Below are 144,179 nucleotides of genomic sequence, written 5' to 3' on the forward strand. Positions count from 1 at the left end.
AAAAGGCAGACACGTGGGCTTTGGGGGGTTCTCTCCATTTTGGTTCTCCGCCAGCTCACAGCGTCTGGCCAGCTCTGGGAGTGACTTTGGGTTTCCAGGTCGTCGGATCGGGTAGGACGCATTAAAGACTTTATTTCCCTATTTTCTCCCTGAGTTGTACATTTTCCTTATTTCTTTTTCTCTTGTAAATAAACCTTTTATTAACCCTTTTGCGTGTGTCTGTAGTAGAGTATTCATAAGTCCCTTTAAAGCGCGCGGGTGAGGACCCACAGCCAGGAACCCGTTTAATATCGGGGTTGCTCTATAACAGTATGACATGTCTTGAGTTCTTCCCATACAATAATTCATTTCCTCCTCATATGACTGAATCACTCTATTTGTTCTCTAACTCAGGGTAGCAATTTCAGTTACTTTTGTATTTTCTCAATTTACATTTAGGCTCAGTCAATTCAAGATTTTCCTTTCTGCTTCTTTCACCAAAGGGAGGAAATGCAATGCAGTTGGCTTATGAGGAGTCAGAATTTTGTGTGGCAAAAAGACTTCTGGTCCACTGTCAAACTATCTTCCACTGGCACCCTCTGGGACTGACCTCCACCTGGTTTGGGTATTTTCATCTCTGCTTTGACTTTGACCATTTTCTGTTGGCATCCTCTGAGAAATGTCATACCTGGCCCCAACCCCTGGACTTTCTGTGTCTCTCAGAGCAGAAAATACTTCCAGGTGCCTTCGGACACCATTCTGTGGCCATAACAGTTGGAGATCTGCCTTAGATTGTCTCCTCCTGGATTCTCCCTGGCCCAGGGACTTGTGTGCAAGTCTTCCTGTCTCTATCAGCTTCATCAGGAAGAGACGTTTGGATTCTTCCTAGTTATATGAGACATTGGGAACAAAATGAAAGCATTATCAACAAGGTCTAAGACTGCCAGGAAATTTCAGTCTGTTTTGGTGGTCTGAGTGAATTAGCTTAGTTCCTGGGATGACTTAGAAAGCAAAGGAAAGACTCTGCTTTTGGAACAGACCAGTGAGGAAACCCAAAGAGTCAGTCTTTGGGTTACAAATATATGATCCAAGATGGCAGCCACTGGCCATATATGGAGCTTTAAATTTAAATTTCAAACACTTACCCACTTTCAGGTATGTGGAAGAACATGAAAATATTAATTCTCTCTCATATATATAATTTATATATAAATTGCTACCCTGAGTTAGAGTACAAATAGAGTGATTCAGTCATATGAGGATGAAATGAATTATTGTATGGGAAGAAATCAAAACATGACATACCAGGGGTCTCTATTATCAATTCTAGCCTCCTTAAATATAAATAAAAATATATATATATATTCACCTACACTCACTGCAGCACTATTTACAATGGCCAAGCCATGGAAACAACCTTAGCACTCACCTACGTACCACCAGATAAGATGTGAGATATATAAACAAAGGGGAATATTAATCCTTCAAGAAGATGAAATCATCTTTTGCAACATCCTAGGTTGAAGCTGAGTGTTAACTAGGTGGAAAAAGTCAGAAAAAAGACAAATGCCTGATAATTTCACTCATACATGGAATATAAAACAACAAAACAAAAACAAACTCTTAGATTCTGCTCACAAAATGGGAGTTACCAAGAAGTGGGGGGCAGGGTGAGAATGTCATTAAAGAGTGGTGAATGGGACTTTGGTGGTGGGTGTGGTATACACATTTGCGGAGCTGTGAACCTATATTCCTGAAACTTCCACAGTGATGAAAGCCAGAGTCACCTCACCAATGCAGCAGGTAAATAATGCAATTAATTATAAATAAGTAAAATTTAAAACACAGCTTCTCATTTACAGTAGCCCCATTTCAAGTATTCAGTGGCTATGGCTAGCTAGTCGCTACCCCTTGGGAAGACACAGTCTTGAAACATTGAAACACTGTCACAGAAAATTCCACTATCACAGAAAATTCTACGGGATAACTTAGAGAATGCCTTAGAGAATGCTTTCATGAGAGAAGACCATGAATTTGCTAAAGAAAAGCAGCAAAATGCCAAGTAACAGGCTCCTTGATTTGGGCACTTGGCTTGCAGGTTCCTGGAGTCATCTGGTTTCACTTCTGCCTGTGGGGGGAGGGTGGGAGGGTGCAGAGGGGCACCTAAAGGGGTTTCTTTAAACTACTTAAAGGCAGTTTCTTGACCTCTGTAGCCACACCTGCCCTCGAGCTAGAGGGAGTGACTTGGATGGGACAATTGTCATTCTTTCAGAAGAACTTTGCAGCTTCTTGGCGATTACCCTCAGTCTCATCTTTAGTCTTCCACAACAGATTTCCTGTGAACACGAACATCTCTTACAAAAAAGCAACCTCCACTCAGCCTTCAGAGCCCCTCCTAGGAACTAATCCATATGCGAAAGAGATATTTGGGGGGGTGGTAGATTTTACTCCCCTACATAGTAGTGTCATCCCCAGTAATTGCGAAGTGCCCCTGTTACAGAGCAGGATGAGGGGTACCCACTCTAAATGGGTACTGCCATCCACTGCATTAAGATAAAACATACTCTACTGCATAAGACCTTCAGTGGAAAGGGACTTTAATACAATTAGTGCATAATAAGGACAAAAGAAAGAATAGATAAAAAATTTCCACATGAAGCACCCAAAGTTACCCATCCCCTCATGGGTAAATACCCAGTCAAACAGGGTTGGCCCAAAGCAGGACCACTGAGACCCAATAACTTGCCACAAGTCTAAGCCACCTTCTGGTGGGGACCCATAGAAAAGGCAGAAAGGCCCAGGCAAGTCTGGAAAGAAAAGAGCAAACTCAAAATCCAAGATAAAGGCTGCCATTGTCAACATCTCCACAGGTCTCTCAGCCATGTCTGTTCAAGTGTCTCCTTCCATGTTCCCCACGTCCCTGGTACAAATCCAAGGCTGAGAATCCACTGCAGCTTCTTCATCTCTCTGCTCCATGTGCCTCCTCAGGTATCCTCCTTGATCCTTCCTTTTTCTCTCTTTTTAGTCTCCTCTCCAGCTTTCCTTCTCCCTGTTCAGCTCACCCTTCCTTGGGGTGGGACAGGGAAACTGGACCCTCCCCTTTCCCTGGGAATTACCCTGTTACACCCCCCACTCCTCCAGGAGCTAATCGATTGTGTCTGAATAAACCAAGTGTACAGAATTAAATCCATCTCCTAAAACACACTCCCTGTAGGTGCAGGTGCTGCATTTTGCTGATAGTTTTTTATTGTAATCTTCAAAAGTAGGAACTACAAACACCTACACCTGCCGGGCCAGCGTGTATATCCACCCAGCTCGTGCCAACACAGCGCCCAGCCAGGGGAATGGCAGTCATGGCCACCTGCCTGCTGACCTCCAGGCCTTGGGCCTGGCCAAGGCTGATTTGGTCCACCCCGAGGGAGAACTTTTCCTGATTAGTCAGAGTGGGAAAAAAGAAGCAGACACATTTTGCAATCTATCTGCTCAAAAGGGGCTTCTCTCTCTAAGATTAAAAGTTGCATAAGGCAATTTTTTGCTAGAGGGGCCCCTGCATCTGTGTGTTCCATTTTCCTTTCAGATGTGCATAGTGCTCTAGCTGTGAAGCCATCTCATGGATTGCAGGATGTAGGGAAGCAAAAACCTGCCACCCCAAAATAATGTCTCTTCGGCAAGAGGTTGTTTTCATGAGGACAATTCTAAATGGTGGTACCCAGCTAGAGGCTGGGTAACCTGGCTGGCTCCCTGAAAGTCCTAATCTCTTTATTTTCTTTCCATGGAGAAGATGAAACTAAATCTGCATATCTTCATCTATTTTGCCTTCCATAACCACCCTAACTGCCCCTCCCTTTCTACCTCCATGAGCACCCCAAAAGCTCAGCTCAGCTACTTAAGAGGGAGCCTGAAGCCGCATGGGTGAGTGACTTGGTCCCACTGGGCCTCTCCCAGGCATACAGGACATAGACATGTTAAGTTTCTTCTTCTTTGTTTTTTTCCCCCCTCTTATCAATTTCTTTGAAACTTGTTTGATTTACCAGCCTAGAAGAACCCAGTGAGGTAGGGGATGATTTTCTTTGCAAGCCCGAAAGGAACACTGGGAGGCCAGGGGTCCCCCTTAGGAGAGCCCTTCCATCCTCTGCAAGCCCTCAACAGTTTTCTTGACCTTAATCACAGTGCGCTGTCACCTGTGGGCTATTTGCCTTCACCCTCGAGGGCAAACTCTCTGGGGGCAAGGACATATCTCTTACAGCTTTGCATCAGCAGAAGTTAACCAAATGCCTGGCATGCAATAGGCACTCAATATATGTTCACTGAATGAAGGCTGAATGCTGCTTTACATGAGTTTACAAAGCACGTTTTCACATGTCACCACATTCACGGCCGCAGCCTCGCTGGAGGGGTATAGGTGTCCGCCATGCTACCGGTGAGGAAAGCAGGAGGAACTCCAGCCTTGGGCTGCTTCTTTCAGACCAGAGTGCCATCACCCCTGCCCCAGGACTGCCCTGCACTAGGATTTCGAAATATTAGGAAAAAGCATCCTCTGGGTGGATGATCCTGTTACCAGATTCTGGGTTCTGGAGCGCTCCAAGAAAGAGAAATAATGGAGGCTCTGGTCCCGCAGGTACCAAGCAAGGATTTACTAAAGCTGAAGCAATTCAGCAGAGTCAGCAGCAGGGAGTGTCTGCAGGCCACGCCCTGAGAAGCAGGTGGAGGCGCTACTGAAGCAGCATTAACTCCGCATCACTAAGGGGTTGGGTCCTTTCTCTCTCTTTCCATGAGGTCATTCCATCTCTGAACTCTGACCTCCTCATGCCTGTGACATCCTCACAGTGGAGTCCATGTCACTTGCCTAAGGGTGATTAGCCTAAAGGGTTTGCTCGAGGTGAAAACATTAGTTCATCTAAAGCATGTATTGGGGAAGGATTTTCTTAGAGGCAGGGACAGTCACTATCAGAGTGTGGGTGGTGACCTGGCCTCGCATCTCCAATGGAGGAAATGCTACTCTTTTTATGTCATTTTTTATAACGACTTGGTCAGCCTCACCCGAGTCATGTCCAGTATCATGAAGTTTCCTGAGACTCAGCAGCCCCTCCTCCCGCCTAACACAATTCCAAATGTTGTTCCCTCCGAGAAAAAGAAATTAGAGAAAGACCCTGCTTCCCCACGCCCCACCAGCCTTCTCCCCACACTGCTCCCCACACACACCCCCAGCACCCCCTCCCCCAGGACTAGGTGAGCCTCACCTGGGCAGGCAGTGCTGCAAACCACATCCCTCCCCATCTTAACTGGGCCTGCACACACTGGGGTTCATCCCAGCCTGCAGACTGAAGTCCAGGGGTTCCTTTTAACTTTGTTTTTAAATGACAAAGGACTTCTTTTATTAATTTTCATACATATTCATACAATCAAAAAAGACTTTTCCTCATTTTTTTTGTTTTTGATCTATTATAGTATATTTAAACTCAAAGAATTATTGGGGATGCTTTTGACAGCAGCAATACTCTATTCATATTGCAGTGAAATAGCTTTGGATGTTAGTCATTTTCCAGTCCTTTCTCTCACCTTCACCTTCAAATGCTTACAGCATGGTACAAGGCATTGTGAATAGATTTACAGTCTCTTTGCCATAAATCTGCTGACTTAGTTGGAAAAGTAAAATTTCCCTGATTTGCCTTTTGTTTTGTTTTTTAGTAAGTTGATCCAAAGCTATTTCTAACAGAGATGCGAGTACATTGTCTTTTGTCAGCTGTCAATATCCCATATTTTTTATTTCACTTTGCACGTACAGAGGATGTACAGGATCAAACATTTAGAAGGTAGATCTAATCCATAAACCACACTCTGTTACATAGGTTTCTCCATGAAAAGGGAAGGAGCACTGCAGAGCACGGAATGGGTGTCATTTTTCCCACCCCCACGTACACGCAGCCACCTTGGATTATAAATCCCACTATGCCCTGGGCCAGATTTCCTGAGCAGCGTTGCTACTGGGAACTAGGGCAGAACTGAGCAGACCATATAACATAGAAGGTAAGTCAGCCCCTCCTCTTAAGTCAGCCCCTCCTCTTGATTTCCCTGTTTCTACTTGCACCCAGCAAATTGGTGGAGAAACGTGGAGGAAAGACATGTAGAGACCTTTGGAAGAGATACTTGGAAAAGACATGTGGGTAAGAGACACGTGGAGAGGCTACTCTTGGTCCTTGGCAAAGACAATGGCAGTCATTGTCCTGACTTCATGGTGGATTATTTCGTATATTTTGAATTCTGAATCTCTTCTTTGGCCCCAGCTTTCTGAGAGCTACCTAACCCCTTTCTTATGCCTCCCTGCTTGAACAAAATTAATGACAAGCTTTCAGGTCTTGGTAGCCCCACTTCGGGCCAAGCCTATTTGGTTGGCTATTTACTCGCGAAGGGATGGGTTATTTTGGGAGTTTTATTAGGAAGCTAATATACTTTTTTCTCTTCTCCCTCTATGCATGCTAATTCTATTAAAAATCTTTCACACTAAGAGTCTGCTTCCTTAACCATTGTGGAGCAGATGGCTGGACTCCTTTTAGAACATGCACCCCTTAATATTTTGGGGTCCCTGGGTAGCTCTTGGTCATGTGCTAACAACTTTATGTTGTACTGTTTTTGTTTCAGAATCTTTAAACAGATGTCAGAAACGATCCATTCTAGCCTCATAAAAATGATGGTGCCTCTCTTGATATTAAACCCACAAAAGCAAAGCCCAAAATGGCAATTCTGTAAAACTCGAACTTTCTTTGGTCTTCTGAACTTCAAAAAGGAACCACAACTTCACTCCCTGTGTTACATTTTTCCTCTCCGTTACAATATCAATAGGGAATCTCTTTCTTTACATCTTTTAGGAAATTGTCACGGACACTTCTGGGATTTATAAAATAACATCCTTCACATTAATGCAAAAATTATGTTTCTTTCCAAACCTAAAGAAACAAAGTTATGAACCCAACTTTATGTTTCTCTCTTCTCTATCCAAACTTTATCTCATGCTCCTTTTATCTTACCTTTCCTATATTGCCCATCCTCTATTTCTCTGTACCACCCTCTAGCCATTGCACACAACAGAGATCCAGTATTCTAACATTTCTGTTTTTGAATTTATAATTATAAAAACACATAATAGAAATTTTACCGTCTTAGCCATTCTTAACCACACATTTCAGTAGTGTCAACCCTATTCACATTGTTGTGTAGATTTCTAGAAACTTTTCATCTTGTAAAACTGAAACCTCATCAAACAAGTCTTCACCCCCCTCCCCCCAGGCCTTGACAGCCACCATTCTAATCTCCTTTTCTCTTCAGTTTTTTTTTAAAGATTTTATTATTTATTTATACATACAAGAACTAGGGTAGAGGACAAAGGTGCGGAGGGTGAGAGGATTCACCAGAGACAGAGTGGGAAGCAGAACGGGCAGAAATACACTGCTGAGCCATGTGGGTCACCTCCCTGGCCAGGAATAGAACTCATGCTACAGTAGCTTCGGATAGCTTCACAGGGCTCATGCTTAACCCCTTGTGCCACGAGGTAGGCCCTTCTCTCCAGTTTTATTGTGATGTGATTGACATGTGACATTGTATTAGTTTCAGGTGCAAAATATGATTTGATAAAGATTTATTGCAAAAGTGATCATCTCAGATCACGCAGTTACAACTTTTTTTTTCCTTGTGATGAGACATTTTAAGATCTACTCTCTTGGCAACTCTCGAATATATATACTACAGAATTGTTAACTGCAATCTCTAAGCTGTGCTGCACAGCCGGGACTTATTTTACAACTGCAAGCTTGGAGCTTCAGATGCCCTTCACCCACGTCCCCAGCCCCCAGCGACCACCAGTCATTTCCCTATCTCTGTGAGTTCGGTTGTTTTAGGTTCCACATATGCTGAGACCATATGGTATTTGTATTTCTCGCTCTGACTTATTTCACCAGGAATTCAATTATTTAAATGTTCAGGGGCATGTTCTGTTCTCTTTTCTCTTTACCTCTGTAGAGAGTAACAGTCACTGTTACTGAACGCTTCTCTCCCTTCCCCAAAGCTGGCTGCTCTAGAAGAAATGCACACCACTAATACCTTTCTCCATTGAAGGATACAACCATCAATATGGTAAGATTTGTGTGTGTGTATGTGTGTATTTAAATCACTCTGGTCACCCACAGAATACATACAGTCAGGTGGTATCTCAATGTGGTTTTAATTTGCATTTCCCTGATGATAAGGGATGTTTAACATTTTTTCATATGCCTGTTGGCCATTTGCATTTTGTCTTTGGAGAAATGTCTTTTTAAGTTCTTCTGCCCATTTCTTGGCTGGATTGTTTGTTTTTCTTGAGTCGTGTGAGTTCTTTGTATATATTTGTGATCAGTCCTTTATCAGTTGACTGGAGTGCAAAGATTTTTTCCCAATCAGTGGGGTGTCTCTCTGTTTTGGTTAATGTCTCTTTTGCTGTGCAGAAGCTTTTCAGTTTGATGTAATCCCAATGGCACATATCAAAAAAAAACAAGCAACAACAAATGTTGGCAAGGATGTGGTGAAAAAGGAACTCTCCTGCATTGCTGGTGGGAGTGCAAACAGTGCAGAGATTCCTCAAACTGCTAAAGATCTAGCTTCCATATGATCCAGCAATTCCACTCCCAGGTATTTACCCAGAGGACACAGAAACATTAATTCAAAAGGGCACCTGCACCCCTATGTTTATAGCAGCACTATTTACAATAGCTAAGCTTTGGAAACAACCCAAATGCCCAAAAATAGATGACTGGATCAAGAGATGTGGTACATATACACCATGGAATATTACTCAGCATTCAAAAAAGATAAACCCATGCAATTTGCAGCAACATGGATGGAGCTGGAAGGGATCATGCTCAGCAAAATAAGCCAGAAAGAAAAGGAAAGTACTGGATGGTCTCACTTATAGCAGGGATTTAGAAAACAGAAATAAGGGCCCAGGAAAAAAACTAATTATAATAAAGTAAAAATCAAAATCAACAAGCCAGAGACACTCTACTGGGGGAGAGGGGAGGAGGGATTAGGGTCAAAATAAGGGGGGGGTGGGAATTGTATGGGAACTATAACCAAGATGAAAGTGCATACATTGTGCAAAAATGAAAAATGTAAAAAATATATAAAATAAAATTTTTTAAAAAATAAAATTAAATTTAAAAAAAAGAATACATAGTCATTTGGACTCATCCAGCCATTCATTCATTTATTCTCCAGCTGCTTACTCTGGGTCAGGGTCATGGGCACCCAGAGTCAAGACAAGGCCCCACCCTGGACAGGCCACCCTTCCTTCTCAGGGTGCATCACACTCACACTCACACCCACACTCACACTCACTGCAACGGGGATAATGGAGATGTACATAAAACTCACATGCACATCTGTAGGCAGTGGGAAGAAGTGGGGTCCCCAGAAAAAGCCCCTGTGGGCACAGGGAAGAACATGCAACTCCCTCCACACAGTGGCCCCCATCAGAAAGTGAGCTCTTTTTTCTCATCAAAGTTATAAGCAAACAATGCTCCATGAAATGACATTGCCCCAAGAACCACTGTACTCCCAGTTCCCGACAGCCCTTCTGGACCACATTTCAATTCCCAAAGGTAACGGTGCTGCTAAGGCTGGGACACTGCCACCTGGGGCTCAGGTGGTTGGGGCCAGAGGAAGAGCTTGCTGTGACCCCAGTGCTCCTGAGTATGGCAAGGCAGGGTCCAGTCTGAACCCGAGAACTGTGCTCTGGTTACAGAGGAACCATGGTTCTTGTTTCTCAGCTATAAAACTGCAAGAGTGGCAATGTGCCCCCTGGTATTTGAGGACTTGTTTGCAAAATTAAGTCATTAATGACATTAGTGTCAGGGGCGGCAGTGCCTATATCCAGTTGGGAATCTCAGCTCTAAAGATAAAAAAATAGTAGCATTTTTTATTTGTCCTCTGCCCCCTCCCCAAAAAAAGTCCTTCAAGTGTCAAGGAAGGAACAAAAACTCTATCTCTTCATAGGAGAAAGACCAGTTTCTAGAAAGTTTGTATAACTTGAGGCAACCTAAGTGAAATATGCCTTTGAGGGAAGGACAGATACTGATTCCACTTATATGAAGCCCCTAAAAGAGTCAAATTCATAGAGTGAGAGAGTAGAGGGGTGGGTGCAGGCCTTGAGAGGTGGGGAAGAGGAGGTGCCATTCGATGGGCGTGGAGTTTCCACCCAGCAGGATGGCACAGTTCTGGAGATCTGCTGCACCCACCACATGGTACCTACAGACAATGAGACTATGTCATTGTTACACTTAAAAAAAAAAAGATTTATTTTATTTATGCATTCAAGAACTGGGTATAAGCCAGAGGTGTGGGGGTTGAGCAAATTCACCAGAAACAGAGTGGGGAATAGAACAGGCAGATTGACTGAAATACCTAGGGGAGCAGCAGGCGAGACAGGAGAGGTCTGCTGTGCTATATGGGCCACCTCCCTGGCCAGGGGAGCGATTGTGCTGCAGGTGTTGCCAATAGCTTCATTGTGCTGAGACTTAACCCCTTGCGCCACCAGGGAGGCCTTCAAGGTTACACTTTTAACTAAAAAATGAAACTTTCGCTTTTAATTAGATTTTAATTTTTAACTTACTCAGAGGGTAGATCTCATGTGTCCTTGCCATAAGAAAATAAAATACTGAACCGAGCGAGCTACGTGAACTAGGAGATATTGCCTCCATCTGCAGAAAATCCATCTGTGGGTGCGACCTTAGCTCAGTGTTTGGGGCTATGAAGATGGGAAAATAACCACTAAGTCAAAAATTCACTGAAAAGAATTCAAGAGGTGACCATGGAAAGTGTGACAGGGCTAATAAACAGTAGAGGAGGGTCTCTGGTTTTTATCTCAAGCCTTCTCTAATATCTTTTTCATCAAGCACATGAGTTGGTTTGATCCATTCTTTCAATACTGCACTTAGAAAAACTAGGAACGTAGCAAAGAGGTCAGCTGCGCTCACCTTCATGCGCTGACATTTCTGGTTTCACAGCAGCCAGAATTTTAGAAGCCAGCCTCCTCACTGCTTTCCCAAAAGAATTTGGTGATTTTTAAAATTATCCATGGAGATTGATGGGGCCAAAGAGGAGGGTCACACCACATATTGTCATTGCTTTCCTAAATGCAGTATGGCTTCCTAAATACATTTTTTGATTACTTATAAAACTATTATATGATTTTGATTTTAACTCAACAACTACAGAAGGCTAATATGAAAAACCATAGCTTCCCCACCCCTGACCCCCACCCCCCTGCTTTCCACCACTAGCCCTCTCTCCAGGGTCAATTTCTTCGTTCTTTTCAATGCATTCTAAATTTAGCTCTTCTGTAGCTTCTGCTTGAAAAATACTCCATTTGAAATGTTTCTCCTCCCGTCAAGTTTCCTCTCCAGTGTCTTCTTAATTTTACCCTCTGGCCCTACCACACAGATGACCGCCCCTCCAGCTCCCACCAGAACCTCACTGGAGACTTGATCTCATTCTCTGAGGCTAGGGCCCTGGGCTCCTCGGCCCAGGGACTCCCTGAGCAAGCTTGTCAAACACACCCCCCACAGAGGCTTGGGCCGCCCCCCACAAGGAATTGCATGCCTACTGCTCATAACAGAAAGCTTCTTCTGATTTTACGTAAGTAAGTAAAATACAGAGCACCAAAACCTCTCAATGGAAGTAGATTCGGTGTTCAGAATAAAAGACCATGAAGAAAACAGTTAGCTCTCAGGACATCAAGAAAGTTCTTTCCAGAAGGAAAAAAAAAAAAGGTCTGGCAAGCAGAGAAGGCGGTTCAGATAGAAATGGTAAAATCACACAGTGTCTTAGGAGGAAACTGTATTTTTGGAGCATAAAGTTCAAGAGGAGAAAACATGAGAAATGAGCCTTAAGAACTTAATAAGAGTCACATGGTCCTTACAAATGAGAGTCAGGAGCCGGACATTTAAACGTTTGTCAATGCCAAACAGATGGTGGAATGAGCAAAACGAGATCATGCAAAAGAGAGAGAAATCCAGGCCGCTTAGGAGCCTGTGGGAAACTGGAGGAACAGTGTCCTTCCAAATGCAACAGGTCAGCTGTTTGTACACGACTGTGAGGTTAGGGCTGCCTTGGCTTCCAGTTTTATAATAGCAGCATATTCAGATTTTTCAGATTCTCCAGTTTTTAAATGAGGGCAACAATTGCATGTTTCTTCAGGTTTGTAGCATGTGGCCAAAAAATTTTATATCTATAATATACTTGAAAGCTGGTTTCAGCCAACAAACCACACGATTTTCCCTCTTCCAGAAGCCATAGGGGACAACCACTACAAAATTTTAAGACGGGGGTAGCCGTGGTCAGGTCTACAGATTCTAAGAAGGCTCTGGAGCCAGGAGAGAGGATGGATTGACTGGGGAGGGAGCAATTGAAATTGAGTGTAGAGAAATAAGTTGCAATCAGTCGTTGGTAGGACACGCGTGGCGAGTCTAAATGAAGGCACAAGACTTTAATAACCCATTAGTAGTTTTCAGACCCAGGAGGTGGGGTGGTTGTAAGCATATCCACAGAATTCCACCCCAAATGATCTCAGAAAACTTTCTTATTACATGCACATTTAGATGTTACATACAGTTTTACACGCACTTTTAGAGACAGAATGAATTTATCTCTTCATTATTCTCCATAACATCCTCTGTTGCCCCTCATAAATGTACGTGCCAGTGTAATAAAAAACAGGCTGTCCAGCTTTAGAAAGGCAGCTGGGGAACCTCGACCTGCTGCTTCTGTATTGTATCAGTCATAGAAGCAAACGGTGAATTTTTTTCTGCAAATGGTTCCCACATGCCCACATCTCTAAATGTAAAATAAACAGCCCTGGCCATGAAAACACAGTGTTTTAAACACAGCATTCCAGCCGGGAAATTTTTGAAACATCAACCTTATTTTTACAGTTATTTAAAGATGTTCTTAACAAAAAAAAAAGAGTCGTCTTTAAACTATTAAATTATCTCTTAAAAGTAAGAAAATGGAGGGAAGAAACAGAAGAGGTAAAGGAACAGAGAGAGAGAGGAGTGACCAGTCTGTTTTCCCATAACACCTAATGCTTCCATTTCTCTGGAATTAAAGATCGGTTTTTCCACCACAGACTGATTGCAGGTAGGTAACAGATGTAGAGAAAATTGTCCCCTCTTATAGATTTTTATAGATTTTTCTGAACGAAATCTGTGTAAGGAATCAAAGGCTAACTTACGGTGATGTCCCATCAACTACATCGCTGAGAAACAATATTCCCTTTGTCCACAGAAAGACCCTGACACTGGCCAAGCTCAGCCTGCCCAATTCCACAAGCAGGCTCAGCACCAAGTCTTTCTCACTTGCCCCCAGATGAAAAAAAGAGATACAGTGTCATTGCCATATTCCGGGCCAGGAAGGCTGTGACATTATTAGCTATTTGTACCCTGACCAGCACTTGCAGAATCAAGGATGGAAGCCAGGCCTGCTTTCCCACCGAGTTCTTCTTCCTGCCTTTTCTAAATTTGTTTACTTTTCATAGAGATATGTATGGACGTGACCCTGACACCAGAGATCCCGTTCTCATTGCTGTAAAATTCTCTTTCTTCACAGAGATGGAAATCAACACTCCCACCCACCACCGTGGGCTTTGGGTTGGCTGCTTCCTGCCTCACTCGGTGGGATTACAGCTCACAGAGCAGATAGTTCCCATCTTAGAGATGCGAATAAAGGGAGAATTCCTGTCCATCATTCTGCAGTGGTGACAAAGGGAGATGTTTTCCAGATCCCCTGAGTTGAAAACTGGAATGCATTTTCTCATAGAAACAGCCGTTGGCTTCCCAGGCAAGTTGGGGAAATCCTCTTTAATCCGTAATGTTCTCCAAATATTCCAAAAATGTCTGTGTGACCCATCTGCTCTGTTCTCATTCTACCCAGCTTGTTTTTCTTTTTCAACAAGTAGCATGTACATAACCCTATTTTGCCAGATTCTACAACCTTCTCCACCCACATTTACTAAGTTCCATGTTTGCATTCTACCAGCTACTGAAAACCTGCGTTAGCTCATGTCTGATGAGTTTCGGATTTCCAGTACTGCCCACTCCACAGAGTGTGGGTATGTTTCACAGCTCTTTCCCTTTCTTCTAGCATTCACTTTCAATGGAAAATGCAGGAAAGTCTGAAGCTTCGTTTTATTTTTTTTAATATTTTACTTTTGTTTATTTATGCATACAAGAACTGGGGTGTAGGCCAGAGGTGTGGGAGATAAGAGAATTCACCAGAGACAGAGTGGGGAGCAGAATAGGCAGATTGACTGAAATACACTGCTGAGGGGAGCAGTGGGCAAGACAGGAGAGGTCTGCTGTTCCATGTGTGTTGCTCCCTGGCCAGGGATTAAACTCTCATTGTAGTGGCTTCCTGTAGCTTGAGAGCACTGAAACTTAACCCCTTGCATCACCAGGGAGGCCCTGAAGCTTCATTTTAAATGGTGGCCTGCAGAGACATATCTGTTATACATGTAAATATCATATGTGACATCAACAAATAGGAAAATAGATCGCTTACTGGATGGAGCTGAGGAAAGAGTGCACCACAATAAGATATCTTCTCTATCCTAGGCTTCTTCTCCCCGTGTCATTGGAGAAAAAAGGGATAAATAGAGAGAGAAGTGCACTAGATCCTTGAAATCTCCAGTCAGCACAATTTCACCAGGGCTGGTCAACGCTTCAGGGTGTGGGCGGGTAACCTGATGTGCAGTCTACGTGGCCTCTCTCACCTCCACCTCTGAGATGCAATAAGCAATGCCCCATCTCCCCTGCTGGGTGTCCTCCACCCAGTGCCTTCTGAGATCCCAGGGAGGTCATCTTATTCCTCCTTAAGTTTATTGCTAATTATACAGTATAAAGTCTGTGTTTAGAGTCCTTCTGGTCGTCTCGTTAGACTCTCAAAACCCTATTTGGAGGAAGTAAATAAAAAAAAACAAAGCAAAAACACAAAGACTCATTATTTTTTTCACTCTTCTTAAAGCAATGGGGATGACTTGAGGGGGAAAGACACTTAGAAGGAAGTGGGGAACAAAGAGTACAACAATTATTGTTTCAGTGTAGTCTACAATGGTACCTCAGTAATCCAGCACTATCCTTATATGACCATAGAAGAGACATAGCTCTAGCCCTTCTCATTAAATGAAAATGCATACATTGTGCAAAATGAAAAATGATGTAAAAAATACATAAAATTAAAAAATTAGAAATTAAAAATTAAATAAAAAGAAAAAGAAAAAAGGAAAAAAAGAAAAGGCAGGACAATGTCCCCAATTGCTCCACTAATTCCTGATCAAGCCCTCTGACTAGGAAAAGAGGTACATCCTGTGATAAAATAAAGCCTCACAAAACCACATATTTGAGCTAAGGAAGTCAACAATTCTACAAAAGGAGGTGGAGGCACTTTTCAAACCAGATAAAAGAATGTGCTTGCTACACATGAGGCTATTCTAAAAGGCATTGCAGAAAAAGACTCTGTTGAAGAAATAATTAAATTAGATACTTAAAGAAGTATCTTCTACAGCTGGAGAGAAGAGAAACCTATCCAAATATACATAGCATGTATCTCCTTATGCCACCTGTGTACATAAAGGCCTCAAGGCTCTCATTGCAATCAGTCTTTACAAATTTTTCTCCAAAATTATGCTAGGCTTGCAAACTATATCTTTCTACACACTAGAGAATCCAAAATCCAATAATCCCAACAAGTTCAGTGGCTCAATGTCCACCTTTAGACCATTTGTCACCAATATAGAATACACAAAATTTAAGGGAGTCTTAAAATTACTCAAAAGACAGGTCAGCTTTACAGATAACAGGAAGGCCTTGGATATCCTGGAATTGGAAGGAGGAGTCTTGAAACTGAAGCTATTATTTCACAGAAGAAATAATATTTCCATAGAGTCCAGAAGAACCTGCTGATTAATTTCTTAATAAAGACAACCAGAACAGGGCCTCCCCGGTGGTGCAGCGGTTGAGCGCTGGGTTGCGAAGCTGCCTGCGGCCTCTGCAGCACCAGTTCAATCCCCGGCTGCTCCCCGGCCACCAGAGGAGGGTCCCACATGGCGCACAGACCTCTCCTGCCTCCTGCTGCTCCCCTCAGCAGTGTACTTTGGTCCTTCAGCCTGCTCTGTTCTCCCCTCTGGCTCTGGTGAATTCTCTCACCCTCCCACACTTCTGACTGTACCCAGTGCTTGAATAAATAAATAAATAAATAAATCTTAAAAAAAAAAAAAAAGACAACCACAACAATTCTGTGTTTTCCTTAAAACTGGACCACATATCACCTTTAGGAGTCTCTAAAGTTATTAGAACTCTTAGGAGTCTAATAATATCTTTGTTGGTAAAAGTAGCATCTAATTCCAGTCACTAACAAGAAATAAGCAATGAATGATTCTCTGGAAGTGGGTTCAAGGGCTTTTCTACCAGTTTCTGAACAAACAAGAAAATAAATCAAACTAGTATTCATAGCATTGTGACATGTAGGAAGAGAATTTGAGGACTGGCTTAAAATAAGATTTATAACTACAGGCTCTAGGAATCCTAGACTTGACAGGATTTTCATAGTTCCAGGACTGTTCAACACAGGTAGTTCAGACTTTAGGAGATCCTGTTCTGTAGGTCACATAAAACATGCGGTAAGTTGCAAACATGACCTCAAATATATCCCCTCCAACCAAAAGGTAGAATTAATTTCTTCACTCTTAAATCTACAGGGGCCATGGGATTTGCTTTGGCCAGTGACACACACAAGCAGAAGCTTGAAAAGCACTTTCACCTGGGACTTTGTCCTGTGCTTCCCTGGGAATCTCGCATCATTGAACAAGCCTGTTCTGTCACCTCAGACAAACATCTACATCACCAGCTGACTGGAAACAGGGTCAACCCAGCTAACATCAGCAGATAAATTACCTCCTTGGGCCTGGCCCAAAACATCAAGCATGAATTTCCCAGCTAATTAAACTGCTATTTAAATCTATACAATTGAGGATTGTTTGTTATGCAGCAAATGCTAACTGATACAGATGAGGTTTATATTGGGTTGTTGGAAAAGTCATGATGTATTTTTTCTGTTTTCTTTTTTTTTAATTTTTTTTAAAGATTTATTTATTTGTACAAGAACTGGGGTACAGGCCAAATGCGCGGGAGGGTGAGAGCATTCACCAGAGACAGACTGGGAAACAAAACAGGCAGACTGACGAAATACACCGCTGAGGGGAGCAGCGGACAAGATAGGAGAGGTCTGTTGTGCCATGTGGGACCCTCGCCAGGTGGCCAGGATCGAACCTGCACGGCAGAGGCTGTGGACAGCTTCACAGCACTGAGCTCAAACGCCTGCGCCACCAGGGGAGGCCCTTTTTCTGTGTTTCTATGACAAAATGCATCATGACTTTTCTTACAACCCAGTCTATGCCATAACTAATTTAAAGATCTTCAAGGTCCTGGGTCTCCCTGGTGGCACAAGGAGTTAAATCTTAGCGCTATGATGCTATCCACAGCCATTGTCTCACCCGCTGCTCCCCTCAGCAGTGTATTTCAGTTGATCTGCCTGTTCTGCTCCCCATTCTGTCTCTGGTGAATCCTCTCATGTCCCCCCCACCCCACACCTTTGGCCTATACCCCAGCTCTTGGATGCATAAATAAATAAATCTTTTTCAAAAAAAAATATCTTCGAGGTCCTTTGTGAAGGGACACACAAGGGATGTGCTCAAAATAATGCTCATCTATTGCTTTTATTTCCTATATACATGTCATTTTGCAAATTGCATCTATCTGTAGTCAGTTTCAGTCAACAGGCCCCCTTTTGAGGTCACAAAGGAAGCTATGTGACTCAAACAGGACCAAGTATCCTGAGACAATGATGGGCCCAGGGATAGGGTCAGAATGGCTGATAACATTCTTTCCTGTGGCCCATGTAGAAGACATTATATCCTGCTAATGAGATACTGAGATGTAGGAAGCAGATAAATCTCCTAGAAAGATGCCTGCCACTCTCTTTCCCACCGCAAAGAGAGAGGCTGTTAGAGATGGAAGTCAACACAATGAAAAACAGAATCAAATAAATGGAGCAAAACAAGGTCTCCATGGTGGTGCAAGGGGCTAAGCACAGCACTGTGAAGCTATCTGCAGCATCTGCAGCACGAGTTCAATCCCCAGCCAGGGAGCTACCCACATGATGCAGCAGACCTCTCATGAGGCCACCGCTGGGCCACTGTTCCCCTCAGCAGTGTATTTCAGTCAGGCTGCCTGTTCTGTTCCCCACTCTGCCTCTGGTGAATCCTTTCACCTCCCCCACCTCTGGACTATCACCCAGTTTTTGTATGCATGAAAATAAGTAAATCTTTTTAAAATAAATAAATAAATGGAGCAAAACAGATTCCTAACAGCAAAATTTGAGTTGAATCCAATTTTGTCTGAGAACAGGAAGCATTACTGTGCCAGCTCAATCTGGGTACCTGTCCACTTGCAGTGGAACATCCAGGCCTATTATGCTTAAGATAAATGTGGCCCTTGCTGTGAGGATGGGCATCCAGTGATGGAATAGTGAGGTATTCATGTACTATCTTCATGGAGAATGTTGTTGAAAGTAGTGGGGCTGATCTTAATCCAGTCTGCCCAACTCCAGAACCCAAGCTCTCAACTACTAAGCCTCACTGCTTCCAGTTCCATTCCATAATTTCACTTGCATGTGAGAAGATCCTGTTTTACTCGTCTGAAAAAGAGCAAGGATAGTGATTTCTTAGGTGTTGATGCAGAGTTTCTGAGAAGACACTGCTATGACTACCTGGTATGTAGGAAACCATCTTTGATAAATGTATTCAGATGAACAATTCAAAACTTAAAAATTTATGATTTAAAAAATCATACAGAACTTCAGAAGAGACAAAAAATGTTCATCCAAAATAAATTTCTACAAAGAACAGGAACAATCTGGCTGTTGTCCATATTCACTTTTCAGGTGGCAAAGAGATCTGGAGACCATACGTTGTAATACAAGTTGAACAGAAAGCTTACAGAAAGATTAGTCTTAGAAGCTATAATGTGAAGGGCACTCCAAACTAGAGCTTTCCCAAATGGAAGTCTCTAGGTTATGTCTCTTACTCTCTGAATAACACTGACAGTCATTTTTCCCCAAAATATTTTGATTATCAATTCCCAAGCAGGTTGACAAATTTGACTTCATCTGCTCATCTTTGATTTCTCTGACATATACCCTGTTCTTTGGAGTCACAAACCACAGCTCTTGTGCTTTTATCAACAGAATTGTTTTCAAAATAAACACATAGTAAGATCTTCAGAGAGAAAACACAGGGCAGTAAAAGCTCAATTTTGTTTTATATGTTGAACAAATGAGATATAAAAGGGGGAAAATGTGAACTTTACACAGTTATATCAGGGCAAGTTCTTAAACAAACCCAGCAAAATTCTGTTTTCTGTTTAAATGACACCACAAGCCAAATTACATCAGTATTCCAATTACTTGCCCCACATTGCTAGCCAAAGCACCAGAATTCAGGGAGAAAATATGTGTTTAAAAGGATGATCTAGGGCCTCCCCAGTGGCGCAGCGGTTGAGTGTTGGGCTGCAAAGCTGCCCACAGCCTCTGCAGCACCAGTTTTTTCCCCAGTCCCCAGCGAGGGTCCCACATGGCGTGGCAGACCTCTCCTGCTGCACCTGCTGCTCCCCTCAGCAGTGTATTTTGTCAGTCTGCCTGTTCTGCTCCTTCCTCTGGCTCTGGTGAATTCTCTCACCCTCCCACGCTTCTGACTATACCCCGTGCTTGTATAAATAAATAAATAAATAAATACATAAATACATAAATAAATAAATACATAAATAAATACATAAATAAATCCTTAAAAAAAAGGAAATGATCTGTGAAAATTCCTTTAAGGAAAAAATAAAATAAAATAAAAGGATGATCTATCTTTTGGAAATTACATTGCCAATATTTGTACCAGAGTAAAGAGGATTTGATCAATTTTTTGGTCAAATTGTGTTTTTTTTACCTTGCCCCCTCATGTTAGAAAAATGCAAGCATTTGGTGCTATTTGCTATAGGCCAAAGTGATCATCAAATTATCATCTAAATGATCTTCAAAGACCTCCTGTTTCATCCTTCATGGCTTTTCAGGAGTTGTGTTTTACTTTTTATTTTTCTTGGTTCTCAGATTTCACATACTCTTCACATAGGACTTTCTTATACAACCCTCTGCCTCTCTCTCCTCTACATAAAAATTCAGTAAATTTGCAACTAGAATATTGTGCCTTCACAAGCTACCATGATATTTTTTTCACAGTGAAATGGGCATGGTTTTCCAACTACAGCTATGGGAGGTTTAATTGTGTTTTCTCTCAGCAAAACATAGGAGCACCGAATATCTAACAACAAGGTATCAGGACATAGAACACTATTCTAAATCAGCATTTGTAAAAATTAAATAAATTCTTCTTATTTTTGGTTGAACTGTTTTTTGAAAATTTGTGTGGGGTAAGCAAAAGGAGAAAAGGTCTGCTAACTACTAGCATAGCTATTAAAGACAGCCTTAAAACAAAAGACTTTACTACAGTTTCTATTGACATGCTCTTCTTTTTTTAAAAAAAGATTTATATTTATGGATATGAGAGCTGGGGTACAGGCCAGAGATGCAGGGGGTGAGAGGATTCACGAGAGACAGAGTGGGGAACAGAACAGGCAAACCGACTGAAATACATTGATGAGGGCGAGACAGGAGAGATCTGCTTTGCCCTGTGGGTTTCTCTCTGGTGGGCCGGGGATTGAATTCGTGCTGCAGAGGCTGTGGATTGCTTCATAGTGTGGTACTTAACCCCTTGTGCCACCAGGGAGCCCTGGCATGCTCTTCTCAAAAGAATCTCTAATTTTTTTAATGTGTACTTCTTAATTTTTTTACTTAAAATTATTCTGTATAGACACAGTCTGCAAAACTATTATTCCTAATTATTGCGAAATAGTCTATTAAATTGGCAGAATACAAATTGATTAATCTCCCACCCTGTCTATTTTTGCTATAGGTTTTATCTCTATAACAGAGATGCTACGACAATCTTTCTAAGTATAGTCCTTTTTTTTTTCCTTTGGAATTATTTAAATAGAACAAATTAACAGAATTATAATCACTGGAGAAAGACTAAGATTTCTATAATTCATTACTTTTTGCCAAATAGTTCTTCAAAGACATTGAACCAACTGAAATGGTAATTCATCAGTTTTGCCAACATTATTGATTTCAAATTTTTCATTAAAAAAATTTTTGTTTAAACACTAATGATAAAGGACTGATCACAAAAATCTGCAAGGAGCTGATGAGACTCAACAAAAACAAAGAAAATAATCCAGTCAAAAAATTGGCAGAGGAGCTAAAAAGAAACATCTCTGAAGAGGAAATGCAAATGGCTAACAGGCATATGAAAAAATGTTCAACATCACTTGTCATCAGGGAAATGCAAATCAAAACTACCATGAGATACCATCTTACACCAGTGAGAATGGCACATATTAAAAAAACTAGCAACAACAAATGCTGGCGAGGGTGTGGAGAAAAAGGAACTCTCCTGCACTGTTGGTGGGAATGCAAACTGGTCCAACCACTATGGAGAGCTGTGTGGAGATTTCTGGACCTACTAAACATAGAGCTTCCATATGATCCAGCAATTCCACTCCTAGGTATTTACCCAAAGGACACAGAAACATCAATTCCAAAGAGCACCTGCACCCCTATGTTTATAGCAGCACTGTTTACAATAGCTAAGCTTTGGAAACAGCCCAAATGCCCAAAAATATATGACTGGATCAAGAAGATGTGGTACATATATACCATGGAATATTACTCAGCATTCAAAAAAGATAAACACATGAAATTTGCAGCAACATGGATGGTGCTGGAAGGGATCATGCTCAGCGAAATAAGCTAGAAAGAACAAGAAAAATACCAGATGGTCTCACTCATAGCAGGAATCTAGAAAACTTAAATAAGGGACCAGGAAAATGAATAACTATAAGAAAGTGAAAATCAAAATCAACAAGAAACTATGAACCAGAGATACTTTTTGGGGGGTAGGGGGCAGGAGGGGAGGGATTGGGGTCAGAATGGGGGGGTTGCAATTGTATGGGGAATATAAAAATAAAATTTATTATTTAAAAAAAATTTTTTTTGTTTATTCTTAGCTCACTTTCAATAATTTTTAGATGTTAGATTAATATTTATACTTTTTTTTACACAATATTTCCCTGCTACCACACCACTGTCCATTTTTCCATTGAGTCCTTAATGCAATGAAGGTAAAATGGAAGGTAAAGTACTCTAGCTTGCACTTGCTGGAAAGACTCGGATGCTGTGATATTTAGATTAAGTGCCCTTTGAATGTATAGTAGGGGATACCTCTTCACTTCTGAAGAAACAGTGTTCTGGACTGTCCATGGAAGAGGAGACTTTGCCTTTTATAAAATATCCCAATTTCCTTTTTTAGACTGAGCTTGAGATTCGCATACCAGTAAACTTTTGACCTGATTTATTAGAGTAGATTTTCTTTGGCTCCTACTTAAGAAAACGGATACATGGAAGTCTCCTCAAATCTCCCTAGGATCCTAGGAGAGAATAACTTTCTCTTGCTTCCAGTCACCAGATTGTGGCCTTTTGCTACATCAGCCCTGAAAAACCATACAACTCCCATTTCTATTTTCTATAAACACAAAAATGGACAATTTTCATTGCCTAACTTATAAAGGTTACCATTTTGAATTCATAAACTGTATAGAATATATGCATATCTATATCACGTCCTGGAGTTTATGTAAGATTATATTGAGAAGCAGACACATCAATAAAAAAAAAAAAAATAGGGCCTCCCCGGTGGCGCAGCAGTTGAGCGCTGGGTTGCGAAGCTGCCCGCGGGCTCTGTGGCGCTGGTTCGATCCCCGGCTGCTCCCCGGCCACCGGAGGAGGGTCCCACATGGCGCGCAGACCTCTCCTGCCGCCCGCTGCTCCCCTCAGCAGTGTACTTCGGTCCTTCTGCCTGCTCTGCTCCCCGCTCTGGCTCTGGTGAATTCTCTCACCCTCCCGCGCTTCTGACTGTACCCAGTGCTTGTATAAACAAAACAAACAAACAAACAAACAAATAAATAAATAAACATGCCTCTATAAAAAAAATTTTAAAAAAATAGAACAAAACAGAGTTTACATGCATTGATTGCCTCAGTTCAAATGCACAATTTTAGCCATCAGCTCACCGGGTTAGAGACCAGAGAAAATGACTTGCCCAAGATGACGAGACATTTGGCAGTAGATGTTGAGCCCGGACTTTCTAGCTGATCACTAAAATGGTGCTTTTGAACAGAGGCAGTGCACGTAAACTCTGTCCACTAGGATTTTTACTTCTCTTGATTTCTATTCTAGTATTTTTCTCCTGCTGCCCCGCTGGGACGAGGCTTCATTCTCCAGGGCCGGTAGCCAAGAATGACTTGAAAAGACAGCCTTTCCATCACAGGAATATTGAAATAATGTGGTTCCCACACAAGGCTCTCAGGAGATTGCTTTCACGTTTAAATAAATATACATTTTTTGCCCTAGACAAGTCTAAGATTTGTCGTAAATCTAAAGATAACTGTCATGAATTTGGGTAGAGGGCTGAAGTGTGTCTTTTATGAAAGCTAAAACAGACTTCAAAGAAAATCGTGTTCTGTAGAGTAAGGAGGAAAGACGTGAAGAAGGGGGTTTGTGATGGTTGCAACTTGCAATGTGAACAAATTTTTTTTTTTAACCGGAGGATATTATTCATTAAAAAAATTTTTTTTAATGTGCTAACACCCCCATGTTCCCTGTCATGCTTGTGCTGCTGAGGGAAGTAAACTTCGGGGGTTATTCTGGTCGCTCCTTGGGATGGAAGAAGCACCGATATTGTGTTTTGGACACTATTCAGAAGTTTGATCCAGCTTAATTTCTTGGCCGAGTGCTTGTCTCTGTTGAATTCTCGCCAGGGGTAGAGGTCGAAGGGGCCCACTAACGAAGGCAGAAGAGACTGAAACTGGGAAAGAATGCAGAAGGCAGTGACTCCTTCTTTCTTTCTACAAATCATCAGTGATATAGAAGGTCAAGTGAGCGGTGCTGAGATGGAAACAGTGTGTTTCCATTTTAAAGAAGAATGTTAACAGGATGGGAAAACTTGCAAGTGGGAAGGAGGGGAGTGTTTCGCTGGGACTCGGGGGTCAGGCTGGAAGTCCCCAAGCTTCCCGCAGCAGCTGCAAGATACCCTGAGCAAAACCCTATTTATACATGGGTCCCTCCTCAAGAAAAAGGCACTGGGTTCAATGTGAGAAGGGAAAAAATTGCAATCCTCAGTAACCGGGGAACAAAAAACAAAAAACCCTCCAAGGGTCTTGTTTCCTTCACTGTTGAGTGGCTGCCCTTGCTGTTCTGAACTGGAACATGACTTGGAGCAAGCCTGGTTGGTTACTCCCACCCAGAAATACTTACACCTCATTTTTTCGAAACTGCTGTCTGCCTAGTCAGCTGTAGAACTTGCCATACATCTAACACTCATCACCACCACCTGGAAGCCATCCCAGATGAGCCAGAGAAGCATCTTTGCGTGTGTGTATCTAGACTAATGAGAGCCATGAGTTTGAGGGAGATGGCCAGGAATGTGATTTTAGGTGATTTTGTTCTTTCTTCAAGCTTTCAGAAAAAAGGCTGCCCCCAGGTTTATTGAATAGGATTCCATCTCTCATGTGGGATTGCTGGCACAGAGAACCTTCCTTTTCGTGTTGGATTAAGAGCGGGTGCACCATTTCTTTAAAAGGCACAAACAGAAAGCAGGCTCTTCCAAAGCACCCTACACAAAGCTCCCCGAGTTCCCTGGCATTAAGAAAGCGTGAATTATCCTGACCTAAAACATCCTCATGGCTTGGCCTGAATTGGTCAACTTCATGGAACTTTGCGAGGTGGGGGGTGGGAGGATAATAACAAGGAAAACAATCTTTGCTTGTTGGTGCTGAAATCAGTCTGTCTTGCAGTACTGGAAAAGATGACGATGACCTGAAAAACTCTGTTTACTGCGCAGCAAACACGCCTGCCCTAAGACCCTGGAGTAGAAATCAAAGGCACTGCATTGCGTCAATGGCCCCAGCTGGAATCTCTTTCCGGGCAAACAAGAAGGTGGAGACACAGAGCAGGACCGCAGGCAGCGTTGTGTTGACAGAAGCAAGTGATTTGTGATTGGTAGTAAAATTGGTATCTTGCCCCACTTCACAGACCAGCCTGCGAGACGTGTTCTTCTGCTCACCTCCTTAGTGACACTTGTTGAGATCCAGAGACACTGCCAGGTCGGGGCAGCGAGAACAGCCCTCCCAATCTGGCTTTTCACTTGAACTCACTACCGGGGCCTCTGAGGTCAAACACAAGATTTGATGCAATGATAAAATGCCATTCTCGTGGATCTTTCAGACTCTGCATTTCAACAATTGATCTCACTCCTCCACAGAGATTGTGAGATAAACTGGCATACTGTTCCGTTTGTTCCATTTGATATGGGCAGAGAAGTAATACTTTTATTTAGGAATCCTCTCTACATCCATTTTCCCTGTGAAGGAAAGTACTGTTTATAAGTAACAAGATCAAGCTCCACTTTTTTAAAAAATATATATGCCCAAAATGAGCTGTGAAAGTATCTAAAATTTCAAAGGATCGGATCACCATACATCCTTCACTTTTAGGAAGGAATAGTATTGATAGAAAGCTCGGGAACTTGTCAGATGGGATCTGGCTGAAACTGTGGGCAGGTGTTACCTAACTTCCCAAGGTCTGTCTGTAAAATGGAACTACAGTTGACCTTGAACAATGCACATCTGAACAGTAAGGTCCACTTATACATGAACCTTTTTTTTTTTCCAAAAAATTGCTTTGGAAATTTTTTTGACATTTGGGACAATTTGAAAAACTCTCAGAATAACTAGATGGCCTAAAAATAGGGGGAAAATGAAGATGAAGTTAGGTGTGGCATGAATGCATAAACTATATGGAGACAACAGTATTTTATGATTTACTACCATAAAATGTACACTATCCAAATATACACTTTTGTGCCTAGGGATTAAGTCTCAGGGCTAGCATTGCCGTGGGCCTTCGATTGCATGAGTTCAATTCCCAGCCAGGGAGCTAACCCACATGGCAAGGCAGCCCTCTCCTGTCGTGCCCGCTGCTTCCCTCAGCAGTGTATTTCAGTGGATCTGCCTGTTCTGCTCCCCACTCTGTCTTTGGTGAATCCTCTCACCACCACCACCCCCAACGTCTTCTATGCAAAATAAATAAAAATTTAAAAAATCATACAAAAAGGGAATAATTCTTAAAAAAAATTGTCAAAACCTTTGCACACATGGTTTATGGTCCATTCACAGGCAAGAAAATAAATGTTTTCAGTAAGGATTTCTTGGGTCAAAAACAGGCAATTTATAAGTTGAGTGTTTGGGAAGTCGAAAGTTATACATGGATTTTCAACTGTGTGTGGGGTTAGCCCTAAGCAGGGGTTGTTCAAGGGTCCATGGTTATACCTCTTTCCTTTTGAGGTTGTTGTGAGAATTAGAAATAAGACAGTCTGTTAAGTGTCTCCTTATTTCTTCTTCTACTATTGTTATTATTATCAACATTACCAAGGCCTAATAAAAATTGTAAACTTCAAAGGTATTTGTTTTGTGGATGGATGAATGAATAAATGGAGTGAATGAATAAACAAATGCTTACCAGTAGTTTTCCTTGGCGGCCCTCAAGTGCTTATAATATACTGCAGTCTAAAGCAATGCCTCTCAGACTTAAGGGTCAGGCCAAACACCTGGACATCTTGTTAAAATGCGTATTTTGCTAAGTCTGAGGGGAGCCTGGGATTCTATATTTCAAGCTCCCAGGCCATCCTGAACAATGACTAAATTCCTAGGTAACCATTATTGAGTAGACAAATCCTTCTGAAACTAGTATGACATCAAAATATATTCTGTCCAGGGCCTCCTCGGTGGTGCAGCAGTTGAGCGCTGGGTTGCGAAGCTGCCCGAAGCCTCCGCGGCACGGTTCGATCCCCGGCTGCTCCCCGGCCACCGGAGGAGGGTCCCACATGGCGCGCAGACCTCTCCTGCCGCCCGCTGCTCCCCTCAGCAGTGTACTTCGGTCCCTCTGCCTGCTCTGCTCCCTGCTCTGGCTCTGGCGAATTCTCTCACCCTCCCGCGCTTCTGACTGTACCCAGTGCATGTATAAATAAATAAATAAATCTTAAAAAAAATATATATATATATATATATTCTGTCTAAATAAAAACTAAACACCAGTTACATACAATTGGCTTTCCCACCACAGCAACTAACTAGTAACAGATTCTCAACAGTATTATTATCTTTACTGAAGTGATGAGGGAGCCGATCTCCAACGACCTCATCAAGGAACTCACCACAGGCAATGAGCCAAGAATCAAATTGTAGCCCATGCTTATTAACACCAGGGGGTTACACCTATCTGCAGCTTTGTCTTATAAGTTAGAAAATATTGTTCATGGTAACTAGAAACTGAGTTTCAAATGTCTCCATAACAAAAGCCAAGAATACATGTAAAAATAACATTTATTTGCAACTCTAGTTTGTTTTGTGTCTGTGGTGCCAGGCAACATAAACACAACTGGGAGTGGGGAGGACAAAGAAAATAAGGTCCTGACTGCATGGAACTGACAGTCTAGTGAAGGAGACACTCTGACACAGATGGACACAAATGTGACCAACGCGTCCTCTGATGTCACAGGACCTGAATCTAAAACAGGAGAACCGAACTGGGATAGAGGGGTGCCAGGGGTGGCGACTTGAGGAACCAATGTGCAACCAAAATCAGAAGGACGGATGATTGAGGTCAGCTTTGGAGGAGCAAAGTTGGGGGGAGTAAGCCGTGCACAGGAACCATGTGCTCACAGACCCAGAAGCACAAAGGGCAGGAGATGGTGAAATTTGTCCAGTATGGCTCCTCTCCACCAACTAAAGAGCCACAGAGGAGGACGAATGGGTGGAAAACCAAGACTCCCCATACAACCCATAAGCCAAGATCTTTGATTTCTAAATTATTTTTTTTATGGCACAAAACACTATAAAAATAAGTTATAGGGCCTCCCTGGTAGCACAAGGTGTTAAGCACTGCGCTGTGAAGCAATCCACAGCTTCTATAGCACAAGTTCAATCTCCAGCCCAACAGGGAGCAACCCACATGGCACAGCAGACCTCTCCTGACTCGCCCCGCTGCTCCCCTCAGCACTGTGTTTCAGTCAGTCTGCCTGTTCTGGTCCCCACTCTGTCTCGGGTGAATCCTCTCATGCCTCTGTATCTCTGGTCTATACCCCAGCTCCTGTATGCATAAATAAAATAAGATAAGGAGAAAAACCTTATACACAGTTGCAAATGTAGATTGGCCCACCCCCTGTGGAAAACAGTATGGAAGTTTCTCAAAACAATAAAAGCAGATCTGCCACACATGCAGCACGGCCATGGCCAGACAGCTACTGGAAGAATGCAAAGACACTAACTTGAAGGGATATTTGCATGTCCATGGTCATTGCAGCACTATTTACAAAGCAAAGCTATGGAATCCATGTAAGTGTACAGGAACAGATTGGATAAAGAAGATGTGTATATACACAATGGAATACTAATTATCTATCTATATATTTTTTTAAGTAATTTTTTTTTTCACTGAGGTTGGCCCATATGACCAGATAACATCTGACCTACTGTAGATAGCATATTGTTCATGGTAACTAGAAACTGAGTTTCAAATGTCTCCATAACAAGGTTTATATATATATATATATATATATATATATATATAAACCTTGCCATTTGGGTAAAACATGAATGGAACTGGAAGGGATTATGCTAAGTGAAGTAAGTCAGAAAGAGAAGACAAATACCAGATGATTTTGCTCATCCACGGAATATAGAAAAATAAAACAAAGGCACAGTGAAAACTAAGACAAAGAACCCTAGATCTGACTATAGAGCTGAGGCTCCAGAGGAGGAGGGGCCGGGGAGGAGAGGGTGGAGGATCGTGAGTGTTTTGATGGTGGATGTGCTGTGATTGGGTACATCTGAATATAAGAGGAACAGCGAGGAGGAAACCCCCAGCCCCCCCAGCCAGGGAGGTGCTTATATTCCAACTTGAATGTAGGAGGTATAGCTTTTCAGAATCCACCCCGAGGGGCTACTGGGAAAAGGGCTGGCCTTCGAGCTTTTGACAGTTAAGCTGCTGGTGAGGAGAGGTGTCAATCAGAAGCAGCCAGCTGGCCACATTCAGCTTCTGCTTGGACCTGGGTCTCTGCTCAGTGGATGCTATCTAGAGTAGGACAGATGATATCTGACCATCAGGCCAACCTGTAATTTCTCTTTCCCTTATCTCTCTCCCTTTTGCTCTCTCCCTATGTAAATAAATCCTGCTACTATTGTTTCATAGCCCAAGTCTGCTGTGGGTCATGTCACCCAGTTGTAATGAGATGGTGAGGACCCACCAAGCAAGTTTGCTCAGTTTCATAAAGAGATGTGAACGTACTCCTCTAAATCACATACAATATTGCAAACTGTTACCTCAGTGAAAAAAACCTTAAAAAATGTAAGCGAGTAAATGAGTAGCTAAATCTATAAATGCATTGCCAGCAGGCTTCACTTGAGATCACCTGGCCAATGAATATGACAGACAAGACTCTATCCAAAGATAAAGGGGAAAAAAATGTTAAGAGGCTTTAAAAATTCTGGTTTTACTAAAAGCCTAAGAATTAACATGTATTTGGGAGAAATTTCCTAATTAGGTGGTATGAGCATAATTAATCACTGAAAAATAATACTTCAAAAGGTAAGTGCTTCGCAAAGCATTGTTTGCAAAGCTGTTTTTTACAAGACTCCCATAGGTTTTAATTATAAAAAAGTTGACTAAGTGTGGATTTCTCTCATAATGTTCAGTAATTGACTTAATGTTCCATTGATTATTGTAACTCAAATTAATTTAATTTGGGCCCAATCTGCCCTCACTGAGTAGGGTGGGAGGACAATTGTGATGACACAGTTGAGGAAGAAAGTGGTTCTCCATCTTGCTACTCAGGACCTGGTCCTCCACGTGTTCCCCAAGATTCACAAGAATTCTGGGAAATTACAGAATGCTTGGAAAATAGAGGGCAGAGGCTTTGTTCTGTGGCAGCTCTCTTGGTTACCATTTTTCTTCTACAGCCAAAGATACTAACAGGCACTGGTCATCATCACTGCAGGGCAGTTCGGAGATGCAGCTGGCCTGTCCTCTTGCCTCAGCTCAGAGACCAAGGGTCTCCATGTCCAGTCTCCACAGGCTTCCTGCCATCACTCTTACATAGTCATGGCAATGGGTACAGGTCTTCACCCCTCTTGCCAATGTTAACGGAGATTCCTCCTAGATTCAGTCTTCACCCAACACCCCCCACCCCCAGCCTCTTATTCTCTGAGTCAGCCAGCTGTATCCTATCAATAGTTCTGAAATACAATACCCAACACTTTGCGCCCTTGGACTGAGGGGTTCAGATTCAAGGCAGGAGTGGTAATAGGAGGTACATGATGCTTTCTTGCTAAGAACACAGCAGCCAAGTTAAAATGCAAAATACATTATATTTTTTTCCTCATTGATTCACAACGGTGATAGAAACCTTTAGAAAAATCCCTTTACAGAAAATTTCTCACAACCAAAATCCATTTCCACAAACATATGGCCACAGGCACGACATAAACTTTAACTCATTTTCATTCCCTCTCCATTGCTATTAATACTCCCCATTCACACCATATCTGGGCAGATATAATTAGTCCATTGAGACTTCTTTCGTTCAGGAGTCCTGGGTTGATGCAAGAATCTCATTTTTAACTCTGTAACTCACCTTCTCTCCAAGAGCTGCCATGGATAGTGGAAACTAAGTATCTGTCATACTCATCAAGAGTGACTGACTAGATAACCTCATTCCACATGACCCCAACTCCACACAAGCATACAACAGAGTCCATGACTACTGACACACTCTAGGGCAACATCAACTTATATTAAGAAAGATATTCAGGTTAGTGTAAATTGTCATGTGGGAGTGTAGGGTAAGTAACTGTCAGGCTTTTCTGCCCTCCTGCCATTAGGATTGATGATGGATTTGCAGTCCTGAATGCATGCCTGATGGCGGGCACCTGCAGTAGGGTGTGGGCACAGGTAGATGGGTACACCAGGGCTGAGACTGGGCCTATAAGGGCGGCATCATGGGGATGGCAGTAGAAGAACGAGAGAGCAGGAAGAGAACCAACAGAGGAGCGGAGGCCACAAGGGAAAGCCAGAGAGCCCAGAAAGAGTGAAGATTCGCCAGGGGCTAGGAGGCCTGCCAGCCTCCTGGCCCCCCAGCACCCCTGCCTGTCATGTACCTGGTAAACTCAATAAAAGCCTGAAAAAGCCACTGAGGGCTCTAGGACTTCTCCTTTACCCATCTGCTCGGGTCATAGAGAACCAGCTCTGTGCCCCTCCTGCTGCTAAAGGGAGGAACAAAAATTTTCTCTGCTTACTTCATTAATTGATACATATGAGACCCAAATCATTCAGATGGAAGAAAATGGGGACTCCTATTTCTAAAAAAGTAACCGAGGCAAGAGATAAAAAAACAAAATGATGCAAAATGAAACAGGTTTCCCCTGCTTTCCAAAAGTACAGCATTCCTATGAAGCTGTTCCTAAGGCAAAAAAGGCATTAAGCAGGCCTCCCTGGTGGCGCAAGGGATTAAGATGCAATCTATGAAGCAATCCGCAGCCACTGCAGCACAGGTTCAATCCCCGGCCAGGGAGCTACCCACGGGCATAGCAGACCTTTCCTGACTCGCCCACTGCTCCCCTCAGCAGTGTACTTCGGTTGATCTGCCTGTTCTGTTGCCCACTCTGTCTCTGGTGAATCCTCTCACCCCTCACACCTCTGGCCTGTACCCTAGTTCTTGTATGCATAAATAAATCGTAAAAAAAAAAAAAGGCATAAAGCAAAGAAGCAATTGCCATTCATTTAGAAAAATTTTTTTAACATTCCCAGACCTCAAAAATAATCTACTAAATCATATAAAATCACACATAAAAACCTAAAGTAGCAACATAGTAAAAAGCATGAATTGCTTGATAAACACACACCTGTAGAAAGCAGCTGCAGGAAGGAGCGTGGCAGGGCCTCTTACTGCTTAGGTGCCATTTCCTCTAAATCAGCTGCTGCAAAACCAATGCTGATGCTTTCTCATTTTTCAAATTTTGCACTTTTTGTCATAAAAGTGATAATCATCTACAGGTTTCTTTTGGTTAGTAAAAACAGGTGCTAAAGTCAGTCTTTCATGAAAGCAAGGTGGCAAGCTTTCAAAAAGCAAAGGGTATCTGTGCTTAGTTGTGGGGGGAGGGAGGGAAACACAGAAACCTGAAAACCACAAACTGATGCCAAAAGAAGTTTTGTTTATTCATTAATTTTTTTTCACTTGTTTTAAGAATTAAAAAGGTATCTGAGAACTAAGTGATTTTTTTCTTACAAAGATGGGCAATTTTGCAAAAACTCCTAGGAAGAGGCAGCTTTAAAGAGACTGACTTTTCTGGATGCTGTGAAAGAAACACCTTTATTTTTTTCCTGGCAGGTCTCACACTCCAACTTTCACACTTTCTCTATTGATAGTAGCTCAGGAAGTGTAGTTATCGGAGGGATTTACCAGCAGCAGCAGCAGCAGCAGCAGCAGCAATGTAATTGTTACAGGGGAACTAAAATAAAGTCATTGAAAGGCATTCTCACTAATAGCATGTTTCCCAAAATGCTCATTGCCCTTGTATTTTTTAATTTAAAGTAGTTCTGGGAGTGAGGTGGATGGATTTTTAAGAACTGTTCAAATTTCACCTCCATTTTCAATATGAATAGATGACCTCACCTTCAACTTGAAAACAATTCACCAGTCAAGAACTTTGCCTTCCTCATCAGTAGTAATACAGGCATCATAATAGTAAGTATCACATAGGGGTGTTGTGTGGATTAGGTGAGTTACAATATATTAAGCTCTTAGGTCAAGCAAATAGGTTAAGTATTAGCTATTATAATTATACCTCAACTTCCCGCCTAACAAATGTATAAACCTACGTAAGCTGCACCCCAATTTCCCTTTCTCCTCTGCTATAAGGATGTTCCTTCTCCTACTTAAGCCACTTGTGGCCTGAAAACCCCATCTTGTTCAACCCATGTATGATCAATTCTTTTCCTTCATTTCTCTATCTTCAACCTTGTCCGACTAACTCCTGCCCATTGTGAAAAATGTAACTTTAGCTCATTTATATCTCCTCATCATTAAGCCCACATTACACTTCCTGTTTTACTTTTAAGACAGGTAATTGCTACTTACTAGTTATGGTCTAAAATGGAACTCATGATCTCCACATTTCTCTGTTTCTGAGACACTTGCTTTATCAATAATACCCTATATACATACTGCTTACTTTGTATTTCCCATGTGACCCAAAAATTCTACACCCAGATATTTACTCTGGAGAAATGAAGGTGTTTGACCACACTGACTTTTCTACAAATGTTCATGCCAATTTTATTCATAATAGTCAAAAAATGGAAATAATGCAAATACCCATTGCTGGTGAATTGTGGCATATTCATACAATGGAATACTGCACAGTCATAAACAAGGACAAGGTATGAATTTGCTAAACAAAAAAAACCTGACACAAGAGTACATACAACATGACTGTATGACAACATGCCATGGTAGGAAATTCTAGAAAAGAATTTCATTTTATTCTGGTGATAGAAAGGTTAGTAGTTAACTGGGTCTAGGGCAACGGCAAGGGGACAGACTCAAATGGGGCATAAGGAAAATTTTAGGGATGATGGAAATGCCCTACAGCTAGACCTCTATCTTGGTCTCTAAATTAAAAGCAGTCTGCTGTCTGTTCACTTCCATAGCACCAATGTCTTTAACAGGACCCAGAATGTAAGTGTTTAAGAAATTTCTATCAGTTCTGCTTCGGAGGCGCTGTAGGACCAGTCTAGATGGGGGTGAAGGGTCACAGTTCCCTTCAGGCTCTCCGCATGCAAAGTAGTCTTTTGCCAGGTGGTAGAAGGGGGTGAAAGGGAGTCAATATAGTTGACACACCTCAAAATGAAGCTAAAAAACACTGGGTCATTTTGTGAATTTTTAATAATTTGGAGGAAGAGTGTGGAAAAGAGAGATGAATGCATACTCTAATTTGAATCAGTGCTTTAAGATGCACCAGGACAGTGCATCTTAAGCAGCATCAGAAAGGATCATGTCTGATCATTACAAGCCTCCCATTAATGGGTACTCTCAAGAAATAGGTCTTACACTTACACACACACGCGCGCGTGCTCGATCATTATTCAGCCTACACACACACACAAACACACACAGGATCATTATTCAGCCTTAAGAAGGAAATCGTGCCATTTGCAACAATACACACCAGAGATAACCTTGAGGGCATATGTTGAGTGAAGTCAAAGGAACGTATAATCTCACTTATTGTGTAATCTGAAATAAATACAACACAAAAACAGTGACTAGACTGTCAGTTACTAGGAATGTGGGGGGAAGAAGGGAGGCAAATGGAGAGATGTTAGTCAAAGGGAAGAAACTTCCAGTTATGAGTAAGTTCTGGGGATCTGATGTACAATGTGGTTACTATAGCGAATAGGATTATTATTAAAAATGCAATGTTTTCACCACAGGAAAGAAATTTTAATTAAGTGAGATGACAGTAGTATTATCTAATGTTACTGTGGTAATCATTTTGCAGTATGTCTATCAAATCAACATGCTGTCCACCCTAAACTTACACAATGTTACATGTCAATTATCTCAATAAAGCTGGAAAAGTAAAAATTTATATTTATCCCTACCTCCCCTCTAAAAACAATTTTATTTAAAAATTTAAGTTGTATTTATTTATTTTTTAAAGATTTATTTAATTTATTTATACAAGCACTGGGTACAGTCAGAAGCACAGGAGGGTGAGAGAATTCACCAGAGCCAGAGCAGAGAACAGAACAGGCAGACTGACGAAATACACTGCTGAGGGGAACAGCGGACAGCAGGAGAGGTCAGCGCGCCCTGTGGGACCCTCACCCGGCGGCCGGGGATCGAACCAGTGCTGCAGAGGCTGCGGACAGCCTCGCAACCCAATGCTCAACCGCTGCGCCACCAGGGGAGGCCCTAAGTTGTATTTATTTATGCATACAAGAACTGGGGTGCAGGCCAGAGGTGCAGAGGTGAGAGAATTCACCAGAGATAGAAGGGGGAGCAGAACAGGCAAATCTACTGAAATACACTGCTGAGAGGAGCAGTGAGCGAGACAGGAGAGGTCTGCTGCACCATGTGCGTTAGTTCCCTGGCTGGGGATAGAACTCATGCCAACAGTGGCTGGCAACAGCTTGAAAGCACTAAGACTTTAACCCCTGCGCCACTAAGGAGGTCCCCTAAAAACAATTTTAAAAAACAGCAATAATCGCCAGTAATGGTTATTATTTTAGAAATGTAACTTTAGAAAAGTTTAGAAATGTGAATGTTGTCACACCTCTTTGCTGGGTTTACAATTGGAGCTGTTTGGGAGGCTAACTTGGCAGCACTTTGCTATCGATTTTGACCCAGTCAAAATTCCAAAAATATTCCTGTACATGCACAAGACACACAGACAGCATTTTTAATAAAGCATTATTTTAATAAAGATCCTGCTTGCCTATCAAGAAATAAGTTAACGAAATTATAGTGCATCCTTACAATAAGATGCTATGTAACCAGTAATAAAAATAAGACAGGTCTCTATGTGGTGCTATGGAAACATCCCTCAGGCTTACTGATCAGCAAAAAGAAATTTGCCATTTGTATAAAAGGGAAATATGTATACATAGATTATGTATGTGTCGGAATATGTACACTTATAACCTTTGAATACAAAGAAATTGTTTACAGGTATGCGTACAAAAGAAATTGTTAGCAGTGCCCACCTATGAGAAAAGGATGTTAAGGAATTGTTCTACTGCAAATTCTTCGCCTCAAAAAGTGTCTACAGGGCCTTCCCGGTGGCGCAGCGGTTGAGCGCTGGGTTGCGAAGCTGCCTGCAGCCCCTGCAGCGCCGGTTTTATCCCCGGCTGCTGAGCGAGGGTCCCACATGGCGCGCTGACCTCTCCTGCCGCCCGCTGCTCCCCTCAGCAGTGTACTTCGTCAGTCTGCCTGTTCTGTTCTCTGCTCTGACTCTGGTGAATTCTCTCACCCTCCTGCGCTTCTGACTGTACCCAGTGCTTGTACAAATAAATAAATCTTAAAAAAAAAAGTGTCTACAGATTAAACAAGATGTCATCCCAAAGCAATGCAGAGATCTTATTGGATTCCTATTTTCAAGCTTTTAAAAAACCCAATAAGGCAAGCAGGAAAGACACTGAATGATAGGTATTAAGGATTATCATTGAATTCTTTACCTGTGATAATGGTATTATGGTTTTAAAAGGGAAATCCTTATAGTTTAGAGACCACCCTAAATATCAATAGATTAAATAATAATTAGATATATGAGATTTGCTTCAAAATATCCCAAGAGGAACTGGGGCTGAAATAGATATAAGAGAACTGCCCATGTATTGATATTTATTAAAGCAGGTGAGGGGTCACAGGCTCCTTAAGCTCTTTCTATACTTTTAAAAGTGTTTGAACTTCCACATATTTTTTTTTTTTAAATGAAAGAACCTGATGAAAGTAACTTGCTCTGATATTAGTTGGGAAAGGACTTTTTACACATTAACAAGGAAAAGATCCACAATGAAAAAGACTGGGTTGTGTTTGAAAATCTGTATGGAAAGAATAGAAGTTAGATGAGCACTGATTGCAACGCACAAAAGAATATTCTTACATAAACGAATAAAATACAATTGGCAAATAAGCTAAAAATATACCCAACCTTTATTATAGTAAATCAAAACAATAAGCTGTTCTTTTATACTTACAATATTTTTAAAATTTTAATAACATTCAGGATTGAAAATGGCACAAAAACTATGACACACACACATTTCCAGAATGCAAGAAACAAAAGACGCTATAATTTCCACTGTAGGAATTGAATCTAGGGGTATAACCAAATACATCCTGAAAGTTTTCACTTACAGTGGTGAGTGAGACACTAGACACTAAAGTCCTCAAAGTTCCAGCAATAGCTAAGGAAAGTATGCACATAGACAATGGAATCTTCTATCAGAATTGAGAGTCCAATGATGTGAAGATGCTCAACAGATCAGCAATATTTTCTTAACCCCAACTGGAGTGAAAATCTGTGTGGAGAAAGGAAAATATCCTCCTAACGGGCATACATTTCTTTGGTCTGTATTTCCTAAATTCCCTTTATTAAATATACTGCTTTCATATTTGGGAAAGTGTTCAAGAGAAGTATTTGATACTGTTGGAAAATGTACTTTACATGACAAAGACTCCAATTTTCTCTTTTATAAAGGGCTCAAGTCAAGAAATACAAACTGAGGCTGTTGGAGATGAAGGCACCACATCCGTGTATCATTCAGCTACTATGAGACTGAACTCTTAACTACTGGAGAGCTACCAGTTCTTCTGAAATGTGACCTGTTTCCTCAAAGAAAAGTATATACAACTTAAATGCACATTGTAAACCTATAACCTGTTTATGAATAACATAATCCTGTAAAGCAAAAAGGCAGGCTTTCCTCACACACACACTTCACTCTCCTTTTGGCTCTGGTCTGGCTGGATTAAGTCACTTAAAACTGATTGACTTAGGGCCTCCCCTGGTGGCGCAGCGGTTGAGCGCTGGGTTGCGAGGCTGCCCACAGCCTCTACAGCACCAGTTTGATCCCTAACCACCGGCGAGGGTCCCACAAAAATAATTAATTAATTTTAAAAAAACTGATTGACTTAGGTCTGAAGTCCTCTTTTATTAAATACTCTGTATATGTAGAACTGGAAACAGTTTTCCAAACACTATCCTGAGTTTTCACCTTACTTCTATCTGGCTGTACCTAAGTGAAAAATAAAAGGAATCCCAAATCCCTCTTAATTCCCTAAAGGAACTGTTTCTCAGCCTGTTTTAATAAAACAGCTATCTAATAAAATCAGTTTGAATATTCCTCATTAAAAATGAAAATCTATAATCACAAACTCAAAACTGTGTGCACACACTATGGTTGTATATGAAAGTTATTACTGTTTGAGCCAAGTAGGTAAATAACCTTTGTGGAAAACTTAACCTTTCCAAAGCCAGCCCCACTCCAGCGCTCATAGGTTAGTTATCTCCAACCTCTGTCACTAATGTCTGTCAATGATTTTTAAGAGGTTGGTCAATTGTAAAGAAAACAAAAGACTAACATTAAAGACCTGCTTATGGCATCCTCTTTAACAAGTTCTTCATCTGCTAGTGACCTCACACCATCAGTCAGGACAAAGATCATTTGCAGACAGAATTCTATTCCCCCAACTCGAAAGTTTGGTTTACTCACTGTATCTCTAGATACATCCCATGATCTCAGGCTGATACTTTTCAAGAGGAATGGATAGTACTATATTTATAGTGGAAAGTTAGCACCGTGGTTCAAAAAAAATGCCTTTACAGATCAATTTATGGAGCTGCTTAAAGGGAAAAAAAATATGCTTATCTAAGCCTATGAAATCCTTGAAAGACTAAAAGAGAAATCATAAATCCTATTGGAAATGGATTCATTTTTCTGCTTCCTGTGGTCTAGGTGAGTTTCAAATAACTCTGATGATATTTTGTGATAAACATAATTTAGCTACAGCATACAAATTATAGACTGCAAGATTCTTATTAAACAGACTTGAAGTATTTACATACAAAAATACTTAGAAGTATTTACATACAAAAAAAATGAGTAAATCCTGTAACTAAGCAAAACACATAGAATTATAATCACACCTTTCTATTGCCATCATGCTACATATCTGCATAAAAGAGTGAAAAATTGCTTCATAAAGTTTTTCAGGAAGTGTTTTACATTCATTCTATAACAATTTATTAAAATCTTTCAAAATATAAAGCAGTATGGTAGAGACTGAAAAATATAGACAAATATAACAGGACGCAAACGTCACTTTTTATAGTAGAAAATTATTTTCTGATTTTGCCTTTTGACTTTGGTGACAACTCTGTGTCACTGAAGAATATTCTGGATCAGTGGATTCATTAAACTGACACCTGAAGCAAATATAGCTCAATGCCAGTTGCTGCATGAGAAGGAAACTGCCATTCCTTTCCCAACCCTTTCCTGCTTCCTCCAGTATCTACTGTAGTCCAGTTTTTCCAAGTTTATAAGACCAGCATTATACAAAGAAACACATATCTTAGAGATTCAGAAGCTTAGCCTAAAGGCAAAAAGTTGACCAGAATCAGCAGTTACAACCATCTTCCTGCTCACTCCCCATCAACCTTCATTAAAGAGCTTACGAACTTGTCACCTTGGTCTCACTATTCTTAAGCTCATTTCAACTCCTATGCACAGAAATGCTTACATATAGCCTTACAGTCATCCGAGTTTAGTTCCTACACACTCTCTCTCTCTCTCTCTCTCTCTCTCTCTCTCTCTCACACACACACACACACACTCACTCTTCATCTAATACCCCTTCAAGCCACCATCTCATTCCTAGACTAGCTTCCCTGCTTCCACCTTTGTGTGGAGAACACCTGTCACTCATAAAGCAGCCAGTACTCCTTTAAAAACAAGTCCTGGGGCCTCCCTGGTGGCGCAAGGGGTTAAGACGCAATCTTGAAGTTGTCCACAGCCCCTGCAGCACAAGTTCGGTACCCAGCTGGCCAGGGAGCTACCCACATGGCACAGCAGGCCTCTCCTGACTTGCCCGCTGCTCCCCTCAGCAGTGTATTTCAGTCAGTCTGGCTGTTCTGTTCCCCACTCTGTCTCTGGTGAATCCTCTCACCCCGCCCCCACCTCTGGCCTGTACCCCAGTTCTTGTATGCATAAATATTCTGAAGTTTTAAAAATAAAAATAAAAACAAATCCTATCACACCATTCACCTGCTCACAACCCTTTAGGGACTCGAGACCCTGTATTAGCCTTTGCAAACTTTATGTTCAATGTGCAAAACATGGTCAACTGCTTATTTTTGTAACGAGGTTTTTCTGGAACACGGCCAGGCCCATTTGTCCACACATGGATGCTTTCCTGTGTAATTAGTTGTGACTGAGCCCTTAGGGCCCACCAAATAAAATTATACTACTTTTACAGGAAAGTTTGCCAAACCCTGTCCTTTATAACATGCTTCTCTTCGTCCCTCCATGGCTGTGTTTTGGCCACACTGGCTTTCTACTCACACAGCAGTCCACACTTCCTTCTCCCACCTCAGGCCTCTGCACTTACACCACCTGCCAGAACATGCTTCTCCCACACACCACGTGCCTGCTCCCCCATGTTCCATGGGCCTTTGCTCAAACATGACCACCTCAGAGAGAACCTCCCTAGTGATGCGAAGGAAACAGCAGTCTGCCTTTCTCCTTGGCTTCTGCACTTTTCTTCAGAGCACTCACCACTGACTTCAGGTGTTTTACTGTCTCTCCCTTACCTTCCACTAGAATATACATTCTTCCCTGTACCCACAATACTACACACAGTGGGGATTAATAAGTGCTAAATTAATGCATTTTCTTAATCCTCACTTGATTCTTCCTTTTTTGGTCATTTGATTTCTCCTTAAAGTCCCTCTATTTTGAACAGAATAAAGGCAAAACTTAAAAAAATCTTAACAGAAGTATTAATTTTGCCTGAGTATTTACTGTAAAAGGATATGAGTAACATTAAACTGTGAAAATACATATCCCCGATTTTTGTAGAAGCTTAACTCACATTAGAGTAAGAAGTCAGAGCAAAGGACGTTCCATAGCAAGTTCTTATTTCTAATGATGTAAAACTTCTGCTTTCTGGCCTGGCATCTAAAGCAGCTTGGGAGTCGTCACTCTGCCCTAACAAGTAAAAAGCCAAACTACAAAATCAACAAAACAACTCTTTGTAGACCCCTCAGAGAACTGAGATCACACAGTTCTGCCTCCCAAACTGGAGAGACAGAGAGAAAATCACAACTTACCGGAGCTGACGCCTTCATGGGAACCAGCACTGGGGTAGGAATGCCTAACTTGGAATTGACAGAATGTAGGAAGTTTGTCTCAGAGTAAAAAACTTAAGGTGACCCAGTTTGGGGGAGCGGGGGGGGTCAAACTTCTGTGCACAATTTTATTTCCAGGCACTCTAGCAGGAGCCAACAGAAAAAATCTCTTTTGAGAGAAGGGAAAAGTAGCTGTTCTCAGGGTGTCCCTGATGGTGCAGGGGTTAAAGACAGCGCTATCAAGCTATCCCCAGCCACTGCAGCACGACTTGGATGCAGACCCACATGGCACAGCAGACCTCCCCTGATTCGCCCGCTCCTCCCCTCAGCATTGTATTTCAGTCAATTCCCCTATTCTGCTCCCCCACTCTGTCTCTGGTGAATCCTCTCACCCCCTGCATCTCTGGCCTATACCCCAGTTCTTGTATGCATAAATAAATCTTTTTAAAAAAAAAAATTTCCAAACACACCCAGAATGTGCTGTAATCCATAACAAGATCTGCCTTCAAGAGAAACTACTCACAGAGCCTACTTAACCTGAATATTCAGGTGTGAGGATTTCAGCCCCTCACTACCCTGAAAACAGAAGCACCTGTGAAGGTGCCAGCTAAGGGCACAAGCTCACCTAATCACACCTACATGCTTCCCCGCATCACATCACTGCAGGCCTGTTTGCCACAGTTCTTTTTACCACATACATCATGGTCAGTTTTCAAAAAATACAAATGTACCTAAAAAAAAAACATGCCTTGAAGAGACAAAAGAGACATCAGAACTAGACTTCTTAGTCTATGGCAGGCATGTTGGAATTATCAGATTGGGAATTTAAAATATGATGAATATGCTAAGAGACTAAGTGTTAATATGCTAATAGAAAAGGAGACAATCTTAAAAAATAGATGGATAATGTAAGCAGAGAGAAATAGTAAGAATCATAAATGCTAGGAGTCAAAAAACTAACACAAAAAACACGATGTGCTCATTAGCCAAGTGGAGTCAGCTGAGCAAAGTATCTGTGATGCTAAGGATCAATAGAAACTTTCAGAACTGAAAAGCAAAGAAAAAAAAATGCACATGTAACTAAATGGAGCAGAACATGGAAGAACTGTGGGACAAGCACAAAGGTGTATGTGAAAGGAATAAGGAATGAAGGAACAGAAGAACTATATGAAGTGCTAAAACCTTGAGAATTTCCCCAAAATGTCAGTAGAAAACCTAGATACAGGAAGCTTAGAGAAGAGCAGAATACCCAAAATATTTACCCCTAGCAAGATTACGCGTAGGCAAGTCATACTCAATCTGCAGAAAATCAAAAGAAAAAGAATCTTGAAAGCAGTCAACAGAAGAAACAGATTTTACCTACATAGAAGCAAAGATCAGATATTTCCTCAGAAACCGTGCCATCAAGAAAATCGGTGTACAATATTTAAAGTGTCGGGGGAGGGGGAACTACAATCATCCTTCAAAAGTGAGAGAATTACATTCTCAAAACAAAAATTGAGGGTATTTATTGCCAACTGACTTGACTTGTAAGAAATATTAAGAGCTCTTTATAGAGAAGGAAGTGATACGGGTCAGAAATCAGATCTGTATAAGGAACGAGCATTATAAAAGGAATGAGAAAATAAAATATTTCCAATGGTTTTTTATTGTGTTTCTCTTGCTGGCTGTCATAAGTCAAAAGCAATTTCAATCCCTAGGCAACCAGAGTTGCATTAACAAGTGCAAATGACTTGGAAGCATACAAGGAGAAAGATGAGCAAAATTTGGTTATTTCCTTGACACTAAGTATGATGTATTCTTTCAGAGATGCTTATTTTTTTTAACAGTCTTGCAAAATACATTTAAATAATTAACCACTTATCAAAAAGGCATAGTGGTAAGATCTCTGGGTTTAGAATCAGGCAGAATTGGTTCAAACTTCAACCTCAGCAACCTCCTGGCCGCACAGTCTTGAGAAAGTTACCTGAGTAACTCATCTGATCTGTAAAACAAAAATAGTGAAACCCTTATTTCATATGTTAACTGTAAGGATTAACTGCAAAGGGGTCTGCTCATTCACCCAGCCCAACCAGCTAATTCTAAAAGCTTATTAAAGACGACATTATAAACACTGTGAAGTTTTGTATTACGGAATAGCGTCACATATTAGCTTACGGGCAACCAAATGTATAGCCGATCTGTAGTAAGTATTTAAAATTTCAGAGGAGCTGTACCTTAACCATTTTTCCTGTATTATATTTATTAGGGGAAAAAAACATTATCTTGTCCTATTATGGAAACTGAAAATGGGGGGCTAGGGGATAAAGGTAGAAACCAGTTCAAATAGTTTCTCCAAGGAATGGATGAAACAAATGATCCAAGAGCGCCTTTGAGAAGTACTTCAGCCTCCTCTCTTATCCCGCATCCATGACAGACCCATAACCACACTCAGTGACAGAAAACCCTCATTGCACATACATTTGTTATTCACTATGTTTCAACTCTGCCTTTTTTCATTTCCTAACAAATACAAAATTTCAATTATTTGATATTTACTAGGCCCAAATTCCCTTTTAAACTGTATCAACTGACCTTGCTACACCAAATATCATTCTCTAGATCAAGAAATATTCGCCATGGTTTTAAGTGATTTGCACAATGTCAATGTCCTAAAGCTGGAGACAGGGAAAGAACAAACTTTTTTTTGGCTCACTCCTATGTTAATGAGGCTGTTTTTCCCTATTTGGAAACTGGCCTTATCTGCCAGTTTGAATATGACATACAACAAAGGTAAGACTGCTCTGAAATGCTTTCAGAATGGTTTTGTATTTACCGCTCACCAACCTAAAATGAGCAATTTACTGTACTCTATTACTTGGGTCGTTTTTTATAACCTGTTTTTAAAATAAAACGTAATAATTAGGGCCACACAGAGCGAGAAAGACCACTCCATCTAGCCCTTCACCTCACTCCAAAGCAAGTCTAAATTTATTTAAAAGATAATGAATTTGACTAGGAACTGTAGGAAAATAACTAATTTCCCTGGAATGAATTCCAGTATTTTCAAATCTTGGAAAGCTACTGTTCATAAAAATGTAAACACTTTGAAAATTATGGTGCATCCTTTTTCCTATACCTCCCCAAGAGCGAGGCATAGCAACAATCTCTGAATCATCTTCCAGCAACACTCCCCACAGAACGTTTCTCACCTACCACCAGGCAGAATGATCAAGAAAATCGCCCATCATTCTCTTCCAGAAACACTCAATGGTTCCCCACTGGCATCGCACATAAGTCCAAGTTTTGACACATGGAAATGCAGCCAACTGTAAGTACTCCCTATTGCTGCAGATCGCCCTGCATTCAACTCCATCATCCCCTCCACTCCCCAGCACTAAGTGCAGCAGTCTCTAGTGAGTTAGTTATCTTCGGAGGGAAGCTTGTCCTGATGCTCTAGATTTGGCCAGATGCCTTCTGTGCTTCCACGACACCCAGACACAACTCCACCTCCGGACTACACACCATACAGAACTGTCAAAACCATTCATGCGATGATAATCTTCTCCCTACTTCCAAGTATGGAAAATATGAAAAGCAATTTGTTCTTTCTTTTATTAAATACCAAGTACATGCTGCACTAAATGTTTACACAATTACCCTCAACTCCTGTCTTTTCTGCACATACTGTTTATTATTACTATTTCTCTAGCAAATTTCACCTGTCTTTCCTATATCAAATCTGAAAGTCACTTGCTAAGTTCCTAAGCCTCTCTTGGCTGCCCCAAGAGATGTTTTCAAATACCGTATGTGTGACCTTGGAAATGTCAGTTAACCTGTTTCCTCCACCATAAAATGGAACAATATCAGCACCCCAGTGATTAGGAAGATGAAATGAGTTCATGTATCCAAGGAACTCACAACAGTCTGGTGCCTGATAAACATTCCAAGTTATGGTGTTAATGCCTATTTATCCCACATTGTTGCAAGGAAGATTTAAGTTGTCTCATTTAAATTGCTACACAGGATATAAAGGACTGGCGGCTGCCTTTTAATTTTACAAGCAACTCAAACCACCCATCAACATCACTTAGCAGTAATTTCTTCTTTCACTGTTCAAAGTGTCCAGGGACCTGCTCTGACTCAAGATCACACTCAAGGAAGTTTATGCACTCTTCATTGGAGGCAAAATGATAAACTTAACTTTATGGAAGTGTAACAACAACAGAGAATTCAAAGAAACCATTTAAGTCACACTAATGGTGTTCTACTTTACATCATTTCCACATTAAATTCCCCTGACTCATAATACCACCACTGGATGTCTAATACGGATCCCAAATATAAACGATCCAAATCCTAACTAATCATCCTGCTCACATTGCAATCTCTCCCACCACTACTAGGATAGCAGATTAAGGCAAAAAACCTGGATATGTTCTTGACTCTCTCACACCACATCCCAGTGTTCCACAATCTACTTTCAAATGAATACCCAAGTTCCAACTTTTAACACTGACACCCATGCTGGTTTCAATCCACTGATGAGTTTAGTGGCTTTCACTGAACTTCTTCCCACCTCAGCCTTTGCACCCTCAACCTGAATCAGAGTAACCCTTTAAAAACATAATTCAGATCCTAACTGTGCTGTGTTCAAAACCCTGCAGCAGCTTCCCAACTCAAGGAAAAACCCCTTCACTCCAACCACAAGAAAATGTAAACTCCAAGAAGCTGCAATCATTTTGTGCTTTGTTGAACACAGCATCAGGAACATCTGGGATGGTACCAACAACAGTTAAACCTAATCCTGACCTAACACTCTTGCTTCATACTTGTTCTCATGGCCAGATCTCTTTCCTCAGGTACCTTCATGACTTCTCAGTTCTTTAGGGTAGGTACCAACTACCCTAATTACACTGCATCACAGTTTATTCCTTTTCTTAGCCCTATTTTCCCCCAGCATTTACCAAGATCCGCTTGTGTATTTTACTTACCTGCACATTGCTAGTTATGTCCCACCCACTGATTTTTAAGTTCCCTGAGACCAAGAATGTCAATTTAGTTCACTGCTGAATCCCTAGCACCTATAGTGGCTTTATATTTTGCAAATACTTACAATTTTGCTTTCCATCAATATTTTAATCTTTTAAGCTAACAGTTAATTTCACGACATCTTCAATTTGACAGCAAATTTCGTTGGTACAAATACTTCTAACCTCTCCAATGTATGGAAATATTTAGACTTCCAACCTAAGTCACACAACTACCTTAAAAATCAGTATAAATTATGAAATTAAGCAGGTAATTTTTTCCTTAATGTCCCTAATGCTGTCAAAGTCCAGAATCAGAAATATTTGTATTTAGTAAGTCTTAAAGAATCATCTTTAAAGCCGGAAGAATTCAGATCCTCAGTGACCCAGTAACGACTCAAAATACAAACAGCCAAGTAGTACATATACTATCACTAAATAAATACAAAGTGTAAATATCTAAGGATTTATAGATCCATTTCAAATCTTTAGGGGAAAACAGACTAGAAACTAGCAAGAGGAAACATAGGGGAAGTAATGAAAATGCTCTTTACCTTAATTGTGTTCACTATATGGTTATCTCCATCTGTCAAAACTCATTTAATTATTGAACTAAATGGATTAAAAGACACTTATTGAATGTTAAAATTAGAACTTTTTTTGTGACTGCATGTGGCTGGAGGGCTTTTTATAATGCAAGAATAACCAGAAAAACTAAGAAGCTTCATGAGATCTTCCAATAACAAGACCCACAACCAGAGTGATTTTGAAGAAATAATAAGACACTGAAGGTTAAGAGAGCAGTCTTCAAGCCATGCTCAATCAAAAAGTGAATCTCATTTTTTAACCCCGCAACAAATCTTATCAGCTAAGTGATAACACCAAGCCAGTTTTAAAAATGAAAACACAAGTATATGGGGTGTAAGTTTTACTTCCCCAAAAATCACAATCATTTTTCAAAAACCCAGGTAATTCATAGACTCAACCCACTTTTCCACCTTAGATTTGAGTAAAATTTGAAGAGAGATTAATACTTAAGTATTGGTACAATGCAGGGGAAATGAATCAATATTCATTCGCATTTACTCAGTAATGGGAGTTTATGTTAGCCCCACGTTTGATGAAAAACATTTTGGCATTACCAAAACCTACACAACTAATGCTTTACATAGACTAGTGTTTTAAGTAGGTTAATAGTCCCTTCCAGAAAACTGCAGGATAGAAATATCTTTTCAAGTATTTTTACAAGGATGCAGCTACACTGTTTATATAGCAGGAAATATGTGCACATTCTCAATGTCAACAGTGAATGGTTAAATGATCTATGTACATCACACCTACCCATAAAAAAATAAGGTCTAAAGGGATGTCCTGAGTAATGGTCAAATCCTAGAATTGGGTGCACAATAACAACTTTGACAAAGGAAAAGTTTTGGAATAGTTGCACAAAATATTAAATATCAAATCTGGCATCCAGTGAAGGGTGATCAGTAGAGTGAGTTTTCATTGTCATTATCTTCTGTAATATTAGTATCTTTGTTTCAACAATTCTTATTGTAGTAATTAAAATTTTTAAAAACTATTTAAGGGGACTCCCTTGTGGCGCAAGGGGTTAAGCACTGCACTATGAAGCAACCTGCAGTCTCTGAGACAGGACAATCCCCAGCCGGCCAGGGAGCAACCCACATGGCGCAGCAGACCTCTCCTGTCTCGCCCACTGCCCCCCTCAGCAGTGTATTTCAGCCTGTCTGCCTGTTCTGTTCCCCACTCTGTCTCTGGTGAATCCTCTCACTCCCTGCATCTCTGGTCTGTACCCCAACTCTTATATGCACAAATAAATAATCTTTTTTAAAAAACTGTATTTAAGACAAATGTGTATTTAAAAAACTGACCTCTGAATTACATTTTAAAAAGAAATGAGACATTTGGGATGATTTAGTGGAGGACAGATATGGAAGAATATACAAATCGGACTAAGTTCTGTAACTTCTAAAACTGACATTTATCACATTCGCTACAATCTTTTAAAGGCATTATGGAGGTAATAAGACAGCAAAGCATAGAACCAAATTAAGCTGTCTTAATTTGATATTCAAGACGACACAAGGTGGATGGGCCCAGAAGTCAAGAGTAAAATGTTCATGTTTTACAATTTACTAGTATTATTCCCGATCTATATATTCTCCCTACCAAAACATGATGCTTATCCTAAAGGAAAGAAGCCCATGACATGTAACAAACTCAGGCAAGATCCATTAAACATACAAATATAAGTGAATTTGTGAAATGGTTTTAATACAAATACAAAAAATCTATGGCAATTTTGTAATAAATTTGTACGATTTGTAAGACAGGTTTCTCTTTAGCAGAAGTATATAAACTTTGAGGAAGAAAAAAGGTCCCTTGGGGGACAATATTCTGGAACCAAGACAAAAGAACTCCCCCCCCCCAAAAAAAATCAAATTCTGGGTAAAATGCTTTTAGAAAAGTGTGTTATATAAAAATCTTTCTTATAATAATAGCTAAGGTCTTAATTGGTGCTCCTCTGTAAACATGACTGAGGACTTAATAAAATTAAACCAAAATGATCACATTACAACTGAGTATGTAAAAATGAAGCACCAAAAACCTTTTATGTTGAGAATGTTCAGACAAAGAACAGTTCACAGGTTGATGGAAAGTTAGTAAGTTGCTTCAACCTTGGTAGTGTTTTATGGCCATAATTCTTTAAAAATATTTTTCTGTAACAAGTACTCTCCTAGAACTCTCATTCAACAAATATTTAAAATTATTTTGTTCTGTATCATGCTAAGGGCTGGCTATAAGCAGAAATACTGAAAGCAACTTCAGTGTTATCACAATGCATCTTTATTTCCTCTTTCTCTGCAAAAAAACAGTTTGGTATGGAGGAAAATGCAGGCCTAGGAAAAAAGCTGAAGATGGAACTCCGCTGAAATCAACTTACTCACTCTTAATGATTTTCAAAAGAAATTAAAATCACTTTAGAACCATGAGTTTATAGAGCACACAAACTACAATTTAAAATTTTTTAATAAAAAATGATATAGCATATCATTACATTTCAAAGCTGCTGGGGCTCATAACCATCAGATATGACAAAAAAACTACCCTGGGAACCAGGACATGATGACCAGCACTGCAGGACATTTGTATGTATGGAAATGCCAGTCACCATCCTCCAGCTCAGGAAGTCCTTATCAAACACCCAAAATACACAAATAGGAGCTGTCTTAATGCTATTGTCTTTCAAGAACTATTTTCTACATTTTGTAGAATATAAAATATTTTTCATTGAAAACACCCAAAATATGTTTTCCTCCCTAAAAAAAACCCAAAGCATTCAAATGATATGTACAACTTAGCTCAATTTTGTAAAAGTATAAATGTTCCCATATATCTACTTACAAGTTCACCAGTCTGTTTACACAAATATATCAGCTTTTCACATTGAGAATCTAGCTAAAGTTAACATTTGTTTTAGAGAACTTATGTAGAGGAATTACTTTTTTGAAAATGTTACCTTATAAATAGCACCCCCCCCACCAACTATTTTAAAGACTTCAACCATATATTCCCATTTTTTATTCAAGCATGTAACACTTTTATTGCCCACGTATTAAAAAAATATTTGAAATAGCAAACAACAAAAGATGTTTTAAATAACTATGGCAAATTCTAACCTTTTAAGAGTACTTGCATATATAAAATACTTTATTAAGGTGTGAAAGGGATAAAGTTTACAGTCAAAGGTTTTGCGGACATGATTATCAATGCCTTTAATGAGTGTTAAAAAAAAAATCCAAAATATGCATTGAGAGTTAACTACTATCCATTTCAAGTTCCTTCCATCTGAAATTCAGAAGTAATTTGTTCCATTTTAGGGAAGATTTATATATGAAAAAGTAAGTTTATTAGAAAAATAAACAACTTTAAATTTTACAATATTTTCCACTTCCAAAATTCTTTGAGATGTGCCCTGTGGTTTAAACAAGATCTGATATACAAAATCTCATTTAGTCCTACTTAGTAAAACAAAATACAAAACACAAATGGTGAAATGTTAATAACCATTAAGAAACCCAATGTAAAAGTTTGGAAGAAAAAAAAAAAGCACCATTTGTTGCAACTTCCTAATATAGCAGTATTTACTATAAAGTATATTGAACAGTTTTTACAGCAATTTAAAGTACTGGTTTATTACCAATGTTAATAATACTACCATATTAAAATGCAAGTTGTGTGGTCTAAGTTTACTTTTCTTAAAAAATTATGATCATACCACGGGCTGGCAAATTTATTAAGTTAGACAGTAAATAATTTTAGGCTTATAGGCCACTAAGGTCTCACTGCTACTACAGGGAGAAGGCAGAAACAAGACATCTATGATGAGGATGCCAGTGAGCTGTCATTAAGTCTGCTGAACTACACAGTAGATTCTGAATTATTGATGGGTAGACATCAACAAAACAACACAAATTTTCACACTTATTTCCCAATCATAGTTGCTTGTGTGTGTATGTATACATACATGTTATGAAACTATTTCAATTCCATATTGTTTTTGGTATGTTAATAACAGTATCAGACCAAAGTCAGATAAGCAGCAAGGACTATGAATGATCAAGTACTCAGAGACTAATATATGACTGTAAAATTTAGTTTTGACATCTAAATATTTCTTCACAATGAAAGAAACAAATTTATTCACTGTGCCCCTAAGAAAATATTAGATGTATATTTCAGATGTCGTTTTAAAATTTAAGTGAAATTGTTACAATTTTGAAGCTAAAGATGATTTGCTTTGTTTTATTAGAAAAAATACTCAGGCAAGGTCTACAATCATCGGTCAATTAAGAATGACAAGAACATGAGGCAATAAAAAATACAGGTACAAACTATATATCTGAAAGACTTCTATTTGGCAATTTTATAACAAATCAAAATTTAAAAACAACAAAAGAGATTGCAGAGTACTTTGTAGATACAGAATAAAGCAATTGATGAAGTGCTTAAGCAAAAGGAAAAAAAGTAAGAAAACACACTGCTTTTCTTTTCATTTTAAAAATAAAATCACATTTACTACAGGTCATGTGGATAATACCCTTATTAAACAACCATTCCAGAATGTCTTATAGTAGCAGTGCTTCTATTTGCACTTCATTTAATTTTATATGACTCATTTCATGTATATAGCTCTTTACCCCATTGTTAATGAATAAAGTCTCCCAAAATTTTTTACTATTTTTTAAAGTAAATGAGAAATGATTTATGTATCATGGAACCTTTCCCATTTTGGAACCAAAGGCTTAATTCTATATTTTTGTCTATTCTTTCTTTAAAAAATTTAGTGTAAAAACTGCTGGTTTTTATATCGTAGTAAAGTGAAAACTCCTCAAATCAGGAGTATTTTCTGCAGTTTGACTGCATATAACCACATACTTTACAATATGTCCTTCCAACAGTAAGGAAATAATTGATTTCACAGTCACTGTCAGAAATGAGTGCCATAATTCTATTATGGGTATAGGTCCTCCCTCAAAGACTTTCTGGAAGGATGTTCAATGTGTTTTGTTCTTATAGATATTAACAGTAGTACATAGTCCCTTAAGTCTGTAAAAGACATTTATTGTTAAAGAAGGTGCTTTATTAACAATTCCTCTGGCAGCACTAGTGAATTACAATATCCTTCAATATTATTTCTACCCATAATATATACATTTAACTTTCATGCCTCTAGAAAAACATCTACAGTACATTTCATAATATAAAAATATATTACAAATCTGCTGAATTATTTACAAGCAATGTTCTATTATCTCTATGCAACATTTGTTTGATACAATACTAACAAGTTACACATATTTCCATTTCTGTAAGTAAAAAAAAAAAATCCATATGGCTTCTTGCTTACCAAGCAAGAAAGTGATTTTATTTTCCTTTCAAAACCAACTTTGGTGCATAAAGATTCTGTCTGAAGATACTTAAAAAACAAAAAAATACAGTTTATCTTATATTTTAAAAAAATCATAAACCAAATGTTTTCCTCAGAAAAAAAAAATTAGAGTCTTATATAGGTTAAAATGAAAACATGAAGATTATTCAAATAATTTGAAATAGAGGTTTTTCAAAAACCGTTAACAGATTAGTTAGATAGGTAAATATTAACATACTGTACTCCATGAGAAAGCCCTAGTCCTGAAAAGGGAGCCACCAGACATACTGCAACACTCTTTAACAGAAATTTTCAGCCCTAATTCGATAGACGAATTTTTAGTTGATTGCAAATGTCGTTCACTGTTTGCTTAAATACAAATTGAACACTTTTCTTATCAGAGTTCTGCAAAAGAACACAAATGGCAACCAATCACATCTATTTATCATAGTTGAAAGGTAAATTATCTCTGATAATTTTCATTGTTAAATATTTCCTAACATGACTTCAAATCAATAGACACTGTCAAGAAAAATATCCTTACAGTGCTTTTGGTATTTGTAAGGGCACATGTTGTCATTGTTTTTCTTTTCAATATGACCTACTGTACTCATTAAAGGGGGAAAAAAAGCAGCTTAAAGCAGCGAGCATGCAAAGCCTTTAAGAAGCTGTTCCACTAAGTTGCCAGAAGAGTGTTTGCTCAGTCTCCCACAGTACCATTCCATGAAAATGTGGATATACAGTAATATATTAATATATTCCACAGAAGAGCCTACTTCATTCACAGAATGTTTACACTAAGCATAAATATTATTCTAAATACTGAATTAAAAAAAAAAAAGGAAGGGGGTTGACTCTAATGTGCAACTTTTACTAAACCCATTGTCAGTGACTAAGACTGCAGGTGTCCCCGCTTGTTTGCTTTTTATGTATTTATTTATTTTTTACCTCTTCAACCTCTTCTGCGGCATTGTTCTAGAAGAAAGAGAAAAAAAGGAATATTCTTTCATTCAACCGAATCAAAAATACATTGAATACTTAAAAAGATATTTAAAATATTTGTTATATGTAGGCAATGTGATAATTGTTAAAATTTATTTCAAAAGTCTCACAACAGGTGCAAATTTAATTACATAATATAGCATTTTAATAAATCATTTTATAGTCTGCTAATGTGTTTCTTTCAAAAATTCCATGTCCAGCACATCTATTTTAAACTAGCACTTTAAAGTAAGACAGGTGTTTAGATCATAAATAAGTTCTTTTTAGTCTCATTTTGAAGAGAAAATATTTTTGAAAGGTTTGCCATGCTTGTGAGATGTTCACAAGTAGCAAATTTCTCCTAAGAATACATTTCTCCTCATTTTACTTAATTTCATGTCTTTCTGATCAAAGTCAGACACTGTTATACCAGGGCAAATGCAGTTGATTCTATTACCCTGTTCCACTTTAGGATAGACTCAATTCTAATTTCTGGTATAGCAGATGCATGAAAGTTTATTGCTAAAGTAAAGTGCTAAGATGGGGGGAAGAGTTGAAGGAGGATTACAGTTAAAATTAAATCCACAAACACACCTCCAGGTGTTAAAAACATCTTCACTATCCATGAATGAAATGAGAAATAACTGCAGAATTACACTTTAAGAACTGCAATTCAATCCTCCCCAATCACTTTTTAACATCAGTTCTGAGCCTGAAGGTTATTTTATTAGGTCTCTTTTCACTAAAATATCTGAATTACTTCCAATATAGCTCAAGAAAAACCAGTGTGAGTATATGCAGATTCTAAGTGAAAAGAAGAGTCTAAGAGAGGAAGAAACACAATGAAGGACAGAAGCACAAAACTGAGTCATAATATTCAAATTAAGATTTATTAACTCTTTGTCTAAGGGATATTTACCAGTTCTAGTAGCAGAGTGGCACTCCCAAAATACCACTCTTTATGAATGCTAATTTTAATTAATCCCTTCAAAGAGTAAGCAGAAATAAGCTCTAAATAAGGTATCAGTAAATAAAGAATATTCAATTATTTTTCTTTATAAAGAGAAAGGTACATGTGACTTTTTCTTATTTTAGGGAGCGTATGTCCGAGTCATTTCCTTTAAGGTAAAACTCGAAGCCTCAATGTTTCCACAGGCCAAGGCCCATTATGTTAGAATTTTATTCCAAGATGTCTCATTACAGAAATGATATTATATTAGAATTTTATTCCAAGAAGATGTCTCATTACAGAAATTATATTATATAGAATAACATTCCAAAAAGCTGAGTCACAGCATAGTCAGAACCTTAAATGCTATTTTGTAGCAATTAAAAAGGACATATTCTCTTTATGATAGGTAAAAGTTCACATTTGAGATTATCAATTATTTTATATCACCATATTCTTATATCACCATATTATTACACAATGCAAAATACCTAGTAAATTTAAATTTATTTAAAAAACAAAGATTATTAAGAGTATCTTTTAAAAACTAGTTTTAAAGCATTTTTAAATTCACCCTAGTATATATCATTTAGATGGAGGCAGCATGGAGTCTGGTCAAATACTCTGTGTAACCTAAGACAAAGTATTTAACCTCTTGCTTCCATTTACCAGTCTGTGAAATAGAGTTAACACCTACTCCACAGGGCTGCTGCGAGGATGAAGTACATGTAATATACCTAACAAAATGAATCAGCACTCAGTCAAATATGCTGGTCTCTTTCATCTGTCCCACCCCCATACCTTCAAATGGACAGCACACTAAAACAAAGCTAAGATCAGAAAAGCATTAACAAATCTTTAAAACACAACAATATTTAAACTGCTCTTTTGAAAAATTTGGAAAGCATGTAAATTTAAAGAATTCAGCCATCTCTCTGGTGTTTAGGGCACATGAAATACAGTCCCGGTTCCATAAAAACCTGACATTATAAAAAGAATTACAGGCTAAAAATGCACTTCATTTTAAAATACTGTGTGTACATATAATCTAAGCAACTTAAGATACATCTGTAATTAAAATAGCATATTAACTTTACTAAGATGTTATCAATCTTATCACTATAACTTCCATACATAAAGTTTCAGAAAGCAATATATGCTTGGAACCAAAATTCAATGCTTAAAAACAAGTCCTAATCTTATATTCAGAATTTAGGTAGACTTCAGATCAAAATTCCAAAAATAAAACATCAAGAATTAAATTACCTGTATATGTTTGGATCCAAAAGCAAGGCAGTATCTTTGGGTAGCTTTGATAAATGAACTACTTTAGTTTTTAATTGATGTCGTTCACTTTCATTCACCCATACATCAGGCAGACTGTGAATTGAAAAACAAGTCACAATTTTACATTTTTTCTTCATATGCCTTCACATTCCCCAGTCCCTCCTGCCAGTTTGACTTCGGTTAACAAACTCCTTAGAAGTCAAGGACTCTCATCAATCTACCTAACTATGATGGAATCCCAACTAAGAAATAGCAGGCTAAAATTTTAAGTACGAGTTTGGGAATGAATAAGCAATTTCTGGTGGCAAAGTCAAGAAACTCATGAACACATACTAGACCAGACTGTTTGTCTTTGAGCTCACCAAGTAAAACTCATTCTAGAACTTGAATTAATGAAAATATGGCAGCACACTTTTTTATTGAGAAATAAGTAAAAACCCTATCAGATATACTCCCCTTAAAAAAAAAAAAGGTGGGGGGGGGGGGCCTCCCTGGCACAGGCAGTTGAACGCCACACTGTGAAGCTGTCCGCAGCCTCTGCAGTGCAGGTTCAATTCCCGGCCGGCCAGGGAGAATCCCACATAACGTGGCAGGCCTCTCCTGTCGCGCCCGCTGCTCCCCTCTGCAGTGTATACCATCAGTCTACCGTTCTGTTCCCCCATTCTCTCTGGTGAATCCTCTCACCCTCCCGCACATCTGGCCTGTACCCCGGTTCTTGTACAAATAAATTGAAAAAAAAAAAAAAAAAAAAACACCAAAATCAAAGAACGGAATTGAAAAGTTAATTCTACAGTGAAATTCAAAATGCATTCTGTATAACTAATCAATTTACAAAATAGTAAGAATACACAGATTTTTGAATTATTTCATAACCTTAATATAAAATGAACTCTTACAAATCAGCATGAAACACATGAACTCCCTAGGAAAAGGAAACAGGGAGTCAAAGCAGTGTCCACTCACCAAATTAGTAAATTCACAAAAGATAGGAACAGTTTAAAATTTATCTTAGTAATTAAAAAAACCCAAAAAGCAAGAATGATAATTAGCCAGTGTTAATAATAAACCAGAGAAATAAACTCTAATATACAGAGGGGATTACAAACTGGTACAAACTTTGAAGTAGGCAATGTCTATTCCACAAACTAACTTTATATGGCCATTTCAAAATATTTTACAGTAGTATTTCCACAAAACTTGGGAGGAGGGTGGAAGAGCAAAAAGAAAAAAGTGGTGGAAGGTTGATAATCACAGAATTAAAACAGCTAAATAGATTTCTTCACAATGATACACAAAGTGCACTGTAAACTCCCAAATCTAATTAAGAACTCACATTACATTGCCATCTCCTTAAAATAGAGTATGGAAAGCAACACTTAGAAAATACTTAGAAAAGTATTTACTCACAAGGATGAACATTAACTACATACTGTTAATTTTTGAAAAAGTAAATATACATGATGAGATACAAATCATTTAAATTTATTGTATTCATGGTACCTACCAATTTTACCCAAAATACATCTTTTACCTTGTTACCTTTTGCAACAAGAATAAAATGTAATGAGTGGATAAAGGAAAAATTAAACATGAAATATATAAATTAAGGAGAATCTGAGCCAGAAATTCTATAAGAAGTTATTGAAATTCATGTGATGCTACTAGAAGACTAGCCTGTTGTTTTTTCTGTACAATATCACAGAATGTTAGAATTTTAAAAAGTTATTCAAGAAAAGGCACACATAAGGCTGTTTACAAACTGCTTAAAGGATATTAAATATCCCAAAAAAATCACATCCTAAAAATAATTTTTAAATGCCACCCTTTTATTTAATACAATAAAATACTAGTTATAAAGCTTCCACCTTGAACCAGGTACTATAAGACTTTCACAAGTCATTTTTTTAATCCTGACATCTTAAAATGTTTTACAATTTAAGAATTTTTATTTTAATTCAATAAGTAATTTTTAATATAAAATTTAAGGAAAATACTTACATGTCTTCAGGCATCCAATGAAGCAAAAGTTTTATCTTTCCAGAATCCTCTTTTCTCTTAGCTATTACCTAGTAATGATATGAAAGAAATCACAAAAAACTTTTAAAACATTATTTTAATATATTAAAAACATTCTACATTGAAGAGTGACAATGTACTCCAAAAATCATAGCTGTGTAAACCAATGGAAAATCAACAAAAAATTTTATTCAAAAATTTTTTTGATCTTAATCAAGGACTTTGTAAATATTCAAGTCCTGGATTGAACTACCATCACAACATCCTACTCTCTTCCCTGCTATGTGGCAATTTCATCTTTGATACATTTTCAAATGAGTGAGAAAGGGAAACTCAAGATGCTTTGTGCAGCTAAACACCCAATCTATAGATATGCATTAAGAAACTGAAAATTCTCTTTGACTATTTGCTACATCTGTAGTTTAGCTAGACTGACTGCCAACTGAAATTCTATAACGGTTGGAGTATTTTAAAGAAAAGTACATTTTAATACTGCTATAAAGGTAAATTTCTCTAATTTATTAATCTAACAAAAAATGAGGCATTTGTTATTTGCTTGAAGAGAGGGGCCTCTTTGTAGCTGGCTTTATGAACATTAGCCTGATATTATTTAGGTTCAACTTCAAGGAGTCCACCTAAGTTCATTCTGAAGAATAAGTTTTATGTGAAAAGCTATATTGGTATTGTATGGTATTTTATAACTCTCACAGCTTCCACATTGAAAATTAGCAATTTAGTGCTTACACAGAAATCTCAGTATTTTTACTAAGAAGTTCCAAACAGCCACACAAAATGTTATGTCATCCTCAATAAACTGAATAAAAACATCACTTTATAAACATTTTCTCCCCCACTATTTAAAAATATGTAGTTAAGTACCCTAATTCTTGACTTAGCAATGAAACTAATTTAAAAAGACCAAGGACAAATTGGAAGATGCTAAGACAAAATACCTCTGTAAAGAAAGAAGATATAAAAACAATGCAAAGCAACCAAGCACAGCAAGCAAAGAGATTAGTAACTAGGATTCTGCTGACCTCTTCTGGAGAAGGCTCGAAAGAAATTGTTTCAATTAAAGACCAAGACAAACTGTACAGCGTAGTACCTCACATATGCATTTTTCTGCCAGCGTAGTACCTCACATACATATTTTTCTGCAAACTGTTACTAGCATGGTTATTGCTATAAAATCTAATTTGATAACCAGCAAATTTAAATTTAAATTTTTGGTTAGGTTTGAACATCTGGACTATCAAGAGAAGTGATTCATTCTGTTTAACATATACTCTCTCCATTAACACCTTCCCTCATTTAGGGAACTTTGGAGACCTCGCTCACCTAGAGCACTTACTTACTCCAGTGTCCAAAGGCCTTTTTCCACTATGGATGCCTTCTTCCTTTCTACTCAAGCATACTTCAGAATACACTCTACTTTTCTGAATTTTCTGCAGCCAAGGTTCCCCTGCGCCCCCAATGTCACCTGGGAGTGCAAATCACTCTTACTGCTCAATTTCTCAATTGATGGCAAATGTTAAGTATCATACTCTTAAACCTTCACATACGTCTTCTATAACTAGAAAAATTATTTTCATCTTCTTTCCAAGCTTCTAAGATCACCCCTATTTTAGTTCTTTTTGTTTGGTGAATGACTATTTCTGCCATGGAGAGTCTTAAGGATTCCATCACAAGGAACTGCTCCAAGGAAAACGCTCCACTATTTAGTCACTATTCCTGTGTACGTAGAGATACTTGATCACTACTAAATATTATTTTCATTACATCAGTTGCGCTCTGAGTCATTAAATGTTCGTGAGTCCCAAACCTCAGATTTCTCCTCTCTTCTATTTTCTATTTATATTGAGTTCCCAGGTGATCTTATCCAGTTGAAAACGCCCGTAACCATACCTCTTAGAACTCAGACTCTTATATTCATTTACATGAGCTCTGCAGAACGTGTCAAAATTCCAGCTCTTGATTCTTCCCTCTTCCCCAATCTGCACCCATCCCAGTCTCTAGTAAATTGCATCTCCATCCCTTTGCCAGTTGCCAAACCCCAAAACAATGGAACTGTCCTTTCCTTTGGTTATCATACCTAATATCCAATTCATCCATAATTCTTGGCAGTATTCAAGAGATACTCCTAATTCTCTGCAGCACTTCTACCCCACCATTTCAAGTCTTTTTTCATCTGAAAAGACTGATCAACTGATCCTCCACATGGCCAAAAATCTGTTCTCAACACAGAGACAAATGTGAGCACATTAAAATCTACATGGATCAGGCCTCCCCGGTGGCGCAGCGGTTGAGCGCTGGGTTGCGAAGCTGCCCGCGGCCTCTGCGGCGCCGGTTCGATCCCCGGCTGCTCCCCTGCCAACGGAGGAGGGTCCCACATGGCGCGCAGACCTCTTCTGCTGCCTGCTGCTCCCCTCAGCAGTGTACTTCGGTCCTTCTGCCTGCTCTGCTCCCCGCTCTGGCTCTGGTGAATTCTCTCACCCTCCCGTGCTTCTGACTGTACCCAGTGCATGTATAAACAAAACAAACAAGCAAACAAATAAATAAAAACAAAAAAAAAAACCATGCCTCTAGAAAAATTAAAAAAAAAAATCTACACAAATCAAGAAGAGATCAGTGGGTTTTCTAAAGTAGACAGTGGAAAGAGATGAATTAATCACAAAGCTACATCATGAAATTTCTGAATGATGTAAACATTCTGTAACTTAACTTTGTGAGGTGGGGGTAGTTTCATAGGTAAGTACAACTGTCAAACTCATAGTGTTGTTTAATGGGTGCAGTTTATTAGACCTCAATAAAAATAATTAACTAAAAAAAAGTCACGTAAGACTACAGCTATCAAATTCTTTCAAGGCTTCCCATCACATGAATAAAAAAAAAAAAAAAAAAAGCATGTTCTCAAGGTTCTTCCTATTATCCATCTGACTCAATTCCCTAGTTCCTCTGCCTCACTTCCTCCAGTCACACCAGCTTCCTCAGTTTTTCAAGCATCCGGTTATGATGCCCATTCCTCTAATAACTAAACGACATGCTTTCAACTTCCTTGAAGCTTTTAGGATTTTACTGATTTTGGGCCTCCTTTGTGGCACAAGGGGTTAAGCACAGCACTGTGAAGCTATCCCGCAGCCACTGCAGCATGAGTTCCTTTCCGGGCCAGACAGGGAGCTACCCCACATGGCGCAGCAGACCTCTTCTGTCTTACCTGCTGCTCCCCTCAGCAGTGTATTTTGGTCATTCTGCCAGTTCTGCTCCCCACTGTGTCTCTGGTGAATCCTCTCACCCCTCGTACCTCTGGCTTGTACCCCAGTTCTTCTATGCATAAATAAATAAATCTTTTTTTTTTTTTTTAAAGAATTGTACTATTTTGTGCTTCATGTTTCTTCCAACAGATTCTAGGCATGGTTTACTATACTGCTCTATCATTAGTGCCTGACATAACATAACTGCTCAACATTTAAGTGCACACTCTGGGGTCTGGTGAATACATCTTTTGACCTTTGAAAAAAATAACAACAGGCCTGCTACACCATAAACTTACGTTATCAAACATGAAAGGAGGAATTCAACTGTCATTGGTTTGTAAATCCCAAGCACTGGCACATTTAACTTTATTCTTCAAACCCTTAATTTTCCTTCCAGCTCTTTCATCCTTATTTAGATAACTGTGCATCCAATGTCCTTTAAAAAAAACATACTTATGGCACACCTTTCCTCCAACCCAAACACACATCTCTCAGGTACTCCTATTTCAGAAAAGGTTTCCTTTCCTTTGTGCCTAACCACTTAGCTTCTTGCCTTTAATTTTGTGACTCGAAATCAAAATTGGGAATTTTGAATGGAAAGTAAGGATACATACATAGAAGAAAAAGTGAAATGCAATAAAACCCTATTATAGGAGTTAGGAAAAGTCGAGATTCAAAGAGGCAGAAGTGATAACCAACACTGCCCTTTTGTATTTAAAATCTCCTGCACTTTTAACTAAAGTATAAATCTAGGTTGTTTTATATTTCAAAAACCAAAAGTAAATAATCTTTTTCTGTATCTTTACTCTCACTCATACCCTTACCAACCTAATTTCCAGCATTAACAATTCTACCCTACACATTAAAAAACTAACCTGAATTTTAGTGATACTAGCTACTAGTCTGTTTTTTATTTTCCTTTTGTTATTATAAAACATTTCATTTAAATAATACGAAAGTTCTTACCCTGGAATCCATGAATGGAACAGGGGCAAAGGTTTACAAACCCTTATGGAATAACACTTAATTACTACAACTGTACTGTCACAGAGACACAATCTCTGTAATTCCTAATTTTCATGGCCTGGAAATTTCAAATTAGATGACAGTGATAGTTTGATGCTAATAGAAAGCTCTCAATTTAATTTCATAACATTTGATATATTTGCTTTAAATTATGTCATGTATGACTCCATTTTAATTTACTCCATTAAAAAACCCCACTCTACATTGTTTTGTTGTTTCATTTTAGACTGAGATATTATTGCATAAAAATAAAATACAAGATCCTCTTTCAACCTTCTTTAGAGAACAGTTACAGTATTTTACCATTCAAACCTTATGCTGATTATCACAAAATCATTACAACATTCTTCTAATCTTTAAAACGAAAATCTACCAGGGACAATCAGCAGTGTGGGCAGTTACTCTTTACATTTGAAAAAAAAAAAGGTGGGGGGTGGGGGGTGGGGGGGGAGGATAGGGAGGAGAACAGAGACAGACACAGCAGCACATCAGGCATCAGCATGCACCAGAAAGTTAATAGGTGATCTATATGGAACAAAATAAAAACAGACAAATAAGAAATCAAAAGGAGGGCCTCCCCTGGTGGCGCAGTGGTTAAGCGCTGGGTTGCGAGGTTGCCCGCAGCCTCTGCAGCACCAGTTCAATCCCCGGCCACTGGCGAGGGTCCCACACAAAAAAAAAAAAAAAAAAGAGGGGAGGGGAGGGGAGGGGAGGGGAGGGGAGGGGAGGGGAGGGGAGGGGAGGGGAGGGGAGGGGAGGGGAGGGGAGGGGAGAGAGGGGGGAGGGGGGGGAGGGAGGGAGGGAGGGAGGGGGGGAGGGAGGGAGGGGGGGAGGGAGGGAGGGAGGGAGGGGAGGGAGGGAGGGAGGGAGGGAGGGAGGGAGGGAGGGAGGGAGGGAGGGAGGGAGGGAGGGAGGGAGGGAGGGAGGGAGGGAGGGAGGGAGGGAGGGAGGAAGGAAGGAAGGAAGGAAGGAAGGAAGGAAGGAAGGAAGGAAGGAAGGAAGGAAGGAAGGAAGGAAGGAAGGAAGGAAGGAAGGAAGGAAGGAAGGAAGGAAGGAAGGAAGGAAGGAAGGAAGGAAGGAAGGAAGGAAGGAAGGAAGGAAGGAAGGAAGGAAGGAAGGAAGGAAGGAAGGAAGGAAGGAAGGAAGGAAGGAAGGAAGGAAGGAAGGAAGGAAGGAAGGAAGGAAGGAAGGAAGGAAGGAAGGAAGGAAGGAAGGAAGGAAGGAAGGAAGGCAAAAGGGAATGAGAAAACAATAGAGATAAATGAGTATATTAAGTAGGCAAAAGGAAAAATAGAAAACTAGGCAGTAACTATACTGGAGCAGAGACTGGAGCAGAGGGAAGAAGGGGAGAAAATATTTTAAGAAATAGCAAAACTAAAAATTCAAGCCAAACAAGACAGTTCTATCAACATTGATCTTTGGTATTTAAATCCTCATGCATTTTAACTATACTGTGAAAAATAAAAAGCATGTTTTAGATTTTAGCAAACAAAATTAAATATGCTGTGTATCCAGGGATTCAAATCAACAAGATTTGAGTCTAAAATCTTCCCCTATTGGGCCTCCCGGGTGGTGCAGCGGTTGAGCGCTGGGTTGCAAAGCTGCCCACAGCCTCTGCAGCGCCGGTTCGATCCCCGGCCACTGGGCAAGGGTCCCACATGGTGCACAGACCTCTCCTGCTGTGCCTGCTGCTCCCCTCAGCAGTGTACTTCGTCAGTCTGCCTGCTCTGCTCTCCACTCTGGCTCTGGTGAATTCTCTCACCCTCCCACACTTCTGACTGTACCCAGTGCTTGTATAAATAAATAAATCAATCTTTAAAAAAAGTAAAATAAAATAAAATCTTCCTCTATTAACTTACCTATACCAAACTACACTGATTTATTTTTTCATAAAGATTTATTTATTTATGCACACAAGAGCTGGGGTACAGAGATGCGTGAGGTGAGAGGATCCACCAGAGACAGAGTGGGGAACAGAACAAGCAGACTGACTGAAATACATTACTGAGGGAAGCAGCAGGTGAGTCAGGAGAGGTCTGCTGCACCATGTGGGTAGCTCCCTGGCCTGCGGCCGGCTGAGGATCAAACTCATGCTGCATAGGCTGCAGATTGCTTCACAGTGTGGTGCTTTAACCCCTTGCGCCACGAGGGAGACCCAAACTACACTGATTTAAAGATGACTGGAAGATAAAATGGGAAGGGGCTCGAAAAGAAAAAAAGAGCACTATTAATTCCTATTTAACTATCAAAATTAAACTACTGCTTTTTAAATTTGATACTTTTCTTTTTCTGTTGAAAAAAGAAAGTGACTGTTGAATAGCAGTCACTCAGATATATGCTGAATGCCTATTCTACTCTAATTCAGGTGCAGTTCTAGATACCTGGGCTACATCAACAAGCAAAACAAATAAAAATCCCTCCTTCATAAAGCTTTAATTTGATGGCCATTATCTTATTTTCTACTTAACACCAACTTTTGATGCACATTTTTCATCCATCACACAAAAAAGTGAACAAAGAGGATGCTAATGTTCTCATTTTACAATGACAAAAACAGAGATCAGAAAAGATGCCTAGCTTACTTAAGGTCAGAGCTTGATCTTCAAATGCCAGTAGCACAATCACCCAATACTCCTAAATAGCTCAAACAAGACAAAAATACTCAACCATGTAACATAGACTCATGGGAAATATTTATATGGTAACCAACTGTGCAAATTTTTCAGTATTAATAAAGCAAAAGATTTTGTGATTTGTTAAAATGTATTTTGTTAGATCCTGAGCAATTTAGAAATGATCATGAAAGTCAAAACACACAAACTTGAAAACCTATGTATATATACATAGATGGGGGGAAAAAAATCAAATACTTACAGTACTATGAAATACAACACTGTGTCCCTTCCCTAAACTTTCTATATGAGCTGAGAGGTTAAAGCATATGGCTCGATGTCTTATCGCATCCAGTGTTTGTGCATCGAAGAAATCATGTGGTCGTGCTAAAAGTCAATACAAAAAGAGGTAATGTCTTCCAAACAAATATTTCATTTTTTCACAAATAAACATTATAAGAATATTGAAACAATTGTGTATCTATCTTTTCTTTCAAAACAAGGAGTCTAACTGACAAGGATGTAAAAAAAAAGCAAAATTCCAACAAATTTGTAAAAGTGAGTTAAATATGTGCTTCTCTAGTTCTGCCCTTTCCAGCTTTAGGCCTCACGGTTCCACATTTTAGTTACCATCCTTTTTATATAACTTTTTATTTGACTCCAACACGTCTGGAGCACCAGTTATGGCACTCTGATAAGCAAATCCATGTGTACACCTTACAGAGAGATCATAAACTCACCACAGTCAAACATAATACATTTCATCAATATCCTATATTCATATGTAATCAGAAATTTTCCAAATTTGATAAAGTAGGGTTATTTTGGGGGTTTTGACAGAGTTTTCTTGATTAACAATCTAAGAAAATTATATATTATAGATCTAAGAAAATTATAAAATTGAACACCAGTAAGTCCACCAAAATTCATTTTAACTTCCAATACACCAGTTAGCTGTGTGACTTCAGACAAGTATCTTAATCTACCTTAACCAGGTTCATTATTTATAAAATGGAGAAACAACAGCTATAGATTATAATTAAAACAAATACAGAAAATACATTGTCAGAAAAAATTTACATTAAAAAATTTATACTACTTTTTTAAAATAACAAACTTACAAGCTTAGAGTAAGCAAATTTTTAATGCTATCACAACAAAGTTATACATGAAAGATTTAATTTGATAGGAGCATTTTATTTTTATCCCACTATTATAAAAATGTATTTTATTCTTAAGAATGCTGTACAAAATAAGGAAAATTAGTTATTTCAGAATTGTGAAACTCAAAAATATATGTACTTTCTTTTTTTTTCATGATAATAATATTTTTATTGTCAGGTAATTAAAAAATTACAGTTATGACAAAAGTAAGTATCCAGTATATATTTTAGTGATTTATTTTATTCATAATGACTTCTCTATTTACTTGAAAATAATATAGCATTATTTATAATGATGGTTTTTTTTACCTACACAAATTTACAAATGAAAAAATAACTCTCTACTCCTTATTTTTTCCATCCTATTCTTTTTTTAAAAAAGGTCTTATTTATTTATGCATGGAAGAACTGGGGTGTGGGCTAGAGGTGGAGGGGTAAAAGCATTCATCAGAGACAGAGAGGGGAACAGAACAGGCAGATCTGCTGAAATACACTGCCGAGGGGAGCAGCAGGTGAGAAAGGAGAGTTCTGCTGCGCCCTGTAGCCAAGATCAAACGGGGTGGGGGGCTGTCCCTGTGAAAACACTGAGACTTAACCCCTAGGCCACCAGGGAGGCCCCTTCGTCCTATTCTTAATAACACCAGTGCTGTTATCCAGAGGGTTAATTTTGTTAAGATCTCTCATGTCTCAGAAGAGGACCAAGTATAGAACAAAAGTTATGATCAGAAGCCAAGACTGTCTCCCTCAAGTTCAATGTTTCTACCATGTATCCTATACTTTTAGACTGAAACAGATCAGCAGATCTTTATGGTTCTTCAAATATACTACTTCTATCTCACCAGGAACATTTAATGATATATGTCATTTCATTTAGATACGCAAAGAAGACACTTGTACACATCCAAGATCTTCTGACCCACTCAGTTCATTTCCAAGTTGCATGTGCGCACTACTGCTGTTTCATTTGAGCCCCAATTTTTCTCTTCTGGATGATTACTACAGACCTTAGTCACATTGTGGCCTGAGTTGTTTTCCTAGGCACAGTCTACATGCAGTCCCACAGCCCAACTCATAACTCAGTTAGTCCTTCCCCTATGTCTATTCCTTCCCACCTTAGCCTTAGCTACCTTGCACACTGAAGAAAAATAATTTCCACTGTGAGTCTGCCTCTAATAGTATTTTTATTCATCAAATTTACACATAAAATCACCTAAACAAATCATCTCAGAGCCATATAAAAATCTCATGTGTTTGCAACCAACACTGGGTAAGGAATAAATCATAATTACTACAGACAATTCATTAAATGTCCTTGAGTGGTTGGAGCAAATGACTCTACCATCAAAATCTCTTACTCTCTTAGATTCTACAAAGTCAAGTTCAAGGTCCTTGGGTTTATTGTACCTTTTAAAAATATATGTACTTTCTCATGATCATCTGTAATTAATATTTACTTTTATAGACAATAAAAGAAATGGCTTGATTCCCTGGTACAGCATATTAAGACCTGCATACATGATGATTTACCACAGCGTGCAGTCAATTTACCTGTACTATTCATCAGTTCTCAGAGCAGATATACAAATCCACTAGAGCTTTCATGGGGAGATGATTTCGCCAATGCGTATACCGAAAACAACTAGATAGCTCTGCTCATGAGATTTTTCTCAAAAGGAAATCAGCAAAACACCACCTCACGATAAGCAAGCAGAACCCACAAGACTAAGCATGCAGTGAAAATGGGATTATCAGTAAGATAAAAATATCTGGCATCTATGGGAGGAAAAAGTTACAATTTTACCTAATGCTGAGAAATAAATCCCCTTCAAAACAGATCTGTGGGACCAAAAAAAAAAAGTGCACTTTCTGCATAGTCACCAAATATACTTTTTCCTGAGAAGGATAAGCACTTAGAGTGTCTTCTAAATCAGACACTCTCTCCTCATTCAAGATTAAACACGTAACTCATCAGGTGAATTAAATCCGCAATAATGAAAAGGGCCCTCATTAAAAACATGAAATTCTATACTTTCAGATCTTACCCATGCTGTCCACTACTAAGAATGTCAAGAACACAGTCCCCAAGACAAGGGTTTGGCGTGACCCCTTTCAGTGAGAGAAGAAAATCACTTGATTTTTTTATTTTTTTCAATATACCTCCCTGGTAACTGTTTCTTTTTCTTTTTCTTTTTTAAAAAGATTGATTTATTTATGCATACAAGAGCTGGGGTATAGGCCAGAGGTGTGGGGGGTGAGGGGAATAGAACAGGAAGACTGACTGAAATACAATACTGAAGAGAGCAGTGGGTGAGTCAGGAGAAGTCTGCTGCAGTCGGCAGAGACAGGAAAAAGTATATTTGGTGAATATGGAGAAAGTGCACTTTTTTTTTGGCCCCACAGATCTGTTTTGAAGGGGATTTATTTCTCAGCATTAGGTAAAATTATAACTTTTTCCTCCCAAGTGGGTTCCCTGGCCAACCAGGGATCAAACTCGTGCTGCAGTGGTTGTGGATTGCTTCACAGGTTGCGTCTTAACACCTTGCACCACCCGGGAGGCCCTGGTAACTGTTTCTTAACTTGCATTAGTAATATTGCCTATGTACACCAAATGTCAGAAATGGGTGCTAAAGCATTTTTTAATTGATGAGACAGAATCTAAAAAATTTTGATTATTTTTCTATAGTTCAAAATCATACATATTGTGTAACTGCCATCCCTCTCCTAGATGCAAGAATGATTTTTCTTTTTTATTGTTACCCACAGTCCTTGGTTATCCTCTACTGCATTATTTTTTCTTTGTGGCTTTATTTGTTTTACATTATTGTTCATATTTGTACAATGTCTGATTTCTCCCCTTAGGTATAGTCCCCACAAAGCTCCCACACCAACACATCACCCGTGAATGGGCACCATATTCCCTTTCCTGTTTTGACCTCTCCCCTGACCACCACCCCAGCTATGTGTCTTGGATTTATAATTTACCTGCTAGTTTTGTCTCTGCCGACTGCCCTGATCCCTTGTTTGATTTCCCTATATTCCTTCTATAAGTGAATCCATATGATGGTAGATTCTTTTTTTTTAATAAGATTGATTGATTGATTGATTGATTGATTGATTGATTGATTGATTTATGCAAGAACCAGGATAGAGGCCAGAATCCCGGGAGGATGAGAGGATTCACCAAAGACAGAGGGGGTAACAGAACAGGCAGACTGAGTGAAATACACTGCTGAGGGGAGCAGCGGGCGAGATAGGAGAGGTCTGCTGCACCATGTGGGATTCCCGCCAGCCAGGATTGAACCCGCACTGCAGAGGCTGCAAACACCTTCACAGTGCAGCGCTCAACGGCCTGCACCGCCAGGGGAGGCCCTGATGGTAGATTCTTAAAGTATGTTGGATTCAGGGGGTAAAAAAGTATGTAGGGAGATCATGCAAAAGTAGCACACTGGTAATTCTCTAAGTGAAGAGCATACTCATGTTTACTGTATTATTCTTACCACTTTTAAGTATGTAAAAGTAAAAAATAATTTAAATAAAATGTAAAAATTGTATGAGGCAATATTATTTACACTATTCTACTATGTATAATGCTTTTTACCTTGTTAATTAAAAAAGACCTTCCTGAATAACATGAGGAAGATACTAGCACAGAGGCTACTTTAATATTTTTCTAAAGGTATGTATACTTTTAAAGAAGGGATGAACCACCACAATAGCAACTCTGCTTGCTCACATCACAGCACTGTATTAACAGTAGCTACCCAAAGTGAAGGCTGTGAACCTTTTAACTTTAATACTCATAAACATTACTGATATTTCTCCACTCTCCTCAATAGAACAGGAAACAGAAAAGGGTTTTTTCAATCTCCACCTCTTCTCCCACCCGCCCCTACATATCGTCTGCCTTACCGGTTAATAATGAAAAACAGCACCACTGTTAAAAGCAATAATAATACACTTAAGCAGGCACCAGTCCTCCACTAGTCCTAAGCAAAAGACTGGACTTTCAACATAAACTATGTAACAGGGTGGTCCCCAGAAAAAGGGAAGGTTCCAGATTTCCTACCCCACCCAAAGGAGGGTGGAGCTGAGTAGGGAAGAGAAGCTGGAGAGGAGACTCAGGTAGGAAGGAAGTAGGATATAGAGCAAGAAGGAGACCTGGAGGGGGCACATGGAGCAGAGAGACATGTGAAGAAGCTGCACTGGCTTTGTGGTCCTGGTGTGGGGAGAGACCCGTGGGGAGGTTAACAGTGGCAGCTTTTATCTTGGTTTTGATTTTACTCTTTTCCTCCCAGACTTGTCTGACTCTTTCTGATGCTTTTCTATGGGTCCCCACCAAAAGGTGCTTTAGACTTGTGGCAGGCTTTCAGGCCTTGCTTTGGGCCAACCCTGTTTGGCTGGACATTTACTCACGAGGGGATGGGTAACTTCGAGTGCTAGTTGTATTAACATTCCCTTCCATTAAAGGTCTTATGTGTTTTTATTGGAGCAGTGTATGGCAGAGCCTATTTAGAGCAGGTAGGTTTGGGGGTTCTGGGGTACCCCTCTCCCTGTTATGTAACACCTACTTCTCTTTACAGAACAGACTAGCAAGCTACATAGGTATTATCAAGCAAGTAGTGTGAAAAAAATCAGTAAGTTTAAATGATTACAGTGTATACACTGAAATGAAAATAATGACAAGATTAGAGGATATAGGTGGGAAAGTTTTGAGCACCATAGTATGTATTTTATAATTTTCTGTGTTACTGTAAGCTAGTAAAATCAACACTCAAGTAAAATAACCAGGAATCGATTTTTATAAACAGAAGTTAAATGGATCCATAACTTAAATTCAATAACCAACTCTGAAAAAAATCAACTCAGTTTATTTCAACAATACGAAACTTAAGTTTGTCATTTCTGGTTTGCTCATTTGTCCACTGTAGCTTGGCAGTAACAAATTTCAATATTTGAGAGAAAAGCTTTATAACGTGCAGACACAAATTAAGTGTCTGCTGTCTCTTCTACACTCTAATCAAATGCCTAGAGAAAGGGTAAGATGCAATCTTCTTTTTTTCCTTTCTTTTTTAAAGATTTATTTATTTATACATACAAGAACTGGGGTACAGGCCAGAGGTATGGGGGGGTGAGAGGATTCACCAGAGACAGAGTGGGGAACAGAACAGGCAGACTGACTGAAATAACACAGCTGAGGAGAGCAGTGGGTGAGTCAGGAGAGGTCTGCTGCGCCATGTGGGTAGCTCCCTGGCCGGCCGGAGATCAAACTCATGCTGCAGTAGCTGCAGACAGCCTCACAGGTTGAATCTTAACCCCCTGCGCCAACAGGGAGGCCCTTCTTTTTTTCTTTTCTAGTTGACCCATACAGTAGACCCCATTTCAATGACAGCTTCCCTCAAATATTATGCCTTCATTCAGGGTGTACTTGGTTAGCTGACTAAAAGGCACAGAGCAAAGCTCTGAGGTTTCAAAGTCAATTCCTAATCACAATTTTTACAAGCCTTACTAATCTCTACTTTTACAAACTAAATGCCATCTAAGTAAGTTATTATCTTAAATATCTAGCATACATCTCATAATCTGGTAATTGAGCACATAACCACTATATGTATGTTCTACACGAGATAATCTCAGTGCTGAGACAGACTACAAATACTTCTGCTAACTACACACACCACTTTGGAGTATGTACATAAGCTGCTTGACTTTCAGTGACTTTTACCTGTATCAAGATCCAATTTTCTAATATATTGCTAAAATACCCAACATTGCCACATTTAAAATGTTCGTAGAGCAAAATTAAAACAACATCCAAATGTAAGGTCTTATACTCTAAGGACACATAATACTTTCACTCCCTTTGCTACTACATATAAAATACCTGTGTCTTGCTGACACACAAGTACCCTGTTAATTACTGTTAACAAAAACGTGTACGAGTTAAAGAAAGGTGAAAACTAGATGTTCCTGAAAGTCCAAGACACAAACACAAACCATCTAAAAACAAAGAATTAAAGCAAAACACTTACGTAATGAGCGCCGTCTTTTGTTCTTTAATTTCCTTCTTTTGTTCATTCCAGCTTTAGAAGGAGATTCTTCTTTGGCCTTTGGCTGGCTAGACACTTTTGAGGAGTTCTGCTGACTGAAGTGTGTGGGTACGTGGCGAGCTAGCCCTCCCTGAGAAGCAAAGCTGGCATTGCAGCCACCAACAACACACTGGATGAAAATAAGAAAGGATGTTAGTGACTCTGCTGAAGGCACAAGCACATGTGATAAATGAATATCTGTATTTGTTTAAGTCTACCAGCAGCATTATAGACCTAATTGTAGCATGGAATTCTGATGAACTAGTACAGCCCTTTCACAAGTTACCCAAAACAATACACATTAAGCAGTGGCAGAGTTGGAAAACAAAATGAAGTTTGATGAGCCCTGAGTTTACTGCTCTGCACATACAAGCAAATGGGATCCTCTGCCCAGAAAAACTTGGTTGTGAATTCATCTCTTTTCTCAGAGGAGCAATAAGTTGTTTGTACACCAAGAATTAGATATCCTGACAATTACCTGGATTCCTGGATTTTTTTTTTTTTAAAGTATATCTGAAGACATGTGCAACTTCAAAACATTCAGCAGTCTCTCTACTGTTCTATACTGTTACTAACAGGAAAGAAATACAATATTCACCTTTAAAGCACAGCCATCTAGCCCCTCAGAGAAGACTTGTGCTCAGGGCTGATCTTGTGCAAGACCCCTGTAGGTTCCATTAAATACTGCTTTTTCAATAAGACAAGAGAAAGACATACAAGGAATCCAGACAGGGAAAGAAGTAAAACTATCACTATTTGCAGACAATATGGTAATATACATAGAGAACCCTAAAAACCCCACAAAATAATCAACCAGTTCAGTAAAGTAGCAGGATACAAAATCAACACGCAAAAATCAGTAACCTTCCTATACACAATCAATCTGAAGAAATCAAGAAAACCATCTTTTATAATTGAAACCAAAAAAAAGTCAAATACTTGAGAATAAACCTAACAAAAAGGTGAAAGACCTATACAAAGAAAATCATAAAACACTGTTAAAAGAAATAGAAGATACAAGGAAATGGAAGGACATCCCCTGCTCATGGATTAGAAGAATTAACATCATCAAAATGGCCATCCTACCAAAAGCAATATACAGATTCAATGCTATTCCAATAAATATCTCAATGACATTCTTCAAAGAAACAGAACAAATACTGATGAAATTCATATGGGACCACAAAAAACCACAACTAGCCAAAGCCCTACTGCTGCAAACAAAGGAAAAAGGAGGTATCACGCTTCCAAACTTCAACCTATACTACAAAGCCCTAATAATTAAATCAGTTTGGTATTGGAACAAAAACAGACACACAGACCAATGGAACCAAATAGAGAACCCAGAAATTAAACCACACTTATAAGGACAACTGATCTTTGACAAAGGAGCAAAGAACATGCAATGGAACACGGACAATAAATGGTGCTGAGAAAACTGGACCACCACATGCAAAAAAATGAAACTAGACCACTATCTCTCAACATGCACAAAAATCAACTCAAAATGGATAAGAGAATTGGACATAAGACCTGAAACCATAAAATATATAGAAGAAAATATAGGTAAAACCCTACAAGACATACATCACAATAACATCTTTAACTCATCACCCAAAGCAAAGAAAGTCAAGGAAAAGATGAACACCTGAGATTACATCAAACTGAAAAGCTTCTGTACAGCAAAAGAGACATTAACCAAAACAGAAAAACACCCCACTGATTGGGAAAAAATCTTTGCACTCCAGTCAACTGATAAGGGACTGATCACAAAGATATACAAAGCTCTCACAGGACTCAACAAAAACAAAATAAACAATCCAGTCAAGAAATGGGCAGAAGAATTTAAAAGACATTTCTCCAAAGAGGAAATGCAAATGGCCAACAGGCATAGGAAAAAATGTTCAACATCCCTTATAATCAGGGAAATGCAAATCAAAACCACATTGAGATACCACCTTTCACCAGTAAGAATGGGACATATCAAAAAAAAAAAAACAAGCAACAACAAATGTTGGCGAGGATGTGGTGAAAAAGGAACTCTCCTACATTGCTGATGGAAATGCAAACTGGTCCAACCACTATGGAAAGCTGTCTGGAGGTTCCTCAGTCTACTAAAAATGGAGCTACCATAGGACCCAGCAATTCCACTCCTAGGGATCTACCCAAAGGACACAAAAACACTGATTCAAAAGAACAGCTTTGCCCCTATGTTTACTGCAGCACTACTTACAATAATTAAAACCTGGAAACAACCCAAATGCCCAAAACTAGATGACTGGATCAAGAAGATGTGGCATATACACAATGGAATATTATTCAGCAATCAATAAAAGATAAACTCATGCCATTTGCAGCAATGTGGATGGAACTAGAAGAAATTATGCTCAGTGAAATAAGCCAGAAGGAAAAAGAAAAATATCAGATGGTTTCACTTATAGCAGGAATATAGGGAACCACGTAAGACATCAGTGTAAAAAAATAGTAACAGCATAAAATATAACAAAGCAAAAACGGACAATTATAAATCAGGGACATACTGCAGGGGAGGAAGAAGGAGAGGGATAAGAGGGAGGGCAGGAGGAGCACAGGGGATTGAGGTGATGGTGCACAGGTGCACTACTGAAGGAAACTCTATGGGGACCACACCCCAGGAGGGGTGGGGGAAAGCAAATATTGTTTAAAAATGATCAATGATGTAAAAAATTTTTTAAAATTACTAAAAAAAAAAGAAAAAAGAAAAGAAAAAGAAATATTGGCTTTTTAGCCCTCTGTACTTGCAAAATTGAGGAAAAAATGGTTAATTAATCAAGTCACCAAGCTGGATTTGCTATTCCAGCAATGAATGAAGAACATGTGGCTATCACTAAAATTACAATATGCAAATTAACCACAATGCAAATGTGTGATTTCTAGTTAAATCTTAGAAATATTTGCAGATCTTCTAACAAATGACTGTTACTGTCTAAAACACCATTTTCCAAAATGATGCCCAAACAGCAAAATCCATAGCTGGATTGACAGTGTCTTTTCTATTAGTAATGTATCAATTTACTTAGCTTCTGACTTGAAACCAAAGTCCCAAAGCATGCAAATGTTAACACCAAATTCACCCATCACATTATCCCTAGGAGGTTCAACCTACATTATAGTTTATCTACATAATAGCACAAATTATTTACATGCTTCCAGGCTCTTTCAATTGAGGTACTGCTAGTATTTTAAACTTCTAAAAATACAACACAACCGTCTATTAGTAGAAATCACAATTTTATTCACAAAATCTCTCTAAATTCACCCAAATGAAAAGAAGGCTAAACTTCCTGTGAGGATAACCTCACTTTCACTACATATCTACATGTTTACAGGGACTCAGCCTCTCTACACATGTAGAAGACAGGAACATACTTTTATGAATGTATTACCAAAAGCATCCTGATGCAAGACATACATATTACTAAATATATTAGCAGATGTATTTAACCCAATGCTGCCTGAAACACTTCAGAGCAAGCTCCTTATATAGTGTCATTAATAAATACTCTATTTTGATATACAAGAGACACATTAAGGGTATTTCTAATTGAGTCAGCACTGCTAATGGTGGGGGAGGGGGATCCTAGCCCATATAAAGTGTACATGCTACAAATTTAAGTGACAAGAGGATAATTTAAAATTTTAGTTCAAACATGAATGTGTTCTATATCCAGTACTTTGCAAGATACTAGAATTATAAGGATGAATAAGAGACAGTTCCTGGCCTGAAACAGCTTATAGGTAATCACCCAGGCATATATTTAAACCAACAACTTTATAGGACTACAGTCAGAGGCAGGGCATTATATGGGCTAGCAACCTTGACCAACTAGTCAAATCCAGTGTTTTAAAATTGTTTTGAGTTCTTAAACAGCCATACCAATAATGTGGTCCTCAGAGAGTGTGATAGAATGTTCAGCTACAGATTCTGATCATTACATGTTTTGTGTGTAATGGCTACTGAATTCTTAAAATATTTTGAATACCAAGAAATAATGTTATTTTTTCAACAACTTTCATCCTCTGTACTACGTTGTTACAGATTACCCTTGTCCATTACAAAAGCCACCAGCCAATTGTTGCTACTTAATTAAGGCTGTGATAACGAAAAACATGATTTTTAATGTGATTTCTTTTTTAAAAAATTTTTTCTTTAAAGATTTATTGATGCATACAAGAAGTGGGGTACAGGCCAGATGTGCAGGAGGGTGAGAGGATTCACCAAGAAGAGTAGGGAACAGACAGGCAGATTGACTGAAATACTCTGCTGAGTGAAGCAGTGGGTAAGTCAGGAGAGATCTACTGCACCATGTGCAGTAGAGATACCCATCTCCCCAGCTGGCTGCAGACAGCTTCACAGCAATGCGCTCAACTGCCTGCACCACCAGGGAGGCCCATAATGTGATTTTATTAAATATCGTTTACTGAGGTGAGAATGACATACTATTTTACAGTATACTATTTGGTGATACTCTAAAGTATTCATCAGCTCCTAGTCAATATACTGTTTTCACATTTTTTTATTAAAGTCATCCTAGTGTGCAAGAAATTGTATCTCATTGAGATTATTTGTATATCCTTTAAAAACAATCTAATTTTTACTTTAAAACTTGATTCAATTTAGCTACCAAAAATGTTTAAGCTACGTTTGGAACACTGTGGGTATGTGAATCTCTTTTCCTAACTGCAAATTTTGCAAAATCTAAATATAGACCAATATTTAATGACTGACTTGAGAATGCTTGAAGTATATACCCAAACAGGTTACTTCTACATTATCCAATGCATTCTAGTCACTAGACATAGTTACTGAGCACTTAAAATGAAAAGTATTATAAACGGAAAATTTATATCACATATAATGTATTAAGTGAAATATATTATTTAAATTATTTTCACCTATTTAAATTTTATTTATTTTCATATAACACTGGAATTTTTGTAATGGCCTATTTGATTCATATGTATTTCTACTACACAGTATGGCCACAGAGTAAGTCATACAATTCTTAATTTTCTTTTCAATTTTAGAGGACATCAGTCTTGTATTTCCTACTTTAAAAACATGGATGATGTATGCATCTATTGTGGCCCAAGAAAACCTGTGTTCCCAGTTTATAGTATCAGAAACTTAAACAAATTTATTGAAAACCACCACATTTAATTGTAGCACAGCTACAATTATACTTGACTACAATTAAGACACAGATGACAATAACAGTTTAGATCCAAGAACTCAGATTTAAATTCAGAGGGAATCTCCTGAACAACACTCAGGGTCATCCTTATCCAGCAGGTGAGATTCAGTTTGTTATGGGATCCTTTGAGTCTGCAAAAAGTGGGACGACATAAAATTAGAACTATTGGGGCCTCCCTGGTGGCACAGCGGGTTGAGCTGTCCGCAGCCTCTGCAGCGCGGATTCAATTCCCGGCCGGCCAGGGAGAGTCCCACATGGTGAGGCAGACCTCTCCTGTCTCACCTGCTGCTCCCCTCAGCAGTGCTTTCAGTCTATCTGCCTGTTCTGCTCCCCACTCTGTCTCTGGTGAATCCTCTCACCCTTCTGTGCCTCTGGCCTGTACCCCAGCTATTGTATAAATAAAAAATAAATTAAAAAAAAAAAATTAGAGGCCTCCTTGGTGACAAAAGGGGCTAAGACACAACCTATGAGGCTGTCTGCAGCCACTGCAGCACCAGTTTGATCCCCGGCCAGGGAGCTGCCCACATGGCAAGGCAGACCTCTCCTGTCTCACCCCCTGCTCCCCTCAGCAGTGTATTTCAGTCACTCTGTCTGTTCTGTTCCCCACTCTGTCTCTGGTGAATCCTCTCGCCCCCAACACTTCTGGCCTGTACCCCAGCTATTGTATGCATGAATGGACAGATCTTTAATAAATAAATAGAAAAAAAATCAGAGAAACTATCATTAAAATAAAAAACACACTACCAGAAGGGAGACAATTCTTGTGTGTTATACACATCGGAAAGGGCTAACATCCAAAATCTACAAAGAAATCTCACACCTCAACAGTAACAAGAAACAATCCAGTATAAAAGTATACAGAAGAGCTAGACAGACAGTTCTCCAAAGAAGATACACAGATGCCAACAGGTACATGGAAAAACACTCATCATCAGGAAAATGCAAATCAAAATCACAACACGATGCCACCGCACACCTGAGAGAATAACCTGTATCAATAGCCAGAAACAAAAGTGTGGAGAACAAAGGAATCTCATACACTGATGATAGGAATATAAAACAGTCCAGCTTCCATGGAAAACAGTATAGAGATTTCGCAAAACATTATTAATAAATCTCCCATATGACCTAGCAATCCCACTCCTAGATATCTACCCTAAGAACAAAAAAAAACACTAATTTGAAGGGATATATGTCACACTTAAGTTCACTCACTGTAGCACTACTTACAACAGTCAAACTAAGGAAACAACCTAAGTGCTCAACAACAAATGAATGAATAAAGATGTGGTAGATCTACACAATGGAATGCTGTGTGGCTATTAAATAACCCTTTGCACTCCGCTGTCCCCTCTCAGGGGACATTGGTAGCCAATGTCCAGAATGGTTAGGAGTGCAAAGGGTTTAAAAAAAAAATAAAACAAAGGGGCCTCCTTGGTGGCCTAGGGGATTAAGTCTCAATATTAGTCACCCCATGGCCTGAGTTCAATCCCCTGCCACAGAGAGCTAGCCCACATATGGCACAGCAGACCTCTTCTGTATCTCCCGCTGCTCCCCTTAGCAGTGTATTTCAGTGAATTCACCTGTTCTGCTCCCCACTCTGTATATGGTAAATCCTCACACCTCTGGCTCACACCCCAGTTTTTCTATGCCCCCCCAAAAGGCTGAAATCTTAACATTTGCCACAATATGGAAGGAACTGGAGAGTATTATGCTTAGTGAAATAAATCAGAAGACAAATACTAGATGATTTCACACATGTGGCATATAAAGAAACAAAGCAAAGAAACAGACAAAAACAACCCAAAACAAATCCTCAAAATCTAATTGCAGTACAGAGAGGATATGGGGGTGGGGGTGGGAGGGAGGGAGCTAATGGACCATATTCAAGGATCACTGGTACTGTGGTGGTAGAGGTGGTGTGGTAATACACATGTATAGTTACAGAAGTGTGAACTTACACTCTTAAAATGTATACAGTGTTGTAAATCAACAAACATAATATAATACATTAATTAGCTAAATAAATTTAATATTGACTTTTAACAAATACTGCAAAGAATGGACACTGGTCACATCTAGAACTGAGAGAGTAAATATCAAATTTATTTTAATCAGTGTTGGACCAATTCTCTGGAAATGAAACAAAAAATGAGACTTCTAATAAAAAATTGTTTTATTCTTGATTTTGATCATCAAGAATCATAAATATAAAAAACAAAAGTACAGTAAGAACTTAGAAAAAGTGATTTTATGAAAAAGAAATATAATAGCACATATTTTTCTTAAATACAAGTTATTACACTCTAAAAGAAAAAATCATTTTTAAGTGTCATCTACTCAATTTTCTATTCATTAAGTGTATATCCCAGAGAATAAGAGATGAAACTGCTGTTGCCTCAAATTGCCTTACAACCTTCTTCATTCCTTGTCACTGAATTCATGATGTTGGACATAACAGCAGTGTTCAAATGTTAATGTTCCATCTTCACCTACACATATAACCACCCCTGACCTCACCATCACACATGGTCTTTTGGTGAAAAGCAACCTGTTCCGCGCATTAAGGAAAAAAACTGGTTGTTGAACTTTCAATGTTTTAAATGTTCTATCTCCCAAATCTACTGAAATACTGTCTCCACATATAGATACTGGTTATTACTATGGTAAAGTAGACTTTCTAAAATTTGAAACATGGAATTACTGTTTCTTTCAGATTTGTTACAATAAAGCAATACTAAGACTTTCTCTGCTAGTATTAAGTTTTATTCATATTTAAATTCCCAGAAGTGCTATAAAAACTAGCTACTGAAACAGCTGAAAGCTCCAGTTTCACTGACTTTACAGTAATATTAGCAGGAGATCTATCTAAAGGAAAACAAAAATTTCAGATAGTTTTTAGTTTTTACAAAGTACCAAAATAATGTTAAGATGATATAACATCAGGATAAAGAAACCAGGGTCAAAGTACATGGGTACTCTTACTATTTTGACAACTTTTTCTGAAATAAAAATCTTTTAAGAATCCCAGGCAGAAAATATTCTCTATAAAACTACAATTACAGCAAAAAATGCTTCATTTGAGAACTACAAGTAGTATAGTATGGCTAGAACATGATTTCCTATACAGGTATGGTAAGGGAATGAATACAAAGGCAGGCAAAAAGACCTCATTATGTGTCATACTAAGAAATTTGCACTGTAATTTGCAGAGTAAGATGTTAGTAAGAATTTCAACAGTGACTAATAGAACCACAGAAGATGAACTAGAGATAAAAGAGTAGGAGAACTAATCATATTCAAAATATAATATAATGGAAGGTAAAATTAACAGGATTTCTGATGGCATTTAGGGAGCGTATAAAAGATAAGGGAGGAAGCAACAATAATGCAGGGCTTTTACAGTCGCAGTAACTGGATCAATGATCTTATTATTTGCTGAATCCAGAGAACCATGTTTGGAATGGAAAAGTGTCAAGTTTTTGTACAAAGTTAAAACTGAAATATTCTAGGGGCCTCTCTGGCGGCACAGCAGGTTGAGCGCAGCACTGTGAAGCTGTCTGCAGTCTCTGCAGGTTCGATTTCTGGCTGGCCAAGGAGATACCCACATGGTGTGGCAGACCTCCTCTATCTCACCCGCTGCTCCCTTCAGCAGTATTTTCAGTTCCTCTGCCTGTTGTGCTTCCCGCTCTATATATGGTGAATCCACTCACCCTCCCATGCCGCTGGCCTGTACCCCAGCTATTGTATAAATAAAAAATAAATCTTGGGGCCTCCCCTGGTGGCACAGTGGTTGAGCGCTGGGCTGCGAAGCTGCCCACAGCCTCTGCAGCGCCGGTTCAATCCCCAGCCACTGGTGAGGGTCCCACATGGCACGCGGACCTCTCCTGCTGCGTCCGCTGCTCCCCTCAGCAGTGTATTTCGTTGGTCTGTCTGTTCTGTTCCCCGCTCTGGCTCTGGTGAATTTTCTCACCCTCCCGTGCTTCTGACTGTACCCAGTGCTTGTATAAATAAATAAATAAATAAATCTTTGTTTTTTTGTTTTTTTTAAATTGAGGGCCTCCCCTGTGGCACAGTGGGTTGAGCACCACGCTGTGAAGCTGTCCGCAGCTTCTGCAGCGCCAGTTTGATTCCCAGCCAGCCAGGGAGAAACCCACATGGCGTGGCAGATCTCTCCTATCTCGCCCATTGCTTCCCTTAGCAGTGTCTTCGGTCCATCTGCCCTTTCTGCTCCTTGCTCTGTCTCTGGTGAATTCTCTCACCCTCCTGTGCCTCTGACCTGTACCCCAATTCTTGTATAAATAAATTTTTTAAAAATTTAAATACTCTATCAGACAACCAAGTTTAACACTCTATTCTCGAGTTCAAGAGGAAAAGTTTGGGCTAGAGATAAAAATCTGGGAGCAATCTGAATATAAGCAGTACTTAAAACCCAAGTACTAGATGAGGGCCTCCCCGGTGGCGCAGCGGTTGAGCGCTGGGTTGCGAAGCTGCCCGCAGCCTCTGCAGCACCGGTTCGATCCCCGGTTGCTCCCCGGCCACTGGAGGACGGTCCCGCATGGCGCGCAGACCTCTCCTGCCGCCCGCTGCTCCCCTCAGCAGTGTACTTTGGTCCTTCTGCCTGCTCTGCTCCCCACTCTGGCTCTGGTGAATTCTCTCACCCTCCCGCGCTTCTGACAGGGAGGGAGGGAGGAAAGGAGGGAAGGAGGGAGGGAGGGAGGGAGGAAGGAAGGAAGAAAGAAAGAAATCTTAAACCCAAGTACTAGATGAGAACACCTAGCATGAGAACTTTTGAGAGCATTACCCCACATACAGAATACATTAGAAGCCAGCAAAACAGATTTAGAGAAGCAGCCAATGAATTTGGGAATTAGTGGATGGGAGGGAGGGATGAAAAAGAATGGACACATGTGGTGTCAAGGAGGCCTAGAGAAGTCAGTCAATAAAAACCAGATCATATAAGTGACATGCACATAGTAAACACAGCGTAGATCTTTCTTCCTCTGTGGCTTATTTTTTTCTTTTAAAGACAACTAAATTGGTAATCACATTTACCACAGAAATGTTTAGAATTAGCTACTGTAGTACTAAAAAAGTTCACTTAATGATATAAGTGATACTCTGTTCTGCAAGAGAAATATTGTGCAGAACAGAAGTTAACCTTGGGTGTTGTCTAAAAAAAAATGAAAGGTTTTCTTTAAATATAGCAATAGGGGCCTCCCTGGTGGCACAAGGGGTTAAGTCACAGCACTATGAAGCTATCAGCAGCCACTGCAGCACAAGTTTGAGTTCGATCCCTGGCCAGTGAGATACCCACATGGCACAGCAGACCTCTCCTGTGCTCCACTCAGCAGTGCTTTCAGTCCATCTGCCTGTTCTGTTCCCTGCTCGATCTCTGGTGAATCCTCTCACGCCTCTACCCCAGCCCTTGAATAAATAAATCTTTATAAATAAATAAAACAATACCTAAAAGCATGCCTCAGAGATTCTAAATTAATACGTCATGAACATGACTTGAGCACCAGGATGTGGGTAGTTCATCTAATACAGGAAGCACCACCTCTTGATTCTTGCCAGCTTTACCAATAGTGAGATCCCTGCCACTCTCTAACAGTGACCAGTTAGTGTTTCTTTTCTGTTGGGGAAGGGTATAATTTGGGGGTTATCTTTTTTAGTATCATGAGCACTTCCACTATCTTTATTTGTACTTAAATTGTACAATCTTTAGTCAAGTGGGACTCTTATAAATATTGGCTGCCAGAGTTAAGGAAGATAAAAGCTTCAAATACAGACACACACAAACATACAAAATGGCAATGGAGAATTAAAGAGCAGAACAGGATGTTGAAGACTTTGTATTATTTATGGCGAATGTGTTGAAAAGCAAAGGATTCTCACTGAAAAAGAAATGTGTATTAACATGCTCATTAACTTGATGGAGGGAATCTTTTAACAATGTATACATATATCAAATCATCATGACGTACATTTTAAATACCTTACAATTCTGTTTATCAATTATATCTCAATAAAGTTGAAAAAAGCAAAGATTTAAAAATTATCAGTAATAACGCCCATTATTAAACAGGCCACAAAGGAACTAAAGAAATTGTTTCATCATCCCAAATAGTAACGTACCAATGCTATTGTCTATACATATGATCAAGTTTAATTCATAAATTAAGCATAATAAAGAGATTAGCAACAATAGAACAATGGCAATAAAATGTAATAAACTTATGTAAATACAGTGAACCCTCTCAAAATATCATACTGAACATAATTTTTCCACACTGCTCTTGACCCAGGTAACTGAAGCCTCAAAAAGCAAGACCTGGCAAAGGGACATTTCAGGTAAGGGGGTATGGGGAGGGTGAGGGGAGAGACTACTATAAATATGTTCAAAGTAAACCGAAATGCTAAGTAGGGGAGAAATCTGTGTGGGGAAAAAAGCAAAGCTACTGAACTTATCTGAAAAGTACAACTCCATAGTTTAACAATCTAACTTTATAACAAATTTAACTAGATGAACCACTGCCACACTGGCAATTAAAAAAAAAAATGAAAGCAATCACCATGTTTTTATTTTCTTCACTTGAGTAAGAAAGGGGAAGTTGAAGCCACTTATTCAAGATAATACACCAGATAACTAGAAGAATCAGTATCAAACATACCAAAAAAAAAAAAAGTAACACTGTAAAGAATAAAAATCCCCATACTGTGAATACAGTTTTCTGCAGTTTAATAATTAAAATGTCTTGTTGTGTTTAACAAAATGGCAGCAGCAAGCTCCTCCCCACAAACTAAAGGTACATACAAAGCAGGGGTATATGTGTATAACAGTGAACATGGGGAGAGGAGGGAGAAATCTTATCTAGGAATTATCATTCCTTTAAAAATCAGAGATAAATATAAAAACCCTTGTCAAAGAAACGAAATGTACATTTTATTAAAATTTCATAATAAAGCAAAAAGATCAATTATTTTCATGTGATACTACCTTCTTTTTAGGGAAAAAAAAAATACACTGCTGAGGGGAGCAGTCTGTCCCTGGGTAAGACAGGAGAGGTCTGCTGCGCCATCTGGGACAGTTCCACGGCTGGGGATCGAACCTGTGCCGCAGTGGCTGCAGACAGCTCCACAGTGCCAAGACTCAACTCTCAGCGCCACCAGGGAGGCCCCACTACCTTCTTATTAGTCCTGCAAGTTTAGAGAACATAAAACTAGGTTTAATCCTAAAATGATACTTCCATGACTTTATTTCCTGTATCAAATCAGTTAGACCTTATTTTTTTAGCCTCTGTCATTCCCAATACTCCAAAGAGACTCTTACCATTCAAATCTTAAGACAGATGCCCTAGAAGCAATATGAGCAAAGATTGCAAAGCTCAATATATAAAAATCTTAATTAGATGAGTAATAAAATGATAGTCATGAAATTAGAAGCCAATAAAATAAGAAAACACTAGTACCTTCTATAAAGCAATGACTAATTAATAGACCAATGGAAAAAACAAAAACCCCTATAAGTAGAATATCAACTAATATGTCTTTTCTTAGCAGATATTTAACTTCTGTCCCATTTTCCCCCATATAAAGAACAACCTTTAACTAAAGTCAAACAGTCGTGTGGGAATATTATACAACCATTAAAAAGTAAATAAACATGAAATGCTGTCTATTATAGAACTGGAAAGCAGGATACACATATATGAAATTTTTATACTTACTTCCATGTGACAGAATAGAGCAGAGTCAGAGACAACTAGGAATTAAGAAAAAGCTTCGTTGGCTCTGAACTTCCAAGATCTGTCATAGAGAGGCTACAGTAGGTAACAAGGGTAGCTACTAGTCCTTTCCCTATTCTTTTTTTTTTTAAAGATTTAGTTATTTATGCATACAAGAGCTGGGGTATAGGCCAGAGGTGTGGGGGTGAGAGGATTCACCAGAGACAGAGTGGGGAACAGAACAAGCAGACTGACTGAAATACACTGCTGATGAGAGCAGTGGGCTAGACAGGAGAGGTCTGCTGCACCATATGGGTCACCTCCTTGGCCAAGGATCAAACTTGTGCTGTGGTAGTTGTGGACAGCTTCACAGTGCTGACACTTAACCCCTTGTGCCACCAGAGGGGGCCCCCTTTCCATATTCTTTATCCCTGCTTCCTTACACAGGATTTATCCTAAAGAACAAGTCTATGTTCTTCAGTAAACAATAGACATTTTTAAAAATTCATTATCTGGGAGAAAATTTTTGCAGATCATACATCTGAAAGGGGGGTGATATCCAAAATCTACAGAGAAATCACACAACTCAACAATAAGAAACCCAATTTAAAAAAGGGGGGGGGGCGCATTAAGAGCTAAACAGTTCTCCAAAGAAGTCATACATATGGCCAACAGGTACATGAAAAACATTCATTATCACTTACCACAGAAATGCAAATCAAAACCACAATGGGATATTCCTTCTTACACCTGTGGGACTAGCCTGTATCAATAAGACCAGAAACTGGAGTTAGAAGAAAAAAGAACCCTCATACACTGATTGTGGGAATGCAGAACAGTCAAGCAGCTTCTAAGGAAAACAGCTTCTAAGAGATTTCCCAAAACATTAAAAGTAAATCTCCCATATCATCCCAGTCCTAGTTATCTACTCCAAGAACACAAAAACACTAATTTGAAAGGATATATGCACACATAGGTTCATTGCAGCACCATTTAAATAGTCAAACTATGGAAATAAGCTCTGCAACAGAAAAACGTATAAAGATGTGGTAGATCTACACAATGGGATGCTGCTTGACTTTAAAAAAAGGGGGGGATGAAATCTTGCCATTTGCAAGAACATAGGTGGAACTGGATGGGATGATGCTAAGTGAAATAAGTCAGAAGGAGAAAGACTACAGGATGATTTTACTCATACGTGGAATATAAAGAAAAGAGACAAAAACCAAACCAAAGCAAACCCTTGAAATCAGACTGAAGAACAGAGGGTGGTACCAGAAAATGGGGAGAGGGGAGCGGCGGGGGGGGGGGGGGGTGGTATTAGAAGGTAGGGAGCAAGGGAAGGTGTTCAATGGACTATTGTGGAAGACTGTTGGTGCTTTGGTAATAGGAGTGGTATAATAAGTTTTATTTGTAGATCTGTTAGGGGGAAAAGGATGTCCTAAAGCTAATTCCATACAGGTTTTGTGGACTCCACCCCCCACTCCAGACCAAAGCCAAAGACACTGGGAACTCCAAATCCCATCACCACCAAAGGGAAGGTGGCTGGGACCTGAGGGTGGAGTTAAGCAGCCAGGTTGGTATAAAGCCAGACATGTGGGCTTTGGAGAGGATTCCCCCATTTTGGCTCTCTGCCAGCTCGCAGAATCCGGCCAGCTCTGAGAGTGCCTTTGGGTTTCCAGGTCGGCAGATAGGGTAGGACGCATTAAAGACTTTATTTCCCTATTTTCTCCCTGAGTTGTACATTTCCTTAATTCCCTCTCCCTTGTAAATAAACCTTTTATTAACCTTTTGTGTGTGTCTGTAGTGGAGTATTAATAAGTCCCTTTTAAGCACAGGGGTGAGGACCCACAGCCAGGCAACCCGTTTTATATAGGGGTTGCCTATAACAGATCTATAAACTTAAACCTCTAAAACACAGCTGTAAACCAAATACTTCTATATCCATTAAATTTTTTAAAAATTCATCAAGGTTATTTATTAATTGTCCCATACAAAACATGTATCTACCTATTGAGCAACCACAACAATGTTTTCAAAACTGGAATAAACCAAACTATTTTGGGAAATTTTTGCAGCATATTTTAATGATGATAGAGAAAGAAAAAAACACCCTGCAAACGCCTTACAATAATCACACTGTCAGACTAGTAGTAAGAGATAATAATATCCCAATATATAGTATATACAGCAGAAAAGCCAGTCTGCACTGTAAGTTACTCAAGAGTGCTGAATACTGAATTCATACTACCACCACAATCTTCAACTGTCATTACCTGCCCATGACCACAGAAAATAATTAATCTCGTCTTTCTTCAGTTTCCTCACCTACAAAATGAAAGCAACAACAGCAACTGCCTCTAAGTATTGTAACAGGAGTAACCCAGTTAAAATATGTAGCATGCAAGGCACAAAGCAGCATTAGTCAAGCATCTGTCCTGATTTCTGACTCCTACTTCACACTGCTCATTACTCAAATACCAGAATAGTTTGAGTAACTTCTGCAGTCAATTGCTTTTATATTTAATTTTTAGTCTAAACTGACTAGTCAGAAGTTTTATAAAATATTTTCAGTATTTTCCATATAAGCAGTTAAATGCTAGCCCTTAAATAGTCAACTTAATCGTTTGTTTCTCCTTCCGTCCTTCCTTTGTTCTTTCCTTCCTTCCTCCCTCCCTCCCTCCCTCCCTCCCTCCCTCCCTCCCTCCCTCCCTCCCTCTTTTCCTCCCTCCCTCCCTCCTTCCAAAAGAACAGTTTTTTCTGTAATCAGGTTAAGTATTGATGATTGCACAATCTGTGGACATACTAAAAACTACTGAGTAGTACACATTTGATAAATTTTATGGTATGTATATTATATACATACATATCCCTGAAATAACATCCCGAAACCATAAAACAATATGCTTAGCTTTTCTGTAAGGCTCTCTTATCTTCATATACCAAAGGCAAAGATTTTTTTAAACAGACTACAAAAAGCACTAACCTTTAAAAAAAAGATAATTAATTTTAAAATTGATTTAAAACAGAAAATGGCAATTAATAAAAGCTGAAAAATTAGAATTCACTGAAATTAAAACCATTCTCCAGAATATCCCATCAGCAAGGTAAACTAAAGACAAATAGGAAGAAGGTACTTGAAATACATTTATCTGACAATGGACTCGAATTCAAAATACACTATATATTTAAATAATAATGAAGGAGAAACTATTCAAGATAATAGGCAATGGATGAAATGAACATTTCACTCAAAATAGCATATTCAAATAGTCATTCATGGCTCCTCAAAATGTACTCAACATCATTTCTCACCAGGGAAATAAAAAGGAAAGCCACAATGAGATATGATCTACCAAAATGGTTGAAAATTGAAAGTCTAAATAGCAAGATATACAGCATCTCAAACTCTATTACTACTAATGGAACTGTAAAACAATATAACCACCAATTTGTAGAAAAATATCTTAAGTTGCTAAAGCTAAATATGCCCTATTTTATCACTCACCAATTCCAGTCAAGAGAAATAAGCAGGCTTACCATCAAAGAAGATGCATAGGCCACCTTGATTAATTTACAGCCAAAGACTGGAAACAACCCAAATGCCATCAGTATGAGAATGGTTAAACTTTGGTTTATTCATTCAAAGAAATACTACACAGCACTTTCAAATAGATGAACGGTACATATAATAATATGGACTGACCTCACTGATCTTTCATTGAAAGAAAACAGACACCAGAGGTCGGTCACACACTCAGCCAGGATGATAGAAATCACACAGTGTGTGGGGGAGGGCACAGAGTAAAGGAGAGGAAAAGACTAAAAAGGGACATTTTAGGAAATTTTGTTTTACTGAAAGTGTGTGTATGTGTATCTTCAAATGTCTGAATATTTAAGTGTTTTTAAATAGCTTCATATACACTATTATACCTAAAATAACTCTCCCTCCCCAAAAAAAGTAATTAAAAGTGCTGCCCCAAACATCACCTCCTCTCAACTACCCAGTAGTTGGGTTTCCACTCAACTACTACTTTTCCCTGGGTAAATTAAATTGATGCCTAATTCAAGTTTCCTTAGACCTTTTAAAGGAGACATTTCACTATTATAGCACTTGAAAGATTTCATTGCTTAACCTTTTTACATCTGTATAAACTAAAAGAATGAAAGTTCCAGCACAGAAATAGGTACTTTGAGATCAATAAATGTCTGATTTAAATGATTCCTATGACTGAGTAAACAACTTCTAAGTATTGTCCCTTAATTTTTGTCTTTTTATGACAATTTCCTTCCTCCTTTCCAATGGTAAATATCACAGATTTAACAACTATTAAACTTCCTTAAACACAATTTTTTTAAACTCTATGTCTTCATAATTACACACCAAAATAATTTGCTTAATTTTTAATGAAGATAAACAGTAAAATGGTTTTCATAGAGACTCTTCACAGACTTCCCAGAATATACTTATATGACACAGTGATTTACAACTAAGCTTAGTAAAATGACCATCAAAACTAAATAAAAGGAATCAAATTCCCTAATATTCCACAATTTCATTTTTCCAGGTAATCATCAGCGTTGTTCACTAATAAAAAAGGATAGAACAACTAACAGCGAGACAACATGTCAGAACACAAAGCATTAACAGTCAACCAATTTCAACGCCATGCATTTAAGTCTGCCTACTGTTTCTGTCCTCTCCTTCACCTTCCTTTCAAATTGGATTAAATTATCTTTAAATTTTCTGGGAAGGGTCAAAAGTATACATTAAGAAACCTGCCAAGGGAAGTTGAAGATAAAATTAAAAAGCAAACTCATACAATTACCTTAAAAGGTTTGTCTCCACTGTGTGTCAGCATGTGCCTCTGTAACCAACTCTGACTGGTTGACGGAGTGTTATATACTTTACAACCTTTCCATAAGCAAACAAATACCTGTTTTAAAAAAAAAAAAAGAGTCATAATAATTTATCACTAGCGACAGTTTTCTTCCTTCTAAGATCAAATGAAAAGGCTGCAAGTCTTCAAATGACAAAAAGAGCCATTTCATGTATAAGCCAATCAAAATGCTTAATAGAGTTACACTTTCTGAACCTGCAGTATGAGTATATGATGGAGTGTTACCTCTCCCTTCAAGGCTGCTCTGCATATGCTCAATTAGAAACTGACAACACCAATCACAAACTGCCATTCAGAAAGAAGTATACAAATTATTAGCAGCATGTCCCTAGGAACTGGACTATGAACTAATTCATTAATCACATTATGTATCATGACTACATGAGAAAACAAATATGTATTAATTATAAATACCAGGAAAACATAAAGGTATAAAGAAATAATAAATATCAAAATAGGCAAATGTGAGATGATCACAATTTCATCTACAATGAGTGGGTAAAACAAATTTATCAAATTACCATTTTTCTAACTCTTCCTATTCTTAGATGCATACTAATATTTACTCTTCCACTGCTACTTTCCTCATTAAAAATGATTTCAGATTATCTTGACCATGAAGAAAAAAATAATACAAAGTGTTAAATTACTACAGATGCAAAAGCAAACAACATGAACAACTTTATCATGATAGTAGGGCCACGCTCTTGATTCAGGCCACTGGGTATGACTGGGTTGGGAAAGCACTGAACAATCTAATCTTTATCATCTTCTGCCTAGTGAGACAATCAATTTCCTAGGCGAATAATATATTTCCTAACTTACAATTTCCTAAGTGTGTGTGTGTGTGTGTGTATATATGTATATATATATATATATATATATATATATATAATTACAAAGTCAAACTGAATAGTGAAAAGTGCTCCCCAATGTTAGTAAATAAAGGAAGTGTGGACCTGCTGCAGTCAGTACCTTCAGAAAACCAGTTTTATAGACTCTGTTGTTTTCTAAGGTAAAAAACAATTATAAATATAGAGCCTCACTTTATAAGACTATACAAAACAAAAATACACAAAGAACTGAAAAACCCTTCTTTAAAGTCAGTTTAAAAATCAACATTTTAAAAGATGAGGATTAAGTCTAAAATAATTTAATTGAGACAAAAAAATAAATTAAATACATGAGTTCAATTTTCACTAGAAACCAGAACTATTTTACAGATAAAACTAACAAGACAAGACTGTTACTTTTGCTTTAGAGAAAGTAACATCTATCCTGATCCTACAACAGATTTGCCAGTTTGAGTTAAGCAGATATAGAAAGCATAGCATTTCCTCTTTCATACTTAAAACTCCTAACCCTAGTACATGTCTATGAAAAGATTCCATTTCTACTACTAAAAGCTACTTTTTAAATGAGTAAATAAAAAGAAAATAATCACCAGCAGATAATCAGTGCTATTTATATATTTCCTATCAAAAGACTACTAGACTCAGAATGCCTTAAAATTTCAATGCAAGCAATAAACCTGAATCAGGAGTTGGTTTAAATTTTTCTCATGTCATACCACATAAATGGAAGTATTTAAACCAAGTTTTTGGAACAAAATAAACCCATTTGTGAGTTTATAAAGACTTCTGTTGATAAGACTCTTAAGTGACCTCACTATCATATATTCACTACCTCCACCTAAATTATCCCACTACCACATCTGACATAAACAATCTGACTTTTATTTTTTTCGTCTATGAATAAACATGAACACAGAGGCAATGACAGACCCTTTTCTTTTCTCTTACTTGTTAGTAAGTATGATCTAGTCTCTAGATAGAAAAATGTCTATTAACACTATTAGGACAATACCCTCAGGGGCAAAGAATGATACATAACCTTTAACTTAGTGAATTTTGTAAGAAATGAAGTAAATGTAATGAGGCCAAAGCTAACTATGTTTAGCTGCACTTGGAGGAAATATTTGAAAAATAATTCTGGGAATGGAGAGGGAAACACTAAATTTGCACAAGGGTAGTCTTGAGATACAAAACGGGCACTAAAAATCCATACGTCAACTCATCCACAAAAACCATGCAACTGTTTAAAAACTAATTGCCTTTCCTAATCAATATTAGGAAGACCCTCTAAGTAAGAGGTAGTAGAAAATCTGACAAAGGTCTTTCTAAAAATTAACCCAGAAAACCAAACATCCAAAGAATTCAAACCAAATTTGGAAGTTATTCAAATCTCTTGTGGTTTTGTTTTTTTTTTAATGAATTAAGATTTAGCCATATTAAAAAGCATAGTAAGGCACAGAGGTTCATGGACCAATGTCTCTTAACAAAAGACTTATGTCATATTAGGTAATATTAGATGTAACAGAAATAAAACTAAAGTAGATGGCCTAAATTCTACCCATTTATTTCTTTTACTCTGCAGTTATGAAGATGTGAAGGAAACACATCTCTCTTCTTCCTTTCACATTAAATAGACGTACTGATCATAGATTTGCTAACAATAACAATTAAAGGCTTTATTCTCTCAGAACTAGCTAACAAAAAAACTGGGGAGCTCCCAAAATTGGAGAACACATGGAGATTTGGGGAGTGTGACACACATGAGAGGGCACAGGAGCTCCATATGCTTTTTCCTATTCCTTGTCCTATGCATCTCTTCCATCTGCCAGTTGCTGAATAATATTCTATTATAACAAACAAAAAAATCTAGATGTCCCAGCAAATACCATGATTGAAGAGCTACTGAAAGCAGGTACATCCCTGGAAATGCTCTCTGAGTATATGAAAAGGAATTCTAAGATATGCCTGACACTTCCTGGAACTTTCTATTTAAAGATCTGTGATTTAGCAGGAAGCAGTTACGGAAAGTAGGAGTACATGGAAGAATTCAGAGAGGATTTCTATTTGCCTGTATGTCTCATTTTCCTGGCCTGGCACATGTAAATCAACTGAGACATGGAGACATATTGTCTACGATGAGTAGAATGTGTGTGAAGATTTGAGTGAAGTGACTTCTGTAATGTGGGCCCTCAGCAGTTTGGCCAAAAGTTGACCCATTAAAAGTGTCAACCATGGCATCAATGAGTAAAGAGAAGTTGATGAAAAACCCATAAATACAAAGAGACTAAAGGATGACACCAGGAATTATATCAATAGGAAAGTCAAAAAACTCACCAGTCTTTTGAACAGCTTTTGGTCAAGGTGATTCCTGGCTTAAAGAAATTCCAGGGATTTTATATGACAATTAAATTCCAGGATAAAGAGGCTCATTTTTCACATGAAAAATCTCTTATCATATATTCATAAAAACATGTTTAAATTGTGGGGGAGGGGAGAGAAGCAACTGGGTGTATATTAGACACTGGTGGTCCTTTTGATTTCCATCAGATTTCACATCCAGACCTTCCAAGAAAATTAAGAACAAAACACCTCACCACCATTAAAACAGTAGTTTGAACCACCAGAGAAATTTCAAATTGTCAATGACCTAACTTAAAAGATGTAGAAGTCTGACTGAAATGTCAGTGTTCCTGGGAGGATGGTGTTTCTGTTGAGAATTCCTCTAGAAACTTTGCACAATATTGTCAGAATAGATCAGTTTAACCTTCAGGGACTCTTCCAAAATATCCAAAATGAGGAAGGCTGGTAGAAACAGGGGAACCAAGAGTAGTCTTAGTGCCCCTCACTTTGATCAATTTCCTTGAACAATGACATGGTATATTTACCTGAATGTATGCACAACCTACACTTATAACTTATGTGACAGCTAAGACAAAGATGCACTTATCTGGTCACTAACACTTCACACTTCAAGTGTGCAAATAAATCCATCAAAATTTTCTGTACGTAAACTTTAAAATCCACTGCAAAAGAATACAGTGCAACCTAACAGTCTAAGTATTCATAAGGGAAATTCCAGTTATTATTGAATTAAAATCAGCCAAATAAATTCTAAACACAGAGCTGATAAGCAGTGTAATTTCTTTTGCTAAGGAATTAATTCCTTTTGCAGTAAAATTATACAAAAAAAATTTTGTATAAAGCAATAGAAATACCATCTACAGTCAGGAAGAGGCTGAATGAGTGATTACAGTTCCTTCAGACTAATATTTCTCAGGAAAAAACAGCTCCTTTATTTCCAAAGCGGGAAAGTACAGAAGAGAAGCAGAACATTTTTATATCTAATAATTTTATATCAAATCCATTTGCTCTCTCAAGATCTGTCTAAAAATGACAGCTATAATTTTATGTCCTACTATTTTTAACCACCATTAAATATAGTAGTATTGCCAAACTCCTCTATTAAGAGATATTTAATAAAACAGATAACACACTACACTCAAACTACAAGAATAAGATATTTACTGGAAAAGATATGACCAATTTTGTGTTGTTATATTCGGGAGACACCAGTTAGCTATCAAAACCCAAGAATGACCCCCTCACATTAATTCTACTTCCTAACAGCACTTAACCCTGAGTGTACAAATGTTACTTATATGACATATAAAGGTAAAACACCTGCCTCATTCAAGTCTCTGAATAACATCCAATCATGCACCCAAAATCTCCCTCTGTCTTACTCCTCTCAAACATAACAAACATATATAAACTTAAGAAAATGACATGTAAAATAACCCCTGCATTAAGAAACATGAACAGATTTCTTTCTGAGAACTGTTTTTAAAGTGAAAAATAATTACAACAGGAGAAAAAATAAGAACAATAATGGATGTACTAAACCACTGAATCCTACAAGATGAAGTTCCCTACCTACCAAGAATGAAGTATGAAGAGGACACTGGAATTTGAAAATGGAGCGATAAAATAGTCAGTTTAGTCTATAAAATCCAGGCATGTCTAGATGTACTCAAGAACACAATTCTAGTATAGTCTACAAAAAGATTAAACCTGTTTGCTCGTAGCCTTTAAATAGGAGAAAGCACCCTCACAATTATTTTAAAAAGTTTTTAAATGGTCGTTAATATTTACTGTAATTTTGATATGTGAAAAAAGAACAGGGAAAATCTAAACTCCAACTGATTCAGCCTCTAAATATAATGAAAAGACCACATAACATAACTGGGGGAGGGTGTTTTTAAGGTGTTATATGGTAGTGGTTTTGTTTTTCCCGTGGTGAAGATTAGCGTGGGATGAGAAAAAGAACAGGAAGTTACATCTTGCTAACATACTTCTCCAGTAAAATTGTCATCTTCAATTACTAGAAGCACAGTCTTCAAAGCTACCAATTTTTTCTCACTTTTCTGTTCCAGTGACAGTCTAATGCTTTAGTTAGAAAAAGTTTAAAAACCTGAAAAAGTCATCCAAATCAAATGTTTCTCATTTACACAAGGTATCAACAGTTTACTGAGTTTATTCAGTATACAGTTTACTGAGAAAGAATGTAGACCAGAGGTGAGCCAGGACTGGCAGAAGGAACAGAGACAGTTACTGTTTAATGGGTACAGAAATGGGTACAGAATTCAGTTTGAGTGGATGAAAAACTTCTGGAGATAGATGTGTTGATGGCAGCACAACACTGTGAATGTCTTAACGCCCCTGACCTGAACACTGAGAAATGTTTATTAAATGATCTAAGATGCTCCCTTCAAAGAAGATATTTAAAAAGAAATAACCTACCCAACATCTACATTATTTTAAAACACAAACCAGATCATTATTTCCTGTCTTATATACTGTGTTTTACACAGTAGTATTTAGTTTTCAAGTCCTCATCATATTTATCATTCAAAAAACTTAGTCTCATACTTTATCACCTACTAGTTCTGATCATATCTTATCATTCAGAAAGTTTAGTCACCAATGACTGGGATGCAGAAATAAAAAAGATGTATTTTGTACAATTCCTTGATCCTTTACATTGTACGTTAACTACTAGTGTCCTTCAATGATCAGGGCTCCTTTTTGGAGTCAAAATACCACTATCTTTAAAATTACCCAGAAAATCTTATTTGTAATACGAGAAAAGAAATGACTTGGGGGGGTTCATTTCAACAAGTTTATACATATTACAGAACTACCAAGATTACATGCTAGCTCTAGAACATAAGGTACATGTAGTTGCAGTAATTATACATTCAATCTGCAACTGCACTTTTCCTGTAAATCTGAAAAGGGCTGAAAATAGTCTCATATAAGGCTATGTGTGAACTCTGCTTGCAGGATTCATGACTTATAATATTCTCCCCTTCCTTCTGAAAGGAGTTTAGCAATCTACATAGCTTCTGATCCTCTATGAAATTAAGTGATAAAAAACCATCACACACCATGGTTCAAAAGACAACTTCAGCAATATATGCCAGAAGACATCAAGCACTGGGCTCACAAAAGATAACTCTTGTCATGACCAGGAAACCAATTTGTTAAAGTAGATCACGCCAAAAATGAGTTGGGTTATGCAGTGACAATACCATAAGACGGGCACAATCAATACACTACCTGATTTCTACCAAAATCCAATATATAGTTAATATAAAAATAAAACATGCTTATCAGGTTTGAATAATCAAAAGATTGCTGACACATTGTAACACTGTGACAACAACAAATGTTTCTTAAAGAAATTTTAAATGGTTAAAATGTTAGGGGTACTTATATATGCTTGCATTTTTTTTTTTAAATAATCACTAATATAAATAGCAATACAATCTTGAAAACCATTACCTACTCACTTAAATTATGACTTTAACCATTCTATAGCATGTCACTACTGGTGACATATTATAGAAAATGTGTGGACCAATCAAAATTATTTGTACTTACAATATAACATTAATTTCTAGAAAATATACTAAGTCTAGCAACTACTCAAGACAAACTTATGGTTTAAAGAAATTACAAATATTATAAATAATATCTTAGTCCATTACACCACGATTTGCCTAACTTGCTTGGCTCTTTTATTCACTATCCCAACAAATTTTATGAAATAGCACAATTAAATATATTCCTGAAAGTATACAGGTTAATACTGACTAATCAGAACTTTTTAGCTAAACCAAAACCTGAAAAAGATAATCAAGTCTCACAAATAAAGGAATTGCATATACTAGTCTTGCTACCACTAGTCTCTCCAATTAATATTAACATCAGAGATAATTTAGGACCACTCTAACAAGAAAAATCCTAAACAGTGCCAATTCCTAATGTCCTTATCTTAAAACATTAGCACCTAGGAATACATATTTGTCTGTAATAATCCCACTATACTTTAGAAAGTCTAATTAATTAAAAGCAATATACCTAATAACAAATTAAAATTAAACACATAATATGATCTATTTGATTTGACTCCATGCAGTATGTTGGAAGTAAATCAAAGAAAAAAAATTGAAAATCTAAAGCCTGTGTAAACATAATCCCAAATTTCTTTCAGAATAAAAGCCTAGCTAGCAATTATAAATTAATAAAACTAATGAAAGAGGGAGTGAAAAAAAGAAATGATAAAACCAACCCCTCCTCGCTGACCATCTACATGTATGGAACGGATGTGATCTGCCAGATCTGGACTAGAGTTGAAGCAAGCCTGGCACTGGTCCCAACAACAATTATAGGCAATATTTTTGCTTGAAGAAGTAGTGCTTCCTTGTCCATTCATCATTGCTGGAGTTGAACGCCCACTGGAAATTGTGCTGTCTACATCCATTATAGTACTGCTTATGCTACAAAAGAAGAAAAAAGGCTGTGTTATTCCTAGAATTCACTAAATGAATATGATCTTATAAATATTTAATTAAGATTACCACTTGACATTCTGCTCCAAACAAAACATACTAACCACATTCTCCCTTAAAACTTTGAGGGCCTCCCCAGTGGCACAGCGGATGAGCGCTGGGTTGCGAAGCTGCCCGAGGCCTCCGCGGCACTGGTTCGATCCCCAGCTATTCCCCGGCCACCGGAGGAGGGTCCCGCATGGCGCGCAGACCTCTCCTGCCGCCCGCTGCTCCCCCTCAGCAGTGTACTTCGGTCCTTCTGCCTGCTCTGCTCCCCGCTCTGGCTCTGGTGAATTCTCTCACCCTCCCGCGCTTCTGACTGTACCCAGTGCATGTATAAACAAACACATAAGTGTTTTTTTTAAATAATAAATAAATAAAACTTTGAAATTATTTAGTTGGCAATAAAGTACAAATCAAGGCCACTGGTACGTCAAAACTAGATACGGGATGATTTAAGCAACTCTTGGCAGACGTGAATTCCCCAATTCTATATATAAACTAAACCCTACTGGAAAACACACACACACACACTTCATCCCTACCATAATTAAACACACACACACACACACACACACACTATCCCTACCATAATTCCAAAAATCAAGACAAAGTAAAATTATCCCATCCAGCTGTAAATAACTCAGTATCAAGAGATTATCTTTACAGTTCTGCAAATCATTTGACGACATGAAGTCTCTTTTTTCTATTCACTAACCTGAGATACAACTGCTGCCACAGTCTACCTCTTTCCATCTTAAAGAGGCTGGGAAATTTTGCTCTCTTTCCCTTTCTAAATAAAAAAGTAAACATGGAAAAAGCAGTAAAGGTTCCCTGATTTTACCAAAACCCAAATGTCTTTTCCAAGCCTTCAATTTTTTTGACTGATCTCTACCCACCAAAACAAGACTGAAAATAACACTCTACTACCTTTTATTTACTAAACAAGGTATTACATATTAGTAACTTTTATTTACTAAAAACTATATTAGTAACACAAGTAACAAAACTGTGAGTATTCAAAATTTCACATCTTAATTAACACTTTGCCCTCATTTTAAAAGCAACTCACTTTACTTTTTGTCAGTATCTACCCAGTAGAAAAAATACATCGAAGTAGCTTCAATCCTCACAGAAAGGTTAACAGTGACAGTTTTCAGGGTAAACACTGTCAAAAGCTGTTGTTATCTGCTTGCTACTTAAGTACTGGTAAACTAAAAATTTTAACTTATAAAGGGTATGCTTCTCTACAAACCTCCCCTGCAAAATTTTATTATGGAAAATGTCAAAGACAGAAGAAAAGTATATGTAAATCAGAACTCAACATTACTGTTTTGTCCTATTTGTTACATACAATCTGTCTTTCTGAGCCATCTACAAACTACAAACATGATACTTAAGCGATTAGTTCAGTACATGCCTTCTAAAAATAAAAATAAACACCACAATCCTATGCGTTCACATATAAGAACTAAACTGAGCTTTAACTTAATAAAGTAAGCTTCATAATGATTTGTGCCTAACATCAAATGCACCCAATGAAAAAAGCTAGGAGAAGGTTTTACAGGATGCTTCAGACATCCTGTAAAAGGAAATCTGAAATCTCAGATTTCCCTTTACACATAGTCAATAGTGGAGGTCATAAGGCAACATATACAGCATACAAAGATGTCAAACTAGAGTGCTATGCATCTGAAATCCATATAATGTTAAAACCAATACAAACTCTTTAAAAAGGATATTCGAGTATTTGCATTCATCTGACTAAGTGTTTACCAGTCATTGTAGGATTTAACTTTCAACTGTAAAACTCATTTTTAAAGTTTGTAATCTCTAGAATACTTTCACATATGCATCAGCTCTTCTGTTCATATATTGTTTGATTTTGCAGGAATAAACTGCAGGTATGGTGGTAAATAAATAAAATACAATTTTTTATTTAAGTCCTAGAAATAGCAAGTTTCACGAGGCCCTAAGCCACAAAATGGTTATGTTTTCCTTTTAACTATAAAGCTTTCATATATTATACTAACTCCAAGAGCAAATAAAACAGTAACCGTTTTAAGTGAGCAACCATACCAATCACACTCAATTTATAAACAATCTCAGGAAAAGAGTTAAACCTCAATGACCTATTATGGCACAATCTCCAAGGTGTACTTAAATTCAAAAACCACAAAAGTGCTGGGTATTAATGTTCCAACTTACATAGCTAAGTGGGCTAAGGAAATCTACAGATATACAGCTACCCTCTAAAAGCAAAAAACATCCTTTGAAGAAAAACACAAAATACCACAGATGCTACTTGCAAGGGGGGAAGGGGAAAGGGTGGGCAGAGAAACTTTCACAGTATTAACCCTTTTCTATCACTTAACTACATAGCTGTAGTGCTTTTACTAAAAAGTTCAAAACTAGTTGAAAATGCAATCAAGTAAGTTTTCTCAAAGTAAAGCAAAGTCAAGAGACTCATACACAAAGTGACAGAATCAACTAGTAATACAATCTTATCTATACAGTGCTTAGCATTCTTTTGCTTATTACCTTTACTACAGAAAGGGAAACTTACATGTTCAAATTATAAACACTGTACACTGTTTAATCAGCCCACCTACATGTAGTATCATTCACTGAAAAAAAATAGTACTTCATATGAACACAGATGTAAAAGAACAGCATAACACATGCAATAAACTGCACATGCAATGGCAGAGGAGGTGAAAGGCAAGTCCCATGCTCTAGAAGATTCAAGAGACACCACCCACATGCACAGCATCACCACAGAACCTCCCAGTCTAGCAGGGCCAGTTCAAGAACGGCTTCATAGCCTCTCCATGTTCCAACATCTAGGACGTAGCCAATCCTAAACCCTCAGGCTCCTTTTTGGCCCCAGAATAATGCTGCAATCACTGGTTCTCTCCAAGTCTTAAGACTAATAAATACCTGGTGCAGAGAAAAAGAGGCATAGTTAGAGGTAATTTCTGAATGATAGACCCCGAGCTACACACAATTTTCAAGGAAAGCAGAGTCCTTCTTCCTATAACAGTAAGGTAATAATAAGAGGACCAGAACTGAATGATTATCTTTTATTGCTAGGATCATACATATATTAAAATGTTTCACTCACTTAATTCCCTCTCCAATGAGCAAGTAGTGAGTCTATAAAATGCACACAAAAGCAACCAGTATTAGGAAGAAAAACATAGATGCAAAATGCACTCATTCTTTTCAGAGTTTCAATAATCTAAAGCAATATTTCTCAAATGAGTATGTGAATGACTCACCTAAGAACTTACTGATTGTAGGTTCTGATTCAGTAGGTTTGGGGTAGGACATGGATACTATATTTTTAATAAGCGCCTACTCGTTGATCATGCTGCTATAATATTTTAAGTAGCAATACTCTTAAAGATCTCTATTATTACAAAACTGAAACTGACCAAACTATGTAAGAAACTCTCTCAAACTGTAGAACGATAACACGTGTGCACACAGTCATGATAAAAGAACACCCCTAAGTCTCCAACAAACATTGCCAGGAATTGCAATACAGTAGTAAGGGACATATATGTGATTATTTTCAGTTTAATATTCCCTTTTTCCTCTTTTCCATGGTTTTTGTTAGGAAATTACCTGCCAGACCAGAGTTTTTCACCACAACATAGTTAACTATGCAGATATTATGAAGATCAATTCCTTCTGGGACCTTACTCATAGATCCCAAAACACCCCCTTCTTTGAGAACTCAAAATGCTTCCTAGCAAAACACATTGTTTAGTGGGCATGACAATGGCTGACTAGGTTGTCAACAATGAGAAAGTTAAAGATCAGCTTGCTAAATAACAAGATACAGGAATAGAGGAAAGTAATACATGGATGCTAGGTTATCATGACCAAGAAGGACAAGATCATGGTCTTAACATCACTAAGTAAGAAAATAAGAAAAGTTCACTGACATGGTATGGTTTCAGGTTCCACACTGCAAATAATCTCTAAAACACCATCATCTATCAAGTTTTGGTACATTATCAAATAGCCACACAACTGTCTAAAAAAGCTATTAAAATACTCCTTCCTTTTCCAACTAAGTAACTGTATGAAGCCAATTTTCTTCACATAGTTCAAACAAAGCAATTCAATGCAAAAGATTACATGTATGCAGAGGCAGAAATGAGAACATAGCTATTAGGTTAGACATTAAAGACATTAAATGTAAAACAGCACACATGGGCCTCCCCGGTGGCTCAGCGGTTGAGCGCTGGATTGCGAAGCCGCCCGCAGCCTCTGCAGCGCCGGTTCGATCCCCCAGCCCCTGGGGCGAGGGTCCCACATGGCGCGCAGACCTCTCCTGCAGCCCGCTGGTCCCCTCAGCAGTGTACTTCATCGGTCTGCCTGTTCTGCTCCCCACTCTGGCTCTGGTGAATTCTCTCACCCTCCCGCGCTTCTGACTGTACCCACTGCTTGTATAAATAAATAAATAAATCTTTAAAATAAATAAATTAAAAACATAAAACAGCACACATTTTTTTTCACACTTTTTAAAAAAGATTTAATTTATTTTTTCATACAAGAACTGGGGTGTAGGCCAGAGGTGCAGGGGTGAAAGGATACACCACAGACAGAATGGGGAGCAGAACAGGCAGATCTACTGAGATACACTGCTAAGGGGAGGCAAGACAGGAGAGGTCTGCTGTGTCATATATAGGTTAGCTACCTGGCCAGGACTGAACTCAGGCTGCTGTAGTGACAGTGCTGAGACAGACTTAACTCCTACACTACCAGGGAGACACACTTCTATTTTCTAACTAGAAAAGTTATTTTCCATTAAAAAAACAAAATTTTCATTCTGAGATTAACAGCTAAATTTGAAGTTCAGTCTTATCTGCAGTCTTATCTATAAGGAAATTCATCTGTGTTGTAGATTTTCTTGGTAACTCTGGGTACTTCTCTTCTTCCCCCTACTCTTAAATGATTTCTCAGTTACTGAAATGTCTAATTTTAAAGAGGCGGTTGAGGGCAGGGACCTAAAGGGGCTATATTATTTGAAATCAAGAATAATTTGCTCTTGATAGTAAAAAAAAAAAAATTAAATGAAGATTTCCCTATAAATGTCACCAATAAGGAAGGCTGTAGCTCTACAGTGTTTCCCCAATCCAAATTTAAGGCGCCACATAAAACTGGATCTGCAAATCACACACCTCATGTCCTAACCAGCTAATTACTTGCCTTCCAAAAACACGGTTACTTTCGTATGCTCTGCTCTCCTCTCCTAGGGGACGATAGCCGGGTGTATGGTAACAAATTAAAAGGCTGATGTGAAATTTACAAATAAAAAAACTGTATTGTTTAATTTTGAGATTCTGATCACTTTTGCATTTGTGATGTGAAATAAAGAAATAAAAATCATTAAGAATTGGCACCTTTCAAACAAAATTTCAAACTGATCCCCTTTCACAGATCTGATGAAAAAAACTAAGGTGCAGTGACTTCAAGACAAGTTGTTCCCATCTGCAAGTCAAATTTCTAAGACAAAGCATCAAAACAGAATACGGAAATAAACTGGGATGCTAAACAAGCTTGTATAATCGACACACCCCACTTCAAACTTAAATTCATATAAAAAGCCTTACTGTTCTAACTTTACAGATTAATGTTAAAACTTTTGAACTTACAAAAAATATTTTAATGTGTTCATGCACTGGAATTACATATAAAAATTCACTTGTGAAAATGATTTCACCCACTACTCAAAGTCTGTAAATTGTTTTTAGAATATATTCTAGGCCCAGGTAGCTAACCCACTTGGCGCAGTAGACCTCTCCTGTCTTGCCTGCTACTTCCCTTAGCAGTGTATGTCAGTATATCTGCCTGTTCTGCTCCCCACTCTCACCCCAGGCACCTCTGGCCTATACCCGAGTTCTTGCATACGTAAATAAATAAAAATAAAATCTTAAACAAAAAGAAAAAGTGGAACAAGATAAAACAAAGAAAACAGAATGAGGTATAAGGAGACAAAAACCTTTCTGTGTAAGTAAAGAAGATTACAAAGGGTCAGAGTAAGCATTATAAACTTAACTTTGTAACTGATTAATACACTTTGAATAGAAATAAGTATATGTAGCTTTCAAAGTATTTACCAGATTGTAGATAAACATTATAATCATACACAGGGATTTCCAATCTAATCCTACAACAAGGAAAACTATTATTAGGCTAATAGGTGATGTGCCTTCCATCCATAATCAAATTGCCACTCATTAGTAAAAAAAACTGTTTCTCCCTATCTGCTCAAAATTATTAGAGTACGATTTAAAAGTGCTAAGCTTTTACTCAAGAAGATCCTTATTTTTGGCATGTCTGACACTGTACAACTTTAAGAGTGAAACTCAAAAGAAAAAGAAATCTTAAGTCTCTACTTGAGCTAGCATACCATTTTTCACCTCCATTTGTTGGAATGGACAATAATTATGTGCCCAGCTCCTTATTCCAGGAATTGTCAAATGAATTAAAAGTTAAAGCTGAATCAGTTAAAAGAAATAGGTACTTCAAGAGAAATGGTGAACAGTGTACCTGTCAGTTTATAACCTTCTCTCAATGAAAGGGATTATGTAATTTACTTCTAAGTTTTATATCAAAAATAGAGCACTCTGTTAAACCTGACTTTCCACTTTTTATTCCTAACAACTAACACTATTTGCGACACATCCTGCATTGTTATGTCCTTTTATCATAGTGTCTTTTCCAAAGACATCAATCCACACCACCTAGTTTTCTGACAATGTGGCATCAGGAGGTCTGCATTACCACCCTTGGATCTGCCTAGTCCTGAAACTACTGCAGAATTGACACTTTTGGACTTCTACGGCTAGATCATAAAAAATACTTTTTTTTTTTTTTTTCAGTCTGGCTCCTCAGAACACACAGCTTGGGAGCCACGAGCCACCATGTGAAGAAATCTGGCTCTCCTAAAGCCTTCATGCTGAAAAACCTTTGAAGAAAGTACAAACAGTTAAAGAGAGATGCGGGGAGCCCCCAGCTGGTTCCAGTGCCCAGATGTTAGTCTTCAGCCCAAGTACCAGATGAGACAGATGCAGGAGTGAATCTGGAGCTTTCTGGAGATGGCCCTCACCAGCTGCCTTTATGCGGCTCCAAGCTGACACCAAGTGGAGCAAGAATGATCTAATCCTGCCCAGTGCTGCTCAGTTCATATATTTGTAAGCAAAATAATTGTTTTAAACCACTATATACAGGAGCTGTTTGTCATGCAGCCAGAGTAACTGAAACAAATCTGATTATGTATTAACTTCTAATACAACAATCCTACAAAACCCTATGAGGAAAATACTATCAGTATCCTCATCTTACAGGCTTGAGACTGAGACAAAAATTAACTGAATTGCCCAAAGTCACACAAGTAATGCACAACAGTAATGCCAAGCAACTTTACTGCCACATTTATACAAAGAAGATACCTGAAAAAAAAAAAAAAAAAGATTTAACAAATACTGAAATACATCAAAATATCTAACAAATTATATCTAGTTGTTTCTTTACTTTTCTATATCTACAGTGCACACACAAACAGGAGATTTAGAATTTATATATGATTTGACTCATTAGGCAAACAGGTTTACTAACAAGATAAATATTTAGTTCCGACAAGTCAATAAGCTTCACTTAAAAAAAAAAAAAGAACAAGTTTAAGGACAACCGTAGAAAGCAATACTACCATCAATCAGGCAGGACTTGTCCCAAATTTGTAACTTAGGCCACTGAAACAAATAGGAACCTAATAATATGAATATAAAATCCAACTCCAAATAGTCATTCCCGAGACAAAGGACAAAAACTAAAAATTTTATTTAGCAAGAACAAATAATGAAGATTAAATTAGATTTCTGTAAGAAATCATTAGATTTCTGAAAGACCACCTAGTTTGCCTTCCAAACTGCTGTGGTTCTATAAGCTTTTTAGATCATTAACTCAGAAACTGGGGGGCTGCGGAGTAAAGACAACTGCCTGTTCTATTACATATGGTATGTTCAAGTCAATTTTCCCTAAGGTCTTCCTACTCAGGTAAGATAGAAGGAATCAGAATGATGTGTATGTACCATGCGCCAACTAGAAACCTCTCATTTAGGATAAACTCCTAAACCTAGTAAGTGCCTTGCATACAGTAAATGATCCCATAGTTTTTAAGTGACAGATTTAAGTAGAATTTTTAAGGCAAGTAAAATATATGGTTTTGTCACACTGAGATAATCATAAAAATTGGAGGCACACTAAAAATCATTAGCCAAAACCAAGATATTATTATTACTATTATTACTGTAATTACAAGCTATTATCACTATAATTTAAAAAGCTAAAATGGATTTTTCTAATCAAGAAAAAGACTACTCTCTATCCCCACAATTATTTCTCTGAATAAAGACAAAAGACTTTTTCCCCAAGACCCAGCAGCATTCACTAAATTGGCCAAAAGGGACTTTACGCAACAATGATGAAATATAGCCTATGGAAAACAAGCAGACTGTGTTCTTATTCTTCTACCACCACTAAAGCCCTGCATACATTATATTAAATTTGTTTCTCATCTCTACTCTATTGCCCATTAAGATTATTCCACCCACATTTTTCATCCAGATTAAGAGATCAGCAAGCAATTATCTTCAAAAAGACTGTAATATTAGAAGCATCCTACTTCATTACAATTCGACTATCTGTAAAGAGTTTACCTTTTACCCTCGTAAAAACTTTCAGGAAAATTTCTTTAGGCAAAAACAGCATTAAAAAAAAAATCTATGAAGGTCAACGTCAATTTATACAGAAGCAGTCTCATTCATTTCAGATTTTTTTTAGTATTAAATCATAAAAATTATCAGATGATTTTAGCATGTCTTTTTTTTGCAAGAAAGACACTAGTTCTCAACCTCAAAAGACATGTTTGCATAATTGCCTATGTGAATTTAAACGACTAAAAAGTCTATGGAGTCAGCCAAAGAAGTGTACCGACAAAAATTTCATAATTTAGAAATAAACCAGTACATATATTTACTGAGAAATACCTCCTAAAATCCCTGTGCTTTCTCTTAACTGGTAACACACTTCATTTTTCTTAGAAATTCAGAATATAACTGAAAGTCAGAAAGTCAGGGACTTGGACTCTGAAAAAGTAAAACTAAGCTATAAGATATTAATAAATTAATAAAAACTCTCCATTCCCTTAAAGTATAAATAGGTGCAACACTTAAAAATGAACTTTTAGGGCCTCCCCGGTGGCGCAGCGGTTGAGCGCTGGGTTGCGAAACTGCGCGCGGCCTCTGCGGCGCCGGTTCGATCCCCGGCTGCTCCCCGGCCACCGGAGGAGGGTCCCACATGGCGCGCAGACCTCTCCTGCCGCCCGCTGCTCCCCTCAGCAGTGTACTTCGGTCCTTCTGCCTGCTCTGCTCCCTGCTCTGGCTCTGGTGAATTCTCTCACCCTCCCGCACTTCTGACTGTACCCAGTGCATGTATAAACAAAACAAACAAACAAACCAGCAAACAAATAAATAAAGCATGCCTCTATTAAAAAAAATAAAATAAAATAAAAAATAAAAATGAACTTTTATATTTCATAATCTTATGAGGGTTCTAAGCTAAACAGTCTATATTATAAACACTAAAAAATGAAATAAAGCCCAGAAATGTAAATGAACTAGCACGCAAGTTATTCTCCACAAAAAGGGGATGAAAATTAAAACAGCCCCTTATACTATTTTAATTAAACTTCCCTGGCCAGGGTAATTACAACAGTCATATAGGCAGAGTAGCAGCCAAGATCACATCAAGAGCCAGAAGGGCATCTTCAAGGAGCTGTCACTATGGACAAGTTAAAAATCTGCCTGCTTCCTCACCCTACTTGGATTGTTTGTGAGGATGCAATGAACTGAACTTCCAATCAATCCTTTCACTAAGTTCAATTCTCAGATTCTTATGCAAACGGGGAAGGGGGGGGGGGTTTGCCCTAAGATAAAATGACATTATTTTGTAGAACTACAAGTAGGTTAGGGAAGCCTGCTTTTCTAAATCAAATGACCATAACTTTTCTCAAGTACCGTTTCCACATTTGCTATTAAAAAACACTGGGAGAAGATGCAAGGCACAGAATGGTTCTCTTTGGTTTCATGCAGCCACACTGGTGAGAAAGAAGACATATGTATCAAGTACTTCCTCATTCAGCTGAATTCGACCAATCACAGAGCGAATGAATATAAGCAGTATAGACTAGGTAAGCATGTAAGTATAAAGACCTGATTTTAACATTAAAAATGTTATAGTCTAGAGAAGACAAACACATCTGATTATTTCAATACAGCACCATAAATATGAAGCAAAATTAGGATGATTTTGAATCCAGAAGAACCTATCTAAAATATCTTTGAATGACTGGATACAGCAAAGCTACATCTGCAATCTTCTGGGGTTTTGTCTAAAGGGCAGGAAAAGGAACTTCTGTTTCACTTGCCAAATAAACAACAGAATCACCACATCTAAACTCCCAATTAATACTCATGAATAAAAAACACTTTAAAAAAACACTTATTTTTAAGAAAAAGAACCAATCCAAGCTTCAGAGAAATGAAATAAATTGCCAAATTTTTGCAGGCAGTCTCCAGTAAAGTCAGTACAATACTGATTACTTATTCTCACTACAGTAATCTTTCCACATCTCCATGCATAAGAAATGGAAGGATGAGTTAAATACACCCATAGTTAAACACACCCATAAGCACTTTTCATACCCAAGTCATTTAGCCATAGCTATCTTACTAAGCTATTTCTCCTATTTCACAAGTAAGCAAACAACTTTTGAGAAGTTCTCAATGCAAGCCTTTCTGACCTAAGGCTCATACTTGCTCACTATCCAAAGTTGTTCTAGTTTTTTTTTTTAAGATTTATTTATTTATGCATACAAGAACTGGGGTACAGGCCAGAGGTGCGGAAGGTGAAAGGATTCACCAGAAACAGAGTGGGGAGCAGAACAGGCAGACTGACTGAAATACACTGCTGAGGGGAGCCGTGGGCGAGACAGGAGAGGTCTGCTGTGCCATATGGGTAGCTCCCTGGATGGCCGGGGATCGAACTCATGCTACAGAGGCCGAGGATAGCTTCACAGTGTTGTGCTTAAGCCCCTGCGTCACCAGGGAGGCCCTGTTCTAGGTTTTAGTAATGGATATGTCTGGAAAAATAAGGTAAGCTATTGTTCCGTTAAAGTCCTAAAGAAAAACTTATTCAAAAACAGTAATAACATTTTTATTACAGACCACTCAGGAAATTAGCTTTTCTTTCCTCTGATTTCAGTTTCCTAAGTATAACTTTTCCTCTAACTTCTACCCCAGCCTAATCTCTTCATTTCACACCTGCACTATCCCTACAACCTAATTGGTCTCCTAGCTCCCTAACTTTCCTTCTCTACCTCTGCCACATATGATTAATTTTCCAGTGACACAGTTTCATCATTCCCCAAAATAAACTTGAGAATCCCAAAAATGTATCAAGCACTGTGCCAGGTTCTATGAATAGAGCAATGACCAAAACAGACATGGTTCCTGTTCTCAGGAAGCACACCGTGTAGCAGGAGAGAAACAGTAAGAATCACTCAAATTGTGATAAGGACAATGAAGAACTTTTGAATGATAGCAATGTGTCTATCAAAGAACCAGGAATATACTGCCTTGAGAAAATATTCAAGATAACATCCAAATGTGACTAGGAATTACAGAGACAGCAGTTGGGGAGAGGCAAAGGAATTCGATACCCAAACCTATACCCAGAAAGAAGTGTGCATGTGTCTTGGCATGAAAGGTCTCCCATTAGTCATTAATTCTTATTGTCCAGTTCCAATATACATCCTAAGCTAGACAGAAGTCTCTTGAATATGCTAAGATGCTTCCTTCCTCTGTCTCATTTAGGCTTTCTAGAAATTTCTCATCATTCACCTAGCCCTAAAATCCAGCTCCTCTCTACCAACAAAACTCTTAGTCATTGACTATATTTTCTAGTTTAAATTCTAGTCATATTTTCTACTTTAAATTCTTTTAAAAGATTTTATTTATTTTTGCATAGAAGAACTAGGGCGCAGGCCAGAGGTGGGAGGGTGGGGGAGGTGTTAAGTGAATTCACCACAGACAGAGTAGGGAACAGAACAGGCAGATTACTGAAATACACTACTATGGGGAGCTGCTGGCTAGACGGGAGAGGCCTGCTGCACCATAGGGGTTAGCTCCCTGGCCAGGGATAGAACTCAGGCCCTCGTGGTGGGCTTTTGTGGAGGCAATGCTGAGACTTAAGCCCTAAGCAACCAGGGAGGCTCCTCTAGTTTAAATTTTAATGTGTTGTGCCACAAGCAATTTACAGAAAAACTAGGAAAATAATACATTCATCTTCTCATTCCTGTCTTTAAAAAGTAAACATTTCAGAAGGCACCATAACATTTCTTTCTTATCAGTGCACAGCACACACAACTAAGCAGTAAATACTCAAAAAATGACTTCAAACATCTAAACATCGATCTGATCTGATCACCTATGCATGCCTAAAACTGACCATTTTGTTCTACGGTCAATATAACTATTATTTTCTGAGTAACTATAAAAAGTGAAAATCAAAATCAACAAAAAACTATGAACCAGAGACACTTTTTGGGGTGTGGGGGGGGGTGGAAGGGGAGGGATTGGGGTCAAAATGGGGGGGTTGCAATTGTATGGGGAATATAAAAATAAAATTTATTATTAAAAAATATATATAATTATTATTTTCACAAACACAATTCAATACGGAATTGGTTCACTGCAAACCCATTAACATTACTAGAAAACAAACCTCCAAGCTTTTTACTAACACAGCAGCAGCTTCACGTACATATTAAAAACTATTAATAAGTATTATGAAGTCTTTTAAGTAGACCATAAAGAAAAGATAAATGCTATAGAAAATTGACAGAATGATAGATGTGGAGTGAAATATTACTGATCTAGCTACACTTTTGCAAATTCCTGCAACACTCATTTACAGATACTTGCCGCATATTTAATAGTTGGTACAGTATATTTTGGCATTTCAGATCTTACAATGCTTCCTAACAGCCGCCAGATATGAGAACATTTGTGTAGTCCACCTCCCCAACCCACATGAGTGAGGGGATTTGTTTTATTCACCCAGTACCTAGAATCATAGCTGGCACTTCATGGAAGTTCTACACACATCTCTAGAATAAACACCTACCACATAGTAATTGCTTATGAAAAGAATAGGAAGCTTTACTGACCCCTTTTTGCAGATAAGAAACCTATGGTAGTAAGACATTAAGTAACTTAAATAATTTTCCCATGGTCACCCAGTTTGAGAACCAAAGATCAAATCCAAATATTCTGACTCATATAGCATTCACCTCTATACCTTTTCCCCTCTGTAACCTCAAAATTTCCACTTTACTTGATAAAATGTTAACCATTGCTCCTAGCAACTTTAAAAACAAAAAAACCGCAATCATCCATTGCAACATTATCATATCACACTCAGGTTTTTGAAAAATGCTTTTTATAGAAATTTACAATTTCTAATTTATCCCATCATTTAACAAACATTTATTATCACTTCTGGATCTTCTCTAAATCAACAGGTTTTCAACTTAGAAGAAATTCTGTGAGAATATCCAAGATGCGTACTCAGGGAAACAAGAAATTTTGCATACAAATCTCACAGGTATTACTAAGTACACTCCCAGAGAAAGCTGGCCTTAAATTTACCGATGTCAAGGGCCTCCCTGGTGGCGCAAAGGGTTAGGTCTCAGCACTATGAAGCTATCCGCAGTTACTGCAGCATGAGTTCAATCCCCTGCCAGGAAATGAACTCACATGGCACAGCAGAGCTCTCCCGTCTGCTAGCCTCAGCAGAGTTTCAGTCAATCTGCCTGTTCTGCTCCCCACTCTGTCTCAGGTGAATTCTCTCACTCCCCCTGCACCTCTGGCCTACAATCCAGCTCTTATACGCATAAATAAATAAAATAAATCTTCAAAAAAAATTCATTCACAAATATAATGATCCAATTCCTGACCCTATTTAGTGTCCTTTGTTTACATAAATTCTGTAATTGGTATTTCACCTTAACACAAATAATTAACTGGATTGAAATGAGCTGTTTTGGGGCCTCCCCTGGTGGCGCAGGCGGTTGAGCGCAGCACTGTGAAGCTGTCCACAGCCTCTGCAGCACCGGTTCAATCCCGGCTGGCCAGCGAGGGTGCCACATAGTGTGGCAGATCTCCCCTGTCACGCCTGCTGCTCCCCTCAGCAGTATATTTCGTCTGTCTGCCTGTTCTGTTCCCTGCTCTGTCTCTGGTGAATCCTCTCACCCTCCTGCGCATCTGGCCTGCACCCCGGTTCTTGTATAAAATAAATAAATCTTAAAAAAAAAAAAAAAAAGAAAGAAAGAAATGAGCTGTTTTAAACTGTCCTGGTTTCAAAAACACCATCTAAAACAATAAAGATAAAGCAAGCATTCAAGTGACTTGTTAGTTCACAGAGCTCTTGAACCAAGGTCCAAAATTCCTTTGGACTTCAGAACACCTCAGAACTAATGCTCTATGCTATTACTTAAATCATAATCTATGTGGCAATACTAAAATTCCAACTGTGTCCTTGAACCCAGATTACAAGCTCTTTACACTGCAATATTTCTTCCACTTATAGAAGGCGGTAGGAGTACAAATATGGGAAGTAAAGGAAAAATTAAAGCCCAATTTAAAAAAAATTCACTGTGGTATTTTGATGAATTCTGAAAATGTACATTTACAAAAATGTAAAGCAATTTTATGTATAAGAGTATGAATTTTAAAAAGAAAAACTTGTCTGCTAAATGAAGATATGTGAAGAAAGTGTGAAAGATTTATTTAGGTCATAAAGAAGCACTGTGCTTTCTTCCTTACTCTCAGATCACTTCCTCTGAGGGAAACAGTCTAACAAAGATACTGACTTGGTGAGTAACTGAGGCCTCCTGACAAGAGCTCCTTCGTAAGTGAGCCATCTTGGAATAGGTTTTCCAGACCCAATCAAGCACTCAGATGACCAACAGATTTAGCTGAATCTCTCACCACGTGATAACAAATGTTTATTATTTTTTAAATTGCTAAATTTGGGGGACATCTGTTACACAGCAATAAATAATGTAATAGGTAAGCTTGAAATTTCTAGCCTGTTTAAAGTTAATGAAGTTTTGTGCAAGGAGACATGGCAAAATCTACACCTTGGAATTAAAAGTCTAGCAGCAACAGACAAGATGGATGAAGTGGAAAGCATTTTGTTTTAAGAGTTCTGCACACAGTACATATCTATGCCTTATAGCAAATTAGCTTACTTACAGGATGCCCTAACTGAATCAATAAGGTGGTAGTAATGTTTCCAAAAAGTGAAACGCCTCAGACTCTCGCCATACAAATTCAACCCTGAAATCTGTACTTTTTATGTTTTCCATTTAGTTTTTAGCACTGAATCATACCTACCTTAACAGAGTTGCAATTTAATTATAGTATAAATGAAAACAGAACTATTAGCTCTCTTCCCCAAATTTAGGAAAAATGAAAGAAGCTAAAAAATGGATTCTGGACACTATGAACAGCTGCCTCAGAAATGAAAGGGGTAGCAAAATATACTGGGGTTCCATCATGAAGTGTGACCCAAATGTTACTAGACAAAGTCTTTCATGGCCTCAACCACAGATCCCTAATACTGCCCACAACCTCAACATGTAGCCTGTAAGCATTAATGTGATTTACAAGTTTAGCCTCTATCACCAAATATCACCCTATCCTTACACACACAACTTGTAACTTGACACTTGGATTTATCCAGAAAAGATGGTAAGAGTGACAAAGAGTTGGCTTGGCTTTTTCAAATTAAGTCATGGCTTATATTCTAGTTGAATACATACACACACACCCCTTATATTCTAGTTGAATACACACACACACACACCCCAAGTTATTTTAAATTCCAAAACTACACACACGCCCCTTATATTCTAGTTGAACACACACACACACCCCCCCAAGGTATTTTAAATTCCAAAACTCTATTAAGGTAATTTACTGTCTAAACTTAACCTAAAAGTGTAATTTTTTATAAAGTACTTAGGGATCTTACACAGCTATCTATTTCCCCCAATTATAACCAAAGTTAAAGTAAACTACGTTATCAACTTCAAGGTTTTCAAATTTACCCAAAGAAACACATGAATGTATTTATACTAGTTTTGAATAACTTCCACCCAGGGAAAATAATGTTCTTTGTTTCAGATGTCATCTAATCATTTTACAATCATTTTTCACCACAGCACTTCCAATACATGTTTAGGAAATGACACATTGGATCACATGCTTTACTACCTAATTCTTAACATATTTTTTGAAAAGCTCTTATAGTTAAAACTATTTGAGAATCCAACAAATAAACTCAGGAAGTACAATCCATTTCAAAATGACAGAAAACCTGAATAGGTATTCTAACAGAAAGGATAAATTCTAATATTAATAATATCAGCGCCATAGAAATGCCTCTTTTTTAAAAAAGCACTCTAAAACCACAATATCCTTCCATCAGCTACAAAAATAAAGACTTCCTACCATGAAATCAATCTATAAAATCCAATTACATTGGTGTAATCTGCAGGACAGTTGATAAGAACTACGGGTACGTTCCAAATTCAAAAAAACTAACAAAAATAACCTCACAGGCAACAAGGGGACATTTCAAAATTAAGATTATGAAGTCCATAACCAGTTTCACTAGTAATTTATTTATGCAAGTCATAAATAAATCTATTACCCTGAGATGATAAATCGATTACAGTATTTTGTAGTGTCAAATGCGTAAGCATTAGGAAAAAGCAAGTATGTTTGGTTGGTTGTTTTAACCTTGTACCATGTAGTACCAACATCATTGCTTCCTTAACGTGAAATACAAGGAAAAAACCAGATATTCACATGAATGTCTAACAAATATGAAATAAAGCCAAAACTGCTCTTTCTGAAAAATTATTTTACCAATAATTCACCCCTTCCTAGGGGTGTAAAGGATGGATATTAACTAAAAATTAAAAATAACATTCGATACATACAGCTTGTTACTTAAAGTGAATTCTTCTAACTCTTTCAAAGTGGAAATAGCAGGGCATCTGAGAACTTTTGTTCAAATGCAGCTCCACCACTTGTAGTCTGTATTTACTGTTTTGAATAAGACAGTCAACTTGTTTCTTCACCTGTTATAAACGTTAACAGGTATCTACCTTGCACCAAAGTTGTAAGAATAAAAAGAGTGAGACAGGGCCTCCCCAGGGGCGCAGCGGTTGAGTGCTGGGTTGCGAAGCTGCCAGCAGCTTCTGCAGCGCCAGTTCAATCCCTGGCTGCTCCCCTGCCACCGGAGGAGGATCCCACATGCCACGCAGACTTCTCCTGCCGCCCAGACTTCTCCTGCCGCCCGCTGCTCCCCTCAGCAGCGTACTTCAGTCCTTCTGCCTGCTCTGCTCCCAGCTCTGGCTCTGGTGAATTCTCTCACCCTCCCGCGCTTCTGACTGTACCCACTGCTTGTATAAATAAATAAATAGATAAATAAATAAGTCTTTTTAAAAAAAAAGAAAAAAGAAAAGAGTGAGACATTCAAACTGGGCAAGCTAGGCGTTGTGTGTGCCAAGTAAATGGAAGACTGTGGTAGACTCTGATTGTATAACTAACATCAACTTCCAAACACCTAATGCTGCCAATAAAAGATATTAAAAAATTATAAATAGCACATGCTTTATCAGGCAGTTCACATCAATTTTTAATTTTCTTAAAGACATTGCCTATGACTACACAGATCAGATCAGTAAAATCTTCCCCAGGTTTATTAGTCTGTTTTACCCCAACATGTTTTAAATAAGACTTTAAAGTAAATGTCAAACGGAATCTAATCCAATTTCCAAAATATTTAGGACTCTGTATGCTAACATTAAGAAAAGACATTAAATATAACCCAAAGCGTTCATTTTTATCAGTTAGCAATCACAAGTCCCAGAACTTGACAATATTTAAACTTTTAAAATCAACTCAATTGTTAAAATTCCTACTGCTCATCAAAGTATTAGTAGATGGTAAAATAAATGTAATAAACTTGAGAAGCGATATAATATTAATGACATGGCCCCGTTCAAAAAGTACATTAAAAACCCATTAACCAAATAATAAGTTTTCCGAAGAGATCAAAAAGTAATGATAGTAGCAATCAAAACGTAACATTACAATAAAATTTTTAACGACCCGAAAAAGTGAAAGACCTTTTCGTCGGCCTCCACTTTATTTCCAGCAAGCTTTAAAAAAAAAAAAAAAAAAAAAAAGCTACTTCTTCAGAGACCTCTTCAGCACATGACTTGAAATGCTATCTAAAATCAGGATTGGGATTGGAAGGCTGACATATTACCATATAAATACTTTAAACCGCACATTAATGGGCTGTACACCTGTGTTTTGGGGGTGCGATTCCCATTCTCCTCGACCCGGTGAGGAATTTTTAGAAAAGGCATCACCGCACGATTCTTTCCGACAATGACTTGGGCGAGTTTTCAACTTTCTCTCCCAGACTGGACGGCAAGACAAATGGGGGCCGCTATGAAAATCTCGCTGTAGACCCCATTCCCGACTACAAATGGGGAACTTTGGCAGCATCATTTAAAACAGAAAAGACTAACCTTCTCCTTGCTTTAGGCAGATCAGGGGGACGGGGGACGGGGGGCGGGGGGGGGAGGGAGTCTCCTCCGTGGACAACTAAGTTCTAGACCCGGCGCGACCAGCCATGTTGGAAAACACTTGTCATCAGGCTCCGACAGGCGCTCGCGACCACAGCCGCGCGACGCTGACCCCGCGCGCCGGGGTGCGTGCCCCAAGGCCGCCCGGGGCTCCGCCCGAGGGCCGGGGCCTACTTTGGGGGGCCGTTCGCGAGTCCGAACTGTCCTCGGGTCCGGGCGGCGCGCAGAGCCGCGGGGGAAGAAGGCGGGGAGACCAGAGTTGGGGGGAACGGTCTAGAGTTGGGCGCCGCCATCCGCGGCGAGAGGGGCGCGGCGGCCCGCGGCGGTTTCCGAGTTGAGCGCCGGGGGGAGGGGCCGCGGGTGCGGGGAGCGGGGGAGGGGAGGGGGTGTCCGCCGAAAGTCCCCTCTGAGGGGGAGCGGGGGGAGCCGGGGGCGGGGGGGTGTCGGCCGAAAGTCCCCTCTGAGGGGCCCGGCGCGCGGGAGGAGGGAGGGGAACGCCTCAGGGCGCGCACCGACCTGTCTTCCGAGTCCATGCGGCTCAGGGGCTCCCCGTCCGACGACATCTCCAGGCTGCCGCGCCGGCCCCCGGAGGTCGCGCTGCTTCCGCCTCCCCCGGTCCCGTAGCCCTCGTCGCCGCCGCTGGAGACGACGCTGCTGCTGCTGCTGCCGCCCCCGCCGCCGCCCTGGCTGCCCCGCGGTCCCTTGGGCTCCTCCAGGCCCTCCTTGCCGTCCCCATCCCCGCTGCTGCTGCTGGCGGCGCCGGGGCTCAGCGAGCGCGTCTCGTCGCTGCTGCTCCCGCCGCTGCTGCCCACCAGGCTCTCGGCGCTGCTCTCCTCCTCGCCCCCGCCGCTGCTGCTGCTCTCGTCCTCCTCCTCCTCCTCCTCCTCCTCGTCGTCGTCCTCGTCCTCGCCGGCCTGGCTGGCGCTCTCGGGGCTCGGCTCCGACATCGTCTCCGCCTCGCCGCCCCCCGCGCCGCCGCCGCCCCCACCGCCGCCGCCGTTCAGCAGCAGCGCCGCCACCGCCTCGGCCTCGGCCTCCTCTTCCTCCTCCTCCTCCTCCTCGTCCGGCTCGTCCTCGGGGGGCTCGGCGCCGGGGCTGCCGGCGGGCAGAGGGCTCAGGCGGGAGAGCTCCTCCAGGTCGGCCATGTCGGTGATAGCGGCGGCCATGGCGGCGCCTGCTCCTCCGCCTCCGCCTCCTCCTCCCCCCGCCGCCGCCGCCGCCGCCTCCCTCTCTCTCCCTGTCTCTCGACTCTGGCTCCCTCGCCCCCTCCCCAACGCCCCAAACTCCGCCGACGCCGCCGCAGAGCAGGAGGAGGGCCCGCGAGCTGCGTCAGCCCGCACACGCGCTACGGAGCCCGCGCGGGGACACGCGCGCCAGTGCGCGACTCACGCGGAGACGCCAGCGCGCCTGCGCGGCTGCACGAGGCGGCACCTCCCTGGCGGCGGGAGCCGAGCCCGCGCCCCGGCCACGCCCCCGCCGCCGGCTTGGAGTCTCCGCCCCGCCTTCCCACGCCCCGCCCCGCCCCGCCCCGCCCCGCCAGCCCCGCCGCCGGCGGGCGCGCGCAGCCTCGGTCTGCTGCGGACCCGGGATTTGAGCGGCGCCCGGAGTCGTCCGGATGAAGTCGTTCATGCCGGCGGGGTCGGCGGGGCGTGTGCAGGCGCCGAGCCCGCCGTCGAGCAAGTCCCCGGGCTTCCGAGCGCTGACGGTCGGCTCGGAGAGAAAACTGATGTGGATAAAAATAAATAGTGCAGTGCAGGGAGCCGCAGCGAGCTACAGGTTTCAATCGAACTTGCGTTTGAGACCCCCCCCCCAAGGGGTGGTTCAGTCAGTCGTTTATGTTCAAGATCGTCAAACTTCTTGGCCCATGAGCCCTCCAAAACAATTTTGTACATTCTTATACAGTTTAAGGTGATATACAGTTTTTCCAGCTTGTTGAGACTATTTTCTCGCACTTTTTAAAGTAGCCAATGAACTCTAAAGAGATGGCAGTTTAATGCCACCAACAGCCACTATTTTAAATACAAATCTCGTTTATGTTTGGGTATTTTCCATCCTTTATCTTCTGGAACTCATATGCCACATCTTCAGAATTTAATCCTAATACTACATTTTATATTGCACTCCCTTGATGCTCATCGTGTAATTAAAAGGTGTTGTCTTTAAATGTCCTGTCAACGATGGAAACAAATATAGTTCGAATTCTTAAAAAATAAGCACTAAACGCAAACGTAACATTTTGGAGGAAATGCATCTTGCAGAATTTTTTCCAGCTTTTTTTTTTTTTTTTAACTCAGTGGATGAGTGCTACTAAAATGAGAGTTCTGCTTCAATCCAATTCCAAGTTTTCAATCCCATGGATGTAAGCATTGAGGAAACTTGTTTGCATAAATAAGTAGATGAGAATGAATGGAGTTTTGTTATAGTAAGGCAGCCTAATTCTTTGAACTCCTTCCAAATTATATGCCAAAAAATCACATAAAGATCTAACAAAGAAAAAATACTTTTAATGATCTATCAGCTGACAACTCTGATTGGGTCCTCTTTCAACCTCGTTGAAAGCAAGTAACTGAAAACCCCCTGACTTGTAAAAGGATGTGTTATCCGTTCTCATTCAGTAGTCAATTGTTCCCTTTTTGGGTGTCCTGGAGGATTTTGCATCCCTGGGGTATGGCACCTTAGTAAGATTTAGGCTAGAGAAGAATTGTACCTTTCTTTTGTAAAATAGGGGGAGGGTGGGTCCTTAGAACAATTGAGATTGGTAAGCACCCCCCATTACACGCTGACCCCCAGGGGGGCATATTTTCAGGCAGATCAGTTTTAGGGGTGGCTACCAAAGCAAAGTCAGAACCTGAACCAGAACAGACTCTCCTTGCTCAAACACAATTTTGGAAAGTCTTCCAATACCACGAGTACTCCAGTATTATATCTGCTGCCTTCAGTTTTGGGGCAGCTGTTCTTGATTCCTCTGTTGCCTCAAGAGAAAGCAGAAACAAAAATAATACATGATAGTATGGGGCATGATGGTTTGCAGATATCACATATGATATAGAACACTAACCTCAAACATTTTAACTTCAAAGCTACTTTTTGAGATAGATGAAGAATGTATGTTATCGTCCTGTATTGTAAATTAAGAACTCTATTATTAGAGTTTAACCCAAAAGCATATATTAAGTTTATGTGCCAGGCACGACATTTAAGTACTAGACACTGGTATTCACAATTGGCTGAGTCAATCAAGGAAAACTTCATGAAGAATGTAGGATTTGTGTATACTAAGATCTATAATGACATCTATATTTGATTCAGTTGAGCTAGTTCTTGAAGAGGGGATAAAACAGAAATTCTGTGTGAGGGAGAATTCTAGGACTGGGAAGCATTATCGTGGAGTAGCATAAAAATTTATTCACAATAATGTAGTAATCATAAGAAAGCAAAGCTAGAAAATGAAAAGTTAAAGATTAGATTGCAGAAAATCTTGCAGTAAAGGCTTGACTTTGAAAGACAATGGGTATTTTTTCAAACCTTGATATGATTAAAGTAACTAATGCTTAAGAACTATGGCATAAGGTGTGAAGAGTAAAAGTGAATGGAGATTAAACGCACAGAAGTGACAGGCATCAAAGCTACAAACGAACTCTCTAAGTGCACTATTATTTATTCTTCAAGACTCCAATAAACTCTGTTAGAATTAGCTTTGGGGAGTAAAATCGTGCGTTTTCCATCAGTAATGACTTTTGTTTTGCTTAGCTGCAAATTTTCTGACTTGAAAGAATTGGATTCATCAGTTACTAACATTTTCCCACACTTACACATGTTCATCCCTCAGCCTTTTAGTTCCCTCTTCTGTCCCTTTCTATCTCCCCTCCCTTTTTCACTCTTCTGGGTCCATTTACTTGCAAACACAAATACTCTGCAAGTATATCCTTAGAGCAGGACACTCTCTTGCATAACCATTGGCCGAGAGGACCTGGGATGGCAGGGATGTTTGACGAGTGCCTTCAGGTAGCCTAGGGTGAGAGGTTGGCTAAAACCACAAGAAGTGGGGTCTGCAGACTAGATGCCCTTCCACAAACTGTGCCTTATGTGTCTGCAGCTGGAGAAGTACTGAAATTGACTTCTGGAAACTTTTCTAACACCTTGACAGAATAATTTGACATCTGCTGAACCTAATCATAAAATATAGGGGCTTATATCTTTGATGTCATTATTCCATTTTATTTTCTTATTCGGGTAACTCACTGTACTTTACAAAGGAATTGGTCCACTGGAAATTTAAGGAAAAAAGAAATACTGGTCCTTCCTTGATTGAATCACTGTTCCACCGTTTCCTCCTTTCTGCTTGAAAAGTGTACGATGTTACCCATAATTATAAGTTGCACAGTATCACATCATAGCTTAAGAGCTATTTGATTAGGAATAGTATTCAAACTCATTTACCTCAGTACTAATGAGGTCAATTAGCAACGATGACTTGAATTTCACTGCCTCTCCTACCTACAAGCCTACTAGCATATTGAAGCCCCTTCGGCTTTCTGAGAGCCACTGGGGGAAGAGGGTGTCTCTCAAACGTAAACACACTGCTCCCCGAGAGCCCCCCTCCCCTGCCTCACTCTTCCAGGCTCTGCAAGCTCCTGCCGGGATCCCTAATGCAACCAACAGTCAGAGAATCAAGCACCCTTTAGGTGCAGCCTGAAGAAATAGTGATCGTGGCGTGGACCTCTTTGAGGGGAACCCAGAGCCAACCGCTTGTGCCCAATCTCACATTTGGTTTTCAGTGAAACAGTCCTTTATGTCTTGATTCAGAGGTCTGTTTCTCTTAGGGACCAGACAGACTTTCATGGACCTGGACTGGCGACAGATTTGAGTGAGTAACAGCTGTCCCATGATGCATTTATTACTCCCCATCCAATGACTAAGTCTTTAAGAGGGCTTCACTGACGAATCCGCTTGCACTAAAGTGAGTTCTGTTCTAGGAAGCAAGTTCAGCCCCTTGTCAGCAGGTTTCTTTCAGTCCTGCCTCACCAGTTTGCCAGACATGCCCAGACATGCTGGAACCCTAGCAACAGACCCTTCTTAGAGGCATGCTGAGATTCCTGCAAGTGAGGAGGGACACAGAGAGAGAGATTGACTTTTGGAAACGGCTCAAAAATATGCAGCCCCAGCACATTCTACGTCTTTCTCTCAGGTTCCTCATTCTGGTGGGGATGCCGCCCTGGGGAGTGAGATCAATGGCAGCACAGTGACCTCATTCTCTGACTGACTTGTGGGTAAAGAAAGTGTGCTTGAAAAGAGGTAACGTCTCAGAGGACGATGGAATGATAAACTCTTTTTTTAAAAAGATTTATTTATTTATGCATACAAGAACTGGGGTACAGGCCAGAGGTATGGGGGATGAGAGGATTCACCAGAGACAGAGTGGGGAGCAGAACAGGCAGATCGACTGAAATACACTGCTGAGGGGAGCAGCAGGCGAGACAGGAGAGGTCTGCTGCACCATGTGAGTTGCTCCCTAGCCGGTACCACTGCAGTGGCTGCGGACAGCTTCAGCCCTGGAATGATAAACTCTTAAGGCTAAAACAAACTAAAAATTTGATGAAAGTTTCCCCATCCTGTAGATTTTCCGACCCAAACACAACCAAATGATGATGATCATAGTTTTTGAGTAAAAATGTCTGTCAGTTTAACCCTCATGAGACTTAACTGCTGTGACTGGCTTCTCTGCACCTGGACATCAGGGGCACAACTGGTATTTTGAATAATTTCTCATTTTGAATTTAGTAAAATGCCTCTATAAACTTTTTGTGAAATGGTAGGCAAAACGTGAAAGGCGAGTAATATAACTTACCACAACTTTTGTTCTTTCTTTTATCACTGACTTGCTAACCAAGTAACTGTATTCAGCGTTCAACACTCTCAAATATTAAAAGCTGACGGATTAACTCTTGTAGCCAACAAGTTACAATACCAGTCAGTACTTTACCTATCAAATCTCTAGGAAGACAGTAAAGAACTGAAGCATAAAGTTTGATGGGTTAAATATTTAAAATTTGTATCAGCAGTTTGGATGAATTACCTTGGCTTCAAGAAAAAAAAAAAAAAAGGTCAATAGGTAAAACCTGGAAGCAACCCAAATGCCCAAAAATAGATGACTGGATCAAGAAGACGTGGCATATAAACAATGGAATAATATTCAGCAATCAAAAAAGATAAACTCATGCCATTCACAGCAACATGGATAGAACTAGAAGGAATTATGCTCAGTGAAATAAGCCAGAAGGAAAAAGAAAAATATTGGATGGTCTCACTTATAGCAGGAATATAGGGGAACCAAGTAAGACATCAGTGTAAAAAAATAGTAATAATAATAACAGTACAAAACACAACAAAGCAAAAACAGACAGTTATAGATCAGAGACATCCTGCAGGGGAGGAGGAGAGAGAGGGGTCAGAAAGAGGGAGTGAGGAGCACAGGGGACTGTGGTGATAGTGCATGGGTGCCTTGAGGAAGGAAATTCTATGGGGACTCAATCTGAGGGGTGGGAGAAGCAAATATTGTTTAAAAATAAAAATAGGGCCTCTCCTGGTGGCGCAGGCGGTTGAGTGCCACCCTGTGAAGCTGTCTGCAGCCTCTGCAGCACCAGTTCGATCCTGGCCGGCCAGCCGGTGAGTGTCCCACATGGCATGGCAGACCTCTTCTGTCCCACCCACTGCTCGCCTCAGCAGTGTATTTCAGTCAGTCTGTTGATCTACTCCGCACTCTGTCTCTGGTGAGTCCTCTCACCCTCCCGTGCATCTGGCCTGTACCCCGGTTCTTGTATAAATAAATAAATAATTCCTTTTTAAATAAATAAATAAATAAATAAGGAAAAAAAGGGCAATCCATTCCTTCCCTTACCAAAGTAGAATGATATCTATTAATCACTAACCTTATTATACTCATTTTTTCCTCCTTTTGCCCTTATTTCATTACCTACTTTTATATCTACCTTGTAGTCCTTTATACATCCTGTAGTCCTTTGACTCATTTTTTATTTTTTATTTTTTAAAGATGTATTTATTTTTATACAAGAACCGGGGTACAGGCCAGATGCGTGGGAGCGTGAGAGGATTCACCAGAGACAGAGCGGGGAACAGAACAGGCAGACTGACGAAATACACTGCTGAGGGGAGCAGCGGGCCAGACAGGAGAGATCTGCTTCACCATGTGGGATTCTCGCCGGCCAGAATCGAACTGGTGCTGCAGAGGCTGCGGACAGCTTCACAGTGTGGCACTCAACCGCCTGCACCACCAGGGAGGCCCGACTCATTTTTTAAAAAGAATTTTGTTGGGTTGTATTGTTTTGGGTTTTGCAGATTCTGCTCCCCCAAAACTCCCTGTCTCCCACCAAGTACATTTGCAGGGCACTTGATCACCCAAGTGAAGGAGGAAAGTAGGAAAAGGGTACCGGCAGTCAGTTAGGAACAGCGTACCCCAAGCCCCAAGTCCACTTATCAGCCTGCATTAAAAACAACTGCAGACCAGGCGGTTGCTGTCCACCCCAATTCAATTAAAAATGGAATGTTCAGGACACCAACATAATAGCATAATAGCAATGGACCATAGCTGGCTTCAAGAAGGTAGGCTGAGTAATGTGGGATAACTCACTGGGCCTCAGTAGCCTAGGAGACCACCCAGTCAGTCAGCAAGAAACACATCGCAGAGATACCCAAAGGCCACCAAACCCCTACTTCTTGCCTGTTGTACCTCTACAAACACCTACTTCTCACCACCTCTGTGGCTATCCACTCAGCACCATCTGCTCAGAGTGCTTTCCTGTCCTTCTGCTAATAGCAATAAATCTCTGCTTTTCTATAACTTTGGTCTTGACATTGAATTCTTTCCTCACCGAAGACAAGAACTGAGAAGAGAGCCTGCATGGGGTCCTCAGACTCCAGGCCTGATCCCAAAAACCCCAATTCACAAGCACCCTGAAAGGGGTGCTTGACCATGTGACTGAATTCTAACCAATGAGCTGCCAGCAGAAGTGGTCACACCTTCCTGAGAAAACTGTCTGCCTCCCTGCTGTCACTTTTCCTGTGCCCTGTTCATGGGGTGCCCTGCTCATGGGGTGAAGTATAGATGTGAGGGTGGGGCTGAGCATCGTCAACTACATGTAGGGTAGAAAGAAACACCCCCCAAACACACACACACACACTCTCACACACACACACACACACACACACACACACACACACACCCCTCTGGGCTTGTCTCCAGCTGCTCAGGCAATCAAATTACCATCAGACAGATTAGTTGGAGAAAACAAATTTAACCTGCCCACATACAATGGAGAATCTACATGGATGTAAATTGTAATGCAGATAGGGCAAAATGAGGATATGTATCCTGAGCTAAGGAATGGGACAGGGGCCTGTGGCTTCAAGGAGAGAGGAATGAGACACCCATGACAAGATGCTCTATAATCACGTTTGCCCGGCCATATAAAATAGGTTTCTCTGCTCACAAGAGTGAACAAGGTGAAAATCGGGCCTTCTTTCTTACTGGGGGAGTTGTGGTGGCATTGGTCATGACTCAGGACTGATACAAAAACATTTCAGAGGCAGTTCTGTGCTAATCACCTTCATGACTCAGAAATCTGAATGGCTCAACACAGGGAAGCCTAGGAATCCTATATCAGGAGTCAATCCTGAAATAAGAGGTAACAAAATTCTCCCAACTATTGTAGACAATTTTCATACTTCGAATAACTTTAATTTCACTACTTTTTTTTAAAGATTTATTTATTTATGCATACAAGAACTGGGGTATAGGCCAAAGGTGGGGGGGGGAGGATTCACCAGAGATAGAATGGGGAGCAGAACAGGCAGATTGACTGAAATACATGCTAAGGGAAGCAGCAGTCAAGACAGGAGAGGTCTGCTGCACCATGTGGGTCACCTCCCTGGCCAGGGATCAAACTCACGCTGCAATGGCTGCAGATAGCTTCATAGTGCTGCATCTTAATCCCTTGTACAACCAGGGAGGCCCTAATTTCACTACTTCTAACATTCGCCATGCTGTTTAACAAATGACTAACTTCATGAGCACAATCCCCATTTTTACATTCAGCATGCCAGTCCACCAGGGTTTGTGGAGCTATGAGAGTAGAAGAATTTGTTAGCAGCAAGTAGCAAAATACATTCCTTTCTGATCCAATGCTAGCTGAAGACCAGTGTCTGAAGACTAGTGAACTGGGCTTCCCCATCGCCCTTTAGCGTGTTAGTTGACCTTTTATAGAATTAAAGCTTACACTGTTGGCATGTATCTAACTGTACTGAAATGTGATATTTAAAACTGGAGTACAGAAATTTGAACACTGAATGGTAGCTCCATGACTAAATTCTCACCAAGAGAAAGTAAACCGAGACAACAGGTGCAACTTGCACTTGTTTTGTCCCAGGCCCTGTACTTGCGGTCCTCCTAGAAGAACAACCATGACATGTAGCGTCATTGAAGCAACAATGTGACTGGAATATGTGTCCCTGAGAAATGTGGCTGTGCCACACTAGCTAGGCTGACCAGACAGTTAAATGGCAGAGAAATAAACATCTATGTTTAAGTGATTGTATTTTAGAACACCTTTTTTTCTTTTTTTTTTTTTAAGATTTATTTATTTATGCACACAAGAACAGGGTATAGGCCAGAGGTGCAGGGGATGAGAGGAATCACCAGAGACGGAGTGGGGAGCAGAACAGGCAGATTGACTGAAATACATTGCCGAGGGGAGCAGCAGGGAAGACAGGAGAGGTCTGCTGTGCCATGCAGTCATCTCCCTGGCCAGGGATCAAACTCATGGATAGCTTCATAGAGCTGCAACTTAACCCCTTTTGCCACCAGGGAGGCCCCTAGAATGCCTTTTTTTCTTTTCTTTTTTTTTAAAAAAGATTTATTTGTTTATTTATTTATACCAGCACTGGGTACAGTCAGAAGCGCGGGAGGGTAAGAGAATCCACCAGAGCCAGAGAGGGGAGCAGAGCAGGCAGAAAGACGGAAGTACACTGCTGAGGGGAGCAGCAGGCGGCAGGGGAGGTCTGCGCGACATGTGGGACCCTCCTCCAGTGGCCGGGGAGCAGCCGGGGATTGAACCAGCGCTGCAGAGGCTGCGGTCAGCTTCGCAATCCAGCGCTCAACCGCTGCGCCACTGGGGAGGCCGCCTTTTTTCCTTAATGACAAATTAACAAACCTTTCCCCTATGCCTTAACCCACCTAGCTCCCATTTTCTCTTGCAACTTGAGTCTCACTCTCTATCCTGACTCTTTCTTCTCAGTGCATGTGCTTGCCTAAATCCTTCCAGACTTATCAAATAAGAATTGATTCCAATGTCATCCAACTCTAAAAATATGAAGTATATATTTTTTTGTTTATAGTCTCCCCTCCCATATAGTACCTCTCTAGAGCAAAATGAAACCCATTCCATCCCCTCCACATTTTTTAAAACTGCTCCCAGTACAAGCATCAATCATCAAATTTGGAGGGTACTCTCAGTTCTGATCTTACAAACCCACTATCACATGAAAATGAAAATAAGTCTCAGACCTAACTCTGCACTGCATTCTTCCCTGCATTTTTTCTCTCCTCTGGCCTCCCTGCCTCTCCCCTTTCAACTTCTAAAATGCCAAAATCTTCTTGATGCAGTCATCTATTTTGAGCATTTTGGTTGTTTCCAGGTTTTATCTATTGTAAATAGTGCTCTAATAAACATAGGGGTACAGCTGTTCTTTTGAAACAATGTTTTTGTGTCCTTTGGGTAGATCCCTAGGAGTGGAATTGCTGGGTCCTATGGTAGCTCCATTTTTAGTAGACTGAGGAGCCTCCAGACAGCTTTCCTTAGTGATTGGACCAGTTTGCACTCCCACCAGTAATGTAGGAGAGTTCTTTTTCACCACAACCTCGCCAACATTTGTTGTGCATGTTTTTTTGATATGTGCCATTCTTACTGGTGTAAGGTGGTATCTCAGTGTGGCTTTGATTTGCATTTCCCTGATCATAAGGGATGTTGAACATTTTTCCATATGCCTGTTGGCCATTTGCATTTCCTCTTTGGAGAAATGTCTTTTAAGTTCATCTGCCCATTTCTTGTCTGGATTGTTTATTTTGTTTTTGTTGAGTCGTGTGAGTTCTTTGTATATCTTTGTGATCAGTCCCTTATCATTTGATTGGAGTGCAAAGATTTTTTTCCCAGTCAGTGGGGTGTCTCTCTGTTTTGGTTAATGCCTCTTTTGCTGTGTAGAAGCTTTTCAGTTTGATGTAATCCCAGGTGTTTATCTTCTCCTTGACTTTGTTCGCTTTGGTTGATGAATCTTTAAAGATGTTATTGTGATGTATGTCTTGTAGTGTTTTACCTATATTTTCTTCTATATATTTTATGGTTTCAGGTCTTATGTCCAGTTCTCTTATCTATTTCGAGTTGACTTTTGTGCATGGTGAGAGGTAGTGGTCTAGCTTCATTTTTTTTTTTTAAATGATTTTATTTATTTATTTATACAAGCACTGGGTAAGTCAGAAGCGCGGGAGGTGAGAGAATTCACCAGAGCCAGAGCGAGGAGCAGAACAGGCAGAAGGACTGAAGTACACTGCTGAGGGGAGCAGCGGGTGGCAGGAGAGGTCTGCGCGCCATGCGGGACCCTCCCCTGGTGGTCGGGGAGCAGCCGGTGATCGAACTGGTGGTGCAGAGGCTGTGGGCAGCTTCGCAACCCAGCGCTCAACCGCTGCGCCACCGGGGAGGCCCTCTAGTTTCATTTTTGCATGTGGTGGTCCAGTTTTCCCAGCACCATTTATTTAACAAACTGTCCGTGTTCCATTGCATGTTCTTTGCTCCTTTGTCAAAGATCAGTTGTCCTTATAAGTGTGGTTTAATTTCTGGGCTCTCTATTCAGTTCCACCAGTCTGTGTGTCTGTTTTTGTTCCAATACCAAGCTGTTTTAATTATTACAGGTTTGAAGTATAGCTTGAAGTTTGGAAGTGTGATACCTCCTTTCTTCTTTGCTTTCATCAGTAGGGCTTTGGCTATTCGTGGTGTTTTTTTTTTTTTTTTTTTGTGGTTCCATATGAATTTAATCAGTATTTGTTCTATTTCTTTGAAGAATGTACTGAGATTTTTATTGGAATAGTGTTGAATCTGTATATTGTTTTTGGTAGGATGGCCATTTTAATAATATTAATTCTTCCAATCCATGAGTAGGGGATGTCTTTCCATTTCTTTGTGTCTTCTTCTATTTCTTTTAACAGTGTTTTATAATTTTCCTTGTATAGGTCTTTCACCTCTTTTGTAGGTTTATTCCCAGGTATTTGATTTTTTTGTTTCAATTATAAAAGGGATGGTTTTTTGATTTTTTTCTTCTTCAGATTGATTGTGTATAGGAAGGTTACTGATTTTTGAGTGTTGATTTTGTATCCTGCTACTTTACTGAACTGGTTGATTATTTTGAATAGTTTTTTGGTGAAGTTTTTAGGGTTCTCTATGTATATTATCATATCATCTGCAAATAGTGAATAGTTTTACTTTTTCTTTCCCTATTTGGATTCCTTGTATGTCTTTCTCTTGTCTTGTTGCCCTGGCTAGGATCAAGAAGATGTGGTATATATACACAATGGAATATTATTCAGCAATCAAAAAAGATAAACTCATGCCATTTGCAGCAACGTGGATAGAACTAGAAGGAATTATGCTCAGTGAAATAAGTCAGAAGGAAAAAGAAAAATATCGGTTGGTTTCACTTATAGCAGGAATAAAGGGGAACCAAATAAGACATCAGTGTCAAAAAATAACAACAGTACAAAACACAACAAAGCAAAAAGGGACAGTTATAAATCAAAGACAGAGACATACTGCAGGGGAGGAGGCGGGAGAGGTATCAGGGGAAGGAAGGGAGGAGCACAGAGGACTGAGGTCATGGTGCACAGGTGCATTGGTGAAGGAAACTCTATGGGGACTACACCTGAAGGGGGTGGGGGAAAGCAAATATTGTTTACAAATGAACAATGATGTAAAAAAATAATAAAGTTAATTTTAAAAATAGTTAAAAAAATAATATTAGAAAGTATGACAATGTAAAGAAAAATAAAATAAAATGCCAAAATCATCTGCATTGTTGATTTCTCTCATGCTTTCATCTTATCCCCTGTTTTTTTAAGGTTGTTTCCAATTCTCATCCTTAGTCAACCTTCTTCTTGTTCTTTAAGGTCTTCTTGGTAAAATATCCCATTTTCCTAACTTTGATTTTTGATGACAGCCTCCCAGATTTCCTCCACAGTACCGGAAAGCACGAATCCCTTTTGTAGCTATGGGACTCTTTGTTTTTACCAGCACCGATATACAAATTTTTATGTATTTCTATCTCACAGTTTCCCCCATGTATTGCAAGTCAAGTCAATTTCAGTATATTTGGGCTTTCAGTGACTGTCAGGATCTTTTAGTAAGTATTAGTAGCATCCATTGATTGGATTAGGTGGAAACAAGCAAGTCTTCCCCCTCAACATTCATATCAAGTGGTAAATTCCATGCAAAGCAAGACTTGGTCTAAATTCTTCCAAATGTATAAATTTTTATTAGCAAGTGGGGGGTGGGGAAGACATACAAACTTATTTCCAATAGCACTGCTTGAAGATGAGCATTTGTCCTCAAGATACCTTCCAGGGCCTCCCTGGTGGTGCAAGGGGTTAAGCACAGCACTGGGAAGCTATCCGCAGCCACTGCAACACAAGTTTGATCCCTGGCCAGGGAGCTACCCACATTGGTGCAGCAGACCTCTCTGTCTTGCCTGCTGCTCCCCTCAGCAGTGTATTTCAGTCAGTCTGCCTGTTCTGTTCCCTGCTCTGCCTCTGGTGAATCCTCTCACCCCCGCCCCATGCCTCTGGCCTGTACCCCAGTTCTTGTATGCATAAATAAATAAATCTTAAAAAAAAAAGATACCTTCCAGACTATCAGTAGATGCCTCCAAGAATTGAATAGAAGGCACTGGAGGATCAAACAGAACTTAGACCAAGAAGGTAGCAGGTTGCTGAACTTTCTAGCAGCTTATTCACTATCTATTGCAACTTATTCATCATCTATCAAGTATATTAAATGTCTACTATGTGTCAGGCACTCCTTTTAGCACTGGGTATATAGCTATGAATGAAGCCTGTAAAAATCCCTGCTCTCATAAATTTACACTGAAATTAGATGTTTTTTACCTCATTCTCACAAGAGTGATATGGCTGTGAAATTTTCTAGCCAGCCATATATCTGGGACATCTTTCACCAATGAAATTTATTTTTAATATCCCTCTGGCTAATTAATGAAACTTCTGGTATAAATTTTAATAAAGATCCTTGAAATGCTTAAGTAGCCACCTGGGGAGTATGGATTCCTGATTAGGGCACTTCAAATTATAACTAACCACCCCTGGAGTGTGAATTCCTAATAGGGTAAGTCTAATGATAACTAACCTCCCCTAGAGTGTAGATTAAAGTTAATTTACACACCAGTACACTGTTTATAAGAAAATGTTTTAAAGTAAATTATAATGAGGCAATATAACAACATGGCAGGAAGAATGGTGCCCAGGGTTCCCAAGTTCCACAGATGGGTTTTAAAATACTTAAAGACACACCCTCCTCTGGATCCCCTAACATCAATAGGGGCATGTCATGTAACAAAAGGCATACCACATCAGGGGCTTCAGGGCACCCCTGCTTTAGCATGGTTTGTCTTTCTGACTGGCCAGTACCCAAATAATCCTGATTGCTGGATATTTCCGGTAGCATTCTTGCTCAAGTCTTTAATCTCAACCCAAATATCTTGGGGAAGAAATTATGATCATCCCATTTTACAGCCTGGGATACAAATCAAAATCTTTTGGGGTTGGCTGTGCCACAAAACCTTTACACTCCTTTTGGGTGGAATATTGAAGATACTTGCAGACCTTCTGCAGGAAGGCATACTCAATCTAGTCTGAAAGCATGCTCAATTGCTCCAGCATCAGGGTTTATTTATTTTTTTTAAAGATTTATGTATTTATGCACACAAGAACTGGGGTACAGGCCAGAGGGCAGGGGGTGAGAGGATTCACCAGAGACCGAATGGGGAGCAGAACAGGCAGATTGACTGAAATACACTGCTGAGGGGAGCAGTGGGCAAGACAGGAGAGTTCTGCTGTGCCATGTGGGTTAGCTACCTGGCAGTGATGCAGTGGCTGCAGATAGCTTCATACTGCTGCGACTTGGCCCTTTGTGCCACCAGGGAGGCCCACAACTGCCAATTTAAAACAATGATATTTTCCATATCTTATTGTGAATCTGCCAGATAATAAGACATACATATTTTGGTCTTCATCCCTAACTCCTGGTCAGAAATCCTAAAACCACTATAATTTCCTAAACAATGAAAGTGCTAGGAACATCTTTTGTTCTGTTTGGTTTTTGACCCATATTCCTGACTCAGAGCTCCAAAATCAATTGGAACTTTCTGGATGACAGGAGGGTTTTGTTTCAACTGAGGAACTCAAGACCAACCCATGATTAGGAGCTTGATACTTCCAGCCCCACCCTCTAGGAACGAGACAGGCTGGTGACTAAGTTAACAGTCCCTCCTGCCTACCTAGTAAAGCCTCCATAAAAATCCCTAAACTATGAGGTGCAGAGAGCTTCCAGGTTGATGAACGAAACTTTGGACCAAGTGCAAGGTGAAAGAAGTTCCTATAGTTGGGGCCCTTCTAGACCATCCTCTATGTATCTCATCATCTGAATGTCCACCTATATCTTTTATCATATCTTTTGTCATATAATATACTGGTAAATGTGTTTCTCTGATTTCTATGAGAGCTTTCCCAAATTTTTGGACCCAAGGAGTGCATGTGAGTATCCCAATCTACAGAGGGTGAGTAAGAAGTACATCTGGGACTTGTGATTGGAATGTGAAGTGAGGGCAGTCTGGGGAACCCTTACCTTGACCACAACTCCGGGTGGATAGTATGGTGTCATAACTGAATTGAGTGGTTGGACATCCAGTTGGTGTGGGAGAACTGGCTCACATGTCTGCTATCAGAAATATTGTGGGCAGGAAATTAAAAGAAAACACAATGTGGCTTTCCTAGCCACTTACAAGAAGGTAAGGGAAACATGCATTCCTGACTTCACCTTCTGAGGAATATAGGGGGAATTGACCTTCCAGGACATCACCCTGTTCACTGGTGTTTTGCTACAAAGGTTTTATGTCAAAGGAAGAAAAGTTGTATGTATACAGTGTATTTAGAAGACTTAACTAGTAGTTGAATGATCAGTTTAGCTGGAGCATATAGTAAGTAAAAGAGAATGGGGGACATTTGCTTCGAAAAGATAGCTAAGGAAACAGCACTCATCTCAAAAGTTTTGAAACTGGAGAATGGAAGGCATGAACATATATTGAGAGCCTATTATGTAGAAGTCCTATTCTTGCAAACTAAACTGAGCCAATTTGGATAGGTATAATGTTTAGGTTGGGTTGTTTTGTTTTTTTTTTGATAGATATATATAGCCAGAAAAATTTCTTTTTAAGTAAAAGTCAAGATTCCAGAGAGAGAAGTGGGTCAGGCACCCAGAATCCTTTAGTGTTCTTGGCCAGAGAACCCCTTGTGGGATTTAGCTGAGAGTATCACTGCGAAGGGTTTGGGCTACGAAGCTCTTGGGATTCATACACCCTATTTATGCAAAGGGCAGGGAGAGTCTTTGGAATATTTTTAGATAATTACATATCATGAATATCTTTCATTTTGCCAGGGGAAAAAAACACCCCTCATTTCTAACATTCATCAACAGGCCACTTTTCTCCAGCAAAACATATTTCTCACATTTAGTAGGCAAATTACAAAGTGTCATTGTTTACCAACAACTAACAAAAGCATTGTAAAAACTGCTCTGGAATGCCAAAATTACCCCCATCCCTCCCCCGCAACTGCACATTCTTGTTTTGTACTTTAACTTTTGCTTTTTTATACATACAGATTCATAGAGAGAATAATACAATGAACATTCACATACTCATCCACTAGATTTAATAATTCTTAATATTTCATCATATTTACTCAAGTATTATAGAGTTAATTATAGATATCATGACATTTCATGCTCAAATACTTTAGTATACTCTTCCAAAACCTAAATACATTTCCCCCACAGTCACAATATCATTATCACACTTTCTGTACTACGTATCTTCACCAACATTATCTCCTTTTTTCTGAAGAGGAAGCTTTCCAAAGGACTCAGGCAGATTAATATGGATTCTCTATAGAAGAGAACTTTCCAATCAATTTGGGCATTCTGAAGTTAAAAGAACAGTTGATTTCAGAACTACAAAGAAACACTGACCTGGCATAATATGCAAACTCTCAGGTATGACTCTAAGGTTCTCAAGATTTATCTGGAAGTACTTTTCTTTTTCTTTTTTAAAATTTATTTTTTTACACATACAAGAGCTCGGGTGCAGGCCAGAGATATGGGGGAGGGGGTTAGTGTGAAGACTCACCAGAGTCAGAGTGGGGAGCAGAACAGTCAGATCTACTGAAATACACTGCTGAGGGGAGCAGTGGGCTAGACAGGAGAGGTCTGCTGCACCATGTGGGTAGCTCCCTGGCTAGCCAGGGATGGAACTTGTGCTTCAGTAGTTGGGGACAGCTTCATAGTGCTGCGTCTTAACCCCTTGCACCACCAGGGAGGCCCTGAAAGCACTTTTCCATGAAGGTTAGTTCTCTCCAATATGTTCAGAACTGGCCTACCTAAAAGGTGTCACTTAGGCGAGTGTATTATTTTGAGCTAAGGCTAAGGTCAATCTATGTCCCGCAGACTCATCAGAAACTTTTATCACTCCCTGAATTACCTAAAAGAATGAAAATTGGGATATTCTCCAGAACTAGGACTTTTATCAGAGATGACCTATCTGTCAGAGAAACCTATGTATATGGCAGGGCAAACATCTAATTACAGAGCCTCTGGTCTTTGTTATATGAGTCACCATCTCTTCAATGTGTGAGTTGCCTCCCAACTCCTTAAAGCCCCAGGGCCTTATCCTATTCCCTAGTTCAGGATAAATATCCTTACCCTTTGGGCTCATTGGCTTTAGAATCTACATTCATGTAGATTCTCCATATATATGTAATTAATTTTTTTCTTTTCTCTTACTAATCTGCCTGATGTTAATTTATTTTGTGGCTAGCCTGAAAGAAACCAGAGGGTCTGGGGTGGGGGTAGGGGGAGTGGAATTCTCTTCACCCCTAAATCTATTATCTTTTGTACCTGCATGGGTTCCCCTAACTACTCCAAGTTTAGTGTCAGGGAGGTATTAGGGTGAGGAGAGATGTCTTGGACAGAGACAGAGGAGGCAGCCCTTCCCAAGTGCCATACCTGCTGCACTTGCACGTCCTGGGAGGAATGTTTCTTTAAACTTCCTGTCCGGACAAGTCTCTCACCATATCCTTACCACCTCCATCCCCACCCCCAGTCTCTGAAAACTTCATGTGCTTCACATGTATATCCTGAAAGGCCTGACTATGAGATTCCTGCTTATAAAATCTTTGGAATTCAAACATACAATCGTGGTAAGAGTGTTGCTCTGTAAATAGTGTTACCTGTGACTTTGATTTTATGCTTGAAGATTCCCAGGATGACTGAGTGTCCACAGAAAGGATTCTTCAAAAAAGAGAAGCACGTCATAGAAGAACCCAGAAGAGTGAGGGGAAAATTCTTTTCCACCCTTATAATCTACTATGATTTTTTTTAAAGATTTATTTTTATTTATGCATACAAGAACTGGGGTGTAGGCCAGAGGGGTGGGGGTGAGAGGATTCAGCAGAGACAGAGTGGAGAGCAGAACAGGAAGATCTACGGAAATATACTGCTGAGGAGAGCAGCAGGTGAGGCAGGAGAGGTCTGCAACATCATGTGGGTTAGTGACTTGGCCTGGGATCGAACTCATGTTGCAGTGGCTGCCAATAGCTTGGTAGTTCTGAAACGTAACCCATTTGCCGCCAGGGAGCCCCTAATAGACTAGGTTTTATATTTCAGAAAGGAGCTGCCTCAGTGGAGACACAGCTGCAAGAGTACCCGCTGGGCAGGAGGGGGCCAGTGGTGTGGAACCCACATGGCACTTCTGTGATCTCTGCCTCTACTGGGCAACATGAAATGAACAGCAGATTTAGAGTCAGATAGAGCTTCCCAAGTACAGCCAGGAAAATAGGGTTGGTCTTGCTGAGCCTGTTTCCACATCTCTAAACTGTGGGTAATGATGGTGACTTTTAACAGAGTTACTGTGAGGAGTAAAAGAATGACTATATCTAAAGTGTTTTCTGGCTATAACGCAGTTGGTTCTCATGAAGTAGTAATTTTCCTTGAAGAACTTAACAGACATTTAATACATCTATTTCCTCGGGAGATGTTCCAGCAGGGTGGAGATCTCAGATCTGGCAGGGCCTGAGATATGATGATGATAGTATATTATGTCTTTATTTTATTTCTGTCATGGATTAACAAATTTGATCTTTCCAAAACTGCGAGGTTAGAATTTATAAACTCCCCCTTTAGAAATGCAAAAAAAAAAAGAAACCCCAAAACCCACAAAAAACAAAAAGGGCCTCCCTGGTGGCACAGGGGTTAAAGTCTCAGTGCTATCAAGCTATTGACACCGCTGCAGCATGAGTTTGATCCCTGGCCAGGGATCAACCTACGTGGCGCAGCAGACCTCTCCTGTCTTGCCCGCTGCTCCCCTCACCAGTATGTTTCAGTAGATCAGCCTGTTCTGCTTCCCACTGTGTCTCTGTGAATCCTGTCAACCACCCCCACACCGCTGGCCTGCACCCCAGTTCTCGTATGTATAAATAAAAATAAATCTTTAAAAAAAAAAAACCCCACCAACCCTAGCTAGCATCCTCGGTCTCCTGAGGAACTATTATAAAGAGCACCAAAGGATGTTCTCTGTCTGCATTTTGTCTTTAGTCAACGTGGCTCTCTGGCCAGGCCCCCAGTGCTGTGCGAAATCAGTTAGGGTCATGAACTATCTGCCCCCAAGGGAGGGGTTCATGCTGAGATGAGCTACCATCCTCTCTGTTGACCAATCTTTAATACTGTGAACTATTAAATAAGCTGTATAACAGTAACAATGTACACTAGCTCCTAAGAGGATTTCCTTTGTGTTTTAGGAAATAGGAGAATAGGCTGGATTATTTGTTCAGTGGAGTTAACTGGTTTCATCATATCTACTTCCAAATTGTTCAAGCTTCTACCCATAACTTTAATCATTTCCTAATAGTTTTGCCAGTTCTGTCAGTAAAATGGGGATGTCTTTCACTTCTGTTAACACCTCTAAGAGCTTTTTGTCTACCTAATCATTGCCAGCATCTTCAGCATCACGGCTGATGACATGGGAGTTAACTCTCATTACAAAATTAGTTTACCCCAAACAAATGATGCATTTTAGCACCTGTAAAGCACACTAAGCCTTCCCTCCTCTGTCTCCTGTGCAGCTACCTACATTGATTCAGCTATCACAGACTCGGTTCTTAGAGTGCAGGCTGATGAGAGATCTTTAAAATGCTTCCAGCCCCAGCATTTTTAGGTATCCAATGCCACGTGGGCAGAAACAATTCTGATCACTTCCAGCAATCTGGCAAATAAATCACATATGGTCAAAAGTTGGTATTTGAATTTATTCAGCAAATATTTCCTGAACACCTACTCGGTGCCAGCATTTGTAGGGTCTCTGGCAAAGAAATCAGAAATCTTTTGCTTGAAGAAGGGGCTGGATAATGGCTATAAACAGGAGAAAGGCCATTCCTAGTGGCCCAAGGAGGCACTGGAGAGAGCAGGGTTTCCAAATTGGCACTCTCAGTTAGAGAAAACAGCTATAAAGGGTCAGAAACAATGCAGGTTCTGTCTCAAATATTTGAACCTATTCCATCTACACCATTTGGCTGGCAGGAAGTCCCTGCTCTCTGTGGATTTCCTAAGGGGAGACACAAGCCTCTGACATAATGAGGTGGCAGGAGGTACACTTTACCCCAGTTTGCTCGATGGGAGAGAACAGTGGCAAGTTTTTCAGTTAATCTCAGGGCACACATGGGCCTGTGGGTGGGAAGGCTGGTATGTAATTCGGTAAACCCAACATGCTTCAGTTCTGTAAAAGACAGTAAATTAATGCATATGTATTTCAAATAATAAGAAAAGATACCAAGTGGCAAAGTTAGGGCACTGGATCCTATCTCAGGACAAGGATCTGATCTCTTAGAAAAGAAACTCTGCTTACTGTTTGTTTGCCCTAGTCTGTCTGCTCCATTCTTGCACATTTCTTACTACTAAACAAACAAGCTGCAGACTGAAATCGGGTCCCTGGAGCATATTTAGCTCCCTTGAGTCTGGGGAAACGCTAGCTTTAGAAGGTTAAATCAGACAACGATTCAGAAAGTCCACTTATAAGGAGAGACAATTTAACTATGACTCACAAGAAAACTTAAATGCAGTCCAAAGATAATTAGGTGCAAAACCTAAACTACATGTGACTTTTTGTAACTTAAAAGATTTATAAACAAAGCCCACAACATGTAATGAAAGAAGTTGTCTACGAAGCCTGGTCTGATTGATTTGGTCAAATGGTACATAAATTAAATCCATCTGAAGAATTTGATCTCCAAATGGGATTTTCATTTCCATAAGACTGCAGTTTAAAAAATGTATGTGAAGTAAGAAAGTAAGAGTAAAATCATTTCCCCCTACGGCTGGTGAACTTGGCGCCCCACTTGGAAAATGAGCCAGGGCTTCCCCTGCTGAACAAATCCATTCAAAATGATTTCATACTTTTCCTTCCTCATCCTTTGGAATGTGGAAGCCATTTTCCAGTGGGACTTTCTTTTTGTAATTCTGAATTTAACCCTTTGAGAGATGACATATTTTCTCTTTTTATTTTTCCAAGGGTATGTAGAAGAATGCAATGGGGATTTTTTTTTTTAGCATAAATGCTGTAGGCAGAAAGTTGATTCAACCTTATTTAATTAGGACCCTAGGGAAATAGTTGTGCTTAATATAATGCAAAGTTCAGTAACTGAACTAATATGATTTTGCAGCCACCTGCCAGGGAAATACCATGCAGGTAGATTAAATGATACAGGGAAAAAATTTTTGCTTCGCTATTGCAAAATTAAATGAGCTAATTAAAAATCATCAGTTGAAGACTGCTAGTTGTTTTAGTCAAGTTGGATTCTTCTTAGGGTATTCTTTCCTTGCCTAACTTCCCTGGCTGTCTTATGCCAGGCTCTATTCCAGTTAGAAAAGATACATGCATAGCACTTACATGTGCATAAAATATATCTTCCAGAAGAGAAATACACAAAACCTGTTTTAATTTTTGCTGTTATCTTTTTTGGTATTGCTGAAGTTAATTCATATTTTGGGATGCATAGAACGGAGGCCGGCGATCCAGTGACTTGGCCCACATCCCAAATCAAAACCTAACTCAGCCCGCACCTAGAGGATACACCTGTCAACAAACCTAACCAACACCAGTCACAATCCTCCACCTCAGCTTTAGCTAGCTCAGCTTTCCTTAGGAAATAGGCCCCTCTGGCCTTATAAGGAAATTGCAACCTTCTAGTCAATCATGCCCTGTTTCCACTTTGTCTCCATAAAACTTGCTCTTGCCCTAAATCCATGCAGAACAGAGAGTCACTGATTACAAAACACTGAACTCCTCCAAACCACAGACTATTTTTCCTTGAAGAAGGACATCAAGCAGATTGTTTTAGTTTTGTCACTTGATAGTATAGGTTGTTCACTTAATTCAAGTAGACAAAGGGTAGATAGGAAAAGTCTTTTGTGAACCTAAACATTCAGGAGGCTATTAAAAAGGCAAAGTGAGGGCCTACCCGGTGGTGCAGGTTTTAAAGTCTCAGCGCTATCCAGTTATCGCCAGCACTGCAGCATGAGTTCAATTCCCTGGCAGGGAGCTGACCCACATGGTGCAGCAGACCTCTCCTGTCTTGCCTGCTGCTCTCCTCAGCAGTATGTTTCGGTAGATCCGCCTGTTCTGCTCCCCATTCTGTCTCTGGTGAATCCTCTCACCCCCTGCACCTCTGGCCTAGACCCCAGCTCTTGTACGCATAAGTAAATAAAATAAATCTTTTTTTTTTAAAAAAAAAGGCAAAGTGCATTGGTTTTAGTTAAAACAATTGCAGTTTGGGGGCATAGATTGGAGTAGAAAATCCAAAAAATGATCCAAAGGGGGAGAGGTTATAAGGAGATTTATGGGAAGAAAAGAGGAAGATAGGATAAAAGGTTAAAGAAAGGAGGTTAATTAGTGCTAACAAGCTTAAACTGTTCTTGAGTATACATGGTTGGTTAGCGATCCTATCCTTTTTTTTTTTTAAAGATTTATTTTTATTTATACAAGAGCTGGGGTACAGGCCAGAGTTGTGGGAGGGTGAGAGAATTCACCAGAGACAGATCGGGGAGCAGAACAGGCAGAAGGACCAAGGGCACTGCTGAGGGGAGCAGCGGGTGAGACAGGAGAGGTCTGCCTCGCCATGTGGGATTCTCCCTGGCTGGCCGGGAATCAAACCCGGCACTGCGGAGGCTGCGGAAGCTTCACAGCGTGGTGCTCAACCCGCTGCGCCACTGGGGAGGCCCAGCAATACTATCTTCTAGCAAAATGTCCATAATCATCTGTTCTTGCGATCTGGATTCTTCCCAAACTTTGATGATTTCTTAAAGCAATTGTTTTTGGTCCAGTATAAAGATCTTTGGCTTAGTTCAAACAAGACAGGTTGAGCAGTTTCTACGTAATGGTTGCCCAACTCCATTTTTAAAATGGCTCCACAAATGTCAGCTTTTCATTCTTTACACCCTTAACATCCCAGTTGTCCAGTTTTCTTTTCCAAAACTACTAATATATAAGTTTACTTTGTTGCTGTTGCAGTGAGAAATGTAACTCTTTTGAGGCATCTTAAGATATTTAAGAAAGCACATGCATGCATTATTTAGAATTCTTTCTTCTCTAAAATTGCTTTTCTATTCATTGTCACTTATTCTACCCAGTAAATTTTAGAATCAGCTTGTCAATTTACATAGAGAATAAGAAATGAAAAATTAAAAAAAAATTACAAAACACTTTAAAGAGGCAAAAAAGGAAAGTAGAAAAAAGGAACGTGAGAGGGCCTCCCCGGTGGCGCAGCGGTTGAGCGCTGGGTTGCGAAGCTGCCCGCGGCCTCTGCAGCGCCGGTTCGATCCCCGGCTGCTCCCCGGCCACCAGAGGAGGGTCCCTCATGGCCCGCAGACCTCTCCTGCCGCCCGCTGCTCCCCTCAGCAGTGTACTTCGGTCCTTCTGCCTGCTCTGCTCCCCACTCTGGCTCTGGTGAATTCTCTCACCCTCCCGCACTTCTGACTGTACCCAGTGCTTGTATAAATAAATAAATAAATCTTCAAAAAAAAAAAAAAAGAATACGAGAAATGATGAGAACTTACACTGATTTTGTAGAGTGACTTCATGGGAAAACTGTTGTGTTTCAATTTAGGAAGATGGTGTGTCTCTCCGCCTTTTTGGCCTTTTATCTCCTTCAATAATGTTTCACATTATTTGTTAGGTTTATTCCTACTAACTTTAGAGGCTATGTTACCATTGTGACTGAGATCTTTCCTATTACTGTGTTTTGATGATTTGCATAGTTATTCATACTGTTTAGGACAAACTTACACTACCTTATTATTAATATTTATGAGATATGTCTTGTATCTGTTGACTTTTACAGAATTACATTATTTTTCCTGCATTGATACAAATTTTTGAACAGGAAACAAGACTATATTTATTATGCATGGTGAACTGTTTGCTGAACACCTACAACTACTAACCACAGTTAATATTTATCTAGCAAAACTTTATGCCATTGTCCTAATTTATTTAACTACATAAGTCACTGTTTTACATAACTTTTATTCCTTATAACCATCCCACGAGGAGGTTATTATTTTTATTTTACAGATGTATAAACTAACTCACAGAGAAGGAACCTGTTCAATGTCACACAGCTGGAGCATAGTAGAGCTAGCAATTATAAGCAATTTGACTTCAAAGTCCTTCCTCTTAACCATTAGATCATATTCACTACTATTTGCCAAACATATTTTAAATGTATTGTTTTCTTTTTAATCCTTATAGCCCTATCAGTTTAAAAATGACTAAACCCATTTTGCATGTAGGGAAACAGGTTAAGAGAAACCAAGCAAACCACTCAAGGTCACAAATGGGTATTCTAAAACCCACTTACTTTCCAGAACACCTCTCTGCATTTCTTACTTTTTTTAAAAAATATTTATTTATTTATTTTGTAACAAAGCCGGAGTGTAAGCCAAAGGTGCTGGGGGTGCGGGTGGGGGTAGGAGTGAGAGGATTCATCAGAGACAGAGTGGGGAGCAGAACAGGTGTATTTAATGAAATACACTACTTAGGGGAGCAATGGGTGAGACATGCGCTCCCTGGCTGGGGATTGACCTCAGGCCGTAATGGTGAGAGCACTGAGACTTAACCCCTAGGCCACCAGGAAGGCCCTGTTTTTCATTTTGCCCATAAAACTGCACTTTCTCTTTTTTTAAGAATTATTTTTATTTATTATTTTTATTTATTTATGCATATAAGAACTGGAGTATAGGCCAGAGGTATGGAGGATGAGAGGATTCACCAGAGACAGAGTGGGGAGCAGAACAGGCAGGTGTACTGAAATATACTGCTGAGGGGAGCAGTGTTGAGACAGGAGAGGTCTGCTGTGCCTTGTGGGTATCTCCCTGGCTGGGAATCAAACTCAGGCCACGGTGGCTGGGGATAGCTTGATAGCGCTAAGACTTAACCCCTGTGCCACAAGGGAGGCCCTAAAACTGCACTCTTTATGTATCCTTTAATTTCATCTTTAGTCAAAGATAAATAAATCTTGCAATCAGAGTGTCTGATAATGGTGGGGTAGTCAGGGATACCATATTGACATGTATAATTTTAGTCAAAGCCAGTTACTTAATCCAGGAAGCCTTTTTGTAGGAAAATTTACTCTTTTCCCTTCTGTTTTTAGAAAATAACATAGTAGCCCGTTTGCATCCCAGTTTCTTCAAGGACAGAGTTCATCACAAAAACATTTAGCAGCCCTTTCTTCTTCATCTGCTATAAAGCACTACGAATTTACTACTTATTACTCATGTGCATTGAGAAGGCACTATCCTAGGAGCTGGGTTACAAATCAGACATGGCCCTATGCTCCTGGGAGTTTCCATTTTAGCAGGGGAGCAGATGTTCATCGGTGATTGTCCAAATGCATGTTAGGAAGTGCGATCACTGTGTGGGTGGGAAATGCGAGGTGACTGGAGGGCCCCACACTGTGCACAACCCTCAAACCCAGCGACTTGATGTAGAAGGGTGAAAAGGTCCCGCTCCACCCAAAGAGGATACAAAAGGGCAACAGAGTCTCTGTAAGCCCAGGGAGAGGCTGTGTTAGTGATGGAAGCTAAGAGTAGAAAAATGTAAGATGGGGCCTCTCTGGTGGCACAAGGGGTTAAGCACAGCACTGTGAAGCTGTCTGCAGCCTCTGCAGCACTAGTTCGAAACCCAGCCAGCCAGGGAGCTACCCACATAGCACGGCAGACCTCTCCTATCTCGCCTGCTGTTCCTCTCAGCAGTGTATATCAGTCAGTCTACTTGTTCTGTTCCCCACTCTGTCTCTGGTGAATACTCTCATACACACACCCCCACACCTCTGGCCTATACCCCAGTTCTTGTATGCATTAATAAATAAATCTTTTAAAAAAAAGATTGACCTCTTTGTGGAAGAGATGCAAGGTGCAAGGTATAGGGGAAGGAATCATGTGTATCAACTCAGAAGCTCACCCCATCTCATGGTGTAGTGGGTTGAATGGAGGTTTCAGGATGCAGGCAGATTTCACTAAATCACCAACCTTTGATGGTTGACCTCGATCTCCAGGTCCTTACCCCACCCCAGAGGTCAGGTGTATGGAGTGAAATGTTCAACCCTCTAATCACATGGCCTTGAGCTTGATGGAGATCAGCTTCTATCCTGAAGCTCTCTAGGAGGCCCCAGGCACTAGCCACCTCAACAGGTGAGGTGAAATAGCATCCCAAAGCCATTTTTAACATTCTAGAAATTGCAAGGGTTTTAGGAGCTGTGTGCCAGGAGCCAAGGGGAAAGACTCAATTTATTTATTTTTTTATGAAACCACAGGTTTTTAAAGTGGAAATTTGTGCTAAGGTTTCTCTGGTTTTGAAACCATCATTTGCAGAGTGGAAAATAGCTTGGAGGGAGAAAAACCCAAGTTGAGTGTTGGTGGCTTCATCTAGGAGATGGAGGAAGAGAAGGAGAGAAGATCTTCCCTTGAGGGATGTGATGGCACAGTATCAGGACTGAAAGGTGACTTGGATGTGGGAAATAAGGCAGAAAGAGGCATGTCACCCCTGAGCAGTGTACTTCGGTCCTTCTGCCTGCTCTGCTCCCCGCTCTGTCTCTGGTGAATTCTCTCACCCTCCCGCGCTTCTGACTCTACCCAGTGCTTCTATAAATAAATAAATAAATCTTTGAAAAAAAAAAAAAAGAAAGAGGCATGTCAGCTAGTGCCTTGGGGGTCTCTCTGTGCAGCTGGAAGGGTCACAATAACAACAATGAGGTAAGAACTGGGGGGGGGGGGTTAAACTGAAAGTGCACGAATTTAGCTTTTAACATTTTTTATTAAAACTGGAAATGTTTATTTGTGACAATGATGTGCTTCTGGATATCTCTGGCTGGAGAAATATGTGAGATCACCTAGGGACAGAAAACAAAGTAAGAAAAACTGGTGCTGAAGCCTGGGCTGACTATCCAGTTCATGAATTTAATCAAATGATCTTCTCCACACTTCCCCTTTGATCCCTAACAGGCACTGAATACATGTCTGAAAAATAGAATCTTTCTTTTTTTTTAAAATATTTATTTATTTATGCATACAAGAACTGGGGTATAGACCAGCAGTGTGGGGGTAAGAATCACCAGAGACAGAGTGGGGAGCAGAACAGGCAGACTGACTGAAATACACTGCTGAGGGAAGCAGCGGATGAGACAGGAGAGGTCTGCTGCTGCATTTGGGTCGCTCCCTGGCTGGGTGAGGATCAAACTCCT

General features: G+C 39.5%; 1 protein-coding gene across 2 annotated transcripts; it reads right to left on the minus strand.

Annotated features, from left to right (window-relative positions):
* Positions 1-52,558: 52,558 nt before the first annotated feature.
* On the minus strand, positions 52,559-117,159 carry AEBP2 (AE binding protein 2; the record flags this gene model as incomplete). 2 transcript variants are annotated; one of them, XM_084255373.1, is made up of 9 exons in its annotated part: positions 52,559-52,604; positions 53,148-53,174; positions 55,396-55,509; positions 57,415-57,482; positions 64,587-64,711; positions 71,517-71,703; positions 89,364-89,471; positions 96,924-97,131; positions 116,510-117,159. In XM_084255373.1, the coding sequence occupies 9 exons, from the start codon at positions 117,157-117,159 to the stop codon at positions 52,559-52,561; spliced, it is 1,533 nt and encodes a 510-aa protein (XP_084111499.1). The 2 variants fall into 2 exon arrangements, with proteins under 2 accessions (XP_084111499.1, XP_084111500.1); XM_084255374.1 differs by lacking the exon at positions 55,396-55,509.
* Between the last annotated feature and the right edge of the window lie 27,020 nt (positions 117,160-144,179).

The sequence above is a fragment of the Talpa europaea genome (assembly GCF_964194135.1).
Source record: "Talpa europaea genome assembly, chromosome: 15".
NCBI lineage: Eukaryota > Metazoa > Chordata > Mammalia > Eulipotyphla > Talpidae > Talpa > Talpa europaea.